The sequence below is a fragment of the Mesoplodon bidens genome, assembly GCF_964165515.1.
Source record: "Mesoplodon bidens genome assembly, chromosome: 3".
NCBI lineage: Eukaryota > Metazoa > Chordata > Mammalia > Artiodactyla > Ziphiidae > Mesoplodon > Mesoplodon bidens.
The window spans coordinates 129,530,194-129,674,372 of NC_138178.1; the positions used below are offsets into that span (position 1 = coordinate 129,530,194).

At 40.0% G+C, this 144,179-nt stretch overlaps 1 protein-coding gene across 2 annotated transcripts; it reads left to right on the forward strand.

Moving 5' to 3' along the window:
• Positions 1–31,955: 31,955 nt before the first annotated feature.
• FRMD6 (FERM domain containing 6) lies at positions 31,956–111,277 on the forward strand. Of its 2 annotated transcripts, none has more exons than XM_081226895.1 (14): positions 31,956–32,070; positions 77,203–77,447; positions 83,153–83,243; positions 86,149–86,252; positions 87,229–87,305; positions 89,519–89,705; positions 92,862–93,017; positions 96,476–96,541; positions 97,433–97,501; positions 99,980–100,154; positions 104,903–105,238; positions 105,996–106,127; positions 107,950–108,041; positions 110,034–111,277. In XM_081226895.1, exons 2-14 carry the CDS (start codon positions 77,349–77,351, stop codon positions 110,316–110,318), a joined length of 1,869 nt encoding a protein of 622 aa, XP_081083021.1. In that variant the 5' UTR covers positions 31,956–32,070; positions 77,203–77,348; the 3' UTR covers positions 110,319–111,277. The 2 variants fall into 2 exon arrangements, with proteins under 2 accessions (XP_081083021.1, XP_081083022.1); XM_081226896.1 differs by having other exon boundaries at positions 86,149–86,228.
• Positions 111,278–144,179: the final 32,902 nt, after the last annotated feature.

Consider the following 144,179-nt stretch of genomic DNA (forward strand, 5'->3'; position numbering starts at 1 on the left):
TTAAAAAACTAAAAATAGAACTACCATATGACCCAGCAATCCCACTACTGGGCATATACCCTGAGAAAACCATAATTCAAAAAGAGACATGTACCACAATATTCATTGCAGCACTATTTACAATAGCCAGGACATGGAAGCAACCTGTGTCCATTGACAGATGAACAGATAAAGAAGATATGGCACATATATATACAATGGAATATTACTCAACCGTAAAAAGAAATTGAGTTGTTTGTAGTGAGGTGGATGGACCTAGGGTCTGTCATACAGAGTGAAGTAAGTCAGAAAGAGAAAAAGAATACTGTATGCTAACGCATATATATGGAATCTTAAAAAAAAAAACATGGTTCTGATGAACCTAGGGGCAGGACAGGAATAAAGATGCAGACATAGAGAATGGACTTGAGGACACGGGGAGGGGGAAGGGTAAGCTGGGGCAAAGTGAGAGAGTAGCATTAACATATATACACTACCACATGCAAAATCGATAGCTAGTGGGAAGCAGCCGCATAGCACAGGGAGATCAGCTCCATGCTTTGTGACCACCTAGAGGGGTGGGATAGGGAGGGTGGGAGGGAGACGCAAGAGGGAGGAGATATGGGGGTATATGTATATGTATAGCTGATTCACTTTGTTATACAGCAGAAGCTAGCACAACATTGTAAAGCAATTGTACTCCAATAAAGATGTTAAAAAAAAAGAAAAGAAAAGAAATCATGTTACCTGCAGTATTCCTCACTAATTAGAACCCTGACTGAGTAAAGCTCAATGTCAGTGAGATAACCAACATGAATACGTATGTAAAAAACATTTAACATGATGTACATATATATATGTTTAAGACCCTGAGCAAGTTACCTAACCTCCATTTTCTCAAATAAAAGAGATATTACCTACCTTACAGGGTTGTTATAGGGATTAAATGAGTTAATATTATTGGAGCACTCCTGGAACATCATAAGACAACAATAAATGGTAATCATTGCTGTTGTTAATATGTTTTTTCTATGTATTAGGCAGCTCTGAACTTGAGGACGTTAAGTCGCCTTTCCTAACTTATTTTTCTTCTTGAAACCTGTTTTTTACTATCTGTAAAAGGGGGATAAAATCATCTGGTCAATAGGTACATAAATGTAAGGGAATTAGAATACTCATGCACCTTAAAGTAAAATAAAACATGCAGTGTACAGATGCATTATAATGACGATCTGTTTATTCACAAATAGTTATTGAACATTTATTATATGCCTGCACTGAGCCAGGACATACATGGTGTCTGCCCACACAGGGCTTAAAGTCTGCAGGAGAAGCTAGACATTATATATGATAGAATAATATAATATAGTATATGTTATATTATAATATGTATTATATTATAAAAATTTACAATTGTGGTGAGGGTTCTGAAAGAGAAGAACCAGTTGTTATGTTTGAGCATTACAATGGGAACTATGTTAGTCTGGGTACAAACCTTTGCTGAGGATTGATGTTTAGTTAAGACCTGCCTGATAAAGAAAGTAGAGATGGGGGTGGCGGTGGAGGGGAGGAGGAGGAAATGTTCCAGATCAGTTTACACACCAGAAGAAGAGTAAAGGCAGTTAGGGTTTAGGGAGCCAAGGGAAAAGTGGCAAGAGATCTAGACCTGCATTAAGGAATCTGGAACAAAAGCACAACTTGCTCCTGTTTACTTCTCTAAAAGGTCACACTGGTTGTTGTGAGCAGAACAGACTGGAGAGAGGCAAGGGTGGAAGAAGAGAGCCCAGGTGGAAGGCAAAGAAATGATGGTGGCCTGGGAAGACTGGAGTAGATGGAGATGAGAAGCAAATTAGGCAGAGTTGAAATATATTGTGGAAGTGAAATCGGCAGGACTTGGTGATGGATTGAATGTGAAGGGTGAGGGCTGAGAGGTGCCGAGAATGGCTCCCAGGTTTCTAGCCTGAGATGTTGGGTAGATGGTGCAGCCACCAATGGAAATGAGGAAGTCTGTTGGAGGAAGAGATTTGGTGGGGAAGATAACTAGTACTTGTGATTTGTTTTCAAAATCATTTCAATGAAATGCAAATTATTGTAATCCATTGCAATCAGTAAAGAATTATAATACAATTATGATGTATATTTTATGAAAAACTGACAAAGTTTCATCTGATATATATATATATATATATATATATATATATAGTTATAATAGTAAGGAAATCTGGATGATTCTTGGACTCCCTATGTTTAAAGAACCTCAAGTAATTGGTTGTGAGGCAAAAAATATGATCAGTCATCTGGTGGTTTAGTACCCCCTTGACTATTATTCTGGCATCATTTAAATGTAAAGATGACAGCTCTGTGCACAAAACAGAAATTTCTCAGAAGTTCTGTACTAAAACTTCCTGGTCTTGATTATCTATAAAATGAAGAGTCTTCTTGTATTTATATTAGAAGATGAATATTCATAGTACCTATACGAAAGCTGGGCAACATGAAGGAGCCCTTATCTTTCATATGTGCACAGGAGGCCAGGACTCAACAAGTGACCGACTGATACAGTATCCCTTCCACAATCTGTGACTGTGAGTGACTGTTTATTAAATCGCACAATTGAGCTTTGAGGTACAAGGAGGAAAAGGAGGAGGAGGAGGAGAAAAGAAAGAGAAGAAGAAGGAAGACAAGTAGGGAAGGGGGAGGGAGACAGAAAGAATGGAAACTAGGGAGAGAGGGAGGGAGGAAGAAGGGAAGGAAGGGAGGGAGGGAGGGAGAAAGAAAAAAGAAAAGAAAAAATAAGAGACAATCTTGACTTTCACTTGAGTCTGTTGCCAATACATAAAGAAAAAATACCATTTGGAAGAGTTATCATAAACATGACAAGAAAGATTTCTTCCCAAATACGCCATAAAACAAACCTCCCTACCATCACTACCTTCCCTAACTACTCTTAAAGCGCCAGAGACAGATGGGGAGTCAGAGAATATTCCAGACTCAGAGCATAAAGGTTTATAGCTAATGCACAGTTTATGACTGGAGCCTAGGACACAGATCAGTCCAGATGTTTGGGGGGGTTCATACTTTCCAACAGCTGGTCCCCGTACCTACCAAAATTACATCAGCAACTTGGTATACTTTTCAGAAAGTCTGAAATATCTCATCAGCTGGATTCCACATGCTTTCTTTAGGGATATAACATTACTCCATGAAAACAAGTGAAAAGAAAGACGAACTTGAGAAAAATAGACAAGGCCTTTGCTTGTGACAACTGTATTTAATTTGCTCCAGAAGACAAACAGATATTTCCCCTGTAGTCAATAGTGTCACCCATGCCCTTTGCACTTTCAGTGGTGACTGGTAAATAGCTATGTGATTGGGCAGGTTAATTCACCTTTATGAGCCCCAAGTCCCTCATTGTAAAGCAAAGTGCCTGAACTAAATGGTCTCCGTGAGATTTCTTCCAGGTCTTCCTTCGACTTTGACGTGCCTCCCTGGGAACACTGTGTTTAAACCCCATGGGAATTGGCTTAACTTGCTCCGTGGAGGTCATCCAAACCTGATTTCCACTCAGCTTGTCCTGTGCTTTCTACTTTTAAGTTGGCCTGGGAACTTCTCCTCTAAAATTTACAACTGGATGAAATAAATCCACCAAGGGCGGCTAATTAGCATGAATATAGTTGCCAGCACTAACTTATGAAGGAAGTTCTGTGAGGATAAAGGGAAATGATTCACCCCAGACACAAGAAAAGTTCCACTGATTTGGCACACGGTTGAGGATTGGGTGCCAGGACATAGGGCAGAGGGGCGATTACTAGGTCTTTTTCCCTGAGAAAGGCAGGATTCCAAAGTGGAAAGGGATGTAGGAGGCCCTGTGTCCCTGTATTTAGGATGAAGCTAGACTTCACCAGTCAGACATTGGCCTGGGCCCATGAAGGCAGGGCTTCTGCAGCCAGCAGCTGAGAGACATCATCTTCACTTCTAGGGATATCACCTTGCCAGGAAGCCTTGCCCACACCACCAGCCTTTCTCTAGCTGGATTTCTCTAGCTTGCTGAGCAGTAACTGTCCAGCCCCAGCAAGATCTGGCAAGACAGGGTGAGACACAGACCCAGGCCACAGCCACTGTCACTCCCATCGGCCTCAGCAATTTTCCAAGGGCTCCCACTGAACACGAGTGACCACAGCTGCTATGGGCCAACGTCTGCAAGCCGTGCCCCAGACACATTGTTGGTCGCAAGCTGGCACCAGCCTTAGAGAGCTGGGCAGTGCACCCACACTTGTCCTCAAGTTCTGACTTTCCCAGAGAGAGTTCCCAAGTAGGAAGTAGTAAATTCAGGGAGAAGCAGGATCCGGGCCAGCTGACGTGCCAGTTTGCTGATGGAATCAACTTTGCTGCAATGGGGCTTTCACATCGCCACATTCCAGCACTGAAGTATAATTACTTCAAACACAAAGTGGCATCTAACCATGCCACTGTTTATGTGCCCAACTCAGCACTCAGAGGAAACTTTTTGATGTTACCTCGACATTGCATGTGACTTTGGCAGGGAAAATAAGCCTGGTTATTTGCGCTTGACGTCTGACTCCAAGCCTCTGAAGTGGTGTGTTGGATCTGGTAGCCTGACCACAACGGAGCTGTGTTGTCGTTCTCACTGGTCCAGCCTGCAAACCAGCTTCACATGGGGGCAGAGATTTCCTGCCTTGTTTGTCTTTCCCTAACAGTGATGAGCTGACGCAGTGTGACCCACCAAGGCCAAGCTATTGCCGGGATAACATTTCCTTAACTCCACCAGCACATTCAGATGCAGTGTTTCACCCAAAGGATAGGCACCGATCTATCTTTTTAACTAGGCCAGAATGTCCTGCTGCTCCACCCTGTAGGCTGTTCAAGAAGGTGGGTGGATCTTCATGAAAGCATAACAGAGAGAACTAAAGCTACTGGATTAGATGGTGTTACTTACAGATTCTTGGATGTCTAAATGAAAGAGGCCTTACACACCTCTGACAAATTTTTTAAAGTGTGAATTTATATAATATCAAAACGATGACTCTTAAGAAGATAGAACGGCACAAAACAGGAACCTTCCTTGCAATGTACAATAAGTAGGTCAATGTGGTTACGACTTTAAGACTGTGAAACTGGGATTCTACCAGACCTACTTGGGGCAGAAAGGCAATGAAGATGCTAAAGTCAGAACTGAAAGCTCCCACCTGGGACCAGCTTGTGTGGTCACAGAGGTGTCCAACATAAATAGGGTGACCGTACACTTTATAAGGCAAACCAGGACTGTTTTTTTCAGAATGAAAAGGAAATTATTAAAATTTAAACCTGGACCCATATCTTATGTCACTCACAAAAATTAACTTGAAATGGATTAAAGACTTAAATGTAAGATCTAAAACCATGGAACTCCTGGAAGAAAACACTGGAACGAAGCTTTTTGACATGGGTTTTGGTAAGGATTTTCTGGATTTGACACCTGAAGCACAAGCAACAAAATAAAAAATAAACAAGGGGGCTACATCAAACTAAACAGCTTCTGAATAGCCATCAACAAAATGAAAAGGCAACCTAAAAATGCAAAAAAATATTTGCAAACCATATATCTGATAAGGGGTTAATATCCAAAGCATATAAAGAACTCAAAACCCCAAATAACCCAATTTAAAAATAGGGAAAGGACCTGAATAAACATTTCTCCAAAGAAGATCTATGAAATGTCAACAGGTGCATGAAAAGATGCTCAACACCACTAGTCATCAGGGAAATGCAAATTAAAGCCACAATGAGATATTACCTCACATCTGTTAGAATGGCCATCATCAAAAAGACAAGATATACAAGTGCTGGTGTGGATGTGGAGAAAAGGAAACCCTTGTGCACTGTTGGTGCACAATGTAAATTGGTGTAGCCACTATGGAAAACAGCATGGAAGATCCTCAAAAAATTAAAAACAGAACTACCATATATGATTCAGTAATTCCCCTTCTGGGAATATATCTAAAGGTAACAAAAACACTAACTCAAAAAGATATCTGCACCCCTATGTTCATAGTAACATTATTTACAATAGCCAAGACATAGAAACAGCCTAGGTGTCCATCGATGTATGAATGAATAAAGAAGTTGTGGTATATATATATACACAATGGAATGTTATTCGGCTACAAAAATTGAAGAAATCCTGACATTTGCGACAACGTGGAAGGACCTCGAAGGCATTATGTTAAGTGAAATAAGTTAGAGAAAGACAAATACTGTATGATCTCACTTATATGTGGAATCTCAAAACAACAACAACAACAAATCAAACTCAGAGAAAAAGAGATCAAGCTTGTGTTCACGGGGAGGGGGAATTGGAGGAAGGTGGTCAAAAGATACAAAGTTCCAGTTATAAGATGAACAAGTTCTAAGAACTGTAATGTGCAACATGATGACTACAGCTAACACTGCTGCCTGTTATATAGAAAAGTTGTTATAAGAAGATCCTAAGAGTTCTCATCACAAGAAGTATTTTTTTTCCTTTATGGTTTTCTTCCTCCTTTTCTCTTTATTGTAGCTAGAAGAGAAGATGGATGTTAGCTGAACCTACTGTGGTAATTATTTCACAATTTATGTAAATCAAACCATCATGCTGTAAGCCTTAAACTTATACAGCCATGTATGTCAATTATTTCTCAATAAGACTGGAAAAAAACGTAAACAAGAATAACAGGCATAACCTGGGACTTTCTGGCAAACCAGGACGTACATCCAAGTCATTCTCCAGCAGCCTTTATCAGTGGTACTGCATCTGAGTGAACCATGAGGCCAATGAAGCATAAGCTTCGAGTCCCTCACTTGCATTGGTCCCTGTGAGTGCTGGGAGTGGACCGAGCCTGTAGTGTTGCAGGTGTGAAGGGAAAGCCAGACACAATCTGGAAACGTCTCTATGGAAGCAATGCTGGTAACTCCCCTAAAGATATTTTAGGAAAAGTCCCAGATCTCCAAGGCTTAGGTTACCTGTTATGATTTCTTTCCTAAATCATTATTCATTTCTGTGCTTAATTTTGCCTAATACATAATTTTTTTCTTCAAGAGTATCCCCCTTTCCACCCCTTCACCTCCACCCAAGTTATCTAAGCCTCAGGTTTCATACCTTGTGCTAAGGGTACCTGCTTAGGTGGGGCAGTCTGGGGAGAGAAGTAGGGATCAACATCATCCCACAGGGTGCAAATAGGCTATTTCTTACCTTCACCACGTTTATACTAATGAAATTAGGATAAAATGATCATTAAGGGCAGCTCAAGAGAAGAAAATCAATCTCCCAGGTGGAGCTGAGGGGCATAGCTGATAGAAAAGGGGTAGCAGTAGTCTTGACTCCTAATCCTTAGTTATAGGAAGAAATACAGAGAAAATGATTTATCGTATGTTTGTGAGCTTCAAGTCTTTTCATAGTCCCCATTAGTAGAGTTATTTCCCACCCTAGAGCTTCACTCAGAGCCAGTCCCTGACCCAGCTTCTGCTGCTGTCCAACCCCCAGCTCACATAAGCTCTGTTCCTGTTCCAGGGTATTTGCTCCTATTCACAGTACCCTAAAGATTCATCCCAAACCAAGCTTTGTGAGTCCTTCAATCTAATTCTTTCTCTGCACTGACTTATTTTGTGGCTCTGCCATTTGTCATAAGATCCTCAGTTTTCTTGGATGTGCAATGAAAGTAAATAATGCCAGCAGCTCCTTGAAAAGAACAGATCAAAATTTAAAATCAGCTGACCTCTATGTGTTAAAGCAACACCTTAGGTGCATGGAGTATGAGAAAAGAATAGGTGATTGTTAAAACAACACAAAAATGATCTTGATGGACTTCCTGATCATACTTCAAGAAATGAAGTGAGATACTCTTGTTCTATCACCAACTGGATACATTGCAGAATCTTTGCCCCAAGGAGTTAGGCATTTTGAACCAGTCTGCCATCATGTTTCCTGACTGCCAATCAAGGAAATGTCCTTTGGGGCTCCTGAATTCCACAGATCCAAACACTGAAATTGATTAGACTGTGAAAACTAGAGGCTGACTGGTGACTCTGAAAGCTATAATTCTGCAAACCTCTCAGCCCTCTTCCAGCTCTGTCATCTTTCATATTTTTGCAAAGGTCATGCACATTTTCTCATGCCTCTGGACATGCTGTTTTTCCAGTTAGAATGCCTCTTGACAACTTCTCCATCTGGGCCCCTCCTCCTTCCTTCACAGTTTCCCTAGCTATCACGGTTCCCAGGAAGATTTCCTGAGCACTGCTGCCCTCCGCCCATCACCATTAGCACCCAGTTCCTGATCCCATGATAGGGCTCTACACTGCATTTATTATCTGTCTACTCCACTGCGCTAGGAGCAATCTGGGTGTAAGGACTATGTTTACTATAGTTGTAGTAGACAGTCAATAAATGTTGAATAAATGAGCAAATGAATGAAAGCAAGAAGGTATTGTAGATCATTAATAAGGCATGAGCTGTGACTTATTGGCTCTGGAAATAGATTCAAAGAATTTCCTATGAACCTTATTTTGATGTTTCCCAACTTAAGAGACTGTAGCCCTTTTGGGGAACACCGTATGGGCAAAATATTCACAGATTTGGATAAAAGAAAATTTCAACGGTCTGGGAGACTTTGAGTGATATATAAAAGGGTAAATTGGACTCTCTTTCCTGGCTTTTAATATTGTTGGCCTCCTAAAAGCAAGATGGGTTTGTAGGGTGAGTGTGTATGGTGTATTATCCCACGATGGAATATATGTCTCTCCCATTGCTCTGTATTTTTTTTTTTTAAAGGGCTTCAAGTGCTTGGCTTTTTATTTATTTATTTATTTATTTATTTATTTATTTATTTATTTATTTATTTATTTTAGGCTGTGTTGGGTCTTCATTTCTGTGCGAGGGCTTTCTCTAGTTGTGGCAAGCGGGGGCCACTCTTCATCATGGTGCGTGAGCCTCTCACTATCGCGGCCTCTCTTGTTGCGGAGCACAGGCTCCAGACGCGCAGGCTCAGTAGTTGTGGCTCACGGGCCTAGTTGCTCCGCGGCATGTGGGATCCTCCCAGACCAGGGCTCGAACCCGCGTCCCCTGCATTAGCAGGCAGATTCTCAACCACTGCGCCACCAGGGAAGCCCGGTCTGTATTTTTAAAACAGCCTCTGCTAGGCACAGCTTAGCCAGTGAATGCGAGCAGAGTCTGAAGCTGCTTCTGTCCAGCCTCAAGAGCCCTGAGGGATGTTTTTCACTTGCCCTTCTAAACTGCAACACTGAGATAGCTAAACATCAGCACCAAATATTTTATGCTCAGCAAGTTAGTAAAATGAATTTTTAACGTCCAAATTAGAGCCAAGGGAGCTTGGGAAAATTTGTCTGGAAGCCTAACTTGCTTTGTTAAAACTCACTAACAGAATTGTTCACCCCAATCTTGCACAAATTAAAAACTGTGTAATTATACACATTGGAAAGTTTTCAAGTTGTCCAGGTAGTAGGAAAATCGTAATGACAATAATTACATTGTATCTAGAAACTATGCTTGAAGACTGTAAAGATAGTTAAAGCTATTTCTCCTGTTTCACTAAAAGATGCCAACATTGTTTGTAATTTTCAAACCACATCATTTACCTCCCACCGTGTCTCCAGCATAGTATGAGCTGTGAAATAGGTATAGGGATATGGGAGTGAAGCAGGGCAGTTTGGGGGCACTTTCATTACCAAAATCAGTCCTTGAAACACTTGGTATCATACCTCCAACAATCTGCATATTTAGAATGGGATGAATTTGTCTGTGTTGGGAGAGGTGGTGATGTATTTTTTCCCATTTAGCAGAAACGAATTCAGAAGAAGTTCAGTAATTTCTACTGTTGCATTTTCAGAGAAGAAATGACTGAAACTGAAAACAGAACCCAGAAATTCTGATTTCTAAACCCATATTTGTCCCATGACCTTTCTGGGATTCCCCATACTTTTTTTTTTTTTTTTCCCTGAATGATGGCAAAAAATAGACAAAGCTCTACCCATGACAGGAAGCAGTACCTGGATAACTATTCCCTGGACCTGGACTGGAACGTAACTTCTTTAGTCTGCCATAGGATAAATCACTATAGCGTCTGAGTCTTTTTGCTCCCTCGCACAAGCCCCATCACACCAACCAGGTAGGTGTCCTCACTGTTCTGGGATTCAGCATGCTCACCCCTAGTTCCAAGGATGCTCTTCCCTCTCTTCTCTGCTCATCCAAACTGTGTCTTCTATCAGGTTCAGCGAGGCCTCATGTCGTGGAAAAAAAAAAGCCATATAATTCAAAATCCAAACTCTTCAATTGGCAGATAGGTTTGGGAGGACATCTATTTATTTATTTATTTATTTTTGTGGTACGCAGGCCTCTCACTGTTGTGGCCTCTCCCGTTGCGGAGCACAGGCTCCGGACACGCAGGCTCAGCGGCCATGGCTCACGGGCCCAGCCGCTCCACGGCATGTGGGATCTTCCCGGACAGGGGCACGAACCCGTGTCCCCTGCATCGGCAGGCAGACTCTCAACCACTGCACCACCAGGGAAGCCCTGGGAGGGCATTTTTAATTATAAGTAGATTTAAATAGGCTTCCACTTTAAATAAGTACTGTATGCCAAATTATCTCATATTTTCTGTGTGAAATTCACACAATTTCGGATTTCTTTTATATACCTGTAGAAATTTTTTATATGCCTGATTATTTTTCATAGGCCTGTAGAATTACAGCCATCAAGATTAGGAGTGCATCACTTTCATCTGCATAACACTGCTCCCTCGTGATAATTTTCCTGTGAAATACTGGAACTGGATGAAGTAGAAGGGAGAATTATTAAATTATCAAGTCCTGAACTAGTCAAACTTCACTATTTTTTGAGATTCTCACCCACATTCACTTCTTCAATAATGTAAATTGCAAATTAATAATCTTAGCTTCTTAGGTATATGTTTGTGAATGAGACCTAGAAAGAAGTTTGATAAGTAACTGAAACATAATAATTGGAAGATAGGGTTTTCCTTGGTTTGGACTGTTACATACAGGGGTTAAGACAGTTCAGAGGATCTAGCCAGATAGGACACCCTGGTGCACAGAGGACTGAGGGACTAATAGATAGAGAAGCACAGCTCAGAGGAAGTTGGAAATCGAAAAGCAGGAGTGGGATAGGGTGGGGCAAAGAGAGACTGCTGGCCAAGATAGGAAGTGGCAGGATGCGCATATTGGGTGCTGGTTTGCAAAAGATCAGGCCATGCAGGTGTGTGCTGCCTCCTCTATTCCTGACATCAATGGACAGAGGTCATTCCGGTCTGCTTCTCTGCCCTCTGCACCTTCTCTTCTGCGGCTGACATCACCCAGTCCTGCTTCCCTCCTCTGCTCACAGCTTACCCAGTTGGAAAGTTGGAGCATTGGGGTCGTTTACTGTTAGAATCAGAGAATAATGAATATGTGAGCTGAAAGACAGATGTGTCCCTACTTCTAAGAATACACCCTGATTATCATATTCTCCACAACCTCTGAATGTTACTTTTGATAAGGAGATCATTTCATGAATTGCATAACAATAAGCATTCTTTTTAAACAGCTTTATTGAAGTATAACTGATATATCATCTATTTTAAATGTACAATGTAATAACTTTCTAATAAATTCATAGAGTTGTGTTATCATCACCACAATCCATTTGGGAACATTTCCAACATCCCCAAAAGATCTCTTATGCTTGTTTTCAACTAATCCTTATTTCCACCCCTAAAACTAGGTGACCACCAAATCTGTCCCTATATATTTGCCTTTTCTAGGCATGTGAATAAAAGCATCCAGTATGTCCTTTGCACCTGGCTTCTTTCATTTAGTGTAATGTTTTTGAGTGTTATCCTTGTTTGTAGCAAGCTTCAGTAGTTTGTTCCTTTTTAGTGCTGAATAGTATTCCATTGTCCATGCACAGTTGATAGACATTTGAATTGTTTCCAGTCTTTTGCTATTATAAATAATGCTGCTATGAGCATTCATATATATGTCTTCGTGTAAATGTATGTTTTCATTTCTCTTGGGTTGATTCCTAAGAGCAGAATTACTGGTGAGGTTTAACTTCTTTAGAAACTGCCAAGTGATTTTTCAAAGTGAAAAATATATTTTACATTCCCACCAGCAATGTAAGAGGGTTCCAGTTTCTCCACATCCTTGTCAACACTTCCTATTTTCTGTCTTTTTAATTATACCCATTCAATAGGATCATAAGCACCCTAAAATGACCAGAGGTCATTTACCAACTTGAAACAGGCCCTTTCATGTCTGTACAAACATAAAATGAATGCTTATTTGCTATTTCTTGTTTTGGCCAAACAAGTAGAATAAGTTCAAACATGTACACACACACCTAGCACTTCATGTGGGCAGGGGTGGAGGCTCAGCACTGACTGTCTCCTCCCCCGGGCCAGGGGGCCAGCTGCTTCTCCTGTACACCTCCTCCTCTGCGCCAGCAAATTGAAGCAGGTCCGTTTAGGATAACCCTCTCATAGCCCATGGTGTTATTTCAAAGAAAACAAGCAAACAAACAAATTCAGGGAAGTAATTTATTCTTTATTTTCTTCCCCAAATGGTGAGATTGGGTGATAAATAATGCAAGCAGAGGAGAAGAAAAGAAAGCAGAGAACCTAACATTTGTCAACTGCCCAAACACTGGAAATGAAATAAGCATTTTCATATTTTTCACATCATGAAATTTTCATAATCTTTGATATAATTTTTTTTTTTTTTTTTTTTTTTTTTGCGGTACGCAGGCCTCTCACTGTTGTGGCCTCTCCCGTTGCGGAGCACAGGCTCCGGACACGCAGGCTCAGCGGCCATGGCTCACGGGCCCAGCCGCTCCGTGGCATGTGGGATCTTCCCGGACTGGGGCACGAACCCATGTCCCCTGCATCGGCAGGCGGACTCTCAACCAGTGCGCCACCAGGGAAGCCCTGATATAATTTTATGATCACTATTTCACGGGTGAAGAAGTGAAAGCTCAGAGAGGTTAGGTAGATTGTGTAAGGTCACACAGCGAGTAAAGCTGGGATTCAAGCCCAGGTCAAGTAGTTCCGAGCCAATTTTATTTCAGTATGCCAACTGAGAAGAAATAAATAAGGGAGGAAAATTCTCAGAAACAGGGAGAAAAAAGGTCATGTAAATGTTAACTAGTGAGGAAATATAAGTGAGATTTACAATGGTCTAAATTATACAGCCAACAATTAGCTTGTGGTGCAGGGCTCCTATTATTTCCACACTTTGGTGCCTATGCATATACAAGGTTCAAACCCTGGCGACTAGGAATCAAACTCGAAGCTTCCGGAAGGATGGGGAGGAGTGGTATTCCTGCTTATTTGGTTTTCTCCCAGCTGAAAAAGGATTGTTCATTCCGAGCACTAGCCCAGATAGTGCAGAGAAAAACCACAGAGACATTTTTACCACCCAGGGTGAGAAACTGAGAAGTGCCAGAATTAACTTGGTACATTTTTTGAGTAATAGTTCTGCTTCCCGCGGGTAAGTGGAACCTTTGCTGATGTCATCACCACCCACCATCACCTGACATCCCTAAGAGGTGGCGGGTCATAGCAGTAGAGAAATAGGGTGGAGCATTTAGAAGAGGTTACTTGGAGGAGCTGTCTCAAAGAAACACGTTTACAGATTCCACAGTGGAGACCTCCTTAATCTCTGTCTTTAGGAATATTTGATTTACGTGTCTCTTACTCCATTTTTTTCTATAATGTTTATATGGTCATCATGAAAGAAAAAGTGGTAACTCATCTTTAGGATGCCTAGTTTCAGGGGAAATAGCACTGCCTCCCTTTCGTTCTTCTAGTTCTTAGAGCATCAAGTTAGGGGTTGTTCATGCTTAGGTTGGGAATGTGGTAAGAGGGACAGGGGATGAGAGATGAGAATATGAGTAATATTCTGTGAAATTACGTTTTCTCTAACAACCAACACAAACTCTAGTATTTGGGGACTATTTGGACTTTTGCCAATTAAGTCTTCAAATTTTAGGTCTTTAAATTAAATCCTGACTCTGGCAGCAAACTTGTTACTCAGCTCATATTACGTTCTTAATAGCTCATATTACGTTCTTAATAGCTCTTATTTTTGAATGGGAATAAAAATACCAGTTTACACCACAGGATCTCAGAGTGAGGGGAAAAACTAGCAAAAGTGATTACAAGGTGCTTTGCCAGAACAAATGTTTATTGATGTACCTAATAAAAGCGGTAATAATAGTACAATAGATCAATGCACTTCCCGAACTACATTCTAAAACATGTTAACAGGTGATCTGTGGTGGGGAAAAAAAAAACCAACTCCATAATCAAATACATTTGGGAAACATGGAGTGAAATTTGTGTAACACCAAGAAGACTTTAATATATTAAACGTGCATTATCAGCTTTCAAGAGGGGGATGCTATAGGGGGATTTTCTGAGCTGCTTGAAAAGAAAACCTTTTAATCACAGAACCATTTCGTGAAACATTTTGGGGAAAGATGACACAGAAAATTTGCAATTGCTTTAGGAGTATATTTTCTTGTCCTACCCAAAGTTCAAATATCCAGGCAACTCTCCAGTTCACCCATCTTCTGTCTAATATCTCCAACCAGGACCCAGATTGGTACACCCATAGAGCATAGAAAGATGTTGAAAGAGGAATGATATCTATGACCTTTTCTAAATCTGAATTATCTTCTAAAAGCCTAGAGAGCCAGCCTGATTGAGACACTGATTAATAGTGGTTTCACATGAAAGGGGAATCTTCATTAAAAAACAAAAACTAACAAACAAACAAACAAACACTATCTTGTGTAATAACTACGCGCAGTGCATGGAACTTGTTTGGACCTGGATTCTAACAAACCAACTATAAGAAGATACTTTGGGGATAAGTGGAAAGTTTGGAGGCTACGGAATTATTATTAGTTGTGTAACCAGATAATTGTATCTGGTTATCTAAGGACATACACTCAAGTGTTTAGTGTGAAATATCATGATGTTTAGGATGTGCTTTAAAATAATTCAGGGAATTCCCTGGTAGTCCAGTGGCTAGGACTCCGCGCGTTCACTGCCGAGGGGCTTGGTTTCAATCCCTGGTCAGGGAACAAAGATCCTGCAAGCCATGTGGGACAGCCAAAAAACAAACAAACAAAATTTCAAAAAATAGAGGAAGCAAATATGGCAAAATATTAATAACTGTTCAATCTAAATAATGGGATATATGGGGATTTTTTTACAATAGTTTTCTGTCAGTTTGAATTTTTTGATTATGAACATTTTTTTTAATAAAGATTTATCAGTCCCAGATCTACTAAATCAAACTCTCTGAAGATTGGGCCTGAAAGTCTGCTGTTGTTTCCCTCCTCCTCTCTCTCACTCTCTTTCTTTTTTAATCATATGTAATATCAGGGTTTTGTAGGAAAGCTGAGTTGCTAGCTTCCTCCGGACTGTTATAGCCTTTGATGTAGGTGTGTAAGGTAGTTTTAATATAGGAGAAAGCCTATCACCCAAATATATAGGGTGAGGCTACAAATGCTAACTAAAAACTCAACCATCTCATTAAACAAGTTTAACGTGACTTGTTTCTACTGATTAGTTTTGGTGTTTACTGTTTGTAATATGAACACAGTTGCACATCTTTGAATTAAAAATTAAAAAGTGAATAATTATTTGCCATAATTAGAAGGTAACCATAAAGTTATAATAAAAAAGTAATGTATTTTACAAATAAAACATTTTAAAGCAAACAGTATAAATAATAAGCCTAATCAATTTCTAACACATTTACCTAAAAATAATTTCCTTAGAGAGAACGGCCACTATGAGTGATCAGCATAATAAAGTTATGTATTATACTTCATGTGCTAAGTGACTGTCAACCTTCAGAGGTGACATTTTGATGTATCTTTTAAAAGAACACAGTGATGAACTTAGAAATTCAGTACCTGCAGAATCCATGCTATTAATCCATATCAGCTGTACTTTCAAAACACCATATTGTCGTACTTTCTAAATGTTATGGCAGAAGGTTTACATAACGGGCCTGAGCGTCATGCTGTGGTGCATACAGTCTGCAGAAAGTAGTCACCAGCATAATTAGCCATGTTCTAAGCCATCACATCCATTGAATATGGGTTTGTGAGCTGTTTTGATTTTTCTAAAATATTACATTGAAATGGACTCATAACTGTTCTTTTTAAATGCTTGTCTGTTACCATCTAAAATCATGTGGCATACCACAAGGAGTACCCTTAATACACCCTGGGAAACATCAACCTAATTTAAGAGCAGCAAGATTATATCAGATCCTTTGCTAACAGGAAAGAAAGGGGAAAATGATTCCTAAAGGGGAAGAAGTTACGTTGTAATTATATTTGTATGACCTGTAGCTAGCACAGTGCCTAAAACATAATAGGCATGCAATACATGTCTGAGTAAATGAATGAATGCTCATCATGTCTCTGAATTATCTCTAACCCCTACTCTCAAAACCAATTATTTGTCAAGCTAAAGGCTTTTAATCAGAGCTCTTAGCCCATGAAAATTAAATTGCTGAGCCTGGCCCCTTTGTAGGAAATGTAAAACTCATGAAATTCAAGTACTCTTGGGAAATCCAAACACATTTTCATTTACCAATGTATATAATCGAGGCAAAAATAAATTTAGATACATTTATTTAAATAAGGGATATTAGCTTTTGACATTTCCTAAAACACTGGAAAAGGAAATGGAAAACTCTATCTCACGGATTTGGAGGCAGCTTAGTGTAACTGAAAGAATGCACACAAAAAGCCCAGGCTCAAATCCTGGCTCTGCTACTAGTTAGAAATGTATAACCTGGTAAAGTCACGTAATCTCTCTGAGCTTCAGTATTCTCATTTATAAAATGAAAAGGTGAGATTAAACTATCTATAAATTTCCTTCCAGCTCTAAAATTCTATTTTCCGATTCTTCTCCCAGAGACTCCTGAGCAGCGCTTGGTATGAAGCTTCAGGTCTTTTCTAGTACTGAGTAGGCAGAGTCTGGCATGGTCCAATGTATGGACCCAGAGCCATTTTGAATTACCTGAGCCCAGGTACTGGCAAACAAAATCATTGGCATATAAGTAAAGGTTCTTGGTTTTTCAATTTTCAAACAAATATATTCAGGAAACACTTTAAAATGCTCTCATTTCCTTTAATATTTTAAGTAAATTTTATCGCAAGGCAGTACATTTAGCTCTTAAGGACTCTCAGCAATCAGATTGTTTAGGACTGAATCCTAACTTTAGAACTTAGACAAGGATAGATGTGCTACCTAATCTTACCTAATCTTATTTTGGTAGTCATTTCACAATATATATGTGTATCAAATCATCACACTGTACACCTTAAACTTACGCAGTGTTATATGTCAGTTATATCTCAAAGCTGGGGAGAAAAGATCTTAGGACAAGGGACTTCTCCATGACTCAATTACCTCATCTTTTTAAAGTGATTACAAAAAGAAAAAAAAATGCTATCTACTTCACAGGTTTGTGGGAGGCATAAGAATTAAATGAAAAACAATACTTGCAAAGCACTTAGGAGAATGCCTGACATGTAGTAAAAACTCAATAAAGGAGCTACAATTGGTCTTTTCCAAATATCCTTTACCTAGGAAACAACTGTTTTTTCCTACTAAAGAACACAACAAAAGAGTTCATTTGGTGTGTACCTACCCCTTTGCTCTGAGCTATTTACATTTACATCTGCAGAATAAGTGAGGAAGGCAGGCAGGGATCATAGACTGTCTGCTCCTGGTCGCTCCTACCCTAGAGTTCTGTTCCACTCTGCAACCAACTAAATCACTTTAGTCAAATCATCAAATTTACCTAAAGTTAACCATCTGTCTAGCTGTGTGCTTGGCCCATTCTGGGCAGCTCTACAGAAGTTGCCATGTGAAATGCTGACTTGTGTTGAAAATGATGGTTCAGGAAGTCCCTGTCCTGTTTTGCAAGGCTCATGAGATAATGCCTGTGGTTTAAATGCTGCAAAATGCTGTTCAGATGTCACTTATTATACGTAAGGTCCAATTTGAAGATAAAATCTAAAGGGAAAAGGCCAGAATGTGGGATATGACCTCTGGAAGGTCTCTCATTATTACAGGGGACTGTGCTCATGTCCCATGGGTCCTGGAGTGGTTGTTTCTCTGTCCTGATTTGACACAATGAGAGGGATGACCTGAGGGGGAAGAGGAGAGACCCTGTTCCCCAAGAGGGCTAGGAATGAAAAGATGGAGGCATCATAGGGAAGAAAACGCCATATTCATTTTGAACTATTTCCTCACATTCATAAACATTTTAAATAAACAGTAATTGTATTTTACATTTTAAAAAATAAATGTTTGTTTTTCTTTAAAATTACTGACAGGAAATTTATATGAATATGTCTCCTATTTAAGGGAAAGAATAAACATTTGAATTCACAACCATTAAATCAAAATCCTTTGAAAACTGGTTTTACTGTACAACTGATGTGTCCCCATTTCGTATTTTAATGAACGATGTTAAATGTATGTGCCATTCCTTTATTTTAGAAACATATTTTTGCAATTTTTTTTGGAAGCATAATACATAAGAGTGATACCACTGGCTGGAAATAGTTGCTGGGGGAAAAAACTGACATCAAGCAAATGGCATGTAATCAGCCAGAACAGTACAATTAGCAATAACATTTTGCCCAACTGCACACACTTGCAGTGCTCTGTATCTAAAAACAAGCTTCAAGGGAATGGAGAACAGGGAAAACATTTTTTCCTTGTTAATTAGCATAAGTCACAAAGCTAGAGGGATTTTAGTTTGAAGTAGGAATTACAAATAATGGGGGCAATCTCAAAAACTGAGGCTAAAGATTAAATTCACAAGCCAAGTTGATATCTTTATATCTTCGGGAAGGTAATCCATAAATCCATCTAAAACCATTAAAAAAATCATTCCAATTTAACTCATCTCTCCCCAAATCTCTCAAAAGGTTTTAATGCCTGGCTTTTCCTGAAACTCAAGGACTTTTAGTTCTCCAAGTTGGTGAAGAGTAATGGGGAAATCTCTGATTTAAGAAACGGCATGTTTGCCAAATTCTTTCCATGGGTTTAGAGTGAGATAGGATAGCATGTTGCCCGATCCTCATCCTCAACATCAGTGGGAAGAGTAATTCGGTCCCTACCACCCCATTCAGACTGGGAGCCTCCAGCTGTGGGTGGTTCTGCATTGTTCGCATTCCTCCTAGAGACTGTCAGGGCAGGGCTGACGGTCACTCTGGGAGCCACAGCTGACAGAAGAGGCTCTTGTCGTGTGCTACATTTTACAGCTCGGCTCTAGCAATGATAAACAAAACCATAGGAACGAAAGGCAAAGGTGATTCCAGGGACTGCCATCAGTTCTCTACATGGACCCTGAACTGTCCAACTCTCTCCTTTATGTTGTGTGTGTAACTCAGATGAAGTAACTGGAAACCTGAAGGGGAAAAACTAGGCTGCAGATAGAATACAGAGACAATGGCAACTTACCTGAGAGCTTTGTCGTTCTTCCTTCAGTTTATCAATTTAAAACCCGGGCAAACTTAAGCTGTTAGGGTGGAAGGGGTGCCATCAGGCACTGCCCTATTGACACCTTCTTGTCAAATGATATATAATTCTTTATAAATTCATTTAATTCTTTATAATTATTTAAAAATAGATCTGTCCACTGGCAACAGGGCTGAGAAATTTGTCCCCATCCCTTCCTGTCTCAAATCTGGGTTTGCACACCTTTGAGTGGGCACAGATCTTGGGTATTTCTCCAAGTTTTCTGATACCATAGCTTGCTGTCTGAAAAATCAAACACTTTGCTAAAAAGTGGACACTCTAGTGTCAGGTTTTAAAAATTGTATTGAATGCAGATGCAAAATGTGACTTTTCCATTTTGCTTTAAAAAAATTATTTACAAACTCTAACACTAAGGGGCATTTTGTATTTGGGTATGTTGTCTGTGCCCTGGTTTCCTTATTTGTGGAGTAGGAATTGTGATGGTACCTATCTCAGGGGGTGACTGCTATGATTAAATGAGATAATAAATTTAAAACCCTTGCCACAGTACCTGCAACACAGTAAATAATAAACCATCAACTGTCATTTTATTTTATTCCTGGAAACCACTCTTTTGAAGTCACTCATCATTCATAGAACAAAATAGTATCATCCATGCAGGCTTGCACTTATTATCCATGAGGTGTCGGTCACCTTCCAAAGCCCTGAGTGGGTCAGTGCAGTGGGCATGAAATATATAGATGTTTATCAGGCAGCATTAAAAGAGCAAAGCTATGAAATGGGAAGAAATAAAAACTGGGATGCTTATATATTCTGTTCAGTCTATATTCTCAGAGCTGCCCTGCAGCATATTTACAGAAATGTTAGTTAAGACTGTGATTCATTTACATGCTATTAGATTCATGTGGAAGTTTCTGGGGACTTAATGTTATTGTGATGTTTCCGGAGATGTGTTATTCATGTTATTCACATTATTCACTAAGACTGGTAGTCTCTATTGCTTTATCTTTAGTTGAATGACTTTGTAAAAATTAATAAACAGAAACCTCAGTTGAACTAGAGTTGGGTTAAAATGCCCTACAACGATAGCAGAGCCCAAAAGGAAGAAGAAAGACTTCCTCTTCTTGCCTGGCGAGAGCTCAGCCAATGAGAGACTCAGCCAATGAAAAGCCACTATACTTTGAACTCTCGATTGCTTCAGTGGACTCTGTTTACTATAACCCTCCCAGCTTCCTTTTCCCCTTTATGAAAGAGATCTCCTCTCCCTGTTGTGTGGGACTTGCAAGTGATTCACCATGGGTGCAGACCCCGAATTGCAATGCTTTGCTGGACCTGAGTAAGCCCATTTTTGCTGGAGAAATAATTGGCAGTCTATTTGTTTAAGGTCAGCAGCTTCCTATTGACCAAATTAATGATCACAGTTTTAGTTACTCCATTCACATCACAGAAAATTAAAAATAGGCAACCCTTTGTGAATTTGAATTGGATGCACTGACATCAATGTCCTTATTGTGATAAAAAGATTACTAACACATCTTAACACATTACCTCCCCACCAACACACATTTTTATTCATTGGATAAAATGAATTGGTGGAGTAACAGTAAAGTATTTTGGGGCTTTCAAATGAAACATTTCAAAAGTATCTTTAATCTGGCCTCTTCATTTCAGTCTTACTTTAGCATCGGTATTAGCAGAGCAACTGGTCACAAATGAGTGTCAGAATCATCTGGAGAGTTTGTTGCTTTTTTTTTGAGATTCCCAGCCCTGTCACTAGTTCTTAAATGGTTCTGATACATTTATGGGTTTGGAAACCACTATTTAAAATAAATTAGCTAATAAGTCTAAGTGGAAATCAGGCAATATTTGTAAAAGGTACTTACTGATGTCTTTTTAAAGCTATTTTTCTTGGGTTTTGCTTTCATGAGAATTTGAATATATTTGAGTACATACATATATATTCTTTATTTTAAAATGCTAGTGATATGAAGAATAATGGAAGGAAATATAGAGATAAGGAAGTGGCTGTAGTCAATATGAATGTGATCAATATGATTTATGCAATTTTTTTTTTTTTTTTTTTTTTTTTTTTGCGGTACGCGGGCCTCTCACTGTTGTGGCCTCTCCCGTTGCGGAGCACAGGCTCCAGACGTGCAGGCCCAGCGGCCATGGCTCACGGGCCCAGCCACTCCGCGGCACGTGGGATCCTCCCGGACTGGGGCACGAACCCACGTCCCCCGCATCGGCAGGCGGACCCTCAACCACTGCACCACCAGGGAAGCCCCTATGCAAATAATTTTTGATAGCCCTAATAATCCTTTCAAAGTTATTTCTATGTAGTATTTGTCAATAGCTATTTGTTCAAAACAATTTTTAATAATCTATTAAGTACATTTCTATCACACTATTTTAAAATAAAATTTAGCAAATTATTTAAGTAGCTACAATTATTATTCACTGTGAGAACTAATAACTAGTCAGGTCTGGTTAAATTATAAAGTTTATACTTTATTAATATAACTTTTCCTTAAGACTAATTTTAGTTCAGTAAGTTGATTCTTCACTGTAGTGAAAAGCTTTAGTGTTTCCAACTTTTTTCTTCTCTGACATCACTATCATTTATATGAATTGAGATAAATCTTGCCATACCTCGGCTGACAAAGAGGATGTGTTCTACCACCTTAGAAATTTTATGGCCAGAGATAGAAATTATGCTAATGCAAACAATGCTTTCATCAGATAAAAAGATTATCCTATTTTCTTTCCCTCTCAAAAATCACTGTATACTTACAAAGGTGATACAGGAAGACATAAAATGTGTATCAAGTCTTGGGGCTGAGAAAGAGATCCAGGTAAAGTTAGAAGAGTAGATGGAGAAAACGAGCCTAAATACCTCACTCTGTTCGTCCCAAATGATCCCTCACCTCCACTCTTTTCAACAGACCTTCAGTAGGCTCAGCCAGCATCCCTAGATGGGAATCTCCCCTCATCCCAACTCACAGGGCACCTAAATGATCCAGTCAAGTTCACCCTTTAGATCAGCGGTTCTCAACTAGGGGCAATAATTCTTTATCATGAAGTACCCTACACTGTAGGATTTTTAGCAGCATCCCTAGCCTCTACCCACTAAATACCAGTAGTATCACCCATCTCACCATGCATCCCCCACCGCACTGTGACAACTAAACATGTCTCCAGACACTGCCAAATATTTCTGGAGGGGCAAAAGTCACATACTGATTGAGAACCACCAGATTAGAAATGGCAAAATAGGGGTTTGAAAAGTGCCTTACCTCAAAAATATATATCTCCCCCCTTAAAAATGCGGAACTTCCTGTAATAAGGCCTTGTATCTTTCTTCCCACGATTGCAGAATACAAGGCTTAAACTTGTACCTATTCTTATATAGGTACCAGTCTGAGGTTTAACTTTGTGGGAATAACTTTCAGCTAAAGTGCAACTAGTCAGTCAATAATGACAAAAGGTTGGACTTCCCTGGCAGCCCAGTAGTTAAGACTCTGCATTTTCCACCGCAGGGGGCACAGGTTCCATCCCTGGTCAGGGAACTAAGATCCCACATGCCATGCGGTGCGGCCACAGAAATACATACATACCTATATAACGTACATACATACATACAAAAGGTTGGTTTTCAGAACCTTCCCAGGTCTGCTCAGATCATCTCAAGTGGACCACTTTTCAGAAAGAGGACTAAGAACAAACTTCCAAACCTTGATGACTTTACCTGGAATTATTCATCTACCTGTCTAACACATACCTGCTGCCTTGTCAGGGTTGGTGCTAGATGTAGTGTGAAATATACAGTGACTTCAACATTCTGTAGGTGGAAAGAAGGGTCTAGGAGAAGTTCAGATATTGGATACTTAAGAGGGGGAGTGGATAATTGAAATTTAACTACAGGATGGGAGATTAGGTCTCATTTACCTCTGTGTCCCCAACACCTAGCACACAGTAGGTACTTAATAAGAATTTGCTAAGTGAATAAACGAATGATGGAGAAGGCCCTCAAGCAGCTGGGGGGACTTGAGATACAGAGCTTTGGTAGGAGGAAATTGACTGAGAAGAGTCAGGAGAGAATGGCCTAAGAGGAAGATACATGGAAGCTTGGAAGTGGAGAGGACTAAAGCCCTAGTGAGAAGATGCCTGATCAACTCTGCACCAGAAGCAAGGCAATTTAGGGAGAAAGCATGAGCTTAGAGTCAGATTTCCTGAGTTCAGATCCTGGCACAACCACTTGTTTTCTTTAAGATCTTGGGCATCTGTAAACCAGGGATAATGACAGTTCCTCTGTCAAAAGCCTGTCATGAGGATTCAATGAGGTAATACTTATAAACCTCTTAGACCAATGACCAGCCAAGGGTCAAGCTAGATCGACCCTTGAGAGCAGCAGAGTTTCAGAGAAGGATGAGGGATCTGAATGATCATTGTGGTGAAAGGAAAAGAAAGCCAACCAGGAATGAGTAAAAAGTTGACCAAACATCTGTGAGCACTCCACTGACGCAACTGTTGTCTTGGTGATGTGACTGACTCATTTATTTGATTTTCCTTAATCTTCCTCAGTGACTTTAAAGCAAAATGCAAGAACATTGATGACTGAGTTGACCTGAATTTGGGGATTGTTAAGAAAGCTGCATTAGAAGGTCAAAGAGATATGGGATGTTGAGACTAAGGGGAGGATATATTCAAAATGGTAAGCCCAGGCATTAAACTCAAAGGTTAAGAAGGGAAGCCCAAAACAGCTAATAAACTGAAGGAACTGGGAGGTGGGTGCGGGTTGGTGACTGAAAGTCTCAAGGTCAAACAACAGCTCTGGTGGGAGAGGTGGAAGGGCAGGATGTGGTGGACAAAGCAGTTTCCAGTGTTCCGAGATGGAGCAGCTCCAGATGACACAAGGTCCAGTTAAACTTCACATGGAGGTGGGGGAATCCAGCAAGGAATGGAAGCCAGGCCACTTCGTTTCCTCTTGATCAACTCAAACCACTGTGTTCCCAAGGGTATCTCATCAAAATGTTTTGTTGGCAAGGAATTCAATAATTGATTAACTGCTCTAGTAAATTCCCTGTAACGTTCTTCTTGCTATCTCAAAAGGCTGTAGGGTGAGTAGTTAAAGTCAGGGGGAAGGCTGACACAGAAATAAAGTACACATCCAGGAATATCAGTAGAGATAGAACATTGATAATTATACCATATGTTTATACTTTAAATATAAACATTAGGTAAACTGGCTGATGTATGACGTCCCATTCAAATCAACCAAAAGTCTTCTTAAGGGATTGATTCTTTCTCATCATTACCTGGGATATCTGTCCAAGAGCCATCTCAGCAAATGTTAATCCTCTCCCATTCTCATCTCAGTGCCTTTTCTCTTTTCTCCACCTCACTCTCAAAGCAGCTGTGTGCGCTTGTGCGTGCACACACACACACACACACATACATAAATACATACCCTCCCTACGCATAGTTTATGGGATTCAGTCATTTAACAAATATGTACCAGACACTGTTCTAGATGCTGGGGCCACAGCAGTCAGAGAGGTTAGATCTGTGCTTACATGAAGCTTATATTCTAATCGGAGAGACAGTTGACAAACAAGTGAACATATTCATAAATAATTTCAGATTGTGAAAATGCTACCAAAAAACTAAGTGATGTGATAATAAAATATTTTATATTCATTTGTATATTAAGTCTGTACGTATATAAAATTATCATGTAGTAGGTATATATCCCCATTATTTTTTAAGAAATTGGGGTGAAAGTGACAAAAATTATTATCCAATATAGAACTATCGGCAGAAGAGAAAGTCATTAATTTGCTGATTCTATTTTTCTGCTCATGAAATCACATAGAATATTTGGCTTAATGATATATGAATCACAAATACTTTATTAAAAGTTTTTAACAGAAAGCAAGTTTAAGAAAGCCTATTCCCCCGACCCCCAACCCCATATGGTTTTACCTTCAAAGCAAAATCTAGTTAAGAGTGCTACCAACCAGCACTTTATTCTCCCGGCCTGTCAAAACTAAACTTCAGGGTCTGAGGTCCTTTGAGAACAATCTCAAATCCGTGATTCCTAATTCCAACTCCATAGTCTAACTACCAGTGTCCCTTCTTCAAAGAACTAGAGCATAAGAATTCTGTTTAGGCTAACAGAATGATATATTAGGCTACCCTTGAAAAAGAAAAATGGAACCACTGCTTTGCCTGCAGAAGAATTTCTTAAGGTTTTTTTGGCATTAGATTCCACAGGCAAGCCAAAAAAAGAGTGAATGTAGGTTTTGTTTCTAAGCTAGGATCAGGTGAAAGGGAAACACCGATCTAATGTGGGTGTTCACAAATACTTTTTCCCTTTTATCCTACCAGTTAATAATAACCAGCACGCCAGGACCTTGTGTTATAACCAAAATCCCAACCACTGCAGGTGGGTAGGGCTGTCTCTTGGAGGCCCCACCAACAGAGTCCTTTTAGCCTCAGTGAATCCCCTGTGAAATTCCAGAGCAAGCACATCTTATTTGCACTTTTATCCATCATTCTTTTTTAAGCAAGTAAAATCAAGTTTAAGAGCATGTTTGTTATGCCTACAATCTACTCAAGGTAACCAAATTAAAACAGACTGAACAGATTTTAAACCTTCTTCATAAATGGACTTTCCCCGCAAGAAAGCCAGAATCAGCCAGGCTGTAAGTCGGTATTCCTTTGGGAAGATGGACGTTCATACCTCCCCCATTCTAGTTCAGTGTGTTTCATGTGCCTCAGGCACAAATTGATAAGATGGCATTTAAATATGGAAGAGAATTTCAGTGACATCTGTACTGTTATCATTTGTGTTTCAAAGTGACACCACCTAGAATACTATCCCAGATAAAGATCATCAGAGTGTGCCCGAGGCATAACTCAAGAGTAACCAGTCTGTCACCAGAGTCCTACTTCTTATCCTTTCTCATCTGTCTCCCCCAGTGGGGAGTGGAGGGCGTTGCCTTCCATCTCTGGGGGGTAGGAATGTTTTCTTTCAGCTTTTCGGAGAGTAATCAAGGAATCGGAACTGAAAAACTGCTCTGGGACCTTAAAGGCCCATTGTATAAACACACAAGTGGCATACATCAGCAGGTTTTATACTGTAGGCAGTCTACGCCTTGTCTTGTCCTTTCTACTAGACATTTTTTGGTATGAGGGCCCTTCGACCTGTCGTCAGTCTTCTCTAGAATGTGAAGCCCATGCATAAGGCAGCAGTGCTCTTTTCACACTTAATTCCAAGATCTCAGTGCAATTCTCTGTGCTGGGCTCTCCTACCTTGTGTAGCTAATACCTCCGCTGTACCACTTAGAACAGCCTCTCCTTAAGAGTAAAGGGCCTGGCCTGCCCACCCGCCGGTCTTCTGGAAACTTTTGTCTGGAGTATTCAAGAATTCAAGCCCTCAAGGAATTGGAATGTCGTGTTTGTGGTGAAACTAAAACCATAACGGAATAGAAAGAAGCTCTTCAAATGTATCTCCTGTGAACTTTTATATACTGTATTAAAACCAGACTTTGTCCCAGGATAATCAAGTTAACCTATTTAAAAATAGTGTCTCAAAATTTAATGTCCAAGAGAACAGAATTTAATGAATGCAGATTTTTTCAAGTTTGTATCTCTAAATTGGGTAAAGGTAAATCTTCCTGAGTTAGAGGTACATAATATTAATCCCAGTGCTGTGCTGTCTCTGCAAGATACAATTGACCCTTGAACAACCGAGGGGTGCGGGGTGGGATTTAGGGGCACCAGCCCTCTGTGCAAAGATCCATGTATAATTTATAGTTGGCCCTCCACATATACACATATACCCTCAGTTCCTCCATGTGTGTGGTTTCTCTGTATCTGCAGTTCCATATCTGCAGATTCAACCAATAGCAGATCCTGTAGTACTGTAGTATTAACTATTGAAAAAAATCCACATATAAGTGGATCTGTGCAGTTCGAACTTGTGCTGTTCAGGGGTCAAATGTCAATTTTTCTATTCCTGGTTAGGGATTCCTGGTACATAATAATGAGACAGCTGGATTAAATGACTGTTAATCAATTCTCCTGCCTTTCCTTGAGAATTAAAATATCTTTTGGTGTTTTTATTTTACAGAACACAATTTATATACTAGCTGAGAATAATACAAAGGGCACTTTTGAGTTTTAGTCAGTGAAAACCAGGACTACATCACTGCACTATTTGTTTCCACAAGTGATTCTTTTTTTCTTTCAAAGTGATATACATTAGCTAAAGGGACATTTAAGACCTTAGAGTAGGACTTACTTAAATTTATTTTGCTTTAAAATGCATTTTGTTTTGCTTTTTCAATGAACTTCAGTAATTGCCAAAAAGAAAAAGGAACCTAATTTCTTTATTATGACCTTCAGCCAGAATGATGAACACTATTTAATTTAGGGAAAGTATTCTTTAAAAGCTAATATGTCAAATTACTGGCTTCTCCCTTTGACTAGAATTTATATTTCAGCATTAAAACATACGGTAAGTCCCAAATTCCCTTGAATTATGTATAAAAGATGAAAAATAACTAAGCTTTTTTCTTCTAACATACTGAACTCATCTTAATTCTTAACGTACTATTCTGGTGTTTGGAAAATATCAATACTTATAAAGGAATGTAAATTATAGCAGTTCACATCTCTTAGTTTTCTATATAACTGTGTTTCTTCCATAAAAGTGTGTAACTATCACCCACCAAAGCTTAAGCCTCTTCAATTCCAAAATGAGGCTATGGCCATTGTCCTTTAAAACCATGTCTCCGTGCACCTGCTCATTCTGTGCTCTCTTCCTAAGGATACCTTAACCCATGGTTCCCACACGTGTCTCCACTTAGAATAATCTGGGAGTTTTGAAAACACTCCCAAGCCCAGGTCACATCCCAGGCCAATTAAATCACATGCCTGGTACACAGGCATCAGGAGTTCTTTTTAAAGTCCCCAGGTGGTTGCAATATGCTGCCAAGTTTGAGAACCGCCGCCTCAACCAACTTGTTCCCAAACTGTCCTTCATCCTTCCCATCTCAGTTGACAGGGTAGGTCTGAAGCCCTCCCTGAAGGTTCTAGGCCTTCCCATTACTCCTCCTGCATATCTCTACCATAGCAAGCAGTAAAAAGTATATTGTAACTGTTTACCTGCTCACCTGTTCCCTCAAACTACTCAAAGAGTCTATTTTTAGGTCTGAATCCCAGAGTCTCACCCTGTGCTTGATGTAAGGGCATACTCAATAAATAAATTCATGGAACGAATAACTTCTTCCAATAAAACTAAAGCAAAAACATACAGTTATGTTAATATTTATATGCTATGGAGAAAGTATTAGTTTAAGATGTGTTTTAGGATAATGTTTCACTTGATGGGCAATGTCTCATATTTAGGAAAACATCTCATCATACCAATGAAAATAAATCTATATCTCAACATCAAAAAGAATCATAAAATATAACTTTGATTACCTACAAAACTTCTTTATTGTAATAAGCACAGAAAAATGTTTCCTGTGATAAGAAACATCTAAAACAACCCATCCTTTCTCAGTTCCATTTCCACCTTGAGTGGATTATGCGTTGTTTTCCAAAGCAATCCTTTCTGAATTTTATGATGTTTCAGGGGTTTATAAAACTGATTTTTAAGAGGTTTAAAGTACTTAGTTGGGACTTCCCTGGCGGTCCAGTGATTAAGACTCCATGCTTCCAACGCAGTCGGCAGGGGTTCAATCCCTAGTCTGGGAAGTAAGATCTCACATGCCACGTGGTGTGGCCAAAATAAATAAATAAATAAAGTTTACAAAGTGTATCATGTTAACAGTCTATGTTTATCATGGTATTCATACTGTTAACATGATCATTATGATTAAAAAAATTCATACAGTAAGTTTTGCTATAATCAAATTCTAGACAATAAACCCAATCTTAAATGCATGTTTTAAAAAAGGGTTTTTAAAAAAATTTTTTTGCCTTATATATCCTGAGAGGTTTATTGATTTCTTTTTTTCAATGTAATTGTAGCTTCTTTTTATTAGTAGGAGTGATAATATGATTTTTTTATTGTGGTAAAAGATATATAACATAAAATTTACCATTCTTCCAGGTTTGTTGAGATATAATTGACATATAACATTTTGTTTCAGGTATACAGCATGAAGGTTTGATATATGTATAGATGGTGAAATGGTTACCACAATATAAGTTAACATCTATCACCTCATATAGTTACAAATTCTGTGTGTGCATGTGTGTTAACTTTCAAGATCTACCCTCTAAGCAACTTTCAAATATACAATACGTTGTTTTAAACTTTAGTCACCATGCTGTATGTTACATCCCCAGTACTTATTTACCTTATAGCTGAAAGTCTGTACCTTTTGAACACCTTCACCCATTTTGACCACTCCCACTTACCCCTTCCTCTGGCAACTGACCAATCTGTCCTCTATATCTATGAGTTTGGGATTTTTTTAGAGTCCATATATAGGTGATATCATATTTAAAATATTTTGCTCCTTGGGTTACCTATTCATTTCATATTGCAGCAATGTTTTACAATCTAACAATATGTTATTCTTTATCTGCTAGATTTTTATGCATGAAGCCTGAAAAAAAATCAGATTTAGGAACTGTTTTCCAAGACAGTATTATATTCCTCACTTGTCTCACATCAAATTAATTTAAGACCTTAACAACTACTGTTCAATATGCACTCGTTCTGAATGCATATTAAAGACAAAAATGAGAGAAAAAGTATAATCCTCCACTTTTTAAATGCCAACACTGTAATCAACTACTGAACAAAAATTTATATTTAGTCTGTTAATTAATACAGCTAATTTAAAAGGCAGTCATTGGAACATGGTTCTTGTCCTCCTTCCCGTAACAGGAGTCATAACTTTAAATCATGAGTGCAATAGGCTTAGAAACTGTTCTGCTTTATCTGAAATAAGCTCCGAATGTATTTTCAATTGTGGAAAGACAAAAAGATTACCGTTCCTAATATTCAGTTCTAATGTCATGGTTCCCAAGATGTAAAAGCTGTGAATAAGACAACTATTCCAAGGAATCTTCAGCTGTGAACACAAAACGGAATTTCTTTTGCCATGCAAACAAGGCACACAGGCATACTTTCAACCAATAACAGCTAGCTTTATACATTTATGTTTGGATCAAAAGAGCAGGGCAATTTTAAAGCTGGCTTCTGTTAGCATCAGTCTGATCTGGGGTGGTGTCCTTTCTTAGGTCCTCTGCTTCCTTGTCTCCTTGTCACATCCAGACCCACCCCATTGCTCCTTTAGTGAGGGGCCCTGTGGGGCGTTACTGCCGCCCCTGGCCAGGGCTCACAGGATCAGCAGGCAACAGAACACCTAGGAGGGTAGAAGCCCGGGGGGGCTGGGGGTGGGAGGGTTGGAGCTCTGTGGGTCGCGGGCCTGGGGGCCAGGTGGAGGCTGGTTCTCTCTTCGTCTCCAGTCCCCAGAAGCTGGTCCAGTTGGCGCATGCTGACTGGAGGAGCGGAACTCACCCTTCCCTAGACCCAACAACTAAAAGTGGCAAAGAAATCTCCATCTCCTGTCTTGAGTCTTAGTGCCATAAAAAATATCTTCCACTGGCCCTTTGCATCACGCGCCGACCCTCGGCTACCATCGAGAGCGGGCAAATATAATTTCTGAGAGGCCACTGGCACTAAAACCACAGCGGATAGAGAGGCCTTGTCTACCTGAAGACCTGGAGAGGCAGAGTTAGCGGGGGAGGCTTGGCTTCCTCGGCGGCGCCCCTCCATCCAGCATAAAACCCGCGAAAGAGCGGCGTCCTGAGTAGTGGGGTGGGCAGGTGGGTGCGAGACAAGAGGACGGGAGGGAGCAAGGAATCACGAAACCTCCTCCGCTGGGACCGCCTCATCTCTCAGTGGCCTCCCCACAGTCGCTCCGAATTAATAAGACGAAGATCAGGCCAAATTGCCGCCCCCGGCCAGCCCAACTGGGCTCCGGAGGGAGCGATCCCCGGTAGCGGGGATCCGCGCGTCGGAAGGGGCCATTAGGCCAGAAGGGGGGTAGCTGACAGTGTCCCCTCGCGCCTCCGTCTCCGTCTCGCGGGGAAAGGCCTAGATCGCCGCGGTCCTAACACAGCATCCGTCTGCGGCTCGCCTCCCACCCCAACCCCGGAGGCGTGGCGCCCACAGCTTTCTCCCGCCCCCGACTCGCGGCACCCCTCCGCAGGACGCTTGGTTGGACCCGGGGCGGGGCCTGCAGGCATTCCACGTGCGGCTGCAAGCTCCGCTCCCGCGACTCTGCCACCGCCCCCGCCGCCTCTGAGTCGGCGGGGGGTGGAGCCTCAGGGGGCGGGGCGGGAGGCGTGGGCGAGGGGCGGGGCGGACGCGGAGCGCTCGTCCGGCTGCCCAGGCCAAGGGGCTGAGAGCAGTGGGGCAGGCGTGGCGGCCGCAGGAAGGTAGTGAGAGCTGACGGGAGTCCGACTCCTGGTGCTGCGAGCTTTCTCTGAGGTAAGACCAGGAACCCGGCTCCCCAGGACGCACCCCCCAGCCCGGCCACCGCGCCCCGGCCGTTCACTGTGCCCCTTGCTGGCCGGGTGGCGGTGGCTGGACGGGACTTCAGGAGGGCTTCTGAAGTCGCGAGCCCCAGCCCAGGCGCTGTCCCGTTCTCTGCGTCTTTCTTCGCCTTCTCGTCGCTGCCTCGGCTCTGGGCGTCGGGCACCGGGCTGGAAGGTCGCTTTTCCGCGAGTCGGAGCTCGCCCACGCCGGGAAGGGAGGACGGGGCCCCGGGGCAGCCGAGCCGGGCGGCGGGGGAGGAGCGGAGCTCCGGGGCCGCGTCTGCAGCGAGGGCGGGAGGCCGGCCGGGGCTGCGGGCTGCGCCCCCGGGCTCGGTGCGCACGCTCGGCTTCCCGGTGGTCGCCGGCGCCCTGGGCTGGGGGCGCCTGCCCTTCGCGCCCCGTCGCTGTGACCCGGCGGCGGGGCCAGCCCCTGAGCCCCGAATTCCTGGGTGCCGCCTGTTGTGCGCGCGCCGGCCCGGGCAGCCCGACTGTGGGAGGGGACCTGAGGCGCGAGGTCTGCCCCATCGTCCCCTAGTCGGGGGAGCCGGAGACTGAGCTCGGGCTCGGCGACGCCGGAAGGGGGCCTTGGTGGGATGCGAGTGGGGGGCGCGGCCTGCAGAATTTGGGTTCTTGGAGGAGCTGTCGGAAAGCAGGCCTGGCCCGGGGCAGAGGAGACCCCCAGCTGCTGATCGGGGAGAGCCAGGACCTGTCAGGGATGGACAGCTGGGAGTCACCGAGTAAGGTCCACAGGGATTATAGCAGCACCTCCAGTGCCGGGACAGCATAACCTAATGGTGAGGGCGTTTTCTTGAAGGCAGGAAAAAATGGAAAGCTGTCAAAATAAGCCCATTTTAAAGTTGAAATGAAAGTTGGAGGATTTTCAGGCCGTGCAGTTGTGTAGCTAGTGTCCGAAGAAATATTAGCTCCTTGACACCCTTTTCGTTTGGATTTCTTAGCAAAAATATGTTTTGCTAGTATTTCCCTCAGGAGTTGTGCGTTGCCCGCAGCGGGGAAGGAAAACTTAAGCAAGCGTTCTCGGGTTGCTTTTAACTTGCCTGTGCTCTCCAGCCTTTTTGAGTGTGCAGAAAAAGTATCTCTTGCTGGATTTCTCATGTAGAATTCCGTCTCTTCTTCTCTGGGACCCGTCGATGTTTGTTTTTGTTTATTGGTTTTATAAGCATCTATTTAAATTTAGTCCTTGAACGAAATACTCCCCGTTGCCACAGGGTGTAGTTTAGGGATTAGAGAATACTGTTGGATAAAACTGCTAGTGGCTTCATTTTGCAAGAATGTAAGTCATTTCCTTTCTGTGATTTCAGGGAGTTGATATTTCACAGCATCACAACTTGGTGGGGAAAATTTTCCGTAATACATCTGTCATTAAAAAGGCTTTTGACTTTTGGATTTCTCTTCTTAGAGCAGAGCATAAATTTAGGCTCAGCAGTGTTAAAGTATCAGAAGTTTTTCAGAATCTACAGCATTCTGAAACTATTGTAGAAGGTAATTTTAACAAGCACCAAGACCTGCAAACTGCCTGCAGGATAGAGAGTGGGGGAGGGGAGAAGACCAGAAGAGAGAGGCAGGAAAACAGATGCCTGTGCTGTTGTCCTTTGTCGTATAAAACTTCTAGCACTTAATCATTTTTCCTTGGGTGTGGTTTTGAGAAATAAAAATATTATGTTAAAAATGAAAATACTTCACAGTATGAGACAGCTGACATTTGAATGCTCTTTCAGTATGTTTGTAAACATATTGGATTTACATTTCATATTAAAATGGACTTATGGGATTATTAGATGAGAAGGGTCCCCCAGGGGATATCTAGTATCAAGTTATCTGCAGGATATCTTTTCCAGAAAGCAGACTGCCTGTAATATGAACTAATTCTCCGCCCCCCCCCCCTTTGAATTGCTTGTAAGAGTGCCTGAGATCTGACACTGATGGACCACAGTAATCAGCAGTTCTTGCAGGGCCCCAAACATTTTAAGGGACAGGAAATCTTTCTCTGTTTCTACCCCCTCCTTTTTGGTGGGGCAACAGGGGTAAGCTACCAGCTTCAAATACATAATGTGAACTTGCAGATTTTAAGATGCTCCTGGCTCTACAGGAAAACTGAATGGGCCAGGATGAAGACGGCTGCTTTTGAAAGCGAAATGTCAATGTGCTAGGTAATAATTTTTAGCTACAAGTTCTTTAGAAACTCATTCAGCTGGTCTAGTTGAATTGGGGGGGGGGATGGGTTGTAGAGCTTTTCTGATTTCTGAACTTTGTTTCCACTTTTAACTACACTTACAAAGCTTTTGGCTTTCAGAACTTATGACATAATAGACCATGTAGCCTTTCGCTGCAGATGCTTGAAATGAAAGTTTCAAACAGAATTGTTTTTGACTGAGCTGTCAAGTTCAGAGTTTAGTGTAAATGAGTCCTGTCTCACAACTAACTTTTTTGATAAAGGAATTCTTTGTAGTTTTCAACTTGAATGTTGCAGATTTTGATTTCTGAGTCTGTGGGTTTTTTTAAAAAAAACTAAAACCTGCAAACAATTATTTTAATACATGAAAGCCGGTACCAAGAAAAGATTAATTCAGTCCAGATGTAAAAATGTATGTGAATTTTAGATTTGGATGATCTCAACTAGTTTTCCCTTTTGTTGATGAGGCTGCCTGGATCCCAGATGGCATTCACAAATTATCCCTTAGGTGGTTTTCTGAGTTCAGAACTAAATTTCACCAGCCTTCTCTAAAGTCATATTAATATTTTTTCAAGTTTTCTGAAGGATAGAAAGTTTTCTGCATTTATAGAGAGATGGATTTTTCATACTACTCATTAATACTAACCTTTTAAATGCCCTGATTTGGTAGATGAAGCCTATGGGGAAACTGGAGGTATTCAGTATTGTGTATTCTTCTTCTTCTTCTTTTTTAATTAAGAGGTACAAAACTCCAGTTGTAAGAATTGTGTATCCTTATGGGCAAAGCATAGAAGCTTTGGTTTTCACTTATGGAATTCCAACTTTCTTCTTTTAAAGAAAAAAGTTTTAAATGTGTTTACAGTCTTCAGTAGAATCCTGTTGTAACACTTTGTGGTCTCTGATATAGCAATTGTATGAGCCTCTACCGTTCTTCTCAACAAGAAACAGCAAACACAACTAATAAGAAGACTCCAGTATTTTTTTAGCTTGTACTCCCAAAACCAGAGTTATAAAGGATGTGTGTTATATATTTAAAATTATAATTTTTTAGGAAGTCTTTGTATGATTATATAATTACACATTTGGGGTGTTTGAGTACATTGTGATTGTATATAAAACAATCCAGTGTAGGAGGGGGGGAAAGGAAAGATTTAGTGAAGGAATTTATGAGTGGTGAAATTTTAGTTAAAATGTATCTTTCCTGAAACCCAAACAGGAAAAATGGTATTGTTGGTCTCTGTAGTTAACTTTGATATAGGGAGTAGTTGCAAGCGATTTTTGAATTGCACATTCTTCTGAGGAAGAGGCTTTGGGGGCCTATAAAAATAAGTAGAAATAAGTTAAAGGGATAATTTGAGAGAAAGGAAGAAGGAGAATACTGGGCATTGAACTGCAAGGAGAATCTAAACTTAGAAGGATGAGTATTGAGAACAAGGCTGAAGTAGGGAAAGGTTTCTACTTAAAAGTAAATTAAAGAAGAAGATCTTTTTAGCTGAGAAAAAAAAAAAAGGATTAGAATTAAGGTGCCCTATAAGGTCTGTATACAACATGAAATAGTGCTGCGGAGTGATATTTATGCTGGAAACCTTTCCTGCGTTTGTGTTGAATCACTAGTTTGGTGTTAAATATTGCATTCAGGGACTGGTTGCTTATTACTGTCCTCTGCTCCCCCTTGCCCCCTTATACCCCCCCCGCCCACTTCCCATTTCATAGGCTGGAAACATTTTTTGTCTAAGTTCTAATGATACGAGAAATATTAACTTAGTCCTCCAGCATTTGGGAGAAATGCTGATGCCCACCCCCCATGCTGTGGGACCAGAGGGACTCTACAGCAGTATTGGCTGAAGTTATCATAAAGTTTTGAGTGAAAACAAGCAATCTGTGTTTCCAGTTACCTTATATGATTTAGTGGTGTAATTACTTCTGATGCAACTTTGTGTACTATCACTTTTCATATGTATCAAATGGAGCAGTCATGCAGTATACCATATTGATCAAAGAGGGACAGTAGAACATTGAGGAGGGGAAAGAAATCACTGATCTGACAGCTGGTATAACGTAAGGAGGAAAGTGTGGTGCCGAAACATTCACAGATGAACCAAACATAGAGCAAAGGAGACGGCAGTGTTTCCCGGAGCTTCCTTGGAGTTGTCTGTAGCACAGCCTTTTCTGGAATGCCTCTCCCCACCTATGTGGCCTTACCTAGCAGAGTTTAATCTATACAGCAAGAATCTAGGTAGAGATTTGGTCATTAACCAAGTCATTTCATTAATGTGGTAATTGGGATAATTCTGATCAAAAGTATCTATTTTGAGCCTCCATATTCCTATTAGATTATCCTGGGATATTTTCAGATGTTTTCTAATAACTTTGCCTTTGTACATATATGTTATAGAACTTTGAGCAGAAATGTTTTACTGGTATATGAAGATAGAGGGAAAAGCAATATGTTATACTACCTTATAGCCACAGTTTCATGTGAGGGAGGAAATCATTATAAAAATCAAGGGGATTCTGGATGAAGATTTTAGGAAATTAATGTCGTTTCTCACTTAGCTTCTCAGGTGGTTCTTTGTCTGATTCACATTAAATGAAATGTAATTAATTTTCTCCCTACAGGTAGCAGTATTTATGCTGTCCAGTTTTAGTAGATGGCTTTTGTTTGGAGGGAGTGGGTGTCCCTGTAGCTTTATTTCTTTGAACTTGTTCCTGAATAATTACATACAACCAGAAAAATGCACAGATCAGAAGTGTACAGCACAAAGTGATCATACCTAGGCAGTCAGCATCCAAATCAAGAAACAGAACCTTACCAGGCACACCCGCCCCGCCCCAGCTCCAGGTTTCTTGCAGTCATAATCCTTGCACCAAGGATGACCACTATTCTGACTTTTATTGCCGTAGGATAGTTTTAACCTGTTTTGGGGTTGCATTTATTTATTTATTTTACTTATTTATTTTTGGCTGTGTTGGGTCTTCATTGTTGCACACAGGCTTTCTCTAGTTGCGGTGAGCGGGGGCTACTCTTGTGGTTCGCAGGCTTCTCATTGCAGTGGCTTCTCTTGTTGCGGAGCACAAGCTCTAGGTGTGCAGGCTCAGTAGTTGTGGCACGTGGGCTTAGTTGCTCCACGGCATGTGGGATTTTCCCGGACCAGGGCTCGAACCCGTGTCCCCTGAATTGGCAGGCAGATTCTTAACCACTACACCACCAGGGAAGCCCCTCTTGGGCTGCATTTGAATGCAATCAAGTATAAGTTCTTTTTCGTGTCTTTTTTAACTCAACGTGGTGTCATGTCCAGATTGATTCAGGTAGCAGTACTTGTTTTTTCTTTTATTTCTGTGAATAAATATACCTAGTTTATTTAACCATTCTGTTGATAGACATTTGGGTAGTTTGGGGCTGATGTGCGGGGCTTGACCTTTTGATGGCTCAAGAAAAATCAAGCAGTTTGGAATTGAAAGAAGAGTAATCTTAAGATTAAAAGAAAAAAATACATCAGAAACGTGAGAGAAAAAAATACAATATCACACAAACAATAACGGCTCAACTCAGTCCACAGAATCCTAGTGTTTCAGGGACACATTTAGCAATATACCAACTGGATATTGCCGGATTTGACTTGAGAATTGGGAAGAGGGAAAGGACCTTAGGTGACAGCTAGCCCCTTCATTTTTTAAAGGTGAGGGGACTAAAGATCCAAAAGACTGCATGACTCAGAGTCTCACAGCTAATGACAGTGCCAAGAGTAGAAGCTGCTTCTGACTTCCAGTCTAGTCTAGACTAGTGCCATCTGAGGGCTGAAACCCAGCTCACTACTACTCTGTTGTCCAGGAAGTGAGTCCACTGGCCTGCAGTATGGGGTGCCCTTTCCTGATCCACACAAAGATATCCTATGGCTCGGTTCAGATAGAAGCAGACCTGCCCAGAGAAAATGGAGCTGTGGCCCAGTGAGGCAGAATTACACTTCCTCAAGGCTGCTTGGCCTCTGCCCCCAGTACAGAGCCCTCGGAATTTCTGTTTAACCCCTTTCTCCTTCTCTCCTCTCTGCTGGGGCTCTCCAGTGAGACTTTGGGTTATAAGCGCCAAGTAGGTGATATCTTGAGGTCCCTCTTGGCTCATTGTTTTTTTTGTTTTATTTTTGTTTTTGCGGTACGCGGGCCTCTCACTGTTGTGGCCTCTCCCGTTGCGGAGCACAGGCTCCGGACGTGCAGGCTCAGCGGCCATGGCTCACAGGCCCAGCCGCTCTGCAGCATGTGGGATCTTCCCGGACCAGGGCACGAACTCATGTCCCCTGCATCGGCAGGCGGACTCTCAACCACTGCGCCACCAGGGAAGCCCTGGCTCATTGTTTTATTCATCCGTAAACAATCTAGGATTGACCCCAATTTCAAAGGACTGCTCTCTAAATATTTTCAGAACAGTTTATTCTTAAGAATAAGAATATATATAAATATATATATTTTGCCTCTTCCTGCCATTATGTCACCCCCTTTCTATACACTTTTCTCCTCCATTCTGCTCACCCCCACCCCCTTTAAGTTATCTTTTCTTAAATATCCCTGGAAACATCCAGTTTCTGGTCTCTGTCTACCAAAAACAACAGCGAAATTCTGATGCTGAAATCTGTGACATTTATTGTAATAAGTGCTCCCAGGAAGCACTTATTGTAATAAAACATAGGATTATGAGAAGTCTGATAGGTAAAACAAAGTGCTTGTGAAGGAAGACTGTTGGTATAGATATTTTCTTTCATGTTTCCCTAAAGAGAAAAAGGACATTTTCGTGGTTCAAGAAAAGACTCAGAATTTCAACTTAGGCTCATTAGGAAGGTGAAAGAAAGGTAAGACAAACAAACAAATTACAAAAAGCAAAATCTGAAGTTTCATAAATGGGTAGTAAATAACATATCCTGCTCAAATGAGATACAGCTTATAACAGCAAAACTTAGCATGTATAATCTTAGCAAATAAGAGATAAATAAGAGATACCTGGGGGAAGAGTGCTCACCATAGGGCCTGACAAATTGCTCACTGAAATTACTACAGAAAAGAGTAATAAGTTTTGAAGACAAAATGGAAGAAAGGCAGTAAAATATAAACATTAAGAACAAGATTTTTGAGATTAGTTCTCTGGGGTCCAAATCTAGGCTCCACTGTTTTCTAGTGTGTAACCTTGGGGAAGTTACTTCACTCTCTGGACCTCTTTTTTCCTCATCTGTAAAATGAAGATAATAATAGCAACTATCTCACCGGGTTGTTTTGATTAAGTGAAATAGCACATGTAAAGCAAGTACCATGGTGTGACACATAGTAAACAGTCAAGAAAAGTTGGCTTTTATTACTTAAGACAAAAAGAAATGATGTATACAAAGATTTCTAGCCCTTGGAAATCCCTAAGCTTTTGTTTACAAGTAGTTGTTCACAAGATTTTATTTTGTGTTTTGATCGCATTAAGTAGGCAACAAATTATAGTATTTCTCAGTTATAGATATTGGGCAATCTATACTGCTGCACTAAGAATAGCTGGCATGTCCCACTGATCACTAATTGAGTTATTTTTCCTAATTCTCCTATTTCCAGCAGTCTCATTCCCTCAGCTTCTGCCTGCTTGCTAATTATTTCTTTCCAGCTGCCAAAAAGTAAATTTACAGATTAAAACAATTCTCTTTGTGATGAATAATGTTGTACAAAGTACTTTTAAACTTAGAGTACCAGTGGCCCATGTCTTTTTCTCTTGTACTCTGCAGATTTCATGTGAGTCCTTTTTAAGAAAGCCACTATTATTGGGATAAAGCAATTGTTTATTCCTCCCAGCCCCACGCCCCACCATTGGCACAGCTTATAAAATGTGGGCCAGACCCCTTTACGATTTTCTGTTAGGCCCAAAACTTAAGATTTTTAAACCATTCATTAAAAGAAAATTAATAGTCTGAAAGTTTCGAAGGAGTTTTTAAGAAAAACAAACTTAAGCACATTAGAAAGACACATTTACATCTAAATAGCATAATTACAAACCCAGTCAAAATAGACACAGGATGGTCCAGAATAATCATGGTGTCATTCTGCTCTGTTCATTAAAAGGGGGGCCTACCCCAGATAACTCTGTGCCCTGTTAGGTGTTGTATAATATCTTAAACTTAATAAACTTAATACTTTAAAAATGTTCACCAGGTCCCTCAAAAAACAGGTTTTGCTTCTGTATGAAGTATCCAGGACTGTGTTGGATACTTACTGCAAGTCCTGCCAAAGGGTTTCTTGTCGTGGTGGGGGAACAAAATATATGTGTTTGGAGAGGTATTAGATATTTCCCTGTAAGTGCCAAGTGGACTCCTGGAGCAGAACCAATGATGGCCAAAGGTAGGATGGCCCTAGCTTCCCTGGGGCTGCTGGATTTGGGTTGGGTCAGGAGGTCAGGCTGGGATCTTCGTATTCCTCAAGTACAAAGGACCTTTTCTAGGAGCAACAGAAATGTTCAGGATTTGGTAAAACTCTCAAAAATTAAAAGAAACTTATGAAATTGAGACTATTAAATGTTTAATTAAATTCATTCATTCATTCAACATAATACATGCCTACTGTGTGCTAGACACTGTTCTAGGCCCCATAGCTATGTCAGTGAACAAAATAAAGAAAATAATCTGGCTTTTATGGAGCTTATATCCTATTAGGAGACAAACACTAGACATAACAAAGCTATAGTATTTTAGAAAGTAGTGTGTTTGGAAAAAGAAAAAACAGAGCAAGGTAAGGGACATTAGGAGCGCTGGAGGAGGGAAGCAAGGCCTTTGGCAATTTCAAATAATATGGTCAAGGTAGGACTCATTGAGAAGATGACATGAGGGAAGAAGTCGGCCACACAGAGACACCTGGGGGAAGAGTGTTCCAGCAGAGGGACCAGCGAAGGCCTTGGGCAGAAGTGTGCCTGGTCTGTCCCAGGACCAGTGAGAAGGCCACAAAGTAGCAGTAGATGAAGTTATAGAGGTTTGGGGAGCTTATCACGTAGGGTCTGCCTGGTGGACCATTTTAAGAACTTTGGCTTTTACTCTGAGTGAAATGGGGAGTCACTGGAGAGTTTTGAGCCTGAGAGTAAGGTGATTTGACTCGCATTTTAATAGAATCACTGGCGGCTGTGTTGAGATTGAAAAATGGAGTGGGGTGGTCCCGGGAAGCAGGGATACAAGTTAGCCGCTGTTGGCAATGATCCAGTTGAGAGATGCCAGTAGCAGTGGAGGAGGTGGTGAGAAATGACCGAGATTTATTTTATAGGTCGAACCAATAAGATTTCCTGGTTTGAGGAGTATGAGAAATAGCGATCAGAGGAAGGATAACACCAGGGCTTTTTGCATAATTATGGAGTTGCCATGAACTGAGATGGGGATCTGATGGAGGAGCCGGTTTGGGAAAGATAACCAAGAGCCATTTTGGACATGTTATATTCAACTTCCAAGTGGAGAAGTTGAGCAGCTTGTTGGATTTAGGAATCTGGAGTTAAGGAAGACGTCCAGGCTAGAGATAGAAATTTGGAAGTCGCCAGCAGGCTTTGGATGAAATCATATAGGGAATGTATGTAGACAGGGAAAGCGGTCCATGGGCCAAGCCTTGGGTCATATCCATATTTATAGTTTGTGGAAAAGAGAAGTCTCATAAGAATGTATCTTAAGCCAAAGGAATTATGCACATATTTCTGACATAGTGGACCTAATTGTTTCCATTCCCCAAGTAACAGTGTTATTATTAGTAGATATTAATTCTACTGACCCACACCATGGGAAGAAGGAACTATGAGTTACTTTTTCTGTGATGAGGGGCTTGGGCTGAGCCTGAGGCACTTCAGGCTTTAGAGAGTGAGTTGATAAGGAGGAACCAGTAGAGGAGACTGAGAAGGAGCAGTCAGAAGGACAGGAGGGAAATTAAAAGCATATACCTGAAATCCAGTAAGGAAAGCATCTCAGGGAGGAGAGAGTGATTCATTGGTGTCCTGTCAAGTCAAGTAGCTTGAAGACTGAGAGTTGCTCATTGGATTTAACAACCTTGAGGTCACTGGTGACCTTGACAAGAGCTGTATTAGTGGCAAGGTGGGGACAAAAACCTGGCTGGAGTGGGCTCAAGAATGAAAAGCTTCTGAAAGATAATTCTTATTTTCAGTCCAGTTTCTTATACTATAAATATTCAATATTGTATGTGAGTACATTTTAATATGTCTGATAAAATGTGGGGTGGGACTTCAGAATGCTGAGGGCCACGAGGGTCTTCAACAGGTTCTGACAGGGATGGGGAGCCTTTGCGTTTCTCACTAGTAGAGTGTGTGGTAGGATTGTGTTGTTTTGTTTCTAGTGATGACATGTTCTTTAATTCAACCCATTAATCATTTCATATGAAAAGGATAAAACAGAGCCCCAGTGAGACATGTGTTTTGAGTCGGCTTCTTTTTCAGCAACACTGATAGGTTTGAGCTGACCAGTCTATACATCATGGTACTCCACCAGCCTGAAAACCTTCATTCATGGAGTGGATGGCTCAGGTTAGGGGTTCCCAGGGGCCAGAGCAAACTGAGTAATAGAAACTTTGCTTGTTTAATATTTCTTTTATGCTTTGATGACTTTCATTGTGAATATTATTTCAAGGCATGTGATTAAGCAATTTTCATAGTTCTGTATTTTATATCATAATTATGCACTAAGAATTTTCTCATCTGGGAATTACCTTTGAATTATAATTCTAACTTTCTGTAATACTATCATCAGAAAGAATCAACAGCTCTCTGATACTAATTATCTTTTCTTTCTCTAAGCTTATTAAAATGCTAAAACATAGGTCTTTAATGCTTAAATATTGTTTTGGGGTAGTTAAAAGCTTATAGTGATAGGTAGAATTAAAACATCGTTACATATATTTGAGTGCTGCTTGGTAATGAAAGTACTGTATAGTAATAGTCTTTAGAAAGTTGCTGATTATGGGAAAATGCTGGAAAGGGTAAGGACTTTTCATTTGTAGTGGATTATGGCACATGTTTTTTGAGAAGTGGAGCTCCAGTGATTATATGTGTGTTTCTAGTGGGTTGTGGTATACACATATAATGTCAGCATTCTCTGAGGTACTGCTCTGTCAACACTGTTTTATTAGTATCATTTTGAATGTTGTTCCAGCTGAAACTTATAAGTCACTCTACAGTTAATTAAATGAATCAAATTGGCCTGTAACAGTGAAATACTTAACACAAGGCCAATGTGAAATAATTTGGCAGTGCTGAGTGTTTTACATGGTTAAATACTGGAGCGTGCAGAGGTATAAAACTAAGAAAATTATGAAATAAATGCTAAGTCTCTTAAGTCATTGACTACAGGATGAACTCCAGATCTCTTAGCGTGGAGTTCGACATGCCAAACCAGAGTTGCAAGCCTGTGGCGTACCAGCAGGATTGGCTACAGACATGTTTTGGTTTTAACACAGTGTTGAAAACATCTATTTTCCAGCATTTAAAAATTGAGAAACTTTAAATTTAAAAAAATTGAATTTTACACATTTTCTTAAAAAACTAGAAGGCATGGCAGTGATCTGTTGGAGCAACATAGCAGCTTCCCTTTTTATATGGGTGTGTGCTCTGCGATCCCCCGTTGTCCCCAGCAGAGATCCTCTTGCTTCCAACATTGAGACCAAGTGTCTGTTGACATTTTTCATCCTGCAGGCTTCACTCCGATGTTAACTGTCCCCGTAGGCATGTGAGTTTGCTGTCCTCCTGTTGTAAATACTTATTTTCCAGTGTCATCTCGAAGCTCCTTAAGTCTAGCCAAATTGTTCTGCCCTTTGTCCCGTCAAACACATACACAGTTAGTCTGGGTCATGCTTCTTCTACCCCTTCCACTGAACTGAGCTGCTTGTTGCCTGTACCACTTGATGGAAACAGAGCACATGCTACTTTGTATAAGTCATCCTTTTATATATATTTCCTAGCTTCTCAACGGTATTAGAATTCTCTTGAGGGCAACAACTATATCCTAGAATTTACTAGTGCCTATCAAATTTATTTTAGATTTAATAGATTAACTATTGTTTAGATTTAGCTTCCAGTGTATGGTAATATATGATTATTATGATGCTGTAAAAAGATTAGAAAGTATCAAAATCTTGTATAAAGTCTGCTTCCTCAAATAGGACTTTAATTTACTATGTCCATTCTTTTAGCTTTGTAATCACATTTATGTAATCTAATTGAGTATTAATTCACTAAACACCTCATTTATTGCCAATTCTCTGATTCTGTTAGGTAGATGAACGAAGTTTCCAAATAAATGGGTCATTACAACATACCATTTTATTTATTTCAGATATGCTTCTTTCTAATGGCTATTATTGTTTTACATGGCTTATTTTCTCATTCATTTGACAAATAGTGTGTACACTATACGGAAGGCCCTGGAGATGTGTGAACTTGACAAGCATGATGGTACCTGCTCTTCAGAAACTTTTAGCTGGAAAGGCAGGTATTAAATAATGGAGTATATAATTGTTCAATTTTGATAAGTATTAAGAAGTAGGGCGTGTTCTGAGACCTTATAACAGAGCACTGTGGTCTGGGGGCAGGGGCTGCAGTATGGCGTATAACACGACTGAATTCTAAACTCCTTGACTTTCTCATAATTCCATAGCAGTTTGTAAAATATTCTGAAGGTAAAAATTTAACCTTAGAAACAAATAAATTAAGGGGTAATTTATGTAACAAAATATGAGCTTAAAAAAAAAACTTTTCCAAAGAATTTACCATTGGCTGTAGACATTGCATTAATGATAAAAATTATAATTTATAGCACTATAGTCTTTGTTTAATACTTGAGTTGAACTCTGTTTAAGTAAACAAAAGGAAAAAGGGAAATTGAGCTAGAAATTTCCGATGTAGCTAACTTGCAAAACAACTTTTGTTTTATGAAACTAATTATTTCAAAGGCATTTGTAGTAAGAACTTTTCTTATGACTTTCAAAAATAGGATATAAAAAATAAACTGATTTATTCCTTCAAGAGTAACCAGTGGATAGGACCTTAATTTTATACTTCTAAGCCCATGACTGAGAAAAATTAATAGTTTATCAGTCTGATCTTGGAGTGAGGTAATGTGGTGTCGTGAAAAACCTCAGCAGTAAAGTTAGTGACAAGTGTGAGCCAAAAAATAGAGTGGAATTTTGTGTGGTTGCATATATTTTATCACAACAGTCAGACATGCTTTAAGTGTTTTTTCCTAAGGAAAATAGAATTTTATACTTAACCCATCTAAATATAGTGGTAAAGTTAATTTTTTGCATGGTTTATTGTCACACTGAAACAAAGGTCAGCTGCAGTGGTGCCACTTCTGAAATCTTTGTTAAGAAACTCATGTCACTTGCTAATTATAAAAGGAGATTCAGAAAAATCACCATACTTAAGGAAGGTTTAGTTCAAATAAACCCAAGATTTTTAAATGTGATCTTAAGGAAATGCAAGGAAATCAGATCAGGGCATAGTTTTTAAGAAATGTCAAGTGTCATGTACAATTTAAAATAAATTCCAAATAAATCTGTTTAAAATAAAATCTTTTTAACTTCAAATATTCATTAACTGAGCCCACATTCATTTTAAATCTGTAGAAAGGAAGTTGAACTGATAATCTGTCATTTACTAAATTATTTGCTGTTACTGGTGCCTGGAGAAATGTAAAGATAAATTTTTGTAAATTTCAGTTGTCAAATAAAACCTAGCAGGAAAAGCTAATGGAAGTTATTTTATTCATAACATAGAACGAAACTTCCTTTATTTATTTTTTATTTTATTTTATTTATTTATTTTTGGTTGTGCTAGGTCTTAATTGTGGCTTGTGGGCTCCTTAGCTGTGGTATGCGAACTCTTAGTTGTGGCATGCATGTGGGATCGAGTTCCCTGATCAGGGATCGAACCTGCGTCCCGTGCATTGGAAGGCAGATTCTTAACCACTGCACCACCAGGGAAGTCCCAGAACAAAACTTCCTTTAATAATTGGCTTATGGATTCTTGAACTAGACTCATGTTTCTGACCAATACGTTTTCAGGAAATTTGTAATCAGTATATTATAGATACAGGAGTTTAATTAATGCATTTTAATGTGTAATCTATTTTCTACTGAGGAGACTTTGAAATATATACTCAATTGGCAAGGGGATGGGAAAGGATATAAAATTTTATTTGGGGGCTTGGGTAGGCTGGTTAGTGGTCATCTGAATTCCATTTTCTAGTGCTTTGAATCCTGACCAGACATGTTGTAGTGGGACTCCTGTTTGTGTATCTTTTTCTGGTATGATGTTATTTTCTGCATTACTAAGGTTAGTCACATCTTCCGTGTAGGCAGTAAGCTGTTTGAGGACAGCCAAGATGCTGCATTTCTCCCTCTCCTGAATTCTTCCATAGCTCCTAGAAAAGTGCTGGCTCTTGACTTAAACCCAACAGGATTACAGCTTTATTCTTTCTGATCTCTATAAGGTTAGAGAACCATCATGTAGATTTGAACCTTCAGCAAGTCAGGGAGGCATTTGACCCATTAAAAAAAGTAACAAATGTGTTTATGAAAACCCATATGCCTATTTCCCAAGTCTGACATATAAGTAAAATGTAACTCTTCCCATAACAGTCATGTGTATTCAGATTTAATGTTGGCATTCAAAAATATACAGTGTTGCTTAAATTTTCAAAAGCCTGTGAAAATACAAATTTTGTTTCTTAAACTTTCAAAAGAGCATAAGATTGGGTTTTTAACATTAACAATAGAATGCAGTGATAGAAATTATCTGTGATTTCTCGATGCAGAAAGGCAAAGTCTCTTTTGAAATGCCTTAATATGGGGTTTCTTCCTGGCCCGCGAAAGAACAGGGTTTCTTTTTCCTCATGCCATCAGTTTTCTGTGAGCATAAGGAAGGTAGAGTGTGCACAGATTTCCTCTGCTTTTCTGGGGGTGGCCAAGGCATAAGCTTAATCCATTGAAAACGTCCACTTGACCATTCCTGCAGTTTTTTCTCCTTGGCTTGACAGGTGGTGGTGTCCACTCATGTTGTGGTGATCAAGTTGTCCGTGAGGAAGTAATTTTAACTTGACATGGACCTCTGACCATTTGGGTTGATATGCTTGGCCCTGTGGCCTAGGAATGAGATGATAATGGAGGTCATATTTTATTATTAAAGAGTTTATATTGGTCTTACCTTTCTTTAAGATTAGGGGCAAAAAACACAAAAAGTTGGGATTATTTAATATAAAACTTTTGTGTTGCTGGGCCACCCATCTTCTCTGCTGTTGCCTTGACTTCCTTGGAAATAGGAGTTTTAGCTTCCCCTGACCTCTAGTTCTTCATCCCTCTTCTGTGTTCTGTTCCTGCTTCATCTGTCCACCTGTGTGTTCTCTATTCTTACAGAAAACAAAATCTCTGCATATGGTATGTTTTATATTGGGTTAAGGAGAAATTAACTAAAATCATGTATAGAGATTCCACCCCTTCCTAGTTTATTTTACTGTGTGTGTGTGTGTGTGTGTGTGTGTGTGTGTGTGTTTCCCCCTGAGGATATTAATAAAGTTACTTTGTGAGTACTTCTATGAATTTAAACCTTCCACAAGCCAGGGGGAACAGTTTGACCCATAAAGCAAACTTAAAAATGTATTTATGAAAGCCAAGTATGTACCTTCCAAGTCTGACATATGAGTAAAATATGAATAAAAGTAACATGTAGTTAAATTTAATGTAGAATTGAAAAATATTTTGTTTAAATTTTCAAAAACTATAAATAAATATTGAATTTTGAAGAGTACCAATAGATTGTAGCTATAAAATAGAACATTTTCCTCAAAGAAATTGAGATGTCATTGATGAGGTTCCTATGGTAATTTAAAAAATCATATTATATATTTTAAATGTTTGATTATGAGAATAATTATATATGATCATAAGAATAATTACAAATGGTGTTTTTTCAATTCTCTGAGATGCTAAAATGTAAAATAAAATTTTCATAAATGTTTATGCACCTTAATTAGTGAGATTTTTCTGCCTAAATGTAGACAGAAACAGAGCCATACAGTATGATCAAGAATTCTAACTACCATTATAGTTTGGTATTATAATAAATTACAGTTCGGAAGTTAAATTATATCTGATATTTGAGTGAGGCCATGGATCTTAAAGAATTATTAGCAACTGGAATATACTACTAAGATGAAATAATGTATTTGAAAGTGCTTTGTAAATGTGATATACTGTATAGACACACCTCGAAGTCTTATCACAGTTATCTGGATAGTCATTTACTACTGATACTGTAGGAGAAAGAAGAGTGTAGAAATTATCATAGTGTACCTGGGCCAGCCTACAGCAGGGTGCTTAACCTAGACGGTAGGTCATGAGAGAGAGACTCTAATTCTAAAATTAAACACAGATGTCCTGTATATGTGCATGGACACGTTTGTAGGGCAAGGATGCCTACTATTTATCAGATTATATAAGAACCATGATTCATACACTGTATGGTAATTTTTACTTAAACATTAAAGGAAGGTGGGAATTCCCTGGCGGTCCAGTGGTTAGGACTCAGCGCCTTCACTCCCAGGGTTCGATCCCTGGTCAGGGAACTGTGATCCCGGAAGCAGTGCAGCATGGCCAAAAAAAAAAAAAAAAATTAATGGAAGGTAAGCATTTATTTCCTTTAACTAGATTTTCTAGCATCATAGTAATGTATATCTGTAGGACATTTTTTATTTTACTAATAAATGGAACTTTTACTTGGTTACTTTATTTGGTCCTCAAAGTAATAGTCTCTCCATTTTACAGATAAGGAGGTTAAATGACTTGTATGATTTGACACCTTTACCTGATTCAGTTTGTGACAAAACCAGAACATGACACTCTTCTTTTAACTCTGGGACCTGTGCTTGTTTCTTGCCACCTCAGTCACAATTGCCCTGTTGATAAAACATTTCTTCAGTGTTTATAAAATATGGTGCAACATTTTGATTTCTTTTTTTCTTTTTTCTTTTAACTGCCTATTTAAATGAGTTTAGTTTCTGCCAGATACTAAACAGTGTGGCCCTTAATTAGCTTACGTTGATTTTGCCATAGAGAATTTTTGTGTCATTCTGAACTAGATAGGATAATCTTTTCAAACATTCTACTTCCCATGATAATGCATTTAACTTGGCACAAAATTCCAGATCATTGGATTTTGTCTGAAGAAAACATGATATGCATAAAATTTCAGACTATCAATCCTTTTGTTACCTTGAAAAAAATCTCTATTAATTTGTAGGGTTGGTTAGTAAAGAGAATTTTTTTTTTTTTTTACTATTTTGTCCAATGGTTATTTGATGTGTTCACTCTTTTTTCTTTAATTTAATTTTTTATACAGCAGGTTCTTATTAGTTATCCATTTTATACATATTAGTGTATACATGTCAATCCCAATCTCCCAATTCATCCCACCACCACTTGCCCCACCCCCCCGCTGCTTTCCCCCCTTGGTGTCCATACGTTTGTTCTTTACATCTGTGTCTCTGTTTCTGCCCTGCAAACCGGTTCATCTGTACCATTTTTCTAGGTTCCACATATATGTGTTAATATATGATATTTGTTTTTCTCTTTCTGACTTACTTCACTCTGTATGACAGTCTCTAGATCCCTCCACATTTCTACAAATGACCCAATTTTGTTCCTTTTTATGGCTGAGTAATATTCCATTGTATATATGTACCACATCTTCTTTATCCATTTGTCTGTCGAGGGGGACTTAAGTTGCTTCCATGCCCTGGCTGTTGTAAACAGTGCTGCAATGAATATTGGGGTTCATGTGTCTTTTTGAATTATGGTTTTCTCTGGGTATATGCCCAGTAGTGGGATTGCTGGGTCATATGGTAATTCTATTTTTAGTTTTTTAAGGAACCTCCCTACTGTTCTCCATAGTGGCTGTATCAATTTACATTCCCACCAACAATGCAAGAGGGTTCCCTTTTCTCCACACCCTCTCCAGCATTTGTTGTTTGTAGATTTTCTGATGATGCCCATTCTAACTGGTGTGAGGTGATACCTCATTGTAGTTTTGATTTGCATTTCTCTAATAATTAGTGATGTTGAGCAGCTTTTCATGTGCTTCTTGGCCATCTGTATGTCTTCTTTGGAGAAATGTCTGTTTAAGTCTTCTGCGCATTTTTGGATTGAGTTGTTTGTTTTTTAAATTTTGAGCTGCATGAACTGTTTATATATTTTGGAGATTAATCCTTTGTCCGTTGATTCGTTTGCAGATATTTTCTCCCATTCTGAGGGTTGTCTTGTTTGTAGTTTCCTTTGCTTTGCAAAAGTTTTTAAGTTTCATTAGGTCCCATTTGTTTATTTTTGTTTTTATTTCAGTTACTCTCGGAGGTGGATCAAAAAAGATCTTGATTTATGTTGAAGAGTGTTCTTCCTACGTTTTCCTCTAAGAGTTTTATAGTGTCCAGTCTTACATTTAGGTCTGTAATTCATTTTGAGTTTATTTTTGTGTATGGTGTTAGGGAGTGTTCTAATTTCATTGTTTTACATGTAGCTGTCCAGTTTTCCCAGCACCACTTATTGAGGAGACTGTCTTTTCTCCATTGTATGTCCTTGCCTCCTTTGTCATAGATTAGTTGACCATGGGTGTGTGGGTTTACCTCTGGACTTTCTGTCGTGTTGCATTGATCTATATTTCTGTTTGGGTGCCAGTACCATATTGTCTTGATTACTGTAGCTTTGTAGTATAGTCTGAAGTCAGGGAGTCTGATTCCTCCAGCTCCATTTTTTTCCCCCAAGACTGCTCTGGCTATTCGGGGTCTTTTGTGTCTCCATACAGATTTTAAGATTTTTTTGTTCTAGTTCTGTAAAAAATGACATTGGTAATTTGATAGGGATTGCATTGAATCTGTAGATTGCTTTGGGTAGTATAGTCATTTTCCCAGTATTGATTCTTCTAATCCAAGAACATGGTATATGTCTCCATCTGTTTGTATCATCTTTAATTTCTTTCATCAGTGTCTTATAGTTTTCTGCATACAGGTCTTTTGTCTCCCTAGGTAGGTTTATTCCTAGGTATTTTATTCTTTTTGTTGCAGTGGTAAATGGGAGTGTTTCCTTAATTTCTCTTTCAGATTTTTCATCATTGGTGCATAGGAATGTGAGAGATTTCTATGCATTAATTTTGTATCCTGCAGCTTTACCGGATTCATTGATTAGCTCTAGTAGTTTTCTGGTGGCATCTTTAGGATTCTCTATGTATAGTATTATGTCATCTGCAAACAGTGACAGTTTTACTTCTTCTTTTTCAACTTGTATTCCTTTTATTTCTTTTTCTTCTCTGATTGCCGTGGCTAGGACTTCCAAAACTATGTTGAATAATAGTAGTGAGAGTGGACATCCTTGTTTTGTTCCTGATCTTAGTGGAAATGCTTTCAGTTTTTCACCATTGAGAATGATGTTTGCTGTAGGTTGCTCGTATATGGCCTTTATAATGTTGAGGTAGGTTCCCTCTATGCCCACTCTCTGGAGAGTTTTATCATAAATGGGTGTTGAATTTTGTCAAAAGCTTTTTCTGCATCTATTGAGATGATCGTATGGTTTTTATTCCTCAATTTGTTAATATGGTGTATCGCATTGATTGATTTACGTATATTGAAGAATCCTTGCATCTCTGGGATAAATCCCAGTTGATCATGGTGTATGATCCTTTTAATGTGTTGTTGGATCCTGTTTGCTAGTGTTTTGTTGAGGATTTTTGCATCTATATTCATCAGTGATATTGGTCTGTAATTTTCTTTTTTTGTAGTATCTTTGTCTGGCTTTGGTATCAGGGTGATGGTGGCCTCATAGAATGAGTTTGGGAGTGTTCCTTCCTCTGCAATTTTTTGGAAGAGTTTGAGAAGGATGGGTGTTAGCTCTTCTCTAAATGTTTGATAGAATTCACCTGTGAAGGCATCTGGTCCTGGACTTTTGTTTGTTGGAAGATTTTTTTTTTTTTTGCGGTACGCGGGCCTCTCACTGTTGTGGCCTCTCCCATTGCAGAGCACAGGCTCTGGACGCGCAGGCTCAGCGGCCATGGCTCATGGGCCTAGCCACTCCACGGCATGTGGGATCTTCCCAGACCAGGGCACGAACCCGTGTCCCCTGCATCAGCAGGCGGACTATCAACCACTGCACCACCAAGGAAGCTGTCTTGGAAGATTTTTAATCACAGTTTCAATTTCATTACTTGTGATTGGTCTGTTCATATTTTCTATTTCTTCCTCGTTCAGTCTGGGAAGGTTATACCTTTGTAAGAATTTGTCCATTTCTCCAGGTTGTCCATTTTATTGGCATAGAGTTGATTGTAGTAGTCTCTTAGGATGCTTTGTATTTCTGCGGTGTCTGTTGTAACTTCTCCTCTTTCATCTCTGATTTTATTGATTTGAGTCCTCTCCCTCTCTTTGTTGATGAGTCTGGCTAATGGTTTATCAAGTTTGTTTATCTTCTCAAAGAACCAGCTTTTAGTTTTATTGATCTCTGCTATTTTCTTTGTTTCTATTTCATTTATTTCTGCTCTGATCTTTATGATTTCTTTCCTTCTGCTAACTTCGGGTTTTGTTTTTTCTTCTTTCTCTAGTTCCTTTAGGTGTAAGGTTAGATTGTTTATTTGAGATTTTTCTTGTTTCTTCAGGTAGGGTTGTATTGCTATAAACTTGTCTCTTAGAACTGCTTTTGCTGCATCCCATAGGTTTTGGATCGTCGTGTTTTCATTGTCATTTGTCTCGAGGTACTTTATGATTTCCTCTGTGATTTCTTCAGTGATCTCTTGGTTATTTAGTATCATATTGTTTAGCCTCCATATGTTTGTGTTTTTTACGGTTTTTTCCCTGTAATTGATTTCTAATCTCCTAGCATTGTGGTCAGAAAAGATGCTTGATATGATTTCAGTTTTCTTAATTTGCTGAGGCTTGATTTGTGACCCAAAATGTGATCTATCCTGGGGAATGTTCTGTGCGCACTTGAGAAGAAAGTGTAATGTGCTGTTTTTGGATGGAATGTCCTGGAAATATCAATTAAATCTTTCTGGTCTATTGTGTCATTTAAAGCTTGTGTTTCCTTATTAATTTTCTGTTTGGATGATCTGTCCACTGGTGTAAGTGAGGTGTTACAGTCCCCCACTATTTTTGTGTTACTGTCAATTTCCTCTTTTGTAGCTGTTAGCAGTTGCCTTTTGTATTGAGGTGCTCCTATGTTGGGTGCATATATATTTATAATTTTTATATCTTCTTGGATTGATCCCTTGACTATTATGTAGTGTCTTTCCTTGTCTCTTGTAATATTCTTTATTTTAAAGTCTATTTTGTCTGATATGAGTATTGTTACTCCAGCTTTCTTTTGATTTCTATTTGCATGGAATATCTTTTTCCATCCCCTCACTTTCAGTCTGTTATGTGTCCCTGGGTCTGAAGTGGGTCTCTTGTAGACAGCATCTATATGGGTATTGTTTTTGTAGCCATTCAGCAAGCCTGTGTCTTTTGGTTGGAGCATTTAATCCATTCATGTTTAAGGTAATTATCGATATATATGTTCCTAATACCATTTTCTTAATTGTTTTGGGTTTGTTTTTGTAGGTCCCTTTCTTCTCTTGTGTTTCCCACTTAGAGAAGTTCCTTTAGCATTTGTTGTAGAGCTGGTTTTGTGGTGCTGAATTCTCTTAGTTTTTGCTTGTCTGTAAAGCTTTTGATTTCTCCATCAATCCAAATGAGATCGTTGCTGGGTAGAGTAATCTTGGTTGTAGCTTCTTCCCCTTCATCACTTTAAATATGTCATGCCACTCCCTTCTGGCTTCTAAAGTTTCTGCTGAGAAATCAGTTGTTAACCTTATGGGAGTTCCCTTGTATGTTATTTGTCATTTTTCCCTGTTGCTTTCAGTAATTTTTCTTTGTCTTTAATTTTTGCCAGTTTGATTACTGTGTGTCTCAGCGTGTTTCTCCTTGGGTTTATCCTGACTGGGACTCTCTGCGCTCCCTTGACTTGGGTGTCTATTTCCTTTCCCATGTTAGGGAAGTTTTCGACTATAATCTCTTCAAATACTTTCTCAACTCCTTTCTCTCTCTTCTTCTTCTTCTTCTTCTGGCACCCCTATAATGCGAATGTTGTTGCATTTAATGTTGTCCCAGAGGTCTCTTAGGCTGTCTTCAATTCTTTTCATTCTTTTCTCTTTATTCTGTTCCGCAGCAGTGAATTCCACCATTCTGTCTTCCAGGTCACTTATCCATTCTTCTGCCTCAGTTATTCTGCTATTGATTCCTTCTAGTGTATTTTTCATTTCACTTATTGTATTGTTCATCTCTGTTTGTTCTTTAATTCTTCTAGGTGTTTGTTCTTTAATTCTCCTAGGTCTTTGTTAAACATTTCTTTCATCTTCTTGATCTTTGCCTCCATTCTTTTTCCGAGGTCCTAGCTGAACTTCGCTATCGTTATTCTGAGCTCTTTTTCTGGAAAGTTGCCTATCTCCACTTCATTTAGTTGTTTTTCTGGAGTTTTATCTTGTTTCTTCATCTGGTACATAACCCTCTGCCTTTTCATCTTGTCTTTCTGTGAACATTGTTTTTGATCCACAAAGGATTGTAGTTCTTCTTGCTTGTGCTCTCTGCCCTGTGGTGGATGAGGCTATCTAAGAGGCTTGTTTCCTGATGGGAGGGACTGGTGGTGGGTAGAGCTGGCTGTTTGTTGCTCTGGTAGGCAGAGGTCAGTAAAACTTTAATCCACTTGTCTGCTGATGGGTGGGGCTGGGTTCCCACCCTGTTGGTTGTTTGGCCTGAGGCTACCCAACACTGGAGCCTACTCGAGCTCTTTGGTGGAGCTAATGATGGACTCTGGGAGGGCTGACGCCAAGGAGTACTTCCTAGAATTTCTGCTGCTAGTGTCCTTGTCCTCATAGTGAGACAGAGCCACCCCCAACCTCTGCAGGAGACCCTACAACACTAGCAGGTACGTCTGGTTCAGTCTCCTAAGGGGTCACTGCTCCTTCCCTTGGGTCCCGATGCACACACTACTTTGTGTGTGCCCTCCAAGAGTGAAGTCTCTGTTTCCCCCAATCCTGTCAAAGTCCTGCAGTCAAATCCCGCTTCCCTTCAGAGTCTGATTCTCTAGGAATTCTTCCTCATGTTACCGGACCCCCAGGTTGTGAAGCCTGACGTGGGGCTCAGAACCTTCACTCCGTTGGGTAGACTTCTGTGGTTTAATTGTTCTCCAGTTTGTGAGTCACGCACCCAGCAGTTATGGGATTTGATTTTATTGTGATTGCGCCCCTCCTACCATCTCATTGTGGCTTCTCCTTTGTCTTTGCATGTGGGGTATCTTTTTTGGTGAGTTCCAGTGTCTTCCGGTTGATGATTGTTCAGCAGTTAGTTGTGATTCCAGTGCTCTCGCAGGAGGAAATGAGGGCACGTCCTTCTACTCTGCCATCTTGAACCTGTTCTAGTATAGGTACATTAAAGATTTTTTTAAATGATTGCACATCATATATTTAAAGGTGAAACATCGGTTGCCTGATTTCTCTTTAGAATTTCGTAATTTTTAAATTGCAATAAAGAACGCTCTGAAGCTTGAATAAAATAGTGCTAATGTTTTATGGAAGTGCATCTACCATATGCCCTCCTGCAGGAAGTTTTACTTACATGTGGACTTTGGAGAAGAAACCTAATTTAGCATGAGAACATCTGCAGTTCATTCTTTCATTCAACAATCATTTATGTGCCAAGCAGTTTGCTAGAAATTCAGTGATGAACAATGCGTGGACCTGTCATCTAGAAGTTAGAGCCTGGTTGATGAGGGGAGACAGACAAACAAATGAACAGTTATACCATGTGATAAGTGAAATACTACCTATTAAAAACTCTGCTATTGCAATTTTTTTTTTTTTTTTTTTTTTTTTTTTTTTTGTGGTACGCGGGCCTCTCACTGTTGCGGCCTCCCCCGTTGCAGAGCACAGGTTCCGGAAGCGCAGGCCCAGCAGCCACGGCTCACGGGCCCAGCCGCTCCGCGGCATGCGGGATCCTCCCAGACCGGGGCACGAACCCGTGTCCCCTGCATCGGCAGGCGGACTCTCAACCACTGCGCCACCAGGGAAGCCCTGCTATTGCAATTTTTAACAAGAAATTTTCTTTTGCCTCTCCAGAATCCTTGCTGGATGGTAACCTTTGATAAACATAAAAGGTCAACCTTTGTTTTTACTTAGTATCCTTTAAAATTATAGTCTATTTCCAAATCACCGTGACTTCCTACATTTTAATTCTAAGGTCTGGTTTAAACTTTTTGAAGCCATGGATTTAGCCAGTTTACCTAATGTATTGTTTCACTACTGTTTATGCTCTGCATCATGCAGTGAAGGGTTTGAGGTGATGTATTACTTAACATGTAAGGCACTTTAATGAACGTGTAGATTCATTAAAATTTTTTAAATAAGCATTTTTTTTTTTTTTTTTTTTGTGATACGCGGGCCTCTCACTGTTGTGGCCTCTCCCGTTGCGGAGCACAGGCTCCGGCCGTGCAGGCTCAGCAGCCATGGCTCACGGGCCCAGCCGCTCCGCAGCATGTGGGATCTTCCCGGACTGGGGCACGAACCCGTGTCCCCTGCATTGGCAGGCGGACTCTCAACCACTGTGCCACCAGGGAAGCCGAGCATTTTTTAATGATATAAATTACATACAATAAAAATGAAGTTCACAAATTTTAAGTAGCTAATTTGATGACTTTTGACAAATGTATATAATCATGTTACCAGTGTCACGATCAAGATAAAGATCATTTTTGTCCTGCCAAAAAGTTTTTTACAGCCATCTTTTAGCCTCTCCCCCTCCGCCACTTCCTCTCTTCTCTGCCTTTTCCCCTTACCTCCCCATCCCTGACAGCTACTCATCTTTAGTTTTGCCTTTTATATAATTTCATATAAATGGAATCATATGGCATCTAGTTTTTTCTGCCTTGCTTTTATATCTGACTTCTTTCACTTAGCAAAATGCTTTTTGGATTCATCCATTTTGTTGCCTGTATCAATAGTCCCTTTTTATTGTTGGATATTATTCAGTTGTTACAATATGTTTATTCATTCATCTGTTATTAATGGATATTTGGATTGTTTCCAGTTTGGACCTGTTATGAATGAAGTTACTATGAACATTCATGTGTAAGTCTTTGGTGACTATCTTTTCATTTCTCTAGGGCAAATATCTAAGAGTGAGATACCTGAGTTGCATGGTAAATCAACTTAATTTTATGAGAAATTGTCAAACTGTTTTCCAAGGTGACTGTATCATTTAACATTCCCACCAGCGGTGTCTAAGAGTTCTAGTTGCTCCAAATTCTCAGCAAGACTTGGTATTCAGTCTTTTTAATTTTAACCATTCTTGTGAGTGTGTAGTGGTATCTCACTGTGGTTTTTGTTTACACTTTCCTAATGACTAATAATGTGGCGTATCGTTTCAAATGCTCATTTGCCCTTTGTATATCTTCTTTGGAGAAGTGGCTATTTAAATCTTTCGACCATATTTTTAAGAGAGTTGTCTTCTGTTAGTTATAAGAGCTACTTATGTATACTGGATTTATGTTTTTAATCAGATAAGTGTTTTAAAAATAGTTTTCTCAGTCTGAGGGTCGCCTTGTCATTTTTACATGATTTTCAAAGAGGAGAATTTTTAATTACAAAGAAGTTCAATTTATTTTTTAATGTGTCATGGTTTTTTGTGCCCTAAGAAACCCAAGATCACAGAGATCTTCTTCTAGAAGTTTCTGTAAGTTTTATAGTTTTAGCTTTTACATTTGGATCTGTGATCCTTTCAAAGTAATTTTTACATATGCGTTGAGGTCGTTTTTTTTCCTTAAGGATATCTAATTATTCCAGCACCACTTATTGAGAGTTCATTCTCTCACTGAATTGCCTTGGTGCCTTTGTCAAAAATCAAATGACTTTTTATGTATGGCTCAATTTCTGGACTATTTGTCCTATTCCATTGATCTATATGTCCTATTCCATTGATTTATATGTCTGTCTCTAGGCCAGTATTATACTGTTTTGATTACTGTTCATATGCCTTATAATAAGGCTGACAGTCAGCTAGTAAGTCCTCCAACTTTGAATGTGAGTAGTGAGAGCAGACATCCTTTCCTTGTTTCCAATATTAGGGGAAAACCATTCAGTCTTTCACCATTAAGTATAATATTAGCTGTAGACTTTTCATAAACTGTCATGACTTCTTACACTCTTGGAGCAAATAATTTCCACATTGTAGACAGATTAATTCAATTGGAAGATGTTTTTGAAAGACTCTTTAGAGGGAATTTCAGGATTTTATCTCCTGAATTCTCTGAGACTTTTACTGAAGTTACAAAGCCAGTAGATAACTTACAACTTTCCAAATCTTATATCTGAAAAAGAATTCTCATCCAGCTTTCCATAGAAAGCCCATGACTAGGACCAACACCATGTTTTCTTTCTTTTTTTTTTTTTTATTAGTTTCTGCTTTATAACAAAGTGAATCAGTCATACATATACATCTCTTCCCACATCCCTTCCCTCATGCATCTCCCTCCCTCCCACCCTCCCCATCCCACCCCTCCAGGTGGTCACAAAGCACTGATCTCCCTGCGCCCTGTGGCCGCCACCCACCATGTTTTCTTAATTCACTCTTCCAAATGAGAAAGTCATGAAGGGGAAGAGGCACTTCTCTCCTAATGACTTTTTGAACACTTGAATAGTTTTGCCTCTGGATCTAAGATGAGATGATTCCAAGGCAATTGTTGGCAAAATATAGCCTTTTTTTGGTAGGGTTAAGGGAGTAAAATGGCAGTGATGCACTACTGGTTTTACACAGCTGTCTCGTCAGGAGTGATGGCTGAGACCTTGGAATAGGCTGCTCATCTGGTTTCTCCAGGACAAAAGTCTATAGGTCAGCCTCAGAGCTAGTTGCCTTTCCAGCATGATTAGAGCCATATAAAAAAAATCAGTCCTGAGCAGAGGTAGGGTGGTTTCTGTTTTTTGTTTGTTTGATTGGTTTGCTTGTTTGTTTTTAACTCTAACCTTCAAGGCTGAGCTGTGGTTCCATTTTTCATGGAGGATTAACCCTGTTAGTGTAGGGCAAGGTGTAATTCTGATTTCCTTCCTCCACACCCTTTAAAAACCATACTTGAAGTCTTTCTCACAGCATTAGATTTTGATTACTGTAAGAAGGAGTGCTCTCTTTTGGCAATGTGCAGGGGGAATGCACAGCACAGAACCAGAAAATCCAATGAACAGGTAAGTCAAACGGGCTATTTAGTGACTTACTATTGGGTTTTGTTGACTTTACACACCAAGGAGCCCAGAGGTTCACTGTTAAGTGGCTTTTATTTCTATTCCCTTTGAAATATGTGGGTAATAATTGAGTAGAGCTTGGTTTTTATCTTATTTCAAACGCTAGTTGAGAAGAGTTCCAGAAATAAGGCCTGTGTATTGGTATATGGGAAATAGAATGTTAGTACATAGGTAAATAACACTGGAAAATCAGATTTCACACTTGATAGAACTGGCCAATTCATGGTAGTTGTCTTCCAGAAGCTAAGGGAATTAAACACTGGATGGCAGATAAAGGAGAGCCAGCTTCTGATTGACGATTCTCTTGGGAAAAACCTAAGGCCGCAGCCCTGGCTCCCAGTGAAGTTCCCCATAGCAATCTTAACAGTCTTGGATTCATGTTTCTCCAGAATGACACAAGCCACTTCTCTCTCCTTAGAGTAGATTGGCTAATGATTTGATGATGCCCCAGAGGATTGGGGTTGGGGGGGTGGAAGTGGGTGGCGAGATGTTTTTAAAGTTTAGACTGTTAGTCTCTGGTTAATGGTAACTGAAAGCTTTGTTAGGAATGAGTGTCTTTTAATGTGTTGGAGATGTATCCCTGCATGACAATAGCAATGGTAAATATTTTGTAAAGCTATAATAAAGAAGTCATACATATATCTAAAAAAGACAAAAACTAATTCAAAAAGATACATGCACCCCAGTGTTCATAGCAGCACTATTTACAGTAGTCAAGCCATGGAAGCAACCTATAAGCATCCATTAACAGATGAATGGATAAAGAAGATGTGGTATACACACACACACACACGTACATACACACACAATGGAATATTACTCAGCCATAAAAAAGAATGAGATAATGCCTTTTCCAGCAAAATGGATGGACCTAGAGATTATCATACTAAGTGAAGTAAGTTAGACAGAGAAAGACAAATATGAAATAATATCAACTATATGTGGAATCTAAAAAAAATGGTACAAATAACTTATTTACAAAGCAGAAACAGATTCACAGACATAGAAAATGAAACCATGGTTACCGAAGAGGAAAGGGGAGGGATAAATTAGGAGTTTGGGATTAATAGATACACGCTACTATATATAAAATAGATAAACAACAAGGATTTACTATATAGCAATGGGAAGTATATTCAATATCTTGTAATAACCTATACTGGAAAAGAATCTGAAAAAGAATATATATATAAAAATAACTGAATCACTTTGCTGTATACCTGCAACTATCACAAAATGGTAAATCAACTATACGTACTTCCGTTTAAAAAAAAGAAGCCATATATAAAACAACCATTTATCATTTCCCTTAAGGATTTTTCAAACTGTATATCAGAGTTCTAAGGAGGGTTTTTAATGATTAAAATAATCATTGGGGCTTCCCTGGTGGCGCAGTGGTTGAGAGTCCGCCTGCCGATGCAGGGGACACGGGTTCGTGCCCCGGTCTGGGAGGATCCCACATGCCGCGGAGCGGCTAGGCCCGTGAGCCATGGCTGCTGAGCCTGCGCGTCCGGAGCCTGTGCTCTGCAAGGGGAGAGGCCACAACAGTGAGAGGCCCGCCTACCGCAAAAAAAAAAAAAAAAAAAAAAAAAAAATAATCATTGTTTTTCTCTGACTTTTTGAATTGATATTTTCAGATGTCTTTTATATTTATGTGACAGTTTTGTTTCTAACTTACACATTCACAGCAAAACCCCTAAAGGAATGTTAAATAAGACTTTTGTAGTACTATAAAGCCGTGTTAGAATGTCCAGAGGAATCTTTTACTCGAAAGTCTGTAGATTGTGCTTTTGATCTTTTACTGTAGAGGGTGCCTGGCTCTGTGAGTCTCACTTCACACCATTCTGCACGTTTGACACATGCACAGTATGTGTGTGTGTGTGAGGGTGTGTCCAGGTAATGCTGCTCATTTGGGTGTGTCCGGTTAAAACAATTTCAGCCCATAATTTATATGTATAAGTGTAAAAATTGGATTCTTAGCATTTCAAAATCTTTTTCTGGCTTCATAAACTTTTTTATTTTTACATATAATTCTACAACTATTAGGATAAAAGGCAGGTTTTACTAGCATTTGGGTATGTTTACTTCAGTGAATCATTTTAACATGTTTCTTAACTTTCTATTTAAATATATGAAATATGAACTCTGAAAAGAGACTAGTTTAAACTAAATTGTTTTCTACCCATGGGAATTTTTAAATAGAACTTAGAGAAGAAAAATTCTGGAAGGAAAACACACCAGCTGCCTAAAACTACCTGGTATCATCTTGACCCAGTCATGTCTCTCTAAGTGTCAGTTTCTTAACCTATAAAATTAAGGATTTGGACTAAACCATCTTGAACATCTGATTCAGTGGTAAGGTTTTCATTTGATTGTACTTTATTGCATTACTTTTTCACTTAGTAGTAGATAGAAACCCATGCATAATCCACTGTCGACTTAAAGGAAAACACACAACATGAGAGTTGTGAGTTTAAGTTTTATTCAGTTAAGTTTTATTCTCACTGGGGACTATATATAGCCCAGGAAACAGCCACTCAGTAGCTCTGAGTTAACTGCTCTGAAGAGGTAGGCGAGGAGCCAGTATGTATATGAATTTGGGGGCTAGGAAATACAGATAGTCAAGCATACATCTTGGTAAAAGATTACTACAATCACAAAGAACAGATATCACAGGTTAATGATTCTAGTGCTTTTCTATGCATGGGAAGATGCAAGAAGCTGGGGTCTTTGAAATTCTTCCTGAGATTTGCATCTAACTATTTAGGAGCTTGTTTATCTAAAGCACGGAATGCCTCATCCTGTTTTTTCATCCTGAATTCCTTTCAAGATGCATGTTGGTTAGTGACTACGTGGGTTGTGACTTAACCCTTGTATAACTGGTTGTTACATATCTTTTTAAAGGTTAATCAGTGGTATGTGATTATTCACAGCATTTTAACATCAGTACCTCCGACTTTAACTTTTCTAAATTGCGAAATACACACATAGAGGAGTGTTTATAATGTCTATGTGCATTTTAAACAGTAATAGTTATAAAAGAACACCATTGTATTTACCACAAAGCTTAAGAAAAAGACTATTTCTGTAGCACCTTTGAAGTCCCTGACCCTTTCCTGAAGACATTCCCTACCTCAGCCTCCCCCACCCCTTAGTACCACCATTACAATTTTGAGGTTAATTGTTCATTTGCCTTTCTTTATAGTCTCACCGCATATGTATGTATCCCTAAATGAATCATTATTTGGTTGCCCGTTTTTGAACTTGCTATTCATAGAAAAGAATCATAGCATATATAGTCTTCGGCAACTTGGCTTTTTTTGTTCAACACTGTTTTTTGAGATTCATACTTGTTAATGTGTAGCTGTAGTTCATTAATGTTCGGTGCTGAATTGTGTTAATGTACCGTACTTTATTTACCTATCCACTGCCAGTGGACTTTCGCATTTCCAGTTTGTATGTTTATTTCATTCTTGTTATTAAGAACCATTTCATGACATGTAAAATCCTTTTGCAGTGTTATAAGAAAGCTAGCAGCTTCCCAAATGCTTAATTCAATCTTTAAAGGGCTCCATATATTACCACCAGATAATGAGAATTTTACAGCAAAATTATTATCTAGAAAGCTGCAGTTCTGTGTCAGAGAGAATTGAATGCAACTCCCATGAATGAAGGACTCAGAGATTTCATTGTGGAAATTAGAAGCAGATGCTTCTGAGTTGCAGGATTTTCCCTGAGAACAGCACTTTTTGTTGGCGATGTCATGCTAGAAATTCATCTTGGTTGAAAGGAATTTTTGTCCTAGTTGCTAAACCGATATGACTTTTGAATACAGATGGCTATGAAAAAATGAAGTTTCAGTGGTTTAAAATTTATGAATTTTTACCATTGCCTTTGTTCTTCTTGTTGGTTGCTTATCTAGCATCTACCTTCATCTCCCAACTTTCCATGTTTTTGTTTTGATGTCCATGTACTTCAGGGGAAGTTGATCCCACCTCTAGCTCTGGAGGTGGGCCCTGGGAGGCTTCAGCTAATCTAACTATTCCATGCCCCTGCCCAGTGATAGGGGGCTTGTAGCCTAAGACATCCAGTCAGAGTGAGTATCAGTACTCTTGTTTGCCTCTACATTCTGGTTGATTTGGCTACTCTGAGAGATGCCAGCCCTGAAGTGGAGTGATTCCAAGGCGCCAGGAAGAAACTAGGTCCTGGATGACATGTTAAACTACTGCATCAAACCAGCCACAAGCTTACCCATCCTACTTCTAGGCTTCCAGTTACTTTAATTTTTATAAATTCCCCTTATATCATTTAACTAGTTTAACTATCAGTAGTTAACACTTATATAGTGTCTACCATATGCCTTATAACTCCCTTTAAAGTAGATACAGTTATTATTTCCATTCTAAAGATATGGAAGCTGAGATGTAGCGAGGTGAAGGGACTTGTCCAAGGTCATACAGCTAGTAAATAGTCAAAGAGTCCAACCCAGGCAATGTGGCTTCAGAGTCCAAGTTCAATTTGGATATCTTGGGTACTTGCAACTTAGTGCATCCCAACCAACGTATCTTTATATATGTTTGCTTAACCTGATACACATGGAGAAAGTTGGCTTAACCTGATACACATGGAGACTTTCCTAAAAACTGTACTTTGTTGACAGTATTGACATTACATTTGTCAATTTAAAGACAAGAAAAAAGGTGCCCTCTTTCACCTATAATTAACATACAAAAAATATTCAGGAAGCTGTGACCAATACTGACTCCCATTGCTGGGGTGAGGGGAGTGCTTCTTGAAGAACCTAATTTTAATCTTAATTGCTAGGAAATTCATTCACATTTCTGGTGACTTTCTAAATAATTTAGTCAACATACCTTACTGGGTGCCTGTTACAGACCCAGTACTACTCCAGGCATTAGAAACATAGAGATGCTGACAGAGGCTATCCTTGAGGAGGTTCCAGTGCTATTTGGGAAGACAGACTTGCCAACAAGTACAAAGGTGATAAAAGTGCAGGAGAAACACCCCTCAGCTGCCTACTGATGTGGAGACGTGCTTCACAGACCAGTGTCTTGAGTTTTCCAGGGAGAATGAAGATTCTTTGCTTTTGTTCTTTTGGAGGTGGGTGGAATAATAGGCAAGGGAGGATATTATAGGCAGAGGAAACACCATGGTCAAAAGCATGGAAATATGAGAGCAAGACTTGTTCAGGGAACCATAAGGAAAAGAATTTCAATAATATAAAACGTGAGTTGGAGAATGGCCACACTGAGGAAGGAGGGGACCTGATGGTGAAAGATTGCTGTGCCTCAGAGTTCAGATGCTATCCTGTGGAGGTGCTGTGGCCCTGAAGAATGTGAGCTGGGGTGTGATATGCAAGATCTGATGTACAGTTTAATGAGGTCACCCTGGCAGCGTTGCAGGGGTGGTAGATTTAAAGAATGAGACAAGACAGAACATTTAGAAATCCAAGTGAGAATACAATGAGGAGGTATGGCAGGGGAGAAAGCCACTAGAATGATAGACTAGACAGAAGGAAGGGTTTTTTTTTTCCTTACTAAGGTTATTTTTTAAATGTATGTATAGCAACTAAATCTATCCCAACCTTTCAACCATTGAGGACCACTTGTTATCCTTCTCTCCCACCTTCCTTGGCTTTAGATTTGGAAGAATTGTCTATCAAAATAAATTTAAGTCATTTGTTTTCACTTTTTTAATCTGGCAGGTAAAACTAATTGTGCTATGAAAATAAGCACTTAAAAATGATATTAAAGTTACTTAAGTGAATGCTCTTTTAACTTCCCTTGAGATATCGCCATGGGTACATATGCCAATTTTATTAGACTTTTTGAAATATTTAAAATAACTCTAAAGATTCCCATTACTTCTTTTATGAACTCCAGGAGGGAAGCCATTGTAATTGTTGATTAAAAGAATTATGCTTGTAACTGTTCTGTTTAGGGAGAGTATACCAGAATGGTGCTTTGCAGAAATATGTTTTTAATCTCAAGCGTTTAAAAAAAAAAAAGTGGTGGTTTTATTTCCCCAGGTATCACTGTTATCATTACCCTTTGCTTTGCCTCTATAACTGAGTGAATAAAGTGAGTATGGACATAGAAAATAATGTCAAAGAAGGGGAAAATGCAAAGGTCTGGGAGTCAGAATACCACAGTGTGCAAAACCATTGCCAGAGCTAGAGGAGGTGATTGGTTGCGTTAACTTAGAACACAACTTTGAAGAAAACGACCAACTGTATGATGTCCTAATGAGCCAGAAGCCTCTCAGGGTACTGAAGAAAGTGCCTTAAGATGCAGGGGAGCTCCAAGACCTGATGTCATCCATCTGGCCTTTGCTGGGGTGGTAGGTGGGCAGGCCTCTCTCCTGCCTCCCCTCCCGGGGCCTTAACTATGTTGCTTTCCACCCTTGCAGTTCTTCCTTCTTCTCCCAACCGCATACAAGTCATTCCTTTCCCTCCATGAAATTGGCCTGAATGCTGCACTCCGCTCAGGTCTTAGTCTTTTCTCAAATCCCGCAGCCATTATGTTATCGTGCAGTTTAACATTTAACTTAAAATACAATTGTATTACTTTCTATTGTTTCTACTGTTAATTTCAGCTCTTCAGAGAGATTATAAGGTCTCTAAGGGCCAGAACTTAGAAATGGTATGAGAGACAAAAAGTAGTAAACTTTAACAAACTGTTATAGGACTCAAATGCTAGTTGGCTTATGATTGTTCATGGACTAACAGAATACATGCAGTCTTTTTCTTTCTTTTTTTTTCTCCCTACCTCTTAGATTTAAGAGGCTTTCTTTACTTCTTTATTCCTGCAAGTTCTGTTCTAAAAACATATAGTGAAACAGGGTAATTTTTGGCTGTAGTGGGTATTTGTGATTTGGGGGGAATGTACTCAGTAAATGGTGTTTTTTGTTTGTTTGTTTGTTTGTTTTTGCGGTACGTGGGCCTCTCACTGTTGTGGCCTCTCCTGTTGCGGAGCACAGGCTCTGGACGCGCAGGCTCAGTGGCCATGGCTCACGGGCCCAGCCGCTCCGCGGCATGTGGGATCTTCCCGGACCGCGGCACGAACCCGTGTCCCCTGCATTGGCAGGCGGACTCTCAACCACTGTGCCACCAGGAAAGCCTGGTGTTTTTTATTATTGATGTTATTTTTGATATAAAATAGTTTACTAATCCATTGCTGTTGTTAGACTATTTAGATTTTTTTTTCCAGTTTTTACTCTGATGGATAATGGTTCCTTAAGTACATTTGATCAAAAGTGTGGTGCTCTGTTTGAATTATTTCTTTCTTATACATTTCCCAAGGTTGGCTTACTGGGTCGAAAGGTATGAACATTTTTATGCTTCCTACTAGAGTCATGTTGGTCACAGTGATTTACAATGCTAACTACAGCTTATGAGTACATCCATTTCACTCATTTTTCTCCTTATTGCAATACAAAGCTTCCTTGCCTATCTTTCTTATATTCTCCCTTGTCTATAGCCAAGGACTAGCCATATAATTTTATTCATTAGAGTATGGTAAGCATTACTTGGCACCAATTCAATTCCACTTTAATTGGAAGGTTCTTTTCCATTCCCAGCCTCAAGGTGCAGCAAATCTCATTGGTTAAATACAAAAATGAAATAATTTATTAGCTACTAATAGGAGAAAAATACTATGTCTTGCAAAATTCAAGATATGATTAATGACAGAATAGATAGATTAGAACCAACACATATTACCAAAAAGCAATTCCTCCACTTGCTTTCCATGTTAGGAAGTCAGTAACATTACCTAGTAGTAAATGAGTAACCCAATTAATAATCTTCCCAACAATTCCATTTCAGAGGTGAGAAAAATGGACACAAGGAAGTGAAGAGACTTGCCCAAGGACATCCAAGTGGCAGGTGTCAGAGCTGGCATCCAAATCGGAGCAGTCAGGCTCCAGAGTCCAAGCTTAAGCAGCACATTATATTGCCTTTTTCCTAACTTAAACTTTCTATTGATTCAATAGCTACATTTCACGTGTAGTTATCACTTGTATTATATGTACATATTTACATACATATGCTATTTATGTAAAAATATATACGTATACTTACATATTTAAAATAAATACATATATTTACATATCTGCAAACTTTTCATACAATAACTATATTATAATAACTGCATTTCAAGTGACATACACAGCTACTTATATAGCGTGTATAGTGTAATAATGTTACAGTCAGGTTATAGTCCCTACTTGATTGCATTTGGTAATTAGCTTAATGATTTTCCCCTTACCAATTTTTGAAAAATTGCTACAACTGTACTATAAACTGACCAATTCCGAAATTATATATCAACGATGCTTTCTAGCTATTTTGTTTGCAGAAAAAGCATTTTCTGCAGCTACTGTAATTTATTATAAGTGAAAAACATAATAAAAGCATATTCAGCACAATTCTGTAAAAACACCTAGTGGTCTTTAATAAGAGAGGATTATTCACCCACAAATTAGTATTCCAGATAAGATATTCTCTTGTTGCTGAAAATTACTGTTATGAATTAATTGCCCTGTAGACTTTGTTTGCTTTGAATGAATTTATGCATTATACCCATAAATCACTTGCTGTATGTAATGATCTTAGAGAATGATGGTATCTGACCAGCAACTCAACCACCTAAACTTTTCATCTACTCAGATTTTTTTCCTGCCTCCCAGGTCTTCTCTGCTAATGGTGAATATTCATCTTAGAGAATATTCTCCTTTGTTTTAGAATCAAGAAAAACTTTAAAACTTAGGGCAATGTTTTTTTCAAGTAAACATTGATGTGGGTAGCCAGTGATAGTAGGCATTCAGTGAATTAATGAATGAATGTATCAAGCAGTATATCAGCTTGTTTGGATGGGCTGTATTCAAAAAGACTCATTCAGTTGCAAGTGGCAGAATTAGCTGAAGAGAACAAATAATTTATTCACTCACATATGGAAATTCCTAGGGGTAGTTTCTGGCTTCAGACACAGCTGGTTGTAGCAGCTCAAATGATGTAACGAGGATGCTTTCTGAGCTTCTCTTTCATCTGTGATGTCTTCCTTCTTCAGGAAAGTTCTTACCATGTAAAGATGATTGCCAGCAGCTCCAGGCTTATATCATTCTCACAAATAACCATCCAAAGAGAGGAGCAGCCTTCTCCATTTGTATACTTTTTTATGGAGGAATTCTGGCCTTGCTTGAGTTACATGTTCTTCCTTTAGACCAAGCACTGTGACTGAAGATGACGTACCCAGTTTGGCCAGCCTTGAGTCACATCCCTACCCTTCCAGAGTAGAGTATACACTGTAATTGATAGCTCCACTGGAAATATCTGGGATGGGAGAGGGACACTCCCCAGTGGAGAGATGGTACCAAGCAGATGAAAACATGTTTTTTTACATTCCATCCTTCAGTCAACAAGCACACACATTTGAACCTATACACTCATACATACTTTCTCTTCTTCAATACATAAAATTTCAGAGGAATTACCACCTTATATAATACAGCTGTCCCATTTACAACCAACAGTAGACTTAACTTCCCCACCCCAAATAGACACCCCAAAGTTTAGCCCTGATGCTGCCTCTGGCTCTAAACTCTAGATCTCTAGGTGATACGTATTTTTGTCAATCAGTTGTAGATGTGTCTTCTCATGAGCTGGCAACTCATGATGGTTATTTTTACGAGCATCCCCCCAACAACCTGATATCTAGTACTTTATGTCCATTGTCTCATTTAATCTGACCAATAATCCTTGTAGGCCAGTAGTACATATTTTACAGATGAAGAGTCAGGCTCACAGATTAGGTTCCTTGCCCAAGTTCATACAGCTCTTATTGTAGAATCTAGGTAGGATTCAGGTTTGTCTGACTGGGGAGGTTAAGTCTGTCTTCTTAATCAGTATTCTGTCCATATTGTCTCTAAATATGTGATGTTCAACCGTATGGGAGGTGATCTTCAGCTTTTCAGTCCATCCTTTATCTACTAGAACAATGGTTAGAGGTGGGAAAGAGACAGCAACAAAAGAGTCTGATGTTCTTTCCAGAGGGTTTGGCTCCAGATAGCTGATAGATGTCAGCTACTTTGTTTTTTAGATAAAACAGTAACTGCAAAAGAGGCCATAAAATGTACAATTTACTTACTCTTTTTTTTTTTAAAAATTATTTTTTATTTTTGGCTGTGTTGGGTCTTCGTTGCTGCGTGCAGGCTTTGTCTAGTTGCGGCGAGTGGGGGGCCGCTCTTTGTTGCGGTGCGCGGGATTCTCATTGTCATGGCTTCTCTTGTTACGGAGCATGGGCTCTAGGCGTGCAGGATTCAGTAGTTGTAGAATGCGGGCTCAGTAGTTGTGGCTCATAGGCTCTAGAGTGCAGGCTCAGTAGCTGTGATGCACGGGCTTAGTTGCTCCACGGCATGTGGGATTTTCCTGGGCCAGGGATCGAACCCATGTTCCCTGCATTGGCAGGCGGATTTTTAACCACTGTGCCACCAGGGAAGCCCTACTTACTCTTAAAATTATATGAGGAAAATAATTCTGTGGATCCAAAATGACCCTTGTAAGCAAATGACTCTTACTTAAGAAAGAAAATATTCTTGTAATACAGAGAGCATACAGACAAATTGAAAATCAGGTATCACTTGTTTCCAGGTCAGTTTTTATATTTCTAGATACTGGGATCAAAATATAGGACTCGGGCTTCCCTGGTGGCACAGTGGTTGAGAGTCCGCCTGCCGATGCAGGGGATACGGTTTCATGCCCCGGTCCGGGAAGATCCCACATGCCATGGAGCAGCTGGGTCCATGAGTCATGGCCGCTGAGCCTGCACGTCTGGAGCCTGTGCTCTGCAACGGGAGAGGCCACAACAGTGAGAGGCCCGCGTACCGCAAAAAAAAAAAAAAAAAAAATATATATATATATATATATATATAGGACTCGCCAGCAACAAGTAATAATGGAAGTCTACTTACATGAGAAGCTTGGCAATATACTCCATTAAAAATTGAAGTTTCAAGAAGGCTAAACTTCAAAGTGGTTCTGAAGCTAGAGGCCATTAGACATTCAAGACGTTGAAAAATTTGACTTCAAGGTTCAATCCAGGTTTCTGAGTTTGGAACTTAGTTGCTGACCTTTAGTTGGAAAATGTTTATTTGGTAAGAATTATACTACTGCTTAAAAAATAGCTGGATGGTAAAAGTAGCCCATAGTGACTCAATAAGGAAACTTGTTCTCAACAATTAGTTCTCAACAATGGGTGATTTTGCCCACGAGTTGACATTTGGCAATGTCTGGTGATATTTTGTGTTGTCACAACTGGCGGGTGGGGGGATTCTCCCTACATTTAGTGAGTAGGGACTAGAGATGCTGCTGAGCATCCTGTAATGCACAGGACAGCCCCTCACTACAATGAGTATTTGGCCCCATAATGTCAATAGTGCCAAGGTTAAGAAACCCTGCTGTATAATATTCCTTGTCCAAGGACATGTATGTAGTAAGCCAAACAACCCACTTTTAATGAGCATGTACTATATGCCTGCCATTGGAGATTAAAAATACACACACACACTCTCACACACACATACACACATAGCTAGTGACCCTGCTCTAAGAAGATCTGAATAGAGGAGATAGACAAGAAAAATAACAACTACAAGTTACTGAGTCATCCATGAGGCAGAACTTTAACGGAGCATGAACTAGTCCAGGGTCAGCTCAGATTCAAGAGAAGGGGAAACAGATCCCGCCTCTCCATGGGAAGCATGACAAAGAGTTTTCCGTTTTCTTTAATATACCATAAGTACTAAACATCAGCACTTGGCACATGGTAAGTAAATGTTAGCTATAATTAGTGCTATTATTTTACCTTTTCTGAAGAGTAAGTGAGCCTTGGCATTTACTGTCCCTCTACTTGGAAAACTCTTCCCTGGGATGGATGGATGGATGAAAGGAAATAAGGAAGGAAAGGAGGAAGGGAGGGAGGGAATAAATTACATCCCTCTCTTAGTTCTGGTATCTGCTAAAACATCAGCTTGTCAGAGATGCTTCCCCTGGTTACCGTGTATGAAATAGCAGTCCACACTACCACATTATCTTCATCAACTCTGTCACCTACTCTGGGTTTATTTTTCTTCATAGTACATGTCACCATCTACGTTATATTGTCTGTCTCCATTAGAGTGGAATATTTGTTTTGTTCATTGCTGTGTACTCAGCACTTACAAAAACACGTGACACATAGTAGGTGTTTAATGCATATATGCTGAATGAATGAATGAATAAGTGAACAACAACAATCCAACTAATTTTACCAAAGGCATTTTGGTATCACTTTTAGGATACCATTCATTAAGAGACCATGTCCTTTTTTTCCAAAATGATCTTAGCTACAGTATTCATATACCTAATGCTGTCATCTGTTATGTCTTTTCATAAGAAATGCCCATTGGAATCTGTGTGCTCTTGGGAAGCAGGGACAATGTCATCATCTTAAGCATCTTGGCCCTGTTATATCCCTAACTAGATGGTGAATTCATGGGTATTGGGGCACATCTTCTATTGCTTTTGTGTTCTGCTTTTCACCAAGTAAATACTACAGTGCTGTGTGTATAACTTGAGTTTCATTAATGTGTAGTGATTAAATTAAAAGATAGGGCTCTCTGCAATCCAGTTTTTCAAGATAATGTTTGCCTTATTTTTGTTAGGTAATAGAGATACCTTATTGACTGTTGAAATATGCCTATTAGCCATGCTTGCATTATAGTAATTGTCTTATCAAATTAACCACCTGTTCACGTTTTTTAGGGCGACAGTCTCAGAATTGAGAATCCTCCTTTGCCTCCATTCAAAGTGAGACTATACATATTGTATGGGTAGGAAGTTTCTGGTGACCTAGGGATTTTTTAAATAAACTTTTTAACTTTAGAATACGTTTAGATATACAGGAGTTACAAAGATAGCACAGAGTTCCTCTATACCCCACAGGTACCCACTTTCCCTGTTGTTAACCTCTTACATAAGTGTGGAACATTTGTAGTGAACCAGCATTGATACATTATAATGAACTAAAGCCCATACTTTTATTCCAGGGTGACCCAGTTTTAAAGGCTACATCCAATAATTTCTAAAAAATGAAAATCAATATTGAATGTCCATACTAGGTGGTAGCTTCCTGATTCTTAAAATAAATGAAGTAACTTTGTAACCAATGGGGCTTATCAGAAAGTAAGGAATTTACAATAATGTGGGTTTAAAATTCAAGTGGGGAAATCTTAGAGCGTAACATTTTATTTGTAAGTTGGGTGTTTGTAAAGATGGCAGGATGGGGTTTGATCAGTATCTAAGCTGTTTTGTTGTTGTCTGAGAAATATGGTACTATAACATGGTTTGTTCTTCATAGATAATCTATCCCAAGATGATTGAACAGACAAGGGCTGCCCTGGAGTAGGAAATGTGCCCTCCTGGGACTGAGTTGGGATTTAGCTTAGGATACAGAATAAGTAGCCAATGGCTCAGAGGCTAAATTCTATGATTAAAATTAGTTTACATTTAGTCGAATTCTTTCCCCCAGGACTCTCCAACTTAAGATTAAATCTTATACTGAAGCACATTAGAGATACGGGTATTTTGCTATTTCAGTGGAACCTTTTAACCAGCTTTAATGCAGGCCTGGGTAAAGTAAAATCTTAATACTATCTCTCTTTCAGGGCTTTTCTAGTTTGCTATCCTCAAAGCAGAAAAAGCAGCAGTGAAGCAGCACCGCTTCTTAAAGACTCTGCTTTTATTAAATTTTCTTCAATAATCCTCTTCTAGTCTTTTTTTTAAATACTGCACTATCTGAACCATAAACAAACTAGTAAATAAAAATCATATCCATGAAATTTTTAAATTATTTTAATGAGGCTCTGGAAACATCCCAAAACTCAGAAGATATTTTTCCCTAGTTTATTTTTTAAATTCTAGAAATTAGGTCAGTAGAGTTATCCCCCTTTAATTAGAAATGGAAAATTATATGAGTAACTCAATTTGAAGTATAGATTTGAATAATTATACTGAGATTAATATCATTTAAGGGTTTGAATTTAAACAAGTTACATTTAATCATAGCTTATAATTTCTTGAAAAGATTTTAATGTCAGAGAGGAGGCCAAATGTTGGAATATATCAATTCATAGGGAAAAATTTTGCCATGAAATATAATATTTGACAATGAAATTGTTTCAGAACTGTATTTCTCAGGTGGTATGCCTGAGAATATTATTCTACAGGACCTTAATAGATTTTTCTTGTGGGGAGGGGCGAAATATTCTGTGCCCAAGTAAGTTTGAGAATTATTAAGTTAAATTTAAGAAGTTGCCCGTAGGACTTCTCAGAGCCTTCAGTGCTTTCTGAATTGCTAAGAGAGGGTATACAGGATATCCTGTTTCCTCACCTAGTTACACTTTTTAGGAGAACATTCTGAGTACACAAATTTGACCTGATTTAGGAATTCATACCTTTGAAAATGTTGAGCACTTTTTTTTTTAGTTATAGTGATGATGTGTGCTATATTTCACATAGTTGCTTATCCCTAATTCTGTACCTCAAGATATTTTCCCAGTGTCTTCTATGAAGGTGTTATATCCAACCCTCTCTGCTCAGCAACTTCTTTCTGTTAGCTAAAGTGTTGTTTCCATATGTGACTGCATATCAGAAATACTTGGGGAGCTTTTTTAAAAGATTAAGATTCCTGGACCCTGACCCTGGAGATTATGAGTCAGTAGCAATGTCACTGTGCTCAGGATTCTGTATTTATTACAAACACCTAGGTGATTGTGATACAGCCGACACCGGTCCTCCAATTGGTGCGTTGGAACTGTTAAACTAAAAGTGTGCATTCTGCAGATGGACGATTGGATTTGGAGTGCAGTTAGTTTGTGGTCATAGAACACGTGGGCTAACCATTCCATACTGGAGAGAACTATAGCACTGACCTCTGGTGACCCTGTAGGGTGATGTACTGGCTACAACCTAATGTGAGACAATTGCTATTATGCTTTAACGAAATTGAGCTATTTGTAATGAGGTGGATAGACCTAGAGTCTGTCATACAGAATGAAGTAAGTCAGAAAGAGGAAGACAAATACTGTATGCTAACACATATATATGGAATTTAAGAGAAAAAAATGTCATGAAGAACCTAGGGGTAAAACAGGAATAAAGACACAGACCTACTTGAGAATGCACTTGAGGATATGGGGAGGGGGAAGGGTAAGCTGTGACAAAGCGAGAGAGAGGCATGGACATATATACACTACCAAGCATAAGGTGGATAGCTAGTGGGAAGCAGCTGCATAGCACAGGGAGATCAGATCGGTGACCGCCTGGAGGGGTGGGATAGGGAGGGTGGGAGGGAGGGAGACGCAAGAGGGAAGGGATATGGGAACAGATGTATATGTATAACTGATTCACTTTGTTATAAAGCAGAAACTAATACACCATTGTGAAGCAATTATACTCCAATAAAGTTGTAAAAAAAATAGAAAAGCAGAATACTAAGGAGCTTTTGGTCACCTTCCTAATAAGGAAATACTTACTGTATATGTTTTTACTTAGTTTGAGTAGCTCCCTTGTGGATGGTATTTCATTCATACTTTAAAAAGAAATACTAGTTTATATTTACTCACGGTGCCATCTAAGAATATATTCTGTCCTGTCTTCATGCTGATAACAGATGGACTTTGAACTTCAAGCAAATAAGCCTCATGTATGCTTTGATTTATGTCAGCAGTGATAATAGCTATTCTATTAAAACTGTATGATTATACTTTCTGCCTGGAGATTCCTACATATCCTACAAATGTAGCTGGAAAGGAACAATATAAATAATTACTAATGGTTTGACAGACAAATAGTTTTAACATACCTTGGTTGAATAGTGTTATATTAGCAATAATATATGAAACACTAGGCACATTTATTAAAAATAGGAAATATCTACCATTGTTTTAAAATTATTCTTCAAGGTCTTGCCAATGCAGTGAGACATGAAACAGAAATAAAAGTGTGATTATTGAAAATTGGAGATAAAGTCTTCATTACTTGCAAACAAAATTCTATACACTGAAAATCTGAGAGAAGTTAAAAAATAAAATGACATGGTTTAATAAACTTGATTACATATGAGAGGTTTCCAAAATCCACGGTATACAAATATAGTTTATACAGTCATGTTATTTCTATGTATTAACTGGTTGGTGAAATAACATATTGAAAAATTAAGTTTGCATTGTCAGGTTAGAGAATCAGAAGAGAGCAGCACCATAAAAACTCAGGAAGAAAAAAGTTGTAAGGAGGGCTTAACAACCTCAGTAAGTGTTGTACATAGAGAGATCAATCAAAATGAATCCTGTGGGGCTTCCCAGGTGGCGCAGTGGTTGAGAGTCCGCCTGCTGATGTAGGGGACACGGGTTCATGCCCTGGTCCAGGAAGATCCCACATGCCGCGGAGTGGCTAGGTCCGTGAGCCATGGCCACTGAGCCTGCAAGTCCGGAGCCTGTGCTCCGCAACAGGAAAGGCTGCAACAGTGAGAGGCCCGTGTACCGAAAAAAAAAAAAAAAAAAGAATCCTATGGATTCTCTTGATGGTCTAGAGATCACTGGCTTCCTGTAGCAAAGCCATGCTGGTGAAGAGAAGGAAGTGGAAGCCAGACCTCAGTGGTTGAAGAAGGAATATGGACATTTATTTGAGTTTGATTATAATGGAAGAAAAAAAGAAAGAGATTGATAATTTTGTTGTTGTTGCAATTTTGTCATTTTGTTTGTTTATTCCAGAACCCTTCATTTTCTCCCATGTGAGACTGGAAACTTCTCAAAGGCAGGCTTCTGCTTCTGTGAGCCCTGTAGTACACAGTACTGCCTTAAATGTAGAGGGTTTATGTTTAATTCATGACTGAATGAAAGTTTTTTTTTTAATAGTTATTTATTTTCCTTTTTTTTTTTTGGTTGCATTGGGTCTTAGTTGCAGCACACGGGATCTTCACTGAGACATTTGGGGTCTTTCATTATGGCGCTCAGCCTTCTCTCTTGTTGTGTCCTGCAGGTTTTCTCTCTCTAGCTGTGGCATGCCAGCTCCAGGGTGCGTGGGCTCTGTAGTTGAGGCACGCCGGCTCCAGGGCACGTGGGCTCTGTAGTTTGCAGTACGCGGGCTCTCTCGTTGAGGCGTGTGAGCTCAGTAGTTGGGGCGCGCGAGCTTAGTTGCCCTGTGGCATATGGGACCTTAGTTCCCTGACCAGGGATCGAACCTGCATCCCCTGCATTGGAAGGCGGATTCTTTACCACTGGACCCCCAGGGAAGTCCCTGAATGTTTTAAAACACTTGATCGTGGGCAAAGCACAGAGTACGTTTCTGTGCATTCTCATTGATTAAGTGAGGGAGCCCTCACTGTGAGACGTGCTGTACCTGCGCCAACGAGACTAGTCGTGCTGCTGCTCCTCCTCATCTCTCTCCTCACCAACCTTACCACCTTTATTCACAGCCTCCTTTTGGGCTTTTTTTACAGCTATGAAACCCACGTAGTAGAACATCATGATGCTTCTTCTGTAGGGCGTGTGATGAGGAGCAGAGTTTGGCTTTAGAGTGCTCGGAACCAGAGGAATTGCCGAGGACTCGGAGCCCAGCCCTGATCACTAGAGAGCCCACAACACAATGAACAAATTGAACTTCCATAACAACAGAGTCATGCAAGACCGCCGGAGTGTGTGCATTTTCCTTCCCAACGATGAATCTCTGAACATCATCATAAATGTGAGTAGATCCCACTTTAGAAATGTTTAAATGATGATGTTCCCAACAGTGACCACATTCAAATTATGACTTGGCTAAGGATGAAATCATTACAGAATGAGACCATTAATAATGTGGGAGAATTGGGGTATTAAAGTGGTCTACATAGGTATAAACTTTGAATTGTGGCTTAAGTTAACTTTGTTCAAACTTTGAATTATGGCTTAATGCTGCTTTCAGCATTCTCTTGTCTGGTAAAATAAGAGAATTTTGGTTATTATATTATAGAAACATGAACACTTTGCTATTTTTAAACCTTTATTGAAATATAATTTTTATGGATATCTGAGTTTGCTTTTTAAATACTTTTGAGTTGTCACCTACACACGTGAAATGGTAATACATAATTGCTAGCTTTTTAACATGCGCTTGATCATTGTTTTAATAGTAACCTGTAGCCTAAGTCTAGCCAATTTCAAGAATAGGCTGTGTATTTGAGTACTAAACTGTTGCTTACAGTTCATGAGTCGGAGCTAACTCTTTCAGTTAACATGGACATTGAGGAATATGATACTTTTTTTTATTTTTTACTTTTAAAGTTGGCTTATAGTTTACTTACAGCGAAGTATAGGAATCTTAAGTGTGCAGCTCAGTGAATTTTTACAAGTGTATACATCCATGTAACCATCATCCAGCTTGAGATATAGTAGATTTCTAGTACCCCAGAAAAACCTTTTGTGATCCCTCCTAGTCAGTAATCTCCACTCAAGGGTAATAACTATTCCCACCTCTATCACCATGGAGTAATTTTCTTGTTTCTGAACTTCATGCAGCTAGAATTATGTGATATGCTCACTTTTATATCTGGGTATATTTTATGTACTCAACATTTGGCCTGTGAAAGTCATCCATTCTATCACATGTGACAGTAATTCCTTTTTCATTATTGTATAATATTTCATTGTATGAATATGCCCAGTTTCTTTTCCAACTATTATTGATGGATATTGGGTTATTTTAAGTTTGGGGCTGTTACAAATGAAACTATTTGGAACATTTAATGTATATGCACATATGTATACATTTCTGAGCTTATACCCAACAGTGTATTGTGAATCATGAAGTACACATATGTTTAGCTTCGGTAGAGACTGCCAAACAGTTTTATGTAACCACAATCATGCCTAGCATTTTTCAACCCCTCTCCCTATTATCAACTTTCATATTCTTTCACTGATTGTATTCTGATGGAATTAAGGGGAAAATTGCCTTAGTGCATGCCTTGAATTAGTTTTCTTTGCTATATGTGACTATATTTAACCCAATTGCTGTATAAAAGAATATTTCTAAATGTTATAATGAAGCTATATGACATTTAAATAGCTCCATTAAAAGTTTAAATAGGAAAAGGTTCTGCTTATTACCATAATTATTTTGGTTTTATTCTGTCAGTCACCACAGTTTCTTGATTTACTAATGTAACCTTGTTTTTGCTCACAGGAATTGTCTGAGCATCAAACCTGCCTGTTGAATGAACTTTATCAATCCGTTTGATATAAATTTCTATTGATTAGCTACATTTCTACTCAGGGTACCTGAAGTTGTTTTGGTTTTGTGAAGTGATAGGCTGTTATTTTTGGCAACATTATCATTCTTTGTCAGTATGGGCACTGTCAGAATATATCAAAATGTAATTTACATGTATACATGAATATGCTGTTTGAGTTCTTTTATGCAGTTATATAAAAAGATATCAATTAAATTTTTTAAATATACATAAATATAAGCATAAGCACTTAAACTTCTCTCTGTTCCATTTCTGTCTTTTCACCTGGTGGAATGTGTATACATGTGTTCATGTGTGTGTATGCACATATACAGGATATGGGACAAAACCTTACTGATCTCAGGTAAGTTAGAAGGAAGACTAATTTGACTTCATGAGGAATACTAGGAGCTGACTATAATTTTCTAAGAAATTAATTTGTACTAAAATCTTAGCTGAGGAAGATAATTACAGAGAACAGACTGGCAGATAGCCAGTCCATTCGTTCCTGTAGATCAGTGATTTTACAACTTGATGTCCATCAGAATTACCTGGAGAGCTTGTTAAATACCCAGACTATTGGACTCCACTCCTTGGAGATGCTGATCTAGTAAGTCTAGGGTAGGACGCGGGGATGTAGGTGGAAATCTGTACTTCACAATTTACTCTGCAACCCTGGGCAAGTTAGTTTTTTTGCTTCGGTTTCCTCTTCTATAAAGTGGAGATAATCTTACTCTCCTCACAGGTACATTGTGAGGATATAAAGACATAACATGCATAAATGCTTATTGCAGTGCCTGGTACCTGGGAATTGCTCAGTGAATGAGCACTTAATAGAGTAGCACTTGTTTTCATTTCTTTGAGCTGTGGTCTCACTGCTAATGAAACTCAGCTGTGGAGTCTGAATCCCATGTAGATCTGTTCTTATTCCAGGGTCTGTAGACGGCCCTGCCATGTCCCGACTCCTCATTAGTTAGCAAGCAAGCTGTTGGACCAAAGGAGGGAGGAGGAGGAACTGGGTTAAGTAGTATGGAGGCCCCTCCTCGCTAGAAAGCCAACTCAGGGCTGCCAAAGGCCTGTCGTGTTCTACAAAGTGTTATTTTTGTCTTTGGAAAATAGCAGCTGATATTTGTAGAGTTGTGGTAGAACAAATTAACTGTAACAAAACTATTTCATTAATGGTCTCATTTTTTAAATCATTTCTAAACATTTTTTTGAACAAAGAAAGTTTGTTCCCTGACAAATGTAGTTGATAGAATGTTGCCTTTCTGCATGTGGGGTAAATTTAGTGTTTTGGTCATTTTTAATTCTCCATGAGTTGAACTAATAGGGACTGTTCTAAATGATTTTCATCATCAGTTAATAAATATGGGAACTTGGAAATTTTTGGAAATCAAATGATGGTAAATGTAGGAGCCACAAAATTTTTGAGTGATATAAATTATGGGTAAGAGGTTACACCTCTTCACTGAGAAGTGAGTGAACCGTTCTTTTTCTGGAGCATATGTTAAACATTCTTGCTCAATATCAAACCATTGACATTGAGAATCAAATGCTGTTTTTATTAGAAAGTTTCATATAAAGTATATTTTTAGATAATGCTTTCATTCTTATTCTTAATACCTCATACTCTATGGCACTTTTTAAAGTTCCCATTGCTCCTGAAGATTAAAGAACTTGAAAAATTTCACAATCAGCCAAAATGTAGCCTTAAAGACTCATAATATGCAAATGCGAAAAACTCAAGCTTGTTTTCACAGCAGGTAAGACTTCAGAGCCACAGCCTTACTTAATTACAGTTTTTAAACAAGAACATTGTTATTTCCTTAATAGTTGTTAAAGAGCTTTATCAGTTAGGCTCCAAATGCTTGATTTAAACTAGCGGAACAATAATAATTATATAGGATGTGTGGAGGAAATGCACAGCATTATCTGAACAGCAGTTACACAAAGTTACAACATAGTTCATTTTGCATACACCATGTGGTTTGGAATTTTTCTTTTAACGTTTTATCACGTTTTACCCAGAGTGCTTTGTATATGACATTTTATTTTTTTATTTTATTTTTTTAATTAATTAGTTAATTTATTTATTTTTGGCTGCATTGGGTCTTCGTTGCTGCGTGCGGGCTTTTTCTAGTTGCATCGAGCGGGGGCTACTCTTCATTGCCGTGTGCGGGCTTCTCATTGCGGTGGCTTCTCTTGTTGTGAGGCACAGGCTCTAGGCACGCGGGCTTCAGTAGTTGTGGCACGTGGGCTCAGTAGTTGTGGTTCACAGCCTCTAGAGCGCAGGCTCAGTAGTTGTGGCACACGGACTTAGTTGCTCTGCGGCATGTGGAATCTTCCCAGACCAGGGCTCGAACCCATGTCCCCTGCATTGGCAGGCAGATTCTTAACCACTGCGCCACCAGGGAAGTCCCATGACATTTTAAAATACAGTCAAAACTAAAGATTAAAGAAATCCTAGACTATATGACATCTGAAGTCTCAAATTTGTAGTATCTAATTCAATTTTATTTAACAGTAGACACTTTTTCCATTACCTTTATCATTTTCTTTATTTAAGCTTATTTGTAAAGTGGAATCACAGTAATATAGAACTCAAATCCGAAGTCTTTTTAGTGAACGAAGATGATACTGATTTCCTATTGGCAAATGTATTCCCCCAGTGGTGTTGGTGGATGTGTATTGATACATTTTCCCTAAATTCTTACGTGGCACATTACTAAAATGATCTGCTCAGTGGGTCAAAGAGTAGTCTGTAGTCATGGAACAGAAGGAAGGTGAGGAGCCCACAGGAAAATCAGATCCCTGGCTTTCATTCATCAGACATTTACTGAGTGCCTGCTGTATATCCTGAATATAAAATAAGACACTGTCCCAGCTTCAGTGAGTTCCTGTAACTTCTAAAACAGCCTAAGTGGTACTCTCTGGCCTTACATAAATACTTCTTGCACTTTCTAGTGGATAAGGTGCTTCAGATTATTTGCCATTTAACAGTGAATGTGGAAAAGAGCTGTAAACCTATTTTTCTTACTCCAGTTGACATTGTCACCATTTTGAATTATTTGGCTTTCAATTGTCAAGAGATCTCAACATGTTTTTATTTTCTGAGTCTGAGTTACGTATTAAGATATGATAAGAAGTCATTAATTCAGAGTTAACTAATTTAGAATTTGTAATCATTAAAACTGTAACTGTCATCATTGTTGAAGAAAGAAGTTGCAAGTTAATATTACAAATACGAGGGGAAATGCCACATAATATATGTACCTAGAATGATAAACTGTCATGTTGCACATATTTAATTAACATACACATACAGAAATATTGTAATACACAAATGAGCAAAGGTGTGAGTTGCTGCCTCTGCCACTACTAGCTACATGACTGCAAGCTGTCTGGGTTTTCTTTTCTACTTCTATCAGATGAAGAAATTGACCCACGTGGTCTCTTAGTGTCAATCCCAACACTAATAAGCTTTAGTGGTTCTGAATTCAACAAGGCAGACCCATTAGAATTATTGTCTCCCAAAACACTTCATTAAACATTTGAAAAGTCATTAGAACTGTATCTTTTAAAGACTGTTATCGTTCAACATGTGACTTTTCAGAATAACTTAACCCCAGAGTTCCAAATTAATATGGTTTTATTATGTTTGAATTATACTAGGACTCAGAAAAAGAACCTGGTTTAGGTACTTACAAGATGTGTCAATTATTAAAGTAAATAAAAGGTAGGTATTCACTCATTGTGCAGTATGTGAGCATTTTGTTTAGACCATCAAGAGGAAAACTTTCCTTGTAAAGATACTTGCCAAATTAATAATTTTGATAATCTGATTAGGCTATTTGGGGTTCCTTCTGAAATACATATTTATCATGCACCACGGCTATAGAGTAAGGCCTTGTCCATGTATCCTAAGATTTATGAGTCTTGTACAAGATTGCAGTGGTACTTTATTACCAGGTTGTAGAAATTTGAATTGTGATCATTATTATTGAAACACAGCTGCAGATTAAAGTGATTTCCATAAACCAACTGTTGTTTGGCTAGTGTCAGCTTGTCCCTTCAAGGCGTGTATTTGGGATGCATTACATTGCCTGATTGTGACTCACTGTCTGGACTTGGCTGAATTGTTATCTTAAATGTGTGTTTGTCTTTGTCTTTTTTCCTACAGGTTAAAATTCTGTGTCACCAGTTGCTGGTCCAGGTGTGTGACCTACTCAGGCTAAAGGACTGTCACCTCTTTGGACTCAGTGTTATACAAAGTAAGTCTCAATCCCATCTCTGATGGAGTTAGCCAACTGTCCCTGAGGAAATGACATTTTATAGCTGTAACTTAAATTGAGCATATTGTTATGTAATTATGATTGTCAAAATACCCATAAACTGATCATGATTTTTAATCTAGTACTCATATTTTAATATGAGTACTGTTCTGTATTTCTTACAAGTTTAGAATTTTAGGTCATGAATTTATTATGGTTTGAACTTAAAAATTTGTTCCTCTTTAGGGGTCTGGGTTTTCTGTGCTTGCTCTTTTATGTTTTAATGAACTAAGCTTGATTTTTGTTTCTTTGCACTCAGGGAGCAGCTGGCGCTAGTAGGAATTTAATTTAATTTAAATTGTTTTATAATTTTTAACATTAAAAGACATTTAGACATAATAAAACTGACTTTCCTCTATTCAGGTTCTCTTGCTGTTGAATATATAATATAACAAAGTGATCTATTAATTTACTCTTTATTTTCTGTTTTTCCTTCCTTACCCCTTCTCTTTTTTCCAGTCAGAACACATGACTTGGAGATATGGGATCAGTTTCTTCTGTATACTTTATGTGGAAAAGATTTTCAAGCAAAGGGCTCCATATAAGCTTTCTCTGCCAATAACACCTTAGTCAGAGTTAAGTTCTCAGGGTTTAAGTGCAGCCATTCCTTAAAACGTTCTTTCAAATCATATTTTAAGATTTCTCTAAGTTAGTCTTCTAGATGCCAAAAACCTTTCAAATCTTTGCTCAGTTTTCCAAGGAGACCTTTTTTTGTGAAATTTATCTATATTTTATATTTGGATATGAATTATTTTCTACTACTAGAATTGGTTTCAATTTAAAGGCTTATGATACCTTGAGGATCTGGTTAGTACCATAAAATGCTTAGGTCTGCCGTGTTGGAAAGTATATCATGATCAACTGATCAACAAGTTCGGCTCCAAAATGTGAGCTGTTTTCAGCTGTCTAAAAAGACAGCTCTGGAGAGGCCAGAGAGCATGGAGCAGGAAGTGAGGAACCAACCATTTGCTCTTCAGTTTCTTCCTGTGGTAGTGAAAGCAATAAAAACACAAATGCTCAGCTCTATCCTTGTATTAGTACACATCTCAGTCATTCTTTCAAGGAACGGTCTGGGGGTCTAAGATGCCCTACAGATTCTAAATAACCTTACTTTTATTTTGTACTCAGAGTTAATTCTTCTTACTACAGCTACAGCCCCACTGTTGATCTTTGTTGTTGAACAAGTCAATCTCATAAAACCAGTTTACAGCTTCCTTAGGTTTCAAAATAAGAGTTTTTCAGATGTCCTTTTTAAAAGGGAGACTGCAGGATGGCAAAAAAACATTGGAACAGGAATCAGATGACCTGGTTCTGATTTTGGTTCTACCACTAGCTAGCCATGTGGCTTTAGACATATCCCTTGCCTTCTCTCCATTGCAGCTTTCTCTCAGGTCAAATGGAAATCACTGTTCCACCTGTTTTCAGAATTGATGTGTGCTTGAGAATTCCTGAAGTACAGAACTCTGGTCAAACTGTCAGATGGTAGAGACACAGTGATAGTTTAAAAAAATATGTATGTGCCATTATGGTGAACAGTCTGTTCTGTTCATTATGTTGCTTCTTCAGACAGGAACTCAAGCCAAGTACAAATCAGATTCAACAGGAAGGTTGTCTGATCTTGTCCATTTCATGTTTAATTGGTAACATAAGAGAGATGGGAGATAGTTTTAGTTGTCGTGATAAGTGGATTTTAGTAGCGTCCTCTTGTTTTGGGGACCTCTTCCTTACCCGTTTTGTCCAAACTGGTTGACTTAATATGCCATTCATAGACAAAAAGTAGCTTTACCCTTCCTGTTCTCTTATGATGCTTTTCCAGTCAAACTCCAACATTCAGTCATGAGTGACAGTGTGGTCAAGTGTGTTATCCTTGAAGTAGTCAAAGAGACACACTTCTCTTCCAGAATGAGTACATTTGTATCCAGGGCTTTCCAAGAGCATGCCCCCATAGTGATGGTTAGAGGAAAAGGAAGGAGCTTTTTTAAAAAGATTGAAAACTGTACAAGATAGGAAGGCTTTTCATATGAAATATCTCTCTCTTTAAAAGAGTCCATTTGGGAAATCGGAAAATTTTTACATTTTTTACCAGCTTGTTTTCACATGTTTAGATCATTTTTACATGGGTTTTTTAGCAGTCTTATGTTCTGTTCATCTTAAGAACATCATTCCCTTGAAGAAATATTTTGACATTCATTCTTGTTTTGCATAAGATTCTTCTCCTCTTCCCACAAGGTCAATCCCAAAGGCAGTGCGAGTAATGCTTTATCATTTCTTCATGCTGTTTTATGTGGAGGAGACAGAGAAGGAATAGTCTAAAAGACTTCTCTTCACAAAGCACATGGGTCTTAAAGACTATTCTTCACAAAACACATGGGTTGGAAATGGGTTGGTTCTCATCAATGTTTTCTAATTTCTTACATAACAATTAAGGCGGTGTTTCTGCCCTGTTTCATTACTTTGCACTTATGAGATGAGTCCTCTGTCAGCCAAACAAGAGCATGTTTTTCTAAAACCAAGTAACACCCACAGTGTTGGAAGTTAAACTGTAAGTTATAACGACCCCAGAAACTAAGTAAAAGTAAGGGTTGGAATCTAATATTTCTTCTAAATGTTAACATATTTTTAATGAGACGTGTTCTCTATTGCAAAAGTAAAATAATTCATAAAGATTGTCATTAATGTCTATCCCACAGAACCTTTTATCTTTTAATATCCTGTTGAGTTTTCTTGGTAATATGTGAATTCAGAGTACATTCACAAATCTTGAGGCTTTTTTGAAAAACCCATTTCTTTTCTTTTAAAAAAATCTATCCTTTATCACCTTGTCTCCTTTTTTTTTAATGTGCAGATAATGAACATGTGTATATGGAGTTGTCACAAAAACTTTATAAGTATTGTCCAAAAGAATGGAAGAAAGAGGCCAGCAAGGTACGACAATACGAAGTCACTTGGGTGAGATTACATTTATGAGCAAAATTCTTTTGATTTTTTAAAAGGTTTATTTTAATTATTATACATTAGAAAAATATCTTAACACTTTATACAGTAAAGATTGGGAAAGGGAAATGAATTATAAGTTCTAAAATATCACATTAGTGAAGTATTAATAGCTTATAGCATGTAGCAATATATTTTGAATATCTGCTAAAATAATATTGGATAATAACTTTTTAGTAATCTTGGGATAATGTTTTGAAATGAAAAGCATGGAAAAAGTACTTGTTCCTGTTCTTTGGCCACGTTAGTTGTCAAAACTGATGGTCTAGAAATTATTAGTCATTTTAAAATCCACTTTTACTATCCTTACATTTGATATTTTGTTACTTTATTGAACCGGTGCCTTCCATTTGCATAGGGGAGCATTCACTGGGAATTTACCTAGTGTTTTCAAGATCACCCCCTCGCAAATCAGTAATAATCCCCAGTGTCTAATCCTTGATCCTCCAATTTGTATTTAAGAATTCTTGGAGTAAACTGGAAGGCTACTTCAAAGCCAACTACAAAGTAAGGAACATGAATGTCTAAATAAACAAACAGCATGTTAGCATTTGGTATGTGGAATGTCAGACGAACAGAACATTGTAATGAGGAGCAAATGGTCACCACAGGGGACAGAGCTGAGAGAGGAGCTGGATCTCAGCTAGAAATTTCCACTGGCATTTATTTTTATCTTCCCGTATGTTGTCATTGGCATTACAGTGAATGAGCATCAGATATAGTTATAAAACTTCCCGTTTTCGCATAAACCTGGTATCCATCTAGGACAACTGAGACAACTGTCTATCCGCTGCAAGCCCCTACTCATTAGAAGTAGATCAAACCTTTCAGTGTTTACAAAGTAACTTGTAAATAATGGTATTTGTTGTTTTTGAAACCCACTTTTGAAGTAACTAGAAACAGCCTGATTTTTACGCATGTCTTTGTTTAGGGTATTGACCAGTTTGGACCCCCTATGATCATCCACTTCCGCGTGCAGTACTATGTGGAAAATGGCCGACTGATCAGGTATGAGGACAGGGAGAAATTCCGAACCATTATTTTTCTACAGTACTCATCCTCTAACATATCAGATAAAGTACTTGTGTTTATTGTTTGTCTCCACCTGCTAGAATATAAAACAGCAGGGATTTAAAAAAAATTTTTTTACACACGCATGTATCTTCAGTCCCTAAAACAGAGGTACAGTAGACACTCAATAAACATTTGTTGAATGAATGAGTGATAATGTTAGACTCTCATTGAAAATGTTAACCATCTCATCAGCTCACATTTTCTCTACTCCACATTTTCAATAACAAATCAGTCACCAAAAAGATACTTCCTTTAAGAAAGAACTAGCACTCATGTAAAGTGGAAAGTTGGTTAATGGATTATATTCTTTTCTGGTGGTGGTGTGGGGAGTGGAACAGCAGCAGGAGCTCTGTCCTATAAAAATGCATGGGTGTTTATATAGCCTGGTTTTCTTTTCACTTTTGGGGTCTTGCTTCTGTTCTTGGCAGTAGCTTTAAAGCTAAGATTACACCCAGTGGAGGTATCCTGTGAGAATCTTAGATGCAGTTTGGCAAGGGCAGGTAATTGATTCTTTTTCTGGAGGCAGGTGCATGAATAATACTGTGCTCATGATACAGACTCAGAATTCCCCAGTTTAGAAGCTCAGTTTATTATTTGTATAGGAGGATTCAGTGCTGGAAGACTTTCAGAGGTGATTTTGTTGGCTGATAGAAAATACTAGAAATGTGAACTCTGTGTTTTACTTATTTATTTTTAAATTTTGAGAAAACCCACGTAAAAGGGACAAAGATACCTGTGGCTAATGAGTTGTATCTGAGATTTGCTCTTAATATTTATGTTACTGCCACATGCAAATTAAAAAGTAAAAAGTATTAGCCCGTAAAGAATGTTTTTAAAGCAGAGAAACTTTTCTAGTTATTCTCAGTTTATATAAACTTTTACTCAGTTTACTTAATTGGAATGGAATGTGCTGGAAAGAAGGAAAATATATTATTTAGCCACTAATTAACCCCCTGGGACTAATGAATGTTTAATTGATCCCCATACTTCTGCCCTTTTCCCCAGTGATGAGCTAGTCCAAACACTGTGTACTCAACATTATAAAAAGAAGTGCTCGGAAAAGTCATAAGGGGAAAAAAAATTACATAAATGCTTTATTTTTAAATTTTAAACTTTTCATTTTTAAACACAGTCTTGGTTAAAGTAAACCCGTATGTTTTTATTATCGTCAACGAATGAGCTATTAATCTCAGGTGAACATTCAACCTAAAGTAATAGGGAGACAAATACTCATTAAATACATACACACACACACACACACACACACACACATTTTTCTTGCATTTTTACTTTGATCACAGAGGCGTCCTGTTTGCCTGTGACATTTTTTGGAGCTTGACCATATTTTTCCCCAATCAGCACTTCTTACTCAGTGTATTTAATGGGGACTGTATTTATTTCTGACCTCAATGGATTGTAATGAGTGCACTATTAGTATTTCCATTTGTGACGACTATCATGATTCTTACAACATGTGCCTATAAAATCACACCCATAAAGTAACAGCCACTTAATTTAAAAAAAAAAAGATTTAAGGAGAGTTTTCAGTTTATTCATTCTTAGAGGAAAAAAAGACTATTTATAGTTAGGCAAATTCTTTTCTAGTAGGGCATATAAACAGAAATATTTTGAAAAGGGCCTTAGTGTATTTGTAATGTGCTCAGATGAAAAACAAAACAAAAAAGGACAGCATAACATTCAAGCCAGGATCGTCTCCTCAGGTTTGTCCTTATTTGTGTCATGTGTGCAGCATTATTGTAGCAAAATTATTTTAATACAGACAACAGATGCCTAGGCTTCTATTCTAATACTTGTTCAATGTAGTATATCCCACATTGGAGTGGAATGATTCAGATCTGTTTTCCATTCTCTGAATGAATCAAATGCTGTTGGCCATAGGAAGTGTTATTTTTGCAGTCTGGGTAGTCTGACTTGGGGTCCTGACACCCTGCAACCTTGGTGAAGCAGCAGTTAGGCAGCAATCCAGTATTAGCTACAACCTCCCCCTTTTCAGTGAGTGAGGAGGGAGGGGGGAGGAGGGAGCAGGAACAGAAGAGCTCTTGTCACCAGATGGATAGCAGGATTCGGGTTGTTTACATGCCTTTAGATTGTTCCATCAAAATGTGAGTTCTGTTTTATTTTCCTAGTGACAGAGCAGCAAGATACTATTATTACTGGCACCTGAGAAAACAAGTTCTTCATTCCCAGTGTGTGCTCCGAGAGGAGGCCTACTTCCTGCTGGCAGCCTTCGCTCTGCAGGCTGATCTTGGGAACTTCAAAAGGAATAAGCACTATGGAAAATACTTTGAGCCCGAGGCTTACTTCCCATCTTGGGTAGGCACTGTTTTCAAATTCTAAAGTGTTTTCTCTAGCACATTTCTAGTTCATTGTGTGGGTAGTCATGCTGCTACAAGAACTGGGAACCCAGATGTTTGATGGCCGGTACACCCTCCATGACACCCAGATACACATTTCATACTTGAGAGCGTGGCACATACAGTCTCTCGATGGACTCAATCTGCTTATGGCTTATGAGGAAGAGGATTGCTATCCATCCTAAAGATGGTGGAACTTGGAATTTGCCAGCCTTCTTTTGGCATTTATATGGCCTTGACCTTCTTATTTACTCTTAAGTCAAGCAACATTTTTTCCCTTCGAAGGGAAAAAATTTTACTCTTTAAAAGGTGAGATCATTCACAGCTTCTCGTGTGTTGAGGAAACAAATATAAGTAAACTGCTTGATCTGACCACCATCTCCTTCACTCACAAAAGAGGAGCAGCCCCCTTACTTCAGCAAGACAACTTAGGTTATTTGAGCACTGACTGTCTCAGAGGTCCTTTCTCCATCCCCACCCTGTTGATATCGCTTCCCATTCTTCCTCTAGGTCTCTGCTGAGACGTCTCTCTCTCCCGTATCTTCAGCCTCTACCCCAATTAACTCTTCTTAAGTCAGAACATACTTTGTTTGCTTCACACCTCCCCATCCTCAGGGAAGAAAGGAGGGAGGGAAAGGAGACCTACCAATCTCGCCTTCCCTTCTCAGTAAAGCTTCTTGAAAAAGTGACTACGTATATTTGATTTTTTAGCTTCTTTACTTCGACGTGTAATCCTCAACCCACATCCATCTGCCTTCTTTCCTCACCACCCCCTCCACTCATGGTGCTGTCCTTAAAGCCAGCAGTGACCTTTAAATTGCCAAATCCGGTGGACACTTGTCACTTCTTTTCCTGAATTTCTCTGCTGCATTTGACACTTAGTCACTCATATCCCAGGAGATGTCCTCCAAATTAATGCTTTTTACAACCACCTATGTGCTGGTACCTCCTGAATCTGTTTCTCTCCCCTATGTCTGTAAGACAGCTGGTTACCCACAGGTACCTCACACTCAGAATGTCCCAAATCAAATTCTTCTTCTTACCACCTCAATTCCCTGTGTTCCTAACCTCAGCCAGTGGCACTGCCATCCACCTGATCACTTAGAAACTTGAGTCACTCGGCGCTCTTTCTTATCACCCTTCTTTCTCCCTGTGCCATCCAGTCAACGAAAACATCCTCTAACGTAAACCCTTGATTCCGCATCACCCAGCTTAAGAAATAAGATTCGCTTGTATTTTTGTTGCTCTTAACTTCCTAAACATGACCACGTGTCCTCCCCGTCGTGGTTCTTCATGCTTCCCAGGCTCCAGCTCTCATCAGCACTCCTGCAGATGCTTGTCCCTGCTTCAGGCTTTACTCACAGCTTGCAGAGGAGTTGATTTTGCTTCTGATTTAAACCTTCATCTGCGGAGTGAAGCCCAGGCCCCCAAGCATGACCTAGGAACTTCCCAGCATGTGGTCCCTGCCAACCTTTCTAGCTTCCTTTCTGATTGTCCTGCACCTTGTGTGTTGTGTTGTAGCAACACCCAGTAATTTCTGTGTCTCCACACCTACTGTGGTGTTTCACACATTGGGCCTTTCTGTCTGAAGCTCCTTTAGCTGGTGAGGCCCCCTCCCTGTTTTACCTGGCTACTCCTGCTCATCAGCTCAGGTGTGGTTCCCTGGGCAGACTGTCTAGGTGCCCAGTGCCCCTCCTCTGGGCTCAGTCAGACCCTGAACATAAGTATTTTATTTTCAAATGCTCTGTCTCTTGCACCCAGTGATCTAAGTGTTTCTTAGCATATTCTAAAGGACAGGCATAAACTTAACCTTTTCTGTTTCTTCAGCATTTCACATCACGGTGCTCAATATAAGCTTTTGTTCACTGGCTGACAGTGCTTCAGTTGTTCAAGAAAACCCACAAAAGATGTCAGGCTATTGCATAGCAGTGTCTGTTGGGCCAAAATTAACCTGTATTTACATTCTCTAGTTATCATCAGGTACTCAATGACCCTTGGTCTTTAAAGCAGAGCTTCCCATTAGTGTGCTATGGCACCCAGGGTGCCGAGATACCAGCTTCCTCAACCCTTGCGATCACCAAAATCATCTACTTCATTGCCCTTACAGATATTATTTTCTAGGGGTTCTTTGACCTGAAAAAGGTTGACAAGTACTGATTTAGGTGATCTCCATGTAAAAGAAACCTAGAAAGAAAAATCTGTAACTTGAGTTCTCAGCAAAACTTGATTATTGGCCAATAACTCATCATGTTTAATTCTCCTTAAAATATTCATAGGAAGAAACAAAACATCAGTAACTATAAAAACAATGATAAAACTAAAAATTCTCTAATTTTCAAATCCTGGTCATTTTAAGCACTAAAATGCTTTTTGTTTACTTTGCATAATTCTTTCCATATTTTATAATCTTCGTGAAATCAGCTGAGACTTTTAACTTATCAACACCTTTCTTTGAACCTGCAGCTACTGGATACTATATATTTTTGATATCTAAAAGCTTTGACTACTGTCTGATGAAAACTGAAGTCGCAGTGAATTGTAATGAATATTTGAGTGAAACTGTTTTCTCATAAGCATTTGAGTAGAGTGTTCATATCAGCCTCTTATGCAAAAACCAGAAATGTTTCTGAGAATTCCTCGCAGTCCCCTGCTTTCTTCGGATTAACATTTAGAACCTCCCACTCTGTGGCTGTAATTTTAGAAGAGTTAAGTAGGATCCGGAACGTGAAGATGTGCTGACAGTGGCTGCATTTCATGGTACCAATAATTCTGCAAGTCTAAGCAGTGAGGTGGACAAAACTGTGCAAGTTTGCATGGTTTTTCTTTGTTGGTGATTTTAAAACCAAGAGAACATATTTTTCCCATTTCTTGTGATTTTTCTTCTTAGATATGGAGTACTACAGCTAAATTGACTCTGTAGCTTCTAGTATTAGCTGATTCAGCCAGGTCACATAACAGATGATCAAAAAAGAATAAGCGTGGGAATTTTCTAATGGAAATCAGCCAATTTACATGGCCTATTTTCGGTTCTCATCCTTTCATCATTTGGGGGATGAGGGTAGTATTTGCATCCCTCCAACAAATGTTGCATTGCGCTCCCATTGTATTCCAACAGGTTGTTTCCAAGAGAGGGAAGGACTACATCCTGAAGCACATTCCAAACATGCACAAAGATCAGTTCGCACTGACAGCTTCTGAGGCTCATCTTAAATATATCAAAGAGGCCGTCCGACTGGATGATGTTGCCGTTCATTACTACAGATTGTATAAGGTACAAAACTGCAGTAGGTCTGCAGCCATACCTCCTTGATCAGGAGAAGCTTTTATTTAAAGTTGTCATTTTAATTTTTTTTAATGGGCTTTTAAAAGAGTTTCATTTCAACTGCTGTTTGTCATCATTGGTCAGTCTTGGAGTCAGTGATGCTTTTCCTCAGTCCTGGGAGCAGAATGGAGTCTTTTTAATGGTCCTAGTATTGAGATAACAAGTGGCTGTAAATTGTGCATCTGGCTTTTCAGTGATTATGAAATAGTTATTTTTCTCCTTCCCAAATCTGCATTTCTGCCTTGGGGAGTAACATTTGCAACTTGTTCGATCAGTAATTTTTAATACTCCTTGAAGTGAAGCCGTACCTGCATGTATCCATTAGTAATAAGAACATCACCACAATAGCTAATGTTTATTGAATATTGTGTTTATGGGGCCACTTTATATTTATCCTCTTTTAAAAATCCTCATAACTATAAGATAGGACTGTAATCTTCATTTTACAGATCAGGATACACACCAAAGATCACAAAACTAGTAAGAGCCAGGATTCAACCCAGGTCTACTTGACAAGAGCCTGTGTGCTTAAACCACTGACTCTGTGCTGTCACTCTAAAGCTTGTTACTGCCTTTCTCCTGTGTCCTTGTGTTTTGTGTTCTTGTGTCTCTAGCCTCATTTTTCCATCCTGGGTCAGAGGTCACAGACCCAAATAATAACTGGGGCGGGCTCTGCAGGGAATCACTGGCAATACTATTTATCACGTTCTGTCTTCTCTCCTGCTTCTCCTTCCCACTCCTCTCCCTATTTCACAAGTATCACTTCCATGGCAAGAACCCTTGAATTCCCACTTAAGTATTCAAAGGTATATTTATTCTCCAACCAAATAGGATGCAGTGGTTCAGAGTGTGGTCTGTTGGGCCTACCTTGCTGGGATTAAATCCCAGCTTCACCCCTTACTGTGTAACCTTAGGCATGTTACTTATCCTCTCTGTGCTTTAGTTTCCCCATAGATAAATGGGGATGGTAACATACCCAATAAACTCTGAGGTTTATTGGAGACTAAAGGAATTAGTGGGTGAAAAGTGCTTAAAACAGTACCCAGCACGTGTTAGGCATGAAATTAAACGTGTTGCCTTTACCATTATCATTGTTATTGTTAGGTTTGTTATCTCTCCTACATCCTTTGTGGTAAGATTAACTAGGCAATTGGAGACTAGACCGTAGTTTGGATATATTGCTGGGTAATTTTCCTGGCTGGTTCAAAAGACTTAAAAAGAGAGCAAAGGATGTTATTTTTCCTTTCATGCGCAAGAGATGCATTGTTAATGCCCTGTCATCTTTCAGAGGCATAGAGTTCCACAAGATCTCTTCAGCTAAATTCCTGGAAGACTGAGTTCTTTTTTTTCTTTTAAGGGGGTTCATTGTGACACCTCAATTTATATGAGAAAATGCAAATAAATGACATTTTTGGACAATAAATTTATATTTTTAAATGTATTAGAAGTATGAATGATATATCAGAAAGACTGTGGCTTTATAAACCCTCCGTCAGCATTCACTCTTGCTGGGATCCTAGGCAACTGTTGCTACAATCCTGGGCATCTGTTAAGTGGGAAAGATCCTATACATATCACAGGTTGGGAAGATTCAACAAGATGGTGAATCTGAAATAACCAGATGGAGTGCCTGGCACATTAGTGAATGCTCAGTAAATATTGGTTGCTTTTTATTTTGTAGGGAAGCTTTGGTATTTTAAAGAATCCTACTAAGATCCTATTAGGAATCCTTTAGTGAAGTAGATAACTCCAATTTATCTTTCATGTAAAAATTAATCTTTCAGCTTGCTTAAAGTGCACTACTTTTATGTGTCATAGAAAATCACTCTGGTCTGCTTAAAACAAGATAACTAATACTAATGAACTGAATGAGGTGGGAAAGTAGATATGTTTTCCTTATAGGCAGAATTTTCATTCTTTAAAGAAATCACGTGGCTGCCATTAAAACTGCTTCATTTAAGGCCTGTTAATAAAATGGAGATAGAAGACAGGAAACTTAAAACAACAAGAACAACAACAACAACAAAAACCTCTGTGCCTCTCTCCCAGTAATACGCACCTCATACCCGCACTACCAGCATTTTTATGCGCACAATCTTATTTCAGGAAGCAATCAGAACAGCCTTGAAAGGGAAATTGGCCTAAGCGCATAGTGATGGATTGGTTTCTCCTGTTAAACCTGTACTGTGTGTGCCTTTCTTGACGTAAAGAGTATTAGTGGGGGGGCTTCCCGGGGGGGCTTCCCTGGTGGCGCAGTGGTTGAGAGACCGCCTGCCGATGCAGGGGACACGGGTTTGTGCCCCGGTCCGGGAAGATCCCACATGCCGCGGAGTGGCTGGGCCCATGAGCCATGGCCGCTGAGCCTGTGTGTCCGGAGCCTGTGCTCCGCAACGGGAGAGGCCACAACAGTGAGAGGCCCGCTTATCGCAAAAAAAAAAGAGTATTAGTGGGAAAAAACAGCCCCAATAGTGAAAATAGGCTGTGACTTCTCTTTACTATGCCAGGTAAGGATGCATTTTCTAAAAATATTCCTTTCCATGATCATGCAAAAACTGGCAGTAAATGTAATAAAGATCTGCATGTACTCATTTATTGTTTTTATTGAGAAATCTCATAATGAAAATATTTTAGTTACTCAGCAATTTTGTTTTCTATTTTGAACTTCATACCTTATATCCACTTGTTACAGATGAGCACTTAGAAGATGTGGCCAAGTTCAGAATACATTCTTAATTGTACAATTTTTTCTCTTATACTTGTTGTAGTTTTTTTTTTTTTTTTTTAGTTTATGGTTTAGCTGGTAGAATGTATATCGTATTGGCAAGTGATAATTGAACTTTTTAAACATAAGTATTTTCTTTCAAGACTAACTGAATGTAAAGCTTTTATAGCTTTATTAGCTATCTTCATGAAAGAGCATTAACTATTCAGGCTTGCCTCTGACTTTGTTTTCAGAGTTGGGAGATTTAACCAGTTTTAGACACATAAAGTCTAGTACACCTCAGAATATAACTACAACCTTATATTCAAGATTCTAACCTCTGAAAAAAGATTAAGCATAAGAGAGAAGATTTAAAAAATGATGTAAAAGCAGCAAAATAGTCTTACTAGAGTTCTCAGTAACACAAATATTTAGAATATTGTCAGATATGAAAGTGTATATAATATAGTAAAAACACTAAAACTTTGAAATCGCAGGGATTTAGAAAGTAGAAAATATCATTACTGATTTAATATGTACCCATGATTTTCTTAAATCTTATAGAAAACAAGGGATGCAGAAAGGCAAAGTTATTTTAAGTCAAAAGCTTTCTAATCCTGAAATTTATCTTTGGTTCTTTTCTTTGGTGCTGAATTGTTCATTATAGAAGAAAAATATACTTTTTCATACAATTTTATCCCTATAGGATAAAAGGGAAATTGAAGCTTCTCTGACCCTTGGATTGACCATGCGGGGAATACAGATTTTTCAGGTTAGTTAATGAGAAGTAAGTGTCAAATGGCATCCACTATGTCTTACTCTGGCAGTGTGCCTGCCTGGTCCTGCGATAGGTTCACTGGTCCATTTCCAGTCATTGATTGGTCATTACTTCCTATTTGTCTAGCACAGATGTAGATAATGTGGGATAGACGAAGTAAAGCAGTCTGATCCTTCACACTAATAAGTCCTCTAGAACAGAAAACAACAAACCAAAGATTGGCTGCAGTTCATCACTCACAGATCATTAATATCCAGACATTTTTCTTTGTGTGTCATTAATTTTTATTATTATTTTTTATCATCTGGTGCATCTATAACTGTGGAAAGAAAAATGACTTTTTAATACAGTGACTGACCAGACATTTCAATTTCCGTTACAATTTTCTGATAAAACCTGTCCCTTGAGTAAGTAGTTACCATCATCCTTTTGCAGGTGGGATGGTTTTATGCTACAGCCATCAACAAGGGAGAGAGATGCCTCCCTCTGTGAGACCTGGGAGAATATAAGGATGCCTTATCTTCGATATAGGCAAAATATCCAGTTATGAAAGTCTGAGTGCCTTATCTCATCTCTTGAATGCCTGAGTCTTCTGGACTTTTTATTTAAATTTAGGGATAGGCCAGAAGGGAAAAGATTGCCTTAAAAGGGCAGGTTAACACAGTCACTCAGGAGCCAAAAGCGACAGAATTGTATCACTCCTCTTTTAATTACTGTCTGCATATCTCCAAAGAGAGTTGGGGACCTCTTTCAGATTTTAATTATTGTATTTTAGTTTTCTGGGAAAGAAGTTAGAGCTGTTTTAGAATAGCTGTCAGTTTCCTCAGTAACTCTCTCTGCATTACTTGTAAGAGTTATAAGTAACTCTTATAATTCTTTCCACAGAATTTAGATGAAGAGAAACAATTACTTTATGATTTCCCTTGGACCAATGTTGGAAAGTTGGTGTTTGTGGTGAGTTTAAAATAACTGACTTAAAGTACTCAGTTTTTTGTTTTTATGGACTTGTATTGTTTTTTGTTTTGTTTTCTTAAACAAAATATTGTTTCAGGCACAAAACTTGATATTTTCTCAAAATTGAAGATGAAAATAGTTAGCTGTCTTATATTCTTATGCATGTGCTATAATTATAATCCTTGCCACTTTTCAGTAGTGAACCTAAAACACAGAGTCTTATAGCAAAAGAAATTCCTAATTTTAATTTGTGTATCTGGTCCCCACCACCCTACCCTAAGTTATTCTAGTTTCAGAAGAAATGTGATGGGAAAAATTCAAGATGAATTCATCAAACAGAATTGTTTTTAAAAATGTACAGCAGAGGGATTAGAAAACAGAAAGCTGTAATCAGAGGGTAAATTACTCTTAGCATGGGGGTTGGCCAGTTCTTGTGGAAGCTAACTTCTCTTGAGCAAAGAATAAAGAGTGATATAAAAAGATGTTTCTATTAATATCTGTCTGTTGAAACTCATCATTATAAAGAAAGGACTGCAATTCTTAACGGGAAAAGTACTTTTACTTTTAGATTATTGAGAATGATACACTTTCTTTTGTTGGAGCAAATTCTTGATTTTTCCCAGCTGTTTCACTGTTTTGTCAGCTGTATCCATTTGGGGGAGGGTTCAAAGAATTACAGTTAATTATATGTATTTCTAGTGGTCGTTAAAATTCATAATTTCACTTTGTTCAGAAATTATTGGAAAAAATACACAAAGAAAGGAGGAAGATAAGGATTAGGACACATGTGCTTCTTTCTTTCCATCAGGAAGATGGCCTATATAAATAAAGGGCTCTGTTGCCAAATAGCATTTGGGCACTGACTCCACATTGCCCTGGGAGTTAAAAGACCTGTTTCTGACTTTACATTGGGCACAGTCCAATCTGATTTCACTTCACTCATACATTAAATGGGGCCTGACCTGCCTCCTACTCACTGGCTCTTTCTCATTCAAGCTCTTTGGGAAAGGAGTGGAGCTATTTGTAAATGAGCAAATTATTACCCCACTTGCCCCCTTCATGTCCCCAATTAAGAAGTAATAAAATACATTTATAGAAATTGAATTCCTTAAGGGCCCTGCACCCAGTGGTTCCTGAATCTAGTTGTGTATCACTCGCATCTGAGGGGCTTATTTAGATTTCTGGGCCTCATCATCCTCACCTAAGAGATTTTTGATTCAGTTGGTCTGGGGTGGAGAGCAGGAATCTATTTTGGCAAACTTCCCAGATGATTCTTCTTGCAGCCAGCCCAGCCCTGCCTGGTTGTGTGACCCTGGGCAAATCACTTAACATCTCTGTGCCTTGGTTTCTTCATTCCAAAATGGGGATAATTGACTGTACCCCCCTACCCCATAGACTTGTGAGGATTAAGTGAGTTAATACATGCTTAGTGCTCATTAAGTGTAAGTTATAAGCATTCTAGCATTGAGATCCAATGTTGGTTCCTTTTAAAATGGAAAGTCGAGAAGTAAAAAATTCCATCCATGTCTGAGTTACACAAACCCATATTGCTTTGCCCTGACTTTAAGTGCAAAGTGACTTTTTGCTTTATCTCTCCTCTCCAGCTGAGAATCACTGTGCCTGGAATATTCCTTTCTGTAGTCCTGCTGCCCTGTTCATTGTCAGTAAAGTTAAAGGAGTTAATAACATTCCATAACTGTAAGGAACTTTGCCAAACCCTCACCCTCAACTTAGAACTTTATGTTAATGATCCCAAACCTAATGAATGAGATTCCTCTACTGACAGAAAGATACTTAGGCTACTTCCATCTCTTATTTCTCCTTCCTGTCTCATCCCTCTAACTGTCCTTCTGGCTTCCAGCTCCCTCTTTTATCCAACTAGAGAGTTTTTTATTTTTCCTAAACCCTAAATAGATATCCTTTATTGTTCACTATCATAACTCCTTATTTATTTCCTTCCCAGAATTTATCATAAGCTGCAATTATTTTATGTATTTATTTACCATCTCTCCCACCAGAATGTAGTGACATAGGGGTAGGGACTTTGTCCTCTGCGCTGTTATTTTCTCAGGGCCTAGCAAAGTGTTTGGTACATTGTAAGTGTTCAACAGATAGTTGAATGCATTACCCTTCTAGAATTTGTTATCTTGTTTACTGAGTTAGCGTGTTGGGATTACATTTAAGGATGCTTTTGTGATGGGCCCTTCTCTTCTCCATTATGTAAATGGCCTGGCCAGCCAGAGAAACCAAAGATGGAACCACAAGACCCTGCCTAGGCACTTCCCTGAATTTTTGGTAATCCTCTGTCCTGTGACGTTTTTGGAAGGGAAAACAGTAATTTATGCTCTGGGAATTTTGGATGGAGCTTTATACATCTATTTCTGAGTCTGTAGTTTTCCTTACTAACTAGAAAATGAAGGGGAGCTTGGCACATCGGACACTTTTCTTCCTGATCTGATTCATGCCTTCCCTCCACAGGGAAAGAAGTTTGAGATTTTGCCAGATGGCTTGCCCTCAGCCAGGAAGCTCATCTACTACACGGGGTGCCCCATGCGCTCCAGGCACCTTCTGCAGCTCCTGAGTAACAGCCACCGCCTCTACATGAACCTGCAGCCTGTCCTGCGCCATATCCGGAAGCTGGAGGAAAACGAAGGTCCTGCAGGGTCTCGGGCGGGAAGCAGATGGTGCTTTTGCCACCGGGGGCCCCCTACCCTACAGCTGCCAAGAACTGGGGCTTTAGTCTTCTGAAGAGTGGGACCTGGGGACCGGTGTCTCCAGATCCCCAGCAGCATTCCTGTTTCATCTCAGCACTGTCCCGGAAGGCCCACAGTGCTAGTCAGCATATCCGAGATTATCCCTGCCATTTAGCTACCTTCGAGAACAGTCTCTGTAAGGTTTCCCCACACTTGGCTTGAGAATTCTTACAGAAAGCCACCACATGAAGGTGCAGGCCAGGGTTTATGTGCATATCAGCTTTTATCTGCATCTCAGAGCTTTGTTTATACACTGATCCACCTTGGTACTGTTATCCACAGGCTATCTGGAATTCCTTCCAGTGTGATTATTCCTTAGGTTAGAGTGGCAATAAAGGTGGGTCACAGAATGTCTCCAGCCTCTTGTTGACTGCTAGGAGGCCCCACGTCTGGCTGAGCAAGAAAGACAAACAAAGGAGAGAGAAGTTTACAATTGAGGATCTTGTCAGCCAGTCCTGTGGGAGCTTTGCTGAGACACAGAATAGAGCAGTGCCTTTGGGGCTTCAGAGTTCCAGGCCCTGAAAGTGGGGTCAAGTCATGGTGAAGAGAGGAAGACAGGGATAGGGACTTCTAGCAGCAGACTTCAACTTCACAGTATTAACCTAATGGTTAACTCTTTATCTCCTGTGATTACCCTGTTCGGCACACTCCAGCTTCTAATCCCCAAAAATGCTACTTTGCGTATTTGGTTTTTTAATGTCTTCGATTTTTTTGCAAACTCATTTTGTAGTAATTCTTGGTAATTCGATCGGATTCGATTTGGGGTATTTGTATGAACATTAGGAGGCAGATTCATATCTTAGGTCCATATCGGAAACAGATTTCGACCTCTCAGACCTCACTTTTCTTATAGAAGTGAGACAAGTACCTGTCCTCCTTTTTTTTTTTTCCTAATTGGAGTATAGTTGCTTAACAATGTTGTGTTAGTTTCTGCTGTACAGCGAAGTGAATCAGCTATGTGGATACACATATCCCCTCTTTTTTGGATTTCCTTCCCATTTAGGTCACCACAGAGCATTGAGTAGAGTTCCCTGTGCTATACAGCAGGTTCTCATTAGTTATCTGTTTTATACATATTAGTGTATATATGTCAATCCTAATCTCCCAGTTCATCCCACCCCCTTTTTCCCCCCCTTGGGGTCCATATGTTTGTTCTCTACATCTGTGTCTCTATTTGTGCCTTGCAGACAGGTTCATCTGTACCATTTTCTCTCTTAACAAACAAAAACCTTATAGAGGTTTGCATCTGATTGATTTCTCTCAAAAGCTGTCTGTCAATTTAAATGACACCCAGTTTGGAGAAGCCATTGTAATTTAAGTAGTAGTTGGAATGTGAATCATTTTCCACTGTCTGCCACCAAACTGCATCTGTCTTCGGAGAGAATTGGTCTCACTGTCAAGTGTATTGGCTTCCCCTGCTGCTAGACTGCCAGTTCTTTCCCATGATGACTCATCAGTATAATAAATGCATATACCTCTCTGATGCTGATGTGAAGATTAGGAATTTAAACAGGACAGAAGCGCCAAGAAAGCGTGTGAGAATAGGTAACTTAGGTGCGGAGCCCATCATTTTGCCAAGTTGGCTTCATTCCTAAATGGCCAACTTGGCACCTTGAGAAATTCACTTATTCCAGCAGCTGCCAGCAGCATTTTAGTAAATTCTTGTTTAGGTGACCTTAATGGGAGCCCCTTAGAGCTTGAAAGAATTAACGAAGGTCGCCTACAGGTTCTAAAGCAAAATTACATAGAATGTGGAGTTAAGAGGGGAGGGCTTTGTCTGTTATCAGGCATAGCACCAAGTGCATTTGGGAGCTTATGTGAGTAGGGGCAGTGAGGGAATGATAAAGGTGCAGATTGGATCTTTTACATGGATACATATAGATAGATTTTGCAGGGATGGCTTTTTTTCCTTTACATCTTTAGTTTTCTCTGCTTAGAAATCCCTCCAGATCTGAAGAAAACCTGAAACAGTTTCTTTGGACTTACCTTGGCCTGAATCCAGTTATCTCACCCACACTTAAGGACTCCATCATTTTAAACAAAAAAAACTATTAACATTAGCCAAAATCACAGCATGAGAAGAATTTATATTTTATTAATTAAATTTCATCTAGAGTCACCTTGTCTGAAACACTGTTTTCTCATTTTATAGTAAAAATGTTCACAAGAATCTTACGGTATTTAGAACAGATGGATAAAAAATGCTTTCTGTCATTAAAAATTTTTTTCACCTCAGCTTTATTCAATAGCTAGGGCTTATTCTTAGGTCTGTGTCAAGAGGGCACATTGACTGCATTATATTATAAAATAACATATGAAAAACTTGGTGGTCTGTGGGCTTTTACAGTAGAGGGAATAAATAGAACACTGACACATTGATGATTTGCCCTGTTGACACCAGTGATTACTAGGGGGTGAGAGGTTGCATTTTGCATCTCTTAGAATAAATTTCAGAATTATTTCAGCGTTTCCTTCTTTTTTTTTTTTTTTTTGGCGGTACACGGGCCTCTCACTGTTGTGGCCTCTCCCGTTGCGGAGCACAGGCTCCGGACGTGCAGGCTCAGCAGGGGCCATGGCTCACAGGCCCAGCCGCTCCGCGGCATGTGGGATCTTCCCGGACCGGGGCACGAACCCGTGTCCCCTGCATCGACAGGCAGACTCTCAACCACTGCGACACCAGGGAAGCCCTTGTTTTCTTCATTTTGTAACTGATTGGTGTGAAGCTTCTTAAATGTTTGCAGAGGGTCTAAGAGATAAAGCACGATGACAGGAATAGAAGACAGCACATGGAACACCAAGGCTGCGCTGACACATTGACAGGAACTAATTCATGCTAGGCTCCTATTAGATAGAAAACAAGTTGGCAAAGTGCTTGTCTTCTAGTGACTATGCTTGTGAGTATAGAATAACTGTAGTTGATTCCAAATCTACCAGAAATTTGGGAGTAAAAGGGCTATTTGTAAAGAGAGAGAAAAGCTTTTAAATTATTAGATCCACAATTCTCAATTGTCTTAGAACTCGAACACCATATAGGACTTTTTTTTTTTACTTTTTCTCTTCACTTTCCACCCTTCCAAGGGCCACATGGCTATTGTATTGAAACTAAAGTGAATAGAAAGTATGAGAATTTTGCAGACCCCTTTAGTTCTTCATCTTCATCTTAACTCCTGTTGCCTTCAGAAAAAGGAATCATTAGAACCCAGTCTAACCCTAAAATATGGGCTGTAGATGGATGTACTTTGGTTGCAGTGAGGTGTGTGTTAGGCTCTGATGTCTGGTTCCAGTCTGCCTCTGTGTGGCTACACACACTCACCTTTGTGTGTTTCAGCTCGATTCCTTAGAATTGACATGAAAGGGCTGAAGCCCAGAAATGTACACACAGCCTTCTCCAAGCATTTTTTCCATTTTGCATCCTGGAATGCATATTTTTTCTTCCTGCTGATGTTCATTCCCTCTCTGGGGAAGCCTGTGGTGATTATACTTCAGAGCTGGATTCAAACATCAAGAGTGCAAGTAGTTTTACTTAACGAAGACACAGTACAATTAAATCCATTAACAGGCCCTTGAGAACCCAATTAGTCTAGTAGTCAGCAGTTTCTGAAATAATATCAATTTAACATTCCCCAAATGCACTCTCCATTTTTAACATTGTTCTAATGTGTTATTTCTCATCAGTATTAAAGATACAAGGCAGTTTAACTATTTCTTTGTTTTAAATTTCTGACCTGAAGCACAAAAATAGTATGATTGTATCAGTTGTACACCTGTAGCTCAGTTGTAACTTTGTGCCTTTATGTAATGGTTAGTTTAGCATTGGATAAAAGGGACTTTCCAATATTGTATCTTTGCTACCTTAAAGAGGTGTACTGACACGTTAAATCAAAGAACAGTTTTATCAATCAGAGGCTACATGAGTATAAATTATCAAACCAGTAGTGATTACTATGTGTTCTTAATAGATGGTAAAACCTCACTGACTCAGCCTAAATGGAGAAAAGCAACCTTCATCCATGAAAATCTAAATTCTAGAATTTTTTGAAAGGAATTCTCAGAAGAATAATTTTATTTTAAATTGTCTTCAACAGTTAGAGCTAAGCTAATAATGGCCCAAATTGAACAGATGAACAAATCAAATGAAAGGCAATTAGCATAAGTATATTTATTGAACCATTTCTGTAGCAGTCATTTTGAAATTATCTGTGGGGAAGGACCAGATTTTTAAAAACTTCTAATCCACTGTGGACCGATACTTTTGCAAAGTTCAAAATCACATTCGTGGATGTCCTGGCAATGTCAGATCACTTTGAAAGTTTCTAAATGTTTATTCTCAATTCCTGAACTTATTCCACTGTGGACCAATAACAGTTTGCAGACAAGAAGTGATCTGCCATCTTACACTTTGAGTAGCATTCTTCTATGGTGTTTGAAGCTTTAAAACTTTGAGTAGTTAAATACTCGCCTCATATCTATGGTACTGGTTTTTATTCATTTTGCAGTCTTCTTAAATTGAGCTCCTATCAGAATTATGAGCACTTTCCACTCACTTCTGAATGTGAAATTGTACTTGTTCTTGGCTTGACCCCAACTAATCAGCTGTTCCTTCTGCCTTGGTTGAATATAATGACGAGCTGTCTTCCTCACCACACAGAGAAGAAGCAGTACCGGGAATCTTACATCAGCGACAACCTGGACCTCGACATGGACCAGCTGGAGAAGCGGTCCCGGGCCAGCGGGAGCAGCGCGGGCAGCATGAAGCATAAGCGCCTGTCCCGTCACTCCACCGCCAGCCACAGCAGCTCTCACACCTCGGGCATCGAGGCCGACACCAAGGCCCGGGACGCGGGCCCCGAAGATGCCTACCCTGGCAGCGCCATCCACCGCAAGCTGAAAACCTGCAGCTCCATGACCAGCCACGGCAGCTCCCACACCTCCGGGGTGGAGAGTGGCGGCAAGGACCGGCTGGAGGAGGATTTGCAGGACGATGGTAACCTGCCCCCGAGGCCCTCCGAGCTAACAGTGCTGACCTGTCACCTGGGATGCTCTGCTTTTTCTCTTCCAGTTTTTTCGCATTATTGTTTCTGTAGAATTGATGTAGTAATAGAGAAGAAAGGAACACAGCATTTGGCTGCTTAACCCTGTGTTAAGGAGATACGATCAGACCTATAGCCTGTATCAGCCAAACTTAGTACTTGTGTGCATCTTTTTTAATTTTTCTGTTTCAAATAATCACTGTAGCATTCAGGTTTGGGGAGAAGATACACTGATTCCATTTAAGGAAAACTGCAGCACATACGTGTGCTTACTCTAGAATTCACGTGGATATCAAGTCAAGTCGCTAAATGCTCTGAGAGAAGTCAGCTGTGGGTGATGGGGAGCTTCCTGCACTACTCATTCTGTCCTCGTCGACAGTCTGCTTTGGCATGAGGCAAACGACCCATCAGTCTCCTTGGGCCCTTCGTTATTACAGCATGCTAGTACAGCTTTTCTCTTTTCTTAGAGAGAAAGAATAATTGACAGTCAAATCATGGCATTAGCAGACATGAAGATAACACAGCAGTCCTGTGAAGAAGAGAAGCAGCATCTAGTTGAGAGTTGTCGCTAGGGTTTCCTGTTGTGGAGTCTCATTAGCAGATTTATTTTTAAATATGAATAATTAAATAACCTCCCTCAAGGAGTGGCTATGAATTACAGTGGCCATTTCCCCTTATGTCACTAAATGTCTTTTCTTTCTTCTGTGTCAGAAATAGAGATGTTGGTTGACGACCCCAGGGACCTGGAGAGGATGAACGAAGAGCCCCTGGAAGTCAGCCCAGACATGTGCATCTACATCACGGAGGACATGCTCCTGTCTCGGAAGCTGAATGGACACTCTGGTGAGCTCCCTCGGGAAGGTCCTTTCCTTAGCTAGTGGGTTCAGAGGATACTTAATAATGTAAGAAACCTAGGTAAGAAAAACAGTACAAATTGTTTAGATAGTATGATCTCAAATTATAAAAATGTTTACATGTATATGACAAAATATACATAAAAATATTAATAACCTTTTCTCCGGATGATGGGGTTATGGATGTTTTTATTTTCTTCTTTGCATCATCCTAGTTTGCCAAAATCTCTACAGTTTGAGCCCATTGTTTTAAAACCATGGAGCTAAGATTGAGTAGTGACGTAGTGTACTGCTCTATCCTTCATTCTTGTGGAAGTTTGGCAGGAGTCTGTTCAGTGTTCTGAGCACCAGGCTTGATACTGAGTTTTCTAGGGCTGGTTCTGGGTTTTGGAGCAAATTATTTACAGGCAGAAAAGGGCACATTTACAAGGAAATTCAAAAGGAACCATACCCAGTGCCAACCAGTGCACTAGTCCACATCTTCTTCCTATGAAGATTGACTCAAAAGTTTAAGGCTTTTTAGAAGATAAGGAGCTTTCTAGAGAAAGATCTTCTACTCAAGCACTTTGTACCAACCCCCAAAACATGAGTGTCATCTGAGAATAATTTAAACTGTCTACATGTAAACCAAGAATGTACATATATCATTTTTTAATTGAACTAATCATCGAACAATACACTCTAGACACTGAATTATTATGAGGCCCTTCTAAAGAGATAGAATACGAAAAGTCATTTCTGTAGGTTACTAGCAGTGGCTGAATAAAAATCACCTTACTTAAGGTTCTTTTTTTATCAGGTGGAAATGTGCTTAAGCCATTTAGCCTTAGGGCTCTGGGCCCTGACCTATTCACTTTCTCCATCTGTTTGCAAGAAAAATATGAGTGGTCTTCACTTACATCTCCAGTTCTCATTGACAATTTTACCTTCGAAACATTTTTCCTGGGTTCTTTATTCCCATGCCACAGTCACTTAGGGAAGTGTCAGCCCCTGGATTTCTGTTTCTGAATTATCAGTTTCCCCGAGCACTGGGGTGATGAGGAGCTCCATTGACCTCAGAGCCCCAGAACTGACTTCTCACTGTGGCCTCCCATTTTGGTGTCTCATGGTGGGATCTGCTGCAGGAGGCCTGTGCCACGGTGTTCCCGCTGGCCAAGAGGAGCCTCCGGAACACAGTGTGTTCCATATGCTGGTCCTGGACCTAGCCCTTTGTGAGCGTTTGCTCTTTAGTTGGATGGGTGCTAGGCTCAGCGCCATTTTAAGGAGCAGACAGACACAAGGACACACAGACACTGGCCAGGACACACAGCTCCTTAACTTACCTGAACCCAGTTCCCACCCAGATCTGTGTGACTCCAGAGGAGGCCCGAGCCCCGCACTTAGCCACTGCTCGTCTAAGTAGAACCAGACCTAGGGGCTGTGTCCAGGTTAAATTCAAAGTCAGTGTTGTGTGGAGAGTGGGGGGAGCTTTAGGAGATACAGTAAAGAGATTGCTTTGCACCTTCAGCGTTTGTGTTCATTCCTAACTGCATCATAAATAGCTTAATTAAAAGTTTATTTTAGGAAATGCAGTTTCTAACCTCCGTCCTGTGCTCTAACCCCGCATATATCTCACTCCTCCTGTTCACTGCAGCACAAGGAGAGAATGTGATCCCCGCCCTGGTCATCTGCTGCCAAAGGGCCACAGTGAGATGTGTGGGCAGTGGTTAATAGTTGCCCCTTCCTTCTTGGTAGCAGTATATGTCAGATGAGTGGCAAGAGGGATGAATAGTTTGAAGTCTTCACTGGTTTTCCTCTGCGTTTCACTTTAGGGTTGATTGTGAAAGAAATTGGTTCTTCCACCTCCAGCTCCTCCGAGACGGTGGTCAAACTTCGAGGCCAGAGCACTGATTCTCTCCCACAGGTATGGAAAGGATTGAAATTTTAAATCAGCAGCTGAAGGTATAGACAATTTTAAATAGGAACTTACATTTATAATTACATAAATGAGCAGAAATTTAAAACCTTAATGAAATGATTCCTAGTAGATAACATACATTCTAGTTTTAGTCTGAATTTATGTCCATTTATTTTCTAGTTCTGTTTATCTTTGAGTTGGGTTTTTATTTGGATAAACTATGTACTTTGTTTCATACTTTATGTGGGTGGGAAGCCTCTAGTCTTCAGGCTTCAGGTTAATTCTGGTGTGTGTATGTGTGTGTGTGTTGATCTCAACAACTGGGAGGGTAATTTTCTCGTCAGGTGTGTTGTGGTAGAAATGTTTCCACACTCTAATTATTCCATTCAGATTGAATTTTCAAACTATGCTAAGCTAGAGCATTTGATAACCCATGATCACTGGTTAGACTATTAAACTATCAGAAGATGTAGATAAATTAAAATACACCATTGCAGCATTTCGATATAATCTACTGCTGATATTCACCTCTGTCTCCAGGGAAGCACTTGGGTGCTCTCTGTCTCTTTTGTTTCTTTCCTTCTACATGTGTTCCTCTTTTCTTTCTTTCTCTTGTATTCTGGCAATCTTTGCCTCCTATATTTTTCTTTCTTTCTTCCCTTTTTTCTCATTTGTCCTTTTTTTCTTTTCCATTTAAGTAACCATAATGTGAACATGACATTTTATTAAATATTCTTCTGGGAACTCCAATGAGTGATATTTATTGCAGTACATGTAGCATGATGATTAGGGCTACAAGCTCCAGGGTCAAACTGACTGGGTTTGCGCCCCAGCCCTGCCAGTCAGCGTTAGCTCTTACTGTACATGAACGTTTGTGGGGCACAGCGAAGGATCAGCTTCCACATCTACCAGATGGGAAGAGCATTCGCGTGCCTGCCTTGATGCTTTGTGGTGATGACCTGATGAATTCTATGTGAAGTTTCGGTGGAGCCTCAGAAGACGTCAGTACAAGGATGGTCATCTTCAGGAGGCTCTCAGACCTGACCCTTCCAAGTAAAATGTTGTTGAGCTCAGGCTCTGTTCTTTCTTCCTGGTACTTTTGCCTCCAGCAAAAGTGATATCTTATTCTAACAAGGCTGGCCTTTGTGGTTTCAGCCGCAAAAGTGGATTAGAACTGTAATGCCTCGTTTCATTAAGTAACCATTAAGGATCTTCCATTCATGTAATTATTGGAACCATTTTTTAACCTACTTATATTTTCAGCTGGAACCACTTCTTGGGATAATGAGTTCTAAAAGTCTGCTACCTGCTGTGTGGAGCATTTGTCAGAGTGTGACCTCTTGCCGTGTTCGGGAGCCCACCTCTTTATCCTGGGGCTGTCTCGCAACATTTGCTATACCAAGAGCATGTCATGTTATTTTTCTACCCAAGAATTCTGGCTTTTGAAAAAATAGTTTTTTAAACTGTGTTTCTTGAGTAATAATTGGTTTGTTTTCCCATTTCTTATTAAAAGAATAACAGACCTCAGCATGAGAGTGTTGCCGTGCTGAATTGCCATATCCTCATGGAAAAACCGAGAAACAGTATCTTTACCTCTGCAACCTGATTTTAAGATAACTGCTTGGTTTCTGAGATGCTAGAGACAATTGGATTCACATTGCACTGACTTCCCTGTGCCTTGGGTTATTCATCGGTAGAGGAGGGAGAATAATAGCACCTGGCTCACAGACTGATGGGAAGATTGAATGAATTCTAGGGTCTAGCACATAATAAGGGCTCAGTAAATGCCAGCTGCTATTATTGGTGGTGGTGGTAGTGACGTTTTGCCCCACAGGGCCTCAGGGCCCACAGACCACAGATTGGAAACCACTTCCTAACATATAAGGATTCCTTAATCTTTTATAATTTTGCAGCTTCTCTCTGTACAAGGCAAATAGTGCTAAACTTTAGCTTTAGTCTATGCTCTTAAAGTTGTTTCAACCTTCTCTTGTCTTATAGACTATATGTCGAAAACCAAAGACCTCCACCGATCGACATAGCTTGAGCCTCGATGACATCAGACTGTATCAGAAAGACTTTTTGCGCATTGCAGGGCTGTGTCAGGACACTGCTCAGAGTTATACCTTTGGGTGCGGCCATGAACTGGATGAGGAAGGCCTCTATTGCAGCAGCTGCTTGGCTCAGCAGTGTGTCAACATCCAAGATGCTTTTCCAGTCAAAAGAACCAGCAAATACTTTTCTCTGGATCTCACCCACGATGAAGTTCCAGAGTTTGTTGTATAAAGGACGTCTATGTGCAGCTGTACAGACAGCCTGCTGTTCGCTAGAGGCTGTGAAAGCCATGGGTTCTTTCTTTACCTATTACTGTGCCATATTTTCTTCACCCCAAACATAGCTCTTTCTTTATAATATTTGCAACAGAAATAAAAGCTGAGGGACAGTTGCACTTTAAGTATTACATAGAAGTAAAAGGACTATAGAGAATGTACACCAAGACAAGTGCCCAGAAGTTCACTGATCCTTTGGAAGGAAATGTGCTTTACTGGTTACCAAGCCTTCAGAATATCCAACTGTGGTGTGTTTGTTCATTGTTTTGTTTCCCAGTTCAGTTATGTGTAACACTTTTTTTTTTTATCATGTGAAAGATGTTGTTGGGTTCCTTTGTTTGCTTGTACATTTTTTTTTTCTTACCACTCCCTCATGAAATGCCGGTGGTTGGAGGGAAGAGAGAGAGGAGAGGCTCTCATTTTTTAATAGAGAGACCGTCACCTACTCATAGCCATTGCCACCCCACTGGGGCTGTACCAAAGTGAACACAAATGAAGCAGTCAAAATCCAGCATGCCAAAGATGCCTCCACCAGAAGGGCAGCCCAGGGCCAAGAAGATGTGAGTCAAGCAATAACCAAAAGACCGTGCACGCCATGATGCTTTGTGACTCCTTTACACCTGGTCAGTGCCACGTCATCCTCCTGCTCTTCCAGAAAGCTCTAGGACTCAGCTGAGCCCCTTGTCCAAGTAACGGATCGGTTGTGTTCATGCCATAATGAATTTTGTGGAGTTTCCAAAACCTGTTTCTGTTAAGACTATGGAAATGTCTTAAAATATGTCTGTACTGGGTGGATTTTTTCTTTTTTTAATCAACAGCAAAGTATGGTCATGCTGGTTTCTGCTTAACCAAAATACCCTAACTATACGTACATGTTATACATATGTAAATATATGAGACTGTGTGTGTTTATATGTATTTTTTTTTTTTTTCTTTTTGCGGTATGCGGGCCTCTCACTGCTGTGGCCTCTCCCGCCGCGGAGCACAGGCTCCGGACGCGCAGGCCCAGCGGCCATGGCTCACGGGCCCAGCCGCTCCGCGGCACATGGGATCCTCCCAGACCGGGGCACGAACCCGCATCCCCTGCATCGGCAGGCGGACTCTCAACCACTGCGCCACCAGGGAGGCCCTATATGTATTTAAAGCTTACTAACTTTTCATTTTGGCTCCCATGACTATCTCATATACATGGTCTTTCTTGTTTGGTACAGAGGATACGTCACCAAATGAATGATGCCTACAGACAATCAGTTGATAGATACAGAGTTAAGAACGACTGTTTTCTCATGTGTCTTTTGCCATAGTTCTCAGCCCTGGTTGCATCATAGAATTATCTGGGGAGCTTTAAAAAATTAACAATTTCTGGGTCCCACCTTGGATGAATTAAATCAGTCTCTTGCGGTGAGACCCAGGTGGAATTGAATTGCCTTTTCTTTTAAAGTTTCCAGATGGAGCTAGTATGTAACAGGATTGAAAACCACCGATCCAGAGGATATCTTTTTCATTAATTTTGAAGTATACAGAAAATGTTAGTGTTTGAGAAAGAACTATTTTTAAGACAGTTACTGCCACTGCTGTTAGGATATATAATGAAACCAAGTCAGGAGATTGAATTTAGTAACCTTTAGATGTACAGTAACAGTGTTGCTCACACTTCAGGAAAGTACTTTAGCACAATGTCTTTCTATGAGATGTTTTTAATGATTTCATATTTTACAACATTTGTTTACCATATTTTGATATACCATTTTTTCTATCTACCAGGTTTTATTAAAAAAACTATATTATTTTCTAAAGAAACAGTCATATTTTTATACAAAATTAAGTTTTCAGGTAACAAAGAAGTAGACTTAGGGTACGGCAGCACCTGCAGTGTTCCCCATGGATGGGAGTCAGTATTATAAACACATGGAGAATGAGAACAAACTCCACCTATACTGTCCCTAGCACGCCCCTGCCGTGGACGTAACAGGGCAATGTGTACACACAAGCCTGGTCAAATTGGCTTAACTTGACACTTTAAAAGGAAAAAAATTCTATGACATTCTATAGTCATGAAATGATTTTGCTTTTATGAAATGTTTGAAAGAACCAAAGTTTCAGGTATCAGAATGTATAAAAGTATCTCAATCTGTGTATAAAAAGATGAAAGTATGAAAGGATCATCTAATGACTATTTTACTTATGTCATTAAATAATCCACCATTTCTTACAGATGCTTAAGAGACAAATCCTAATGAAGTTTGACTCTAAAGAGCCCAGCTCATAATGTGGTACATTTCCTTAGCTCCTAGTGTTTCTTGTTTAAACATTAAGAAAAAATATATTTAATTAAGTACATAGTGCTTTATACTTTATTTTCTCTCTACTTCAAACAGAATCAGGTCTTTAGGGTTTTTCCAGCATCGTTGGTGGTTTTGCACACCCTCTTTCTAATTGCATTTATGAATAGTCTTGTGGGTTTTCAAAAATGAAACATGCTAAGGACATTTTTGCTTTTTGATCCACTGTTTGCAGCAGAATTATATATATGTATGTGAAAATCCATTTTGAATATCTACATTTTTGTATTTGGAAATTGTTTTAAAAATAAAAGAGAAGTATAAAGCTGTTATTTATTCTGCATTTGTTAATATCCATTGCTAGTCAGTATACCAATTTGGTATATATTGCCTCTATACATCTACATTTGTATTTGCAACAATGAACTTTATATCTACATAAACTAAATAATCCTTTCTGTGAAAGGATCATCATATCAAGATGATACCAGAAGTGTGTGAAAAAAAATGCATTATTTTGTAATTATTCTTATAGGAATTTCATGGTAAGATTAGCAGTCAATAAAGTTACTTTTTATTTGTCTTTAAAGTGCCTTTTTTAAATTGAGTTCTCAGTTATGCAACAGTGAATGTTCTCTTTTTGTTCTTCTTTCCTATAATAGAGCACATTAAAGGACAACCTGGTAGAATTCTGAGCAAAATGGCCCTTGTGGAGATGATGCTAATAGCTGATGCTGAGCCCTGCCATGTGCCACATCCTGCTCCACGTGTGTTAGAAGCTCATGTGTTAACTCATTGAATCCTTGTATTCCCATAAGGCAGGTACTATTATTCTTCTCAAGTTAGGGATGAAGGAATCAAGGCTCCAAGAGGCGCAGTCTGAGAGGGTGTGGCAGTCAGCCACTATTCAGTCCCAAAGTGTGGGGCTGAAAGGACTCTCCTTCTTAAAATATAATAATATTTTTCATTTTTTAAATTAAAATAGCTACTTTAACTTTTACCCATTCAACAGACATTATTGGAATATTGGTTCTAATTTCAGAAAAATGAGTGATTGCATTTAAAAGCATGCATTCACAAGACCAAATGTGAGAGCAACATGGCATAAAGTATAGAGCCCTGCTCCTAAAGGAGAATCCATTGTCTTGTCTTTGCTCCAGCTTTCTCAGCTGTAAAACAGGAATAATTCAAAGGACTGTTGGGGATTAAATAAGGTAATTGGTATAATATGCCCCTGATGACTAGGGTGGGAGAGAAGAGGGTTCTCAAGTCTTCTAACAAACATTTAACTTTTATAGAATTGAGTCATTTGGAAGCATAAGATACAAAGCAGAAGCTTTCTAGCAGGGTGTTGTTCATGAATTTTGCAGAGTATCTGGTAAGTTGTGTCAGTTGGAGGCAAGGGGAGGAAATATATGGGCACCTACTATGTGTCTGGTACCATACAAGTCACGGCTAATCCTCACAGCCCTTCAAGGTGTCGTCACCCTCATTTTGCAGCTGAGGAAGCGGTTCAACTTGCCCAAGATCCTGTCACTAGTAAGTGATAGAGCAGAGTTTTCAACGTAAATTCGTCTCCAAAAGCTTTCCTTTCCATGTTACCCAGTGTTCTCAGAGAAAGCTCAGTATCTAATAGGAAAGACAAACTTACAGTTTTGATACTCTGATAAATGGAGTTTATTTGTTCACACACTATTTTTTTTGGAGCACCCACTATCTGCCAGACACAAGGCGTAATCAGATGTTGCTTTGACATAGGCAGTGAAGACCTAGGAGCTGGGAGTGGGAGGTGGCAAGATCAGAGAAGGTTTTATTCAGAAGAGCCTTGAATGGGGACTTCTGGCAGGATGGGTGAGGTACAAGCTGTCCAGGCAGGGGCTTAGAAGCTGGGGACAACAGTGCTCATTCAGGACCTGGGAGGGACCCTTTGGTTCAAGTAATGATCCCCCCAGCCTACTCACGAGAGGCTTTGGATGCCCAGGTGAAGACACTGAGTGTCTGGACAGCAGGGAGCCATTGAAGAGGGTTATAAGAGGAGAGATGTGTTTGGAGTTGGAGAGAAATAATGGGAACAGTGCAGGTAGGGGTGGGGAGGGAGCAGCAAGAGAGATGACGATTTGAACTAAGGATGTGGCAGCAGATGCAAAAGCTATAGCAGGATTGTCTCACCGTTGTCACCTCCAAAGCTAAAAACTGGAGAAATAGGCAATTTTGCCATACTTGGCAGTAATCTTGAGAGAACTAGAGAGTTCATTACTGCTTTATATTATGAATTAAAATGTACTCTGCATGAATACTTTGAAAATTGGCACAATGGCTTCAACTACTCTAGTCTCCAGCAGTGTTTCTCAACCCTGGCTGCACATTAGAATGACCTAGAGAAAAATGCCTGGGGCCCAGACCAGAGCTGCTGATCTATTTTGTCTGCGGTGGCCATGGTGCCAGTAAAAGTTCTGCAAGTGATGCTTACGTGCATCAGGGTTATAACCTAGTGGTCTATAGGTGAGCCCAAGCAATATGGACCAACCAGTTATCTGCTCCTGAACTAGAGTGATCCACACATGGGATGGGTTGGGTCTCCAGCGTGTCCAGGTGCGTTGCTTTGTGAGAGTGGCATTGTTTTCTTTTCGCCAACATAGCTGTCAGAGAGTGAGGCACTGAACTCACTGTTTCAGAAAGTCTGAATGCACCCACAAACTAGAGACCTGGGTGTTACATAAATATGACCAAGTCTGGCTAAGTATGAGGGTGGAGGTTATGTGAGTACCAGTAAAATATTTTAAAATCTCCTCCCTGTCACTGTTTGATTTGCCTCAGCCTCATCATTTCTCTGATGCTTTATACAAGTTGATCCCTACACAGAGGTGTAATGAAAATAGTAAGCTAAATTCCACCCAACCCTTTGATTCTTAAGACATACATTTTGACTTAATGGAGGAGCCTGAGCTCTGAAAAGTCCTGCTTAGATGGTATGAGCCATTGTAGGTGATGGAGTCATATACTCTCAAGAGATTAATTGAAGATCTAGGGCTTCCCTGGTGGCGCAGTGGTTGAGAGTCCTCCTGCCGATGCAGGGGACACGGGTTCGTGCCCCAGTCCGGGAGGATCCCACGTGCCGCGGAGCGGCTGAGCCCGTGAGCCATGGCCGCTGGGCCTGCGTGTCCGGAGCTTGTGCTCCGCAACGGGAGAGGCCACAACAGTGAGAGGCCCGCGTACCGAAAAAAATAATAATAATAATAATTGAAGGTCTATAAACATGGCACTGGTATAATTAACCAACTCATTACTTAGGATGGGTGTTTACCCATCTGGTGTCCATTGTAGTCAGTTAAGGTCTCTTCAATTTATTACTGTCATTATGGCAAGAGGTGGAATTCTGCCAGCTTAGGAAGGAATTATGTTCCAAGTTTGCTCCTAAATTGGTTGTTTAATATTTAAAATACACATCCCAAACTTCCCTAACTAGCCCACAAATGCCTGTTTATCCCACAGAGATGATTAGAGATGATTTTTTTCTGTGCATTAGTAATTATCTATCAAGGAAGAGGCCCAGTGTATAAATAAGGTAGATGGAGTGACCCCACAAACACATGGAGATGATAGCGCCCCCCAGTAGACCAATAGTTCAGTCTTCAGGTTCTTCTCAGAGTACATTCATGCCCAGCTATACATGAACGTGGAAACAAAGCTTCAGGCAAACCGTGCCAAAATGAAGCAGCTCTAAGCCAGTTTCTACCTTGGGGTTCCACGAAGGGTGCTTTTAGTGTTTTCTCAGGCACACCCCAGGCCCTAGTTCAGAGCTGCTCAACGCGCTCTGCCATCATGAAAGAGTCAGCTGGAATGAAGCCAACACCTAAGATCAAGTCAGAGGCCCTCTCCTTCTGATCTACAGGGATGGGAGGAAGTGGATCGGTGTAAGAGCTTCCCGGCAAACAGAAGCCCCAGGGTCTTAGATTCTATCCCTGATTTGCTACAGGGTATAAATAAGGTGCTATAAGAGAGAATATAAGGAACCTATACTGGGGCCTTTAAATGCAACGTCAATATAAATGTGGAAGACCATAAAATCCACTGGAGAAATTAAATAGCCTAAATAAATATACCATGTTCCTAAAAGGAAAGACTCAATAATGTGTCAATTTTTCCCATTAGTTCCAATCAAAATCCCAAATGAAACATTTTAACCATGAGGGGGTAATCAGAACCAGTTTTACCCTCTCACCTTAAACAGCTAAAAACCCAAAAATATGCATGAAAATGTTTTTTATACATTCAACAACAGGTAATGCAGTAGTGTAAGCCCCAAAAGGAGAGAAATAGATGAGACTTATCACTGCCCCAGCTTACTGCCTGGAGAGTGTTTCCAGGCCCAAAGGAGGGGGGAATGGTCTCCCTGAGAAGGCAGAGTGGAGAATTTGGGGATGCCAAGGTAACTAGAGTTCAAGGGACAGAGTACCAGAGAAGAGAGAGCTGCACAGAGCAGGGGACGGGGAGGAGAGAGCGTTCTCTGGAGATCTGCAGAAGGTTCCCCTCAAGTTTTCAGCTGAGCACTTAATCAGCATGTACATCTGAGGAAAGCACCTGGGGTTGGGAAGAGAACCACGAGAAAGGGGCAAAACCATCCCCGGAGCTTATGTAGGGCCAGAAATAGTTTGTGTTCCCACCAGTGAGAGTGAAAAAACCTTGTGATACATGGGGCATCTCGTAAAGTACTCGGAAGGGTATTTTCCAAGACTAAAGTTTGTTCTGGTCCTGCCTAACAAAGTGTAAAAAGTAAGCCTTTTTCAATTTTGAAAGAAAAGTGTGGTCAAGTTAGAATTCTGTACCCAGCAAAAGTCTCTTTCAAAAACAAAGATGAAATTAAAATTTTTTCAGGCTTACAGAAGCTGAAAGAATTCAACACCAGCAGATCTGCATAAGAAATGTTATCAGAAGTCTTTCAGGCACTGAAGAGCCCCAGAAAAGTATATGGGTAAATATTAAACACAATTTTTTTTCATATTTTAGACCTAAAAAGATAATTGAAAATAATTGCTAATTGAAAATTTTGAAAATAATTGACCATTTAAGGCAAAGTTAAAAACAATGTGTTATGGGGTTTATAACATATGTAAAAGGTAAATTGTATGACCATAATAGCAAAAAGACCAGGAAAGAAGAATGAAAGTATACTGTTGTAAGTTTCTTATACTATATTTGAAGTGGTATAATATTATTTAAAGATGGATTATGATAGCCTAAAGGCATATCCTATAAACTCTAAAGCAACCACTAAAATAAAAGCATGAGAGGTAAAATAGAATAATAAAAATTACTAAACCCAAAAGAAGGCAGATAAATAGGAAAAAAGGGACAAAGAAGTACTAGGACAAGTAAAAAACACATAGAAAGCTGGTACATTTCAACCCAACCATATCAACAATCAATTAAATGTAAAATTCACCCAAAGACATTTACAAGGAATAGTGAAGAATTTTTTGAAATACAGACCCAGCAAGAACATATTTACTTTTCCAGCTGCAAAACACACTATTGATAATGCTGATGCAAGGATTGGCAACTTTTTTCTGTAAGGAGCCAAATAAATACTTTAGGCTTTGTGGGCCATATGGTCTGTGTTGCAACTTCTCAACTCTGCCATTGTAGTGTGAAAGCAGCCATGGACAATATGTAACAAATGAACATGGCTGAGTTCCAGTAAAACTTCATTTACAAAACAGGCAGCAGGCTGGATTTAGCCCACAGGCTGTGGTTTGCCAGTCCTGATCTAGAACAGTGTAATAGACAAAGAGGCCAGAAGTGGACCAACATGTAAAAAGGAACATAGTATATGAAATAGGTGGCATTTCAAATCATAGGGGGAAGAGTGGATTATTCAGCAGTTAGTGCAAGAAAAATTAGCTTGTTTCTTTTGAAAAATAAAATTAGAATCAACTTTGTATCATTCACAAAAATAAGTTAAAGAGCTAAACATTAAAAAATTTAACTATAAAAGTAGAGGGCGGTGGAGAAAAATGTATTTATAAACTTGGGGTGGGGGGAAGCATTTCCTAAAGTAAACACTATAGTCGCAAGTCACAAAAAAAAAGTTGATAAATTTGAGTACAAAAAAATTTTTTAAACTTTCCTGTATACTGTCTAAAAGTAGATGTCACCTAAAGGTAGGAGACACACAGGGAGAAAATATCTGAAACTTCTAAAACAAACAAATAATTGGTATCTATAGTATATAAGAGCTTCTATAAATCAATAAGAAAAAAAACAAACAACACAGTAGAAATATGGGGGAAAATATTATTGGGCAATTCACAGAAGGAGAAATTTTTAAAAATAGCTAATAAATACATGAAAAGCTGTTCAAGTTCACCAGTAACAAAGTAAACCAACATTAATATACCATTAAAAATTTTTTTTTGCCTGTTGGCAAATTGGCCAACCAAATCAAAAAATAAAACAATTGATAATATCCAGTGTTTGTACAACTGTGAAGAAACAGATTTTCATAATTTTTTACAGGAGTATAAACTAGCATTATAGGACAATTTTGAATAAACTGACTTACAACCCAGCCATTTATTTCTAGATGCTTATCCTACAGAAATAAAAACATATTTTAAAATAAGACTTAAGTATTGATTTGAAAAGAGAAGTATGTAATATGATCTGAATGTCAAGTAAATACTGGCACAGTCTTATTTTGGCATAGTATGCAGCAGGTTAAAATAATAAGTAGTTTAGATGTACTGACATTAAAAGATCTTCAGCATATGCTGTTAAGTATGAAAACAAAGGCACAATGCAGCACATTAGTGTAGCACCAAAAAAACAAGGTATGTAATTATATGTGTACGTTTAAATGTAAGTAAGTGCATGAAAAATGACCTTGAAGGACATCCAACAAACTAAACTATGGGTAACTCTGAAGAGGAGAGTGATTAAAGGCAAGGTAGGAAAGGGGACTTACCTTCTTTTGTTTGTTTTAAGTCCATATTCTTCTTAGAAAAAACAAACAGAGATATCGCAGGGAGTAAAAAAAAAACTTTGGAAAAAACAACCTATTGTTAATATTCTCAGAGAGATAGAAAATAGTGCACTCAGACAATTGGAGAAGACTGCTATATGGATAGAGATGTAGAGAATTACAAGAGCTCTTCAAAATATGATAGCCAAAATAAATGTTCCAGTGGGGAAGTTGGAAGATAAAGTAAATTTCTCAGAATGCAGAACGAAAACAGCAATGGTAGATGTTAACATACATGCATACATACCAATAGATAGCTTATGTACATACATGAAATGAAGGGAAAATCTTACAAGAAAAATTTTCAGAACTGAAAGATATGCATTTCCAAACTGGAAAAAATGCAAAGAATGCCCATAAAATAAGTAATAAAGACCAATCCAGGAACATATCATCATAACATTTTAAAAACTAGGGATAAAGAAAAGATCCTAAAAGCGTCCATATATTCCCTCCCTAACCCCTGGTTGAATTTTTTTTAAGACTTTATTTGGGGAGTGGGGAGGGGCAGTTTTAGGTTAACAGAAAAATTACGGGGAAGGTACAGAGATTTCCCATATACCCTCTGCCCCCACACATTATAGATTTTTTTAGAAAAAGGATGGAAAGAAAGATGGATGGAAGGAAGGAAGGGAGGGAGGGAGAAAGGGGAAAGGAGAGAACAAGAGAGAGAAAAAGAAAATAGTCATATATAAGAAGCAGGGCACAGAATGGAATTAGTGTTTTCAACAGTAACACAGGAAACTGGAAGACAATGAACAATACTTTAAAAATTGAGGGAAATGTTTTTCAACCTAGGATTGTAGAATAAGTTAATCAAGTATGAAAGTACAATAAAGACATTAAAGTCTTTTAAAGATTATCTCCCATATCTTCATACTCGGAAAGCTACTGAAGGATGTGCTCCCACAGGATGGGGTAGTGAGTCAATTAAGAGGAAGATAGATGTGAGATCCAGGAAACATGGGACCCAGCACAGGAGAGAAGCAAAGGGAAGGCATAGGTTGTCAGCCATACAGCAGACTCAGGGAGCAGCCAGTCCATGTAGAAACAGGAAAATGGAGGGTTCTAGGAGAGGCGTCTCCAGAGGGAAAATAAAACTGACAGCTCACTCAATGTATTTGACCAAGTAGAACAGGATATTGAGAGGGGCTTCATAGTTCTGTGAGGAATGTGGGAAAATTTGATACACATATAGAATAACTGAGGGGCTTCCCTGGTGGCGCAGTGGTTGAGAGTCCGCCTGCAGATGCAGGGGACACGGGTTCGTGCCCCGGTCCGGGAGGATCCCACGTGCCGCGGAGCGGCTAGGCCCGTGAGCCATGGCCGCTGAGCCTGTGCGTCCAGAGCCTGCGCTCCGCAAGGGGAGAGGCCACAACAGTGAGAGGCCCGCATAACGCAAAAAAAAAAAAAAAGAATAACTGAGCAAACAAAAAGAGGAAATTAACTCTGAGAAAAAAATATTGAAGAAAAATATATCATCATAATATTCTACAACTGGCTTAACAATGAACCCTTGCATAAGCATAAAGTAAACATTGTATAATACTGATTTAACCAAAAATGTGACATAACTATTGGGAGGAGAGGGAGATTCTAGGTGGGGTGGTGGGACAGAGTGAATGTGTGAAAAAGTGCTTTCTCCTATCTTCCATGATAGGAAGTTGACAGATAATATTCCAAATTGGAAAAGCAGCATACATGTATTATAAGAATGTTACTTAGAAATATGAAGGTAAATATTTTTCTTCTAAAGCCACCTCAAGAGTTGGAAGTATTAGCATTTAGGGAGCGAAGGAGGGGCTATTTATTTATTTATTTATTTATTTTTTAGGGAGGCTGCAAATTTTAATTTATTATTTATTTATGGCTGTGTTGGGTCTTCGTTTCTGTGCGAGGGTTTTCTCTAGTTGTGGCAAGCAGGAGCCACTCTTCATCGCGGTGCGCGGGCCTCTCACTATTGCAGCCTCTCTTGTTGCGGAGCACAGGCTCTAGATGCGCAGGCTCAGTAGTTGTGGCTCATGTGCCTAGTTGCTCCGAGACATGTGGGATCCTCCCAGACCAGGGCTCGAACCCATGTCCCCTGCATTGGCAGGTGGATTCTCAACCACTGCGCCACCAGGGAAGCCCAGGGGCTATTTTTTGTTAGAGGCTTTATAGTACATTAGACTGTCAAATTATGTAAATGTATTATTTTAAAATTCCTTTTTAATTCTTTTTAAGGAGATAAAACTAATTTCAGTCACTAGCATAGAACCCTGGGTTCCCAGAGACCCTAAAGAGTACAGGACTGGCAAATGGACACCAGTGGCGTGGAGGTCAATCTTTGTTTTGAGGACTGGGCTATGAGTTTGTCTCGAATGAACAGAGACCTGGGTGCCAAGCCCAGGAGGTGGAATGGGAGAGGGGACCGTTGTTCTCAGACACGGGCTCTTCCTGATAATGCGTGCAGGCTATTCTGGGAGGTGTTGAGATGTAAATGAAAATGGTTTGGGGGAGTCACATGGGAGCTGAGCCGTTTGTAGTGAAGACACCAGAAGGCGGGTGGGTCTCCCTTCCTCCCTGCAGACTGGGAGGCGTGGGGTTGATGCCCAGTGAAAGTGATCTGGCTCCCATTTCCTTAGTGAGAACAGCCAGCAGATGGGTGTCTGGTAACCCAAAGCCTCTACTGAACAGGCCCAAGTCAATTGCTCCCCCTGGCCGGGGGCTGGGGCTGACTCAGGTTTCAGCCACAGGCCCCTGGGGGCTAATGTCCAAAAGCGGGGCAGAAGATTGAACCTGAGGCCTGGTTTTGAGGGAGGGGGGGAGACACAGAGTATATGAGGATGGGAGGAGAGCTAACGAGGAGACTGTTGATCCATCTGTTCCCTAGTTCAAGGGTTCACGAACCTCAGTGATACTCAGAAAGACTCAAAGAGACATTTTTGAAAGATAGATATATTTCCAGGCCTCACATCACACCTGCTCATCAGAACCTCCAGGGGTAAGGCCCAGGATTTTTATGCACACGTGCATTCTTCTCACCACCCCTGGGAGCCCACGTGCAAGCTGGTTCCAGACCACTCCTGCCCATGACTCCAAGGCAGTCCTCACTCTATTTGAGCTGTTTCTCTTCTTTCTTCTTTACTAGCTGTTCAGATGCAAAAGAAACTCTCCGAAACCCAGGGGGGCAGTGGGGGGGAATCTGCTTTTTGCAGGGGTTTGACAGCATCTGTCAGTTATGAATTTGTGCTCTAGGAGAAGCAGGTGCTTCCTGGGAGACGCAGGAGCAAAGCTCTCCTTTAGACTGTTGCCATTTTTATTCCCATCCTTCATCTTCAGTGAGAACCTCTGAAAGGCAACTGAGAGGTTCAAAGACAAGTATTTCTTTCCCCTTTGACAGCCTCCAAGGTCTGAGTAGTGCTCGGCACCAAGCAGTGCTCGGGAAACAAAGATGGTACAGGAATGGGCTAACTTCAGTTCTGGAAAATGTGAGCTCTGCTTTTGGAACCCGTGTCTTCTCCTCACCCAGATCACACAGTCCTGGGATAATATGAGGAGAACACTGAGAGCAAAGCGCCAAAACTGGGAATGGTGGCTGGATTTATTTTTTTATCTGAGCCACCAGATGCTGTGTTCAGGCTCTTGATGGTTTCCCCATTGGATTTTAGTGTTTGTGGTCACAAAGCCCTCCCCATCAAGGCCATCCTAATCCCAAATCTAAAACAGATTTTCTATGATGAAGAAGATAAATGGTAAATGTAGAAATTCAGGGTCAGCTGAACCTTATCTTTATAAACTGCACCAAGTTATAAACTTCTTGAGAGTGGAAACCACGTCTTTCTTGCTCACAACTGCAGCCTGAAGGACCAGCATCACCTGGCCTAGAAAAGGTGCTTGATAAATGCCAAGTTCAGCAATGAGTGGAAGGTCTGCAGCCACGGGCCAAAGTGCCAGGTGGGCTTGGCAGAACCACATGAAATTCTGGTCTTTCCTCTCCACCTGGAAAGGTCTTCCTCTGGTCTTTCTCTTCATTCCAACCTCAGCTCCATGACCCCTCCTCAGAAATGGTCCCTGAACATCCTGTCTGAAGTTGGCCTTTCCATCACATCTCTACCCCATGACCCTATTTAGTTCTCTAATAACAAACGTCACGATCTCCAACTCTCTGATTCCCTAACTCGTTTATTATTCTTATTTGATTACCTGCTTCCTACACCATAATATCAGCACGGCTGAACTCTCCACCCACAGCACCTGGAACAGGTTCTTGGCCCAGTAGGCAGGCACTCCATGAATTCGAGTCGAATGAACAAAGCAGTATTACATTATGAGAACAAGAGAGACTCTTTTCTCCGTTCTACCACACACGTTTTATTGATTCTGGACCTGTGCTGCATCTTACAACTGATGTACGTATGTGATGTTTCCGTTTACTCCCATCCTTCCTGAAAAGCTGTTAGCATATCAGGGTGCTCATGTTATAAACCGTGTCTTAGCATCAATGAAGGACACCAAGCATTATCCTGAGCTCTCTAGCTTAGCTGCCTCTAAATCTAGCATGCTTTTGCTGAGCAATGAGGAGGAGGGAGGCACATCAAAGGGCATAAAATAAGGAAACCAGTGCTGAGAAATAGCTGGAAGGAATGAAGAGCACAAAGGGCATCAGGAGAGGGCAGGGTGGGCTGGCAGTGGTCTTCCTCAGGTGCTGGGCAGTATGAACTGTCCTTCCTCTCCTGCCGCCTTCATCCCACCTTGGGTGTTTATTAATGTGCCAGGAGTAGCTGTGTCGCCTCAGGTGTGCCAGAGAACATACATGTGATGGCCTACAGCACTGGGGTGGCAGGGCACGTGGGCAGTCCTCTGCCTGCTGGAGTCCTGGGCATGGCACAAAGGTGAAGGCTCCGCTTAGGGACTTCTTGGCTTGGAACAACGGCTTCAAGCATCCTGCCAAAGTGTGGTTCTGCAGCGTCTGTGTCAGAACCAATCAAAGAGTTTGCATAATAGGTAGATGCTCAGGAGGCAACCCCTCCACCCCAGAATGGGCCTCCAGAAGCAGGCCCCAGAATCCACTTTTTCATAAGCTCCCCCCGACCCTCCGACTGCCCCCCACCCCCCAACATGATTCTTTAGGTGAGTGGTTCTCAAACTTAACAAATGCAAATGAGGGAATGATCTCATTCACCTGGGGACCTATCCCAACTCCAGGCAGCTTCGATTACAAATGGGAACAGAATCCCACAGGCCACTGTTGGATGCGTCTGGTGAGCTCCTAGGCGGGCAGGCAGGGCAGGGAGGGCCTGGGGGGAACTGAATGGAGCTCGGCTCTGGGGTGTTCGCTGTGTGTTCCTGGCTGCAGCCTGACCCCTGGTGGTCAGAGCTAGAGGTTTGGTAGGAGGGACCCGGGGCATTTGGCTATTTGCAATGCCAGGAAAAGTTATAACAAACTCCACCTCTGCTTGCAGGAGGTGGGATTGCCAAGACTGGGATGATTTGAGAAGGGGTGATGCGCAAGTTATGGATTTTCTAAATTCCTTGTTTTGCCTCCATCGTTGACTCATCTTGTCAGCGTCCCTCCCCAGACATCTCTAGGCTGCATTTTAGCTGCATTTCTGCATCTCCTTGGAGGGAGGAGAGAGGGAGAGAAAAGGACAGGAAGTTGGGTGTTTTCACAATACATTCTTCTTTTTAAGGTTGGGGGCGTGGCCAAGGTTAGCAAACTGACAACCAGACACAGGTGTGCCTGTGGCTGCGGTTATGCGTGCCGCTGCCTTTTCCTCATTAGCCCAGGCCCCACTCTGCCTCTCACCTGGCAGGCGCACCTGAACCCACTGAAGATGGAGCGAGACGGCAAAATGGCTGCACCGCTGCGGGAGCCCTTCCTCTGTCCCTCGGGGTCTAGGAGTGGCTCGCTCAGCGTCCGGACACTGATCCCGTCAACTTGCTGAAGCTCAGGCCCAGGATGCAAGTGGTCATAAAAAGAGGTAATTTAAAGAAGTCTCTCCAGTGGTATATTGCCCTCTCCTTTTCCTTTTTAATTCTTGGGCATTTATAACCAACAGAAAGAGATCACCTGACTTTAGTGATAAATAATAACGTACTTTGCGTTACCAGAACGGAAATATAGAGCCCAAATCAGGGAGCTATGATTCTTTCGGCCAGTGACCTCAAAGCAAGATGAGTGAGTGTAACAAGGGGAGCAAACGCAGAGAGGAGAAATTTCAACCGAGAGAGTCAGTGGAAGGAAAGTGGCCTGAGAGGCAGCACCCTGAGCTGCTGCGGGGTTGACCACGTGCCGTCGGGTTATTCAGGGGTTTAATACACATGACTGAGAGCCTCTATGAGGAAAGCACTGAGCTGGATGCTAGGAAGACAGAAAAAAGTAAGGCATCTGGCTCCTACCCTCAAGTTATTTTCAGTCTTGCAGAAGGCAGTGGAAAGACGCATAAGCCAAAACTGATCAAACTATTTGGACTATGAATGTATCTGGCATGTTTAGCTCTTTGATTCGCTACGTGATCATCATTGCTGTCACTCATTCACCGAGCGCATAGAATTTTATTTAATTCTCACCATAATCCTACCCGTATTTATTATTATCCCCATTTTATAAATGAGGAAACTGAGTCCTTAGATTAGATAACGTGCCCACGGTCAAATAGCTGGAAACTGTGGGAGCTGGCATCAGCCTGACTCCAGAACCCATTGTCACCCAGCAGGTGACAGTGTCCTCCCGGGCCTCCTCCTCTAATCGTGTTTCTGCCACTCTCTTGCTAGAGTCCACTTCTCACATCTCACTTACACTTCTCTCTCCGCACTCACCCACCCTAACATCCTTTCCTCCCGTCTCCAAGGATAAGGCACGCAGCCGTGGAAGCCCATTCATCACTCTACTCCTTCTCCTCCAGCCCTTAGGACTCTGTCCACTCACCTCCTTTCTCCTGCACCCTCAATTCATCATCTCCGCTCGTTCCTTCCCCTCAGCCCATGAACGTCTCAAAGGCTCTCCTTCACTAAACAAACCCACAAACAAATAAAACACACCACAACAAAAGCTTCCTATATCATACACCTATTAGAACAGCTCAAATAAAAAATAGTGACAATACCAAATGCTGGTGAGAATATGGAAAAACTGGATCTCTTGTAAATTGCTGTTGGAAAAGCAAAATGGTACAGTCTTCTGGAAAATAGTTTGGTAGTTTCTTATAAAATGAAACATATGCTTACCAGGTGATATAGCAGTTGCATTCCTAGGCATATATGCCGGAGAAATGTGAACTCATGTCACAAAAATGTCTACATGATGTTCATTGAAGCTTTATTTCTAATACCTCCAAACTGGAAATAACCCTAGTGTTTCAGGGAGTGAATGGCTAAACTAACTGTGGTATATTCATATGATGAAATATTCCTCAGTAATAAAGAGAAACAAGCTCTTGATACTTCTAGCGATGCTGATGTCGTGGGGAAAAAATGGAATGAAAAAAAGCCAGGCTTAAATGTTACACACTATATGGTACCATTTGTATAATGTTTTCAAAATAACAGAATTACAGGGATGGTGAACAGACGCATGTCGCCAAGGGTTGGGGCATGAGGGAGCTCTTTCTGGTGATGGAACAGTTCTATTTAACTGTGATGGTGGTTACACAAATCCATGCAGATGATAAAGTTGTGTAGAACTATTCATACACACGTATAAGTGCATGCAAAAACTGTTGAAATTTGAATAAGGTCTGTAGCTTGTAGCAATGTCAATGTCCTGGCTTTGAAAATATATACTACAGAAATCTAAGACATTACTACTGGGGGAAGCTGAGTGATGGATACATGGGACCTCTCTGTACTTGAAAGTTTTTGCAACTTTCTTTAAATCTACAAAAACTTTTTTAAAATACATGTACTTAAAACACAAACAAACAAAATCCCAAAGCTTCCTTTACCCTATATCCAGTTCAGCCCTGCTGGGTCCCCAGCCCATGGGCCATCACCCCATCCCTCTCCTCCTCTTCTCACCCAGGACCATCCAGAAGGTAACCTGCCCTCACTGTCTCCACATCCTCACCTTCCATTCACTCTCCAGTCCTCTGCCATGTGACTTCTGCAACCTCCCCATTGCCAGATACTGTGGAGAGTTTGCAGTCTTTATGCTTGGGCCTTTCTTCTGCTTCTGAAACCATTGTATCTTCCCTCCTTGGGGGCGGGGGGTGGCCTCTAATCATTTGGTGTCTATGGCAATGCACTTTTCTGCTCGTCCTTACGCCTCTCTGACCAATATTCCTTCTCCGTCTCCTTTGTGGACTTCTCTTTCCAGTAGCTTGTCTTCTGCCCCTTATCCCTTAAATATCAATGTTAAGGGATTGACACTGACCCACTCCTTGACCCGCTGCTTTTCTTCCTCTTCACTCTATTCCAAAACAATCTCATCCACTCTCTTGGTTTTTACTGCACTTACCTGTTGCTGTCTCCCAAATCAGTATCGCTAGCCTAGGCCCTCCCTCAAGCTTTGGCTACGTCTATCCACCAGCCTGCGGTCATCTCACCCAAATGTCCTCTGAGCACTTCAGAATCAATGTGCACGAAACCTTTATCACCTTCCTTCTAGATCAACTCTTCCTCCTATAAGCTAGAAACTTAGGAATCCCCCATGATCACACACATTCAGTTGGTTGATGGGGTCCTCTTGAGTGGGCCTAAATGCTCATGTCTATACCTTTCACCACTGTCCTGGTTCAGGGCACCATAATCTCCACCTAAATTACTGCCATAGCATCTGAACTGGTTTCCCTCCACACAGGGAAATCCTTCCTAAATCTGTCCTCCACCTTAAGGGTGGAGCAATCTATTTAAAATATGAACTTCCTTCATCAGACTCTGTAGTGGTTCAGTCCATCACTTAGAGGCAGAAACCCAGCCTTTTAACGTGGCACACAGGCCCCTCTATCTAGCAACTGCCTATTGCAGGGGCTGTTTTTCAATGCATTTCACTCTCCAGCATGACAGGACTGCCTGTGGGTGTTGCTTGCGCTTTGCTGTTCCTCCCTCCCGCCTGTCAAGCAGTGCTGTCCAAGGAGAGTGTCTTTCCTCATCCCAGCCCCACTCCCCCACCCATCTAGACTTAGCTACTCCTGCTCGGTCTTTGGGAACCATCTTTCACCTACCCTCTCCACCCCTCCTGTTTACACTGCAATTATTTGTCTATGTGCCTATAGCACATTTCCTCAAAATATAATAGAAGGGATGATGATACCAGATTTAAGTTCAGGTCTTTGAATTACTTTAAGCAATCAAAATACTCTCTTGCTTGCTAAGTGAGATTTATGAGCTAGTGAGGAGGTAGGGCAACGCTTTAGGTTCCATACATGCCTTTCACAAGCCGTGAGAGCTGGAAGGACGTGGAAAGAAGATGATCGCCCTACCAGCAGAGGGCGACATAGAGCCGTGGCTTGGAGGATAGGAGGGACCGCTGCAGCCCAGGCCAGGTGTATCCAAGGCGAGCTGGAGATTAAAATCGGCTCCCATAACCCTGTGTCGGTATAACAACGACAATGCACAGTGTCTGAAGTGAAAGGTAGGCAGTAGCAGAGAACATGGGGGCAACTGTGAAAAACATGCCCTTGTCATTATGGGAAAAGAAATAAGAAACACACTTGCATCTTCGTATGAGTAGAAGAGGAATCCAGGATTTTTAAAGTCTAGTCAAGGCTCAAATAGACCCTCGATCAAGGATGGAGACCCCAAGTATAGCCCATTTTGGAGTTATGAGCTCGACGAGAATATGGACAAAAAGGGAGGTGACAAGACCAAGTACAGACACCAAGAAGGCAAGTCCTTCAGCTTCTAAGCACTCCCACTGCAGTCTCCCCTTCTCCCATCATCTTTAATGCCTTATCAGAACTCCTTTCATGCTCTTTGGTTTGTCCTTACCATTTTAAGGGTGAGGGAGGCAACTTTTTTAAATGAATGCATTTTCGTCTGATTTGAAATATGCCTGGTTTCAGACTTCCACTGCTTTGCTAGCCTTTCTTTTCTGAAAGAAGAGAGTTGTGTGCCATCTTGTGGTGGAGGGCTGCCACAGCAACAACAGTGCACCCACAGCATCCCGCCCAGTCCGGCACCGGGGTTACCAGATATACAGCTCTGGAAAGGGTTCTGGGTCAGGGCCCATAGCAGTCAGAGAATGTACCCGTGGAGAGACGCTGGGGGCTGAGCTGGTCATGAATAGCATTGGAGTAGAGTCCAAAGAGATTTTTCCTGATCTGCCAACCAATATGATTTTATCTTTTGGTGCCATTTTCCCTAATTGATAAATGAATTCTGATCCATGATGGTGTTCTTGCACAGTGGCAAGAACCCAGGCTAAGCTAAGCCCCAGTGGCAAGAACCCAGGCTTAGCTAAGCTAAGTGTCTAATCGCCTCCCATCACAGACCAGCCAGGTGAGCTAGCAACAGAGAACGGTGAAAAGGGAATGGAATGAGGGCCAGGAGCTTCCTACTCAAGCGCTACCACAATCCAATGTGTTACCCTGGGGAAACTGTTGTACTGAGCACCTCCCCTGTGTCAAGTGCTGCCAAGGTGCTTTTCCTATTTCTTCCTCATGGTCATCCTGTGGGATAGTGGGTCTACACGTGAGGAAAGTGAGGCTCGGCAAGAGGGAGTCACAGACCCAGGGAGCGATGAGTCAGGTGTGAGTCCAAAGCATATGGTCTTTACATTTTAAATGTATTTTCTTTTTGTAATTTTTGTTACGTGAATGTGAGGTGGGGTTGGAGGGTCACACGTAGGCCCGGTAGCTTGAATATATTGTGTCCCTTGATAACAGGGCAAGCCCAGTTTCTACCTGAGTGTTCGACAAAGCTACAGATGCTGGGCTGTTACTTTTTAATCCCCCATGTATTCTCACTTCTCCCCATCTGACTTTGTTTCTAAAGGCGTTTTAAGAGATTGAGCCACCTTAGCTTCAAAAAGCATATCCTTTGATTACTGAAGATAAAAGATACAACCTCAAGAGAGAACACTGTCTGCGGGATTAATAGGAAAATGAAGTCTTCTACGGAGAGGACAAGATGCTCTCCCTGCCTGATGTACTTACTGCTTCTCTAAGGGCTGTCACTACAGGGTCTCACCTGATACAACAACTCCCTGTGCTTGCGAGGGGCTTGTTGTCAGAGTCTCCCTTTGACCCCTGAGGGAATTTGGGTTCAGAGAGATTAAGAAATGTGTTTGATACTATATATAAAATAGATAAATAACAAGGACCTACTGTATAGCACAGGGAACTATAATCAATATCCTATAATCTATAATGGAAAAAAATCTGAAAAAGAGTATATATACGTATAACTGAATCACTTTGCTGTACGTCTGAAACTAACTAGTTCATTCATTTTTTATTGTTGAAGAATAGTCCCTTATATGGATATACCACAATCTATTTATTCCCTTGGTGATGGAAATTTGGATTATTTCTATTTGGGGGCTATTATGAATAAAGCCGCTGAGAACATTGACGTGCCAGTCCTTGTAGTGGACATAGCCTTTCATTTCTTTTAGGTAAATACCCAGAAATGGAATATCTGGGTTCTGTGATAGGTGTATGTTTAAGTTTTTAAGAAGCAGGGAAACTGCTTCCCACAGTGGTTGTACATTTTACAGATCAACATCATATGAGAGTTCCAGTTTCTCCACATCCTTGACAACACTTGGTATGGTCGGTCTCTCCCATTTTATACATTCTGATAAGTATGTAGTAATATCTCATTGTGGTTTTAACTTGCATTTCCTTGATGACTAATGATGATAAATATCTTTTCATGTGCTTACTAGCCGTTCATATATCTTCTTTAGTGAGGTGTCTATTCAAATCTTTTGCCCATTTTAAAAATTGGGTTGTTTGTCTCTCAAGTGTCACAGCCCTTTGTTTCCTAATGCTCATATTTTGAAAACCACTGTTGTTGTTTTTTTTTTTCTAGTTTTTTGGTTGCTTTAGGCAGGAATTGTAAATCTAGTCTCTGTTATTTCATCTTGACTGGAAATGGCAGATTAACTAACCAAGGTCTTTGACCCCCAAAGCTGTGCTGTTTCCTTAAGAAGCCTGATGTAAGAGAGAGTAGGTAAAATCTCACATTAAAAAAAAAGATTTCATGAAAAATTGTTTCAATAAATGCTTAAAACCCCGTCCCTCACTCCTTGTTGAGTGGTTCCTATACATCAAATTTTAAATTCCCAAGTTTTGATTCTCATACATTAAATCTATTACTTCGGTTCAGTTCTTTATTATGGAAAGTCACAAAAATTAATCTCATGCCAAGTTTACTCATTTGGAGGTGATGGAAAAGGTACTGTTTCCTCTGTAGTTCTGATATTTCATTGATTTCCTAATATAGAGGACATTAGCCATTTAGTGTGAAAAGTACAAATTTTTCTGATAAATCTTATCTTGTCCCCAAACAGAAAGTAGAATCCAGGACTGTGGGATATTGGTGGCTCTAACCAGAAACACTAATGATTTACCATATATACTTAGCTTCACTTCATTAACTTTTTGGAAATGAATGTGCTGGGAAAGCTAATCTAATGTCATCCATTAAATAAGAAAAATGGAAATTAGATCATTAAAGTGAATGTGGCTGGTGCCAAGGCGAACACAATGAAAAATGCTTTATTACTCTTCCTTATTTCAAAACAGCCCTTTAATTAAGATTTCTTACACCGGCAAAACTAATTTCACAAGTTTATACAGCCAACATATTTCCATTTACACTTCTCGAAAGTGGTGCTTTTGCATTATAGGGATTTTTTTTCTTTTTAAAAAATAAATTTATTTATTTGGCTGCATTGGGTCTTTGTTGCTGCGTGCTGGCAGCAACTCTCCGTTGCAGTGCACGGGCTTCTCATTGCGGTGGCTTCTCTTGTTGCAGAGCATGGGCTCTAGGTGCACGGGCTTCAGTAGTTGTGGCATGTGGGCTCAGTAGTTGTGGCTCATGGGCTTTAGGGCACAGGCTCTGTAGTTGTGGCGCACGGGCTTAGTTGCTCTGCAGCATGTGGGATCTTCCCGGACCAGGGCTCGAACCTGTGTCCCCTGCATTGGCAGGCAGATTCTTAACCACTGTACCACCAGGGAAGTCCCCATTATAGGGATTTTAAAAAAAAATCTTTATTGGAGTATAATTACTTTGCAATGGTGTGTTAGTTTCTGCTTTATAACAAAGTGAATCAGCTATACATATACATATATCCCCATATCTCCTCCCTCTTGTGTCTCCCTCCCACCCTCCCTATCCCACCCTTCTAGGTGGTCACAAAGCACCGAGCTGACCTCCCTGTGCTATGCGGCTGCTTCCCACTAGCTATCTATTTTACATTTGGTCGTGTATATATGTCCATGCCACTCTCACTTCGCCCCAGCTTACCCTTCCCCCTCCCCATGTCCTCAGGTCCATTCTCTGTGTCTGTGTCTTTATTCCTGCCCTGCCCCCAGGTTCTTCATAACCTTTTTTTTTTTAGATTCCATATATATATGTTAGCATACGGTATTTGTTTTTCTCTTTCTGACTTACTTCACTCTGTATGACAGACTCTAGGTCCCTTATGTGCCACATCTTCTTTATCCATTCATCTGTCGATGGACACTTAGGTTGCTTCCATGTCTTGGCTATTGTAAATAGAGCTGCAATGAACATTGTGGTACATGACTCTTTTTGAAGTATGGTTTTCTCAGGGTATATGCCCAGTAGTGGGCTCGCTGGGTCGTATGGTAGTTCTATTTTTAGTTTTATTTTAATTAATTAATTATTTATTTTTGGCTGTGTTGGGTCTTCGTTTCTGTGCGAGGGCTTTCTCCAGTTGTGGCAAGCAGGGGCCACCCTTCATCGTGGTGCGCAGGCCTCTCACTATCATGGCCTCTCTTGTCGTGGAGCACAGGCTCCAGATGCGCAGGCTCAGTAGTTGTGGCTCATGGGCCTAGTTGCTCCGCGGCATGTGGGATCTTCCCAGACCAGGGCTCGAACCCGTGTCCCCTGCATCGGCAGGCAGATTCTCAACCAGTGTGCCACCAGGGAAGACCCTATTTTTAGCTTTTTAAGGAACCTCCATACTGTTCTCCATAGTGGCTGTATCAATTTACATTCCCACCAACAGTGCAAGCGGGTTCCCTTTTCTCCACACCCTCTCCAGCATTTACTGTTTGTAGATTTTTTGATGCTGGCCCTTCTGACCGGTGTGAGGTGATACCTCATTGTAGTTTGGATTTGGATTTCTCTAATGATTAGTGATGTTGAGCATTCTTTCATGCGTTTGTTGGCAATCTGTATATCTTCTTTGGAGAAATGTCTATTTAGGTCTCATTATAGGGATTTTATGTTTATTATCCAGGAAGGAAATGAGACCTAAAGGCAAGGGAGACAGCTCAGCATGGTGGGATGACAGTCGTCCTGCTCAGCTCAGGCAGACATAGTGAATGGTAACATTTTCAGTTCCTTGGACCCAATTTAGTATTATCTATTTTTCACATCAACAGCAACTCTAAGAAATATTATTGGCGGTATCAGGCTGGCTCTGGATTTTATCCCTCCTTGAATGTGTTGATGAAAGTAGAAACCTGAGTACCAGTAACATTTCCAGTTGCTGGCTTCTGTGAAGATGGGGCAGCCGAAATTCGATAACTGTTCAGAATATTAATTTAAGCTTCAACCTGACAGCCAATGATCACTAGAACATATAGTACTGACCCAGCTGCTCAGCTTTCCTAGAAATGACTTGATTACACAGTTAGAACAGCTGCTGGAGCTAGCCAAAGACACGGCGGGGGAAAAAAAAACAGTTAAAGGAAAAATAAGGCAGGATTAATTTGTGGTCTAACTCATTAAGACCTCCTGCTGTCATCCTTTGCCAAGCCGCTGAGGCTTCACTTTTTAGAAAATGATCACATGCCTCCAGCTACTGTTATTAGTTTCCATGATTTTGCAGAAATCATAACACCCACCCCTAGGAATCATTAAAAGCTCTGGAGCATGTCATTTGTTCAAAGTGGGAAAAGCTTTCCCAAGCAGCCCAGGGATAGTCCACAGGGCTTTGGCCCTTCTCTCTGGTGGTGGTAAACCACTTGTACAAGTGGCTACACATGCCCAGCGTACTGGTCACATTTCTGCCATCCTCCCCTCCCCCTTCTTCTTTTCTCATCTTCTTTCTTCTCTCCTCTTTCCATCTTTCCTTCTCCTTTTCCTTGTCACCCTATGGATGCTGGAGTGAGGTTGAAGATGAGGTGTCAGGGACATAGCCAGACCTGAAGCTACTGACAATGCACTTGAGTCATCTTTTTCCATCACTCATTTAATCCTTACAAGAACCTTAAGAGGAGGCATATCTCCCCATTACATAGGTAGAGGAATTGTGGCTTAAAGAGGTTATGTCATTTCTTTAAAGCCATTAAACTCGTGATTATGCAATTTCTTTCTGTTTCAAAACCTCTCTTCTCTGCTCTGTTCTGTGATGCTGAGGCTAGGACTCTGCAAATCACATTTCTGCTTTGCCTGTGGCTCTTTCTTGGCATGTGAGAAGGACAGTCTAAGGCTAGATGAGGAAGAAGGGACTTTCTTCTCCCTGCTTGCTTCCTGGTACTGTCAGCATCACCCCAGTAATGGTTTTTCACCTCAGCAGCAGTAATTTTCCACATTCCTAGAACCAGCCCCTCAGAAATACCAACATCGGGGCTTCCCCAGTGGCACAGTGGTTGAGAGTCCGAATGCCAATGCAGGGGACACGGGTTCGTGCCCTGGTCCGGGAGGATCCCACATGCTGTGGAGCGGCTGGGCCCGTGAGCCATGGCCGCTGAGCCTGCGCGTCCAGAGCCTGTGCTCCACAACGGGAGAGGCCACAACAGTGAGAGGCCCGCGTACCGCAAAAAAAAAAAAAAAAAAAAAAGAGAAATACCAACATCAGTTAACTGGCACCCCCTCCCAGAGGTCTGGGTTGCAGTTATAAAGGCCTCTACTCCGAGCTTCGGGGTTCTAATAACCTTATTCTCTTCTCTTTGTGCCACTAGCCTTGGGGGCAGGAACTGCTTCCTAAAGTTACTATCTTTCTGGTGCCCCAATATCTCCTTTTACCTTTTCAGGTCCCTGATACCCTTTTAACCCATTCCCACTATTAAATTCTTTTCTGTTAAAATTATTGGTTTGGTTTCTGACTACGACACATAGGAGCAATAAGATTCAGAAACAAATATGTCTGAGTCCAAATGCAGGCCCTTGATTTTTGTTCTGTGCTATTCCCCTCCATGTCCACCCCCATTTGCAAGCTGGTGACAAAGATTCTTTGCTTGATCAAACTTTATTCAAGCTCCTGGAACTTCTCCGAGGCCATCAGTGTGCCGCCTGGTTTTACCAAGAACCCTGCTGAGTTAGTTTAACCAGATTCCTTTACTCCCCTGGATATCTGATCACCCTGGATATCTGATCAGTGATGTCCCGCCAAGTGATGTCTGATCACCCGGGCTTGCTTTCAGCAAGAATCCTTTTAGGTCAGTTTAGCCAGAACCCCCTTTATCCCTAATACTTCCTCTTAGAGATAATTTTCCATCCACTGACCCCCTGCTTCCTGCTCCTTGGCTACAAATCCCATTTACCTTGAGCCCAGTCTCTCTCTCCCACTGTAAAATCCCATTGCCATGGTCCCTGTACCCTCACGATGGTCCTGAATAAAGTCAACCTTACCATCTTTAACAAGTGTCATTAAATATTATTCTCATTAACATGGACACTTGAAAATCAGTTTGAATCAAGTGTCACTAGGAACTCAAGTTACAGTCTTTCGGTACATTTTTTGGGGAAAGTCCTAAACATTACTGAATTGATTATTGAAGATTCCACTCACTGTTAAGTGGTTTGGAAAGCACCTGCCCTACCATAAGTGAATATGATAGCCTCAGCTAAGTTAAGATGGAGCACTGATTAATATATTCCTAAAAAGATCACAGAATTGACACATTGCAAGTCATAGCAAAATGGGAATTTACCAGCTCTGAGGGTTTTTTTTTTTTCTTTCCTTTTTTCTGCGGTACACGGGCCCCTCACTGTTGTGGCCTCTCCCATTGCAGAGCACAGGCTCCGGACGCACAGGCTCAGCGGCCATGGCTCATGGGCCCAGCCACTCCGCGGCATGTGGGATCCTCCAGGACTGGGGCATGAACCCATGTCCCCTGCATCGGCAGGTGGACTCTCAACCACTGCGCCACCAGGGAAGCCCCCAGCTCTGAGTTTTGACTGGAAATCTCATTTCTATAAAAGCAGAACATATGATGTATTTTTGACCTTGTCTTGGTGATAATTGCATTTTGCAGAGGAAGAGGAAGAAACAAAAAGAACTTTCCTCCTAGATTTAATTCTGACCTCCCAGGAAGAGCTGGTTATTGAAGCAGGAATACAGGAACCTAGAGGACTGGGAATCAGGGAGTGTCTTTCACATGGGAGATTAAAATGCCCAAGAAAAGCAATTCTGGAGAGGCTCTGACATGAATCCTAAATGTCAGTATACAGCTCTCAGAAGCTCAGAGGAAAGTGTAGTCTAGTCCCATAACCAGACAATCAGAAAGAGAAAACTGTATAAGAGGATGACAGGATCTCAAAAATAAAATTCTAAGGATGTAAGAGTGTGGCTCTTGATGAGGAGTGAAAGGGATTGGCCTCCAAAAACACCAGTGTGCCTGCACAGAGAGCAGTTTGATGAGCTTAACATATCAAAGGGCAAAAATGGAAGAAGTGTACAGCTGATGATCTGCGAACGCCTCTTTGTTCCAGGTACTGTCTAGAGAGGAGCAACCCAAGTCACTGCCTTCTGTATACTTACACTTCTGGGGAGGAAGTGTGATAAATAAACAAGCCAATAAATAAACAATAAACCTGTAAATATACAAAGGATGACAGGTAAGTCCAATAATGTTATATGTATGCACTAAAGCTATTGAAATTGACAATATTCTACCATTTTTGACCTACAAGAAAGGCAGTTTCATATAGTGCCATCTGCAGTACTGTTGGGAGGGTGAGATTCTATGTAAGGTTGTGAGAAAAGGCCTCTCAGAGAAGCTGACATATGAGTAGAAACCTGGACACAGTGAGGGAACAAGCCATGTAAAAACCGTGGGAAGAGTGTTCCAGAAAGTTATAAGGGAAAAGCAAGTTACAAGATTTTGAGGTTATAAGGGAAGTTATAAGGGAAAAGCAAGTTATAAGATTTTGAGGGATGCTGGGTCTGTGTCAGGAACATCCAGAGGCCCAGTGTGGATCCAATAGAGGTGTGGAGGCAAAGAACAGTAAGAGGTAAGATGTCAGAGGCAGCCAGAGACAGAGACAATTCACATAGGGTCTTACATGACCTACACGTCGTGACAAAGACTTTGAGTTGTATTCTGGGAATAAAATGAGAAGCCCTTAGAAGTATGAGAGCAGAGGTGGTATGATCTGAATACTATTTTTTAAAGATCCATCTTGGGAACCCTATGGAGATTAGCCTATAGAGGGGCAAGCATGGAAGCAAAGTGACCAGTTAGAAGGCCATTGCAGGAATCCAGGAAGGAGCTGATGGCCACAGGGGAAGGTTGTGAGCAGTGAAGGTGGCGAGAAGGGGAAGTGGTAGGCTTTAGGATGTATTTTGAAAGTAAAAGTGGCAGGATTTGCAGATTGAATTCGACCTAACAGTTGAGAGTGTAAGATTACAACGAGACTTTTGGCCTGAGCGACTGGATAAAAGATGGAACCATTTACTGAACTAGAAAAGAAAGAAGGTGAACATTTACTCGGGTGGAAAAAATAAAGAGTTTGGTTTTAGGTATGTTCAATGCAACATTCTTCTCAGACAACCAATCTGAGATGCTATATAGGCAGTTGGATAAACAAATATAGAGTTTTGGGGAAAGGGCAAGACTGGAGATATATATCTGGAAGTTATTAGCCTACAGATTTATTTAATGCATGGGCCTGGTAGAAATCACCTAGAGAATGAATGTAAATGGACCAGAGAAGAGGTCTAAGAGTGCCAGGGGACCCCAACCATGTAGAGGCTGTGAAGAAGGGGATCCCTCACAGAAGCCACAGTCCTGTTTGGAAGAAGGTCTTATCAGAAGGTATAGGGAAGCTAGAGAAACATCCACAGGAGAATCCTCAGGCTGTAACCGTTCAAAGAAATACGAGGGCTCCACTCCAAAGAACCACTCCCTCCAGTGAGATAAACCCCTGTGCTACCTGCACCTCTCCCCAACCCCAGGTGACAAAAGTCAGTTCTACACACCAAACATAAGCAAGTCTGTCAGCCCAGATATTTCAGGTACAAAAAACCCTCTTGCCGTTCCCATGGGCAAAACAATCGTAACTAACAAATACTCATCAAAATGCAGGTCACCTTCTGGAATTTCTTCAGAAAGCAGCTTCCTGCCTAGGGTGTAAAAGGTCTGGGTACAAGGAAACCCAGTGGGCAAATTCCCAGACTAGTATTGGCAAAAATACTAAAAGACAAATGATTTAATTAATTAGAAGGCTAAACGGGGAAAAACAGGAGAATTCAACTAGATTGTCAAAGATGAAGTAAATTGCAAATAAAGAGCCATTCCCGGCAGTGCTGTTTGGAGACCACCTCTAGAATACTGTTATAAACCCATAGAAAAGCCCTCTGGGAGAGACCAGTTCTCTGTCACCCAGGGCAATTAAGTGTGTCACCAGGACTTGCCCCTCTGGCTACAGAGCTGGGTAGGGGGATCTATCTGCCCATCCCAACCTCCCTCAGATACCCAGAAGAATAAGAGACCCCCAGCAAGAGAGGGCCCAGTTAGGTACACCAATCAAAACTGCTTCTTGACTCAGGGTGCTTCCACCAGTTGCAAATTAATGTTTCCATTCTAAATATCTATGTAGATAGATCGACAGACAGACAAATGCTGGTCTTCCGGTCATAGGATGTGTACAAAAGCTATTCAGAGTTCATAGATTTAAAATACAAATAAAATACAGTGTTTACCTTGTGCATTACTAGTGGGAATGTAAAGTGTTTAGCCCCTGTGGAAAACACCATGGCAGTTCCTCAAAAAAATTAAACATAGTATTACTATAGGATTCAGCAATTCCTCTTCTGGGATTCTTTTCACTTCTTTCAAAAGAAATGAAAGCGGGGATTCAAACATATATTTGTACATCCATGTGCATAGCAACAATATTCACAATAGCCAAAAGGTAGAGGCAATCTAAATGTCCATCAACAGATGAATGGATTAAAAAATGTGGTATATACATCCAATGGAATATTAGCTAAAAAAAGGAAGGAAATTCTGACACACGCTACAACAGGGATGAAACTTGAAGACATTATGCTCAGTGAATTTAGCCAGCTACAAAAGGACAAATACTGTATGATTCCACTTATATGAGGTACCTAGAGTAGTCAAACACACAGAAACAGAAGTAGAATAGAATGGTGGGAGAAGGAGGTATTAGGGGGTCACTGTTTAATGGGAACAGAGTTTTAGTTTAGGAAGATGAAAGAATTCTGGAGATGGATGGTGGTAATGGTCACACAGCAGTGTGAATGTACTTAATGTCACTGAGTCGTACACTTAAAAATGGTTAAAATGGTAAAAACAAAATTACAGTATTCAAAGAGTATAAAGTTAAAAAAATGATTAGTAAAGGTGTCTCAAAAGAATTACAAAAATTGCTTAGTTGGAAACAAAAATCCCATTGTTAATATTAAAGAAGACATCTTTTAAAAATATGTAGGGGTGTGTGTGTGTAAAAGTTGGCGTGTATGTGTTGACACAATAATTTTTGTGTGCATTGCCTTTAAGATTCTATTTCTTCTCTTTGTGTATGTGAAAGCTATAAATTCATCAATGAAAAATTACAGATCTCAGTATGGTTCTGAAAGCTAGGGGACAGGTGTGCTGGAGGAATAAAACTGGACTTTAAATAATTAAGCCAAAATGATTGTGTTAATTAACTTACATCCTTATCATTAATTGTTCCCCTGACTTTTGGGGAAGGAATAGTTTTTGTCTCAAAAGCAGGCTTTAGTGACCTAACGGTGTGAAAAGCAATCAGAGATAATGAGGCAAGGAAATTTAAACGGAAACATGCCAGCAATTATTAGTTTAATTGAAAGTTTTTATGATTTTGGCCTGAACTCAGTGCTTTTTCCTGTTGGGCTATAATGTGAGCAGGGGAAGAGTAACAGTTTGTTTCTCTGTTTTTTATTTTTATTTTTTGTGTGTGTGGTTTTTTTTATTTGTTTGTTTCTCTTTTTTAATGAACGTGTTCACTAATTTTGAAGCTTTTATTGACTTAAAAATTAAAAGTTAGTAAAACAAGTATTCTAACAATTTAAAAATCTGTCATATTTCAGTTGAGAGATTTTCTTTTCTTTCTTTTTAAGCCGCGATGTAATTGACATGTAACATTGTATTAGTTTACGACAGACAAGTTTAATTAACATCCATCGCTACACACAGTTACAACTTGTTTTTTTCTTGTGATGAGGACTTTTAAGATCTACTTCCTTAGCAACTTTCAAATACTGTATACAGTTCAGTGTTTTTAACTATAGTCACCATGTTTGTACTTTATTTCCCAGAAGTTATTTGTCTTTTTTTTTTTTTTTTTTTTTTTGCGGTACGCGGGCCTCTCACTGTTGTGGCTTCTCCCGTATGCGGAGCACAGGCTCCGGCCGCGCAGGCTTAGCGGCCATGGCTCACGGGCCTAGCCGCTCCGCGGCACGTGGGATCTTCCTGGACCCGGGCACGAACCCGTGTCCCCTGCATAGGCAGGCGGACTTTCAACCACTGCGCCACCAGGGAAGCCCAAGTTATTTGTCTTTTAACTGGAGGTTTGTACCTTTTAACCCCTTTCATCTATTTCTCCTCCCTACCCCACACCTCTAGCACTACTAATCTGTTCTATGAGTCTATCATTCTATGTAAGCTTTCTGAGTAAGAAAGTAGCCTTGTATTCCATAATCTTGTATGCACTCACTAAAAAATCTTTATATGCATTTTATCACATTTCAAATTAATCTATCTGCCAAAAAGAAAACCTTGTGAGCAGGATTTGCTTTGCCTAGTAGGTCATACTTCTACATTTTAAGTTTCTGAAGAAAAAAAGAAGTCCTTTATCTTATATCTTTAGTGCCCTAGCAACTGATCACTAAAATAAAATACTCCTCATTAAAAAAAAAAAGGAACCAAGGGTGAATTAGTACAGGCTCAAAAATAAAATGAAAGAATGTTACCCTAAAAATTCAGATGTTATAAAGACTCCCTAGGGGTCAGAGCAGGAAGAAAGAGGAAGTCTTTATACAGCAAGGAAAATATAAAAGAATGAAGGAGAAAACACTGTAAGATTTTTAAAATAAAAGATAGGGAATTGACGTCTTACAAAAGATGATATCTAAGTGGCCAAGCACTATATGAAAAAATGTTCAGTTGCATTCATCATAAGGAAAATACAAATCGAAACCATGTGGCAATACCACGATAACCCCACCATGATGGCTAAAAAGAAAAAGATGGAAAATATCAAGTGTTGGTGATAATAGAGAGCAAATGGAACTCTTTGACATTAATGAGGGGTGTGTAAGTTGGCACAACTGCTTTGGAAACCTGTTTGGCATTATATACTGAAGTGAAGCATATGCTTATTTATGACGCAGAAATTCCACTCCTAGGAGCCAACAGCAATGCATACATGTGTTACACATGTTCACCAAAAGACATTTACAAAAATGTTTATAACAACAACCAAAAAAATGTTTATAACAGCACTATTTGAAGTAGCCCCCAAGTGGAAACTGCACAGATGTTCATCAATGGGACAGATAGTGTGGTATATTCGTACAGCACCAAGAGTGAGGGATCTATCAGCTAACAAGCAGCAATGTGAATGAATTCACAAATATAATGTTGGGTGCCAGAAACCAGACACAAAGGAGTACATCCTGTATGATTGCATTTATTGAAACTATAAAAATTGGTAAAACTTATCTATGCTGTTAGAAGTTACTAGACTCTTGCTTGGGGGTGTGGGGTAGAGACTGAAAGAGAATGCAAGGGGATTTCTGGTTGTTAGTCATGGTCTCAGTCTAGACGCTAGCTGCATAGATGTAATCAGGTTTTTAAAGTTCATCGAGTTACACACTTATGTGTACTCTCCTGTATGTATAGTATATTTCAAAAATGTTTGAAAAATAAGGAGGGAATGAAAAAATAGCACTATTAACAGGAAAGTATAAAAATGGGTTCCATAACAGGGGTTCTTCTTGTCATTCTAGGGCTGCCAGCCCTAAAGATTACCGTGGTGCCCCGGGAGGGTGGGCGGTAGAGGTTGGGTTTTGTTTTCCTTTTCTGGTAGCTGGTGCTACTCTTGGATAATACCAACCAGTAGGTCATAGACTCTGCACTGTTTGGATTTAATTTCTGGACATCTGAACTGAGGGTCAAGAAGGAAGGGCGAAAGAGGGAAAAAGAAAAGCATGACCACCACACTTTCCCATGAAGTTTCCACTATGTATTCTGTTTGTAAATCATATTAGTCACCCTAAAACCTAAAATGAAGCCATCAGCACTGTAATTCAAATATAGGATTTGGTGTGATACCATGTAACATAAAATGTCAAATTTGATAGGAATATATACAAATCATGTATATGTACATATAAGTATATACAAAAGGGTTGGAAAGTTACCTATGTATGTAACAAAATATTATAAAAACAAAGGGAAGGAACAAGAGCAGGTACATTGAAAGCATCAACATGAGCTAATGCTCTAGGCAAAGTTTCTCAGCCTCAACGCTATTGACATTTGGAGCCAGATAATTCTCTGTGGAGGTGGCTGTTTTCTGTATTGGAGGATATTTGGTAGCAACCCTGGCCTCTATGCATTAGATGCCAGTAGTAAACACCCCCAGCGCCAGTCAAGTCATGACAAGTAAAAATGTCCCTGGATAAAAGCCTCCTGCGGGACAAATTCACCCACGTTGAGAACCATGCTCTATGGTATGTTGCTGCTTTGGTGCAGTCACTCCTGCAGCCAAAGTCAAAGTCACATCCAGAGTGCAGCACTGACTCTACCTTCTGACCCATCTCATTTTTTTCCACTAAAAGGAGCCAGAGTTCCTTGGAGGATGTTGGAACCTGTCTAAAAAGGAAAGCAAGATAGGCCGAAAACATTTTGAAACTATCAGAAAGCAAGAATACTTTTGGAAAGCTCTAGATTAGTGTTTGAAAAGAAAAAGAAGAGGATTCCCACTGTTAAGGTAGAAAAAAACTAAACAACTTTATAATAATAGTAATAATTGTAGTGGTAGAGTCAGCTGGAATAAGTTATGTCTGTCAAAAGCATTATGATACAAAAATGGGCAGGTAATATAAAGTGTATATAAGGAAAATGGGGTATACACGAGTTTCCAATATTGTTACCACCCTCCAAAAACCGTTACTAATCCATTTAAACTAGTAAAACTTCTGCTCTCGTTTTAGACAATATCTATTTTACCA

What these genes read in the sequence shown, in the direction of transcription:
- FRMD6 (XM_081226895.1), top strand. Translation starts at nt 77,349, where the DNA reads ATGAACAAATTGAACTTCCATAACAACAGAGTCATGCAAGACCGCCGG. An exon ending in GAAGCTGGAGGAAAACGAAG is followed by an intron (nt 100,155 to 104,902) that starts GTCCTGCAGGGT and finishes CTCACCACACAG; the next exon opens with AGAAGAAGCAGTACCGGGAA. An exon ending in GGAGGATTTGCAGGACGATG is followed by an intron (nt 105,239 to 105,995) that starts GTAACCTGCCCC and finishes CTTCTGTGTCAG; the next exon opens with AAATAGAGATGTTGGTTGAC.